Source organism: Rosa chinensis, chromosome 4, assembly GCF_002994745.2.
Source record: "Rosa chinensis cultivar Old Blush chromosome 4, RchiOBHm-V2, whole genome shotgun sequence".
Lineage (NCBI taxonomy): Eukaryota > Viridiplantae > Streptophyta > Magnoliopsida > Rosales > Rosaceae > Rosa > Rosa chinensis.
In genome coordinates this window covers 1,328,925-1,473,103 of record NC_037091.1, presented here as the reverse complement: position 1 = coordinate 1,473,103, position 144,179 = coordinate 1,328,925, and the positions used below count along the sequence as shown (strand labels likewise).

Genomic DNA, 144,179 nt, shown 5'->3' with positions numbered 1-144,179 from the left:
CGTTAGCTTTTCTTCTTCTGTTTTTGGAAGTTCCTTGATATAATCCAGTTTGTTTTCCAATCTTTCCAATTGGTGGATTATAGCAGGTAGTTTTTCTAGATGAGTTTGGCATCTAGATAATTCTAGTAACAGCTTTTGATATTTCTCATCAGAAGATTTTAGTAGAGAATTTATTTTCTCTAATAACAATTCTGACATTGTCCCCATTAAGGAGGGGTTCTCCTTGAGCTATTTCACAAGCTCTGATACCAGTGATGTGCGGATCTAACCAATGCTCAAATAATCAAGAGGTTTTTGTTCCTCTTCCAAAACATATAGGAGATTATCAATCTCTTCTTCTATTTTATAGATTCTAGTCTGAAATCTATAAACAATATCCTAATAGTTGAGAGATTCTCTATTGAGACTATCTCTATAGGCTTTCAGTTTTCTCAATTTTTCTTTCTCTTTTTGCAACTCTTTGCTAGTATTTTTGCAGATAGCAATCAACTCAAGTCTGTCTACAATCGAAATTATGAATAGAAGTATGCACTGTTTACCTTTGAATTTAAAGGATGACTGTTAACTCTGCATGTATATTCAAACAAAACTCTGATGGGCCCACCACGTTTCTAAAACCTTTATATAATCAATGAAATAGACAGCAAGACTTTTATGAAAGAGACAATAACTAATGCATATGCAGACTCTGACAAACAAAGATAGCAAAGAAAATTGCTAGAGGAAAGACAAAAGGGTACTAATGGTAGGAATTTTGAAAAGATGGGTAGGTAGGAAAGAAAATGAGAAAAGGTTGTGTAAGAGGGAATAAAAATAAGACACTGGGGTGTATGAGAAGTATTTTCCCAGATTTGGGGTGTATGAGCATTAACCCTAAAAGAAACAAAAGTCAAAATAATTAATTTTTATTATCCCAAATAGACTTTTTCTTTCGGCCATTTAGGCAAATCTTTTCTATTTATCCCATTGCGATGGTAAGATGGTTCTCTTTAGCACTTATTTTTTTGCAATTCAAGCAAACAAATCTATATAATTTCATTAGAAATTTATTTTTATAGATATAATTATCATAATTTTTCTTGATTATATTTTGGTCTTATTGATCAATGATCGATTAAATTTGTTGGTTAATTTTTGATTTTAGAGTGTGGTGCAGGTACTTTTTTTTTTTTTTTAACCTTTAAGTCTCGAACCACCCCCCAAGGCCTAGATCCTAGTTCCACCACTGAGTCAAGGCTTCTTATCCCACCTCAAATTTAGCATCAAGTTGGGTGATAAATAAGCACCCATCATCCGAGGACCCCTCTAATCCAACGTCCTCGGCTTTGGGGAAGAGTCGGCTTTGGGGAAGAGGACAGACTCGGACTCTCTCCTCATCCTAGAAAAAAGAGAAGTTGAGAGAGCATGATGCCCCTGTTGTACAAGGGGGGTCAGCTCAGCTACCATGATTGGATGAATCGCTTCCATAGTGTTACTTATATACTTGTTATGTCGGGATCCAAGTACCTAACTGATTCTTTAGCCAAGAGAAACAAAAGACCCCGCTCTTACGGTAGTTAGACCAAATCTAAGGAAGTTTTGAGCTTCAAGTTTAAAGAATAGGAGAGTGAAATTCACTCCCTAATTTACAATCCACACTCATTCTTTTCATTTTTTATTAAAGTTTTTATAAAATGACAAAATTAAGTTACTAAAATTAAAAGATTAAGTTACTATAAAAGGAAACATAGAGTGTGGATTGTAAAACATGCCCGAAGAATTAGTGGATCATTAATGGTTCTTAGGAGCCAAGTAGGAGTGTGTGTGTGTGATGTACATTAAGATCAAGATCTATTTGGCCAAAAAGAGAGTTATGTTTAAATAAAAGCAAGATACAAAGGTGTGATACAAGTTGTCATATGGCTCAAGTTCTACAATTAGCTGAAAGGGGAAAAAAGAAAACAACAGGTCGAAATCAGTAGAGCAACAAGACGAAGTAGTCATATGCTTTTGACTTCTTTCTTGGAATAACTCTTTTGGAAATGGGTTACGGGTCAGTGGCATGAGATTGTCCCATTTCAACCACTTACATCCTAAAGAACTAACGTTCAAAATGATAAGGACCACTGTCGAGTGCCATGATCACTACTGCATAACACGGAGTATGAAGCTGAGAGGCAATATTAAAAGGTGACATTTTGTGGTCCTTGATGCATACACAAGAAAATGGAAATACAGATGAAGGTTAAGGCTACATGGGAATCAAGAATGAAAAAGTTTCCGATCCCCGCTGCCAGATAATATCCCAACATCTGATTGAATATTGCGAAAGTCTCTGAAGCTTTGGCACTCTTGAATCAAACTATGCGACAGGAGTCAAGTTAAAAAGATACTCGGTTGTGGCTACTCAGCTATCAACAAGTTCATTATGTTTATTTGCAGATCCTGTAATTCAGATGGCAACACAAATTAATCACTTCCAACTACATTTTCCGAATATTTTGTACAAAAACGTTCCAATGACAAAGCAAGACTGATTCAAATTATGTAAATCAAACGCTTGCAAGTCGATCTTTTATTACCTATTTTGGCTATTTCTAGAAGACTACCCGAAACCTCTCCCAGCATCATTACTTCACTGCAAGAGGGTTCAAGTAACCAAGGAGCGATTTACTACACTTTACAATATAGTCAAGTGACAAGTTTACAATCAGCATGCACAATTGAACACAGAATTATTGAAGCACTTTGCCTTGGTTGCAATCTTTTTCACACCTGTTTCGCTGTGGGAGGATCGTGAACTAACAGAAGAAATATGGATTCTGTCCATTATATTGGCCTTAGGAGCCTCAAGAATTGCCTTGGGCATTGATAATGCCCGCTGCATGCTCCATATAGACAGAGGCCTCATATATATCAGAGATCGGAAGTGGCCATCCATCGTCCACCCCTCAGGAGTCTGAAACGCATATCTATATAACAAAATAGGAGCGTTAATGTCGTTAGATCGAAGAAACTTAACATTTAGTGTTCACCATATGAAAAAAAAAAATGTCTGCAAATAAGACATGAAAATGGTGATATTAAAGAAATGCTCAACTGAGTAATGATGTGAGAAAATCTAACTATTAAAGACGTCCAAAATTCAGTCAAACAAATAATATCTCAAAAGTTCTTTTCAAAAAAAATAATATCTCAAAGTTCTCCACAGTTTTTAACCATTTAACTATGAAAAGGTTCAATTCTGACATAAAATGTAAGAAAAGTGGACCAACAAAACATGGTATCAGTATAAAGTGAGGGTAAAGGAGGCAATAGGGTATAATTTCACCTAATCTTGCCAATCAGGCATGAAGCATGCCTATTCACAAATGCTCACCCACATCATTAGCTTTCGTATGCACCCAGTGAGCAGCAAATTCATATTTGTGTGTGTGTGTGTATTTAATGATGATTATTGTTGTTATTAGACAAACAAATATCTTTCTCAATCCTATCCTAACTTTCAGTATTACTTGGACTTCGACCTAGCACATATTTTCATTCACCACACGAAGAGCACATTAGTGCATGTTATGTGAAGATGGATACATATCCTTGGGCCTGTCCTTGACATCTTATGCTTTTAAGAAAACTGATGTCTAAACATTAGAAGATTATCACCCGCTTTTTTAGGTAAATTTGTTTAAAATGAAGTCATATCCAACTTGAAAGTAAGCATCCACAATTTCTTTGGTTATCATCATTACAAAATGTGAATTTGTTTTCAAAAAAATTAAGAATGATAAACAGAAGATTAGAGTACTGCAAATAATGGAAGTGTGTTCTACTTACCCGTAGCCCTCTTCAGACCAGCCGGCAGTAAAAATTCCTTCAGCAGTGGTAAATGCCTCTTTCTCCTTTCCAGCAAGGATCATCGTTGCAGCCACCCCATAAGTGACGCCAGTCCATATTTCACGAGACTGCATACAAGACTCATCCACCCTCCCATCAGGGTGCATTCCATTTACAGCACCCATCCTACCTCCTTTAACTTTCATGACGTTAAAATCATAGATTTTCTGCAAAGCACTTTGGATTTTAACATCATCAAAAAGTGAAGGTAAACCTGAGGATGCAGTATACCACTGTCCGGCCAGTTGATCTGCTTGTATGGATTTACTGTTACTACTTGATCCGCTATCATAATTGAAATAAGAGCCATTCCATAGTTTTTCTTCAAAAGCTGGTTTGGCCTTCAAATATTTGGTTTTGCACCATTCAGCAAAGGTCTTGTCACCTAGTTGAATGGCCATTGCTGCAGCAGCTTGAAGTGCAGCAAGCCACAAGCAACCACAGTAAGCACTTACTCCATGAACTGTCCAAGCGTCATAGGTCTGGTCAGGGAAACCATCATTCTCAATGAGACCATCATTGTCCCTATCAAATTGTTCCATGTATTCCATTGCCGCACGAACAGCAGGCCAGACATCAACTCCAAATGACATATCCCCTGTTGCATCAAAATCTCTATACACCTGAAGTACAAACTTCGGGTTTAGATCCTTCCACTTACTAGTATCATGAATATTATACGCATTCATTTCATTCCAAGGATCATGTGTTCCCAAATCATGGGGGACAGCTCCTCTAACCTTACGAATTCCCCAATTCCCTTCTGCCAGAAACTTTACTTTTCTTCCATCTTCAGATAAGACTGCTTTTGCAAAGTCCCTTTGTATATTGAGTTCAATTTTGGGAAACAGCTCAAGAAGGGCAAATGAAGCATAGAAGTGCACGTCATATGTGTTCCACATGATATATTCAACTCCTTCCAGATAAAGAAACCTCCCAGCATCTTCATAGTGTTTTTGTAGGTCCGATATTGCACTCCTATGGCAACCAGTTGCAGTATCCTCGACCACTCCGCCTTGTTTGCCGTTCAACTTAGGTTCAGAAGCCTTGTTATCTAAATACTCACCATTTATTAATTGACTTTGATTCTTCTTGATGTTTGTTTCTAGTGAGGGAGAATCTGCACGAAAATCATTCATATTTATAAGGAACCAGTCAGCTTTGCGGAAAAATGAAGCCAATGTAAAAAGGAATACATAGTTTAAAAGTGCATGACAGAGGTATGGCACTACGGCTAGTGGCCAAAACTCCAAGTTCCAAACATTCTTATTCCAATATGAAAATCTGAAAGAAGAAGGAAATCAGGATAAATTACTACCAATCCAGACTGTTCCACCAGCGACCAAGAAGTAGAGCTCATTGAACAACGTGAACTTGTACCTGAAAGTATTGTACACAACATTAGGACCAGGAGATATCAGCTGTTACTGAGAGTTAGCATAATCTTTCAGTGACAAATAACCATTGCAAACAAACCTCAAAAGCTTTAATTAATCATTCTGTTGTTGGGCTTTCTATTAGTAATGGAGATGGTTATGGCTATGCAATGATCTAATAACAATATTTGATCATTTTAGTTTCAACACCTCCAGCACTTGTAAGATACCATCACATTGTATGTCTAAACATAAGATGCATTCTAACTGACAGTTTGAACCAATCACTGAATCAAGCTCAAAAAAGCTTAAACTGTTGATTTCACATTTTCCTTAAGTGGAGACAGTTGTAGGATGTTGATTTGACACTTGCGTTCATCTTGAACATGAGAAAAGTATCTGACATCAAAATCACTCTTAAGAAATGAGACGCAAAACTAACCAACTTCAATGTTTGAGATACCCAGTTCTCCTTCCAAGCCTGTGTCTTACAGCATGCACATGGACTTCGTTTTTACAATTTAAAGAAGATACATGCACAACACAAAAATTAATCTCAACATGTTCCCCATAGCTGGGACTTACTCACCTACTTAGGACACCACTTTACCATCTGGTATAACTTAAAGATATAAACAAGAATAATCACATTATTGTGCGTTAATAAGTAGTTACCATTCTGGTAATTTTTCATCCTTGAGGATAGGATTTTGCCAATTTTCAATCTCTTCTTCCCATCGCTTATAATCTGTTATTCACAGCAAATACCCAAGTATTCTTAGTTAAACTTGAAATAAACATCATCATGTTAATAGATTAGATTCTTGATTCATAATGATTCCAGACCTAATTGTGCTAAAACAGGTGTGAATAGAAAATCGAACTTGTCAAAACAAGAGACACATACTTGTTAGTGCATCATGCACCAAGTCTTGAGCTGCCCTTTCAGAGGTCCCATAGAATTTTGTGTACCTCCTGCAACATACTCACAAGCTTAAATAACCGAACATCTACTAGTATTGGTGTTTAGATTGATAAATTATAATTATCAAATTAATGCATTCATCGTTTATCATTTTCTCTATATTAGTCAACTTTTATCATTATCTCTTCCGGTCTTTTGGTTTCTACTGTTGATATAAAGTAACTCATAAAAGATTTTTCATTTTTTATAGATAAAAGAAAAGGAGCTTATAAATCAGTAAGGCACAGTTATGCAAAACACGCATTGTTGAGTGTCAGCAATAGACATTTTGAAAGATCTTCATGTGTTGATGAAAAACACTAAGGCACAATGGTGCTAACCAAAATAATTGTTGACTGTGCACACACATTTTGAAGTGTATTTTCATTCGTTAATTAAAATTCAAACACTAGTGCGAGCATAAACAAACAAAGGGAGGGGGGAAGATAGTTGGAAGAAACTCACCTTGGGTATGAGCTTCCCTTCAAAAACTTTACTTTCGGGGATGACCACGATAGACCAAATGCAACAGTGCACTTCCCATGGGGTTCTACCCAAGCAGTAGCTGAAACTGCAGCACAAAGTGTCTCTCCAGGTGATGAAGACATGCATGGCCCCGAATTGAAATTCTCATGATCAAATTGTCCATCCTTAAGAGATAAAGGCACCAAGTTAAAAATAGTGAGTCAGGTTTATGACAATGAGAAGTTATGCATCCGAACTGAGTAGAATTACTTTGAAAATGTAAATTTATTCAACCAGATCATTGTATTGACAGAATGTTCTACAAAAGGCATCCAACTATATGTCCAGAGCAAAATGAGGCAAACAGCATTAAGCAACCACAAAAATTTAAGGTACATGGCACCAATAAAGAAAAACACGGAGAATAGTACCTGCACCATTTTGTCCCACATTTCTTTCGCTGTAACAGTACTTCCTTCTGATAACCCAAAAGACGGCAAAACACTAACGCTTACATTTTGTGTTTCACATGCAGCTATTCCAAAAGTAACAGGAGGACTCCCTTTTGCAGTCCTGGAACAGACATAATTTGTGGAGACAGTTAAAATCTACGGTCAGAGTTGGCAAATTCAAGATTATAACCTTTAACAAAATTTGTAAAAATCAAGTCAGTGATTTAAGAATTTTTGGTTTTTTTTTTCATTGTACAGCAAGAACAAAAAGAACAAAATATAACAGAAACTATAAGTTAAGTATATTTAACAAAGCAAACAATAAACATAAATAAGGTTCTGAGAACAATAAGTTTCAATTTGACCAGATGTACAGGGGCCCCAAATACTAACTTTAACACGACCACCTGACTTGTTGCCCATGACTAGAAATTGGAAAATGATCGATCATGGTACAAAGAAGACAAGCAAAAACTTAAGGGAAGTGAAATTCACACTCCCCATTTTACAATCCGCACTCCATGTTTCCTTTTTTAGTAACTTAAACTTTTGTCTTTAGTAACTTAGTTTTTGTCTTTTTATAAGAATTTCAATCAAAAAGGGAACAAAGGAGTGTGGATTGTAAAATGGGGAGTGTGGATTTCACTCCCCAAACCTAAAGGGGAAAACAGAAGAAGAAAATGGTGAAATAGATATTTTAATTGATTCTTCACACTGGCTCCTTTGACAGATTTGCTGGAAAGAAACAAAAGGTCTTCATGATAAACACAGAGGAAGTGATTATTGCAAACTGGCGAAATGTAAGCAATCATGGCACACTGGCTAAATGTGCAAAAGCATTCAGTTTCTCTTGCATGAATTCTGAACATAAGCAACAACGTTTCACTTTTAGCACCAAACTATCAAACAAGCCTTTTGTGATTGTGCAGACATGGCACAATTCTTTTCCATCTATAGCATCTTCGATATGTAGTTTCAAATTTTAAACTTTTCTCTTAAACGCCAGTTAGAGAGATATGCACTAATCTTGTTTACTTGATAAATCGTTTTCTTGATATCTTCAGAACAGTTTAAATTGGTAAGTTGATCCAGAAGCATCTTGCTTTGCCTCATGGTCCATTCTTTGATTTAGGTTATTTAAAACTTTGCAATGCTTTTAACCTATAAAAACACTGAATGGCACAGATATCTGCAAACCAACCGTCATATAAGTGTAATAAGGTTTTATGACTTGCTTGTGATGTAGAAGTACACCAGAGACTCCATCTTCGCCTCTATAAAAGAAAGAAAAAGTAAGTTAGAACATGTTAACAAAATCTAGATAGTTCCATGACAACCCTAGAACAAGCACCATAGATACTTACATAAATGGTTCATTGACATGGTCTCCCGACAAGTGTGACGTTCCTCCAATTGAATTCTACACCAGAAAAAGTAATAAGTACCAAACATACCAAGAACTCTTAAATTCTCTGTATTGATTGGACACAGAATTCAGGATTCAAAGATAAAAATCTTACCGCCCACGTAAATAGTAGGCTGACTTTTGCTCTTTCTTTTCCAGTATTCACCAACTAAATAAGAAACAAGAGTTTTGTAAGCAGACCAAGTAATAAAAATCCTATTGAAATTCTTGTGGCATAATCCTTAGATTTACAATCTTGCCCACGTAATGGAACAAAGATTTTCTCATTTAATTGTATTCATATCAGGTAATATGAACATACCGTATAAACAAAAACTGCTGTAGGAAGACTACTATCTCTATAGTTATGAGGGATAAATGGCGATATTTGCCGACAAGAAATTTTCAATTCTGGATCAGGTTCGCCTAAAATAAAAAAGCATCAGAATTAAAAGAGCAGCTCAAAGGAGAAGTTATACATGTGAAGTAGATTAAGGGGAAAAAATAGAGCCATACCATCATATACAGTCCATGCCCTTGGAAATAGAGCATGGTACGTGGAATGCTGACCACCCAAATTCCAGCCCCATGATGATATACCCTGATCACCAGCTTTTCTGCAAGAATACTACATCAGGATAACAAGAATAAGGATATTCAACTGCTATGGGTAAATCAGAACTCCAAAAAACAGAAGAACCAAGATGCATTATGCACCAAAAGTCCAGCAAAATCGGATTCCCTCTTTACATATGAACCAGCTACATAACAACTTCATTGTTACTTCATGCTTTGAAATATCAGGAGTTTGGTGTTAAAGATTTTAGGGTTTCAGGCATATGCTTTCATATTACAGGATACAAATTTTAAACCAGATATGTGGTGGTGCTCCCCTCTAAGTTGGAAGTCTGCTAAATGGCTACAATAACTAATAATCTATTTGATCTCCATGTCATACTTAATAGCAAGAGTTCCGATCTACATGGAAAATTGTCGTTAGTATATCAAGGAACTTCTGCCATAAGAAATATCAGCCAATCTTAGAATTCACTTGACTATTTAGATTATAGAGTAACTTCTTGGACTACCCTTGATTCTATAAGGAAAGGGACTGACTCAATATGATCTAGGTCTTCACTTTCAGTCGCAGATTAAAAAAAAAAAAGGCACGTAAAATTGACATATATGGTATATTAGCATAATTCATCACAGAATATGGTTTACGGACTTGACAGCTATCCTCTTACCCTAATCCTTCATGTTGACCTGGGGCCAAGACTGATGCATAATTTTTACTCCCTCCATCTCTAGATATAAAGATCTGCAATTTTACAACATGAACAAAGATTATCAGAATTAAACCACTGACTCAAATTCAATGGGAAAAAACATATTTAATTCTTCTCAAGAGACAATTACTTAGTTATAAATATTGTTGTCCCATACATTGTTCAAAAGCTTACAACGAAATAACAATACAGAAATTCCTCAAATGCATTGTTCAGACTCCCTTCCACCATTAGTATTTTTCTAAAAGTATAGCACTTTAATTTTGCAACATCCCTCTCACATGATCCAAACTTCTATCTAAGTTTATTTTTAATGCATTGTTCAGACTCCCTTCCACCATTAGTATTTTTCTAAAAGTATTGCACTTTAATTTTGCAACATCCCTCTCACATGATCCAAACTTCTATCTAAGTTTTTATTTTATTTTTATTAATCCAGGAGGACCTTATAAAATGTTCATATAAAACTAAAATAAGTAACAACCATGAATAAGTAAGATCACTGAGGAAATAAATACATGAGTTTAAAATTCTGAAGCAGAGTTCCTTGTCTATTGCCTATTACATGAATGACAAAGATCTCCTCTTTCTGGCCATATAGTGATGTTGCAGTTCTCATACCATAATTTAGGTCTCAATTCACCACAGCATACAAAGTAAACTACAGGCATAGAAAAGAAAAGAAAAACTTGGTAGAGCTTCTGTATTTTAGCTATGGACCTCAAACAATAATCTGCTTAGTATTGCAGAAGATATAATTAAAAACAGAAATTAGAGAACATGTTCTACATAATAATATAGCAGACTATAACCGTGAAGTTGCATTGCAGAAAAAAACCAGAAACGCATGATTATGTATGAATAATTCAATAGAAGATAACGAATAATATCAACAGATCGATAACAGATAAAGAGTAGAATTTTACAGAGAATTGATTGGCCATGACAGGAGAACCATCACATACACCCGGAATGATTTGCCATTGCCTGAACTCGCCTCTAAAACCTCTTGAGATGCTGCCACTTCTGCAATACATATCGACCGATGGCCCCTATTAAGTTAAGTAAAGATAAAATTCTAAAAGAAGTTAAGAACCTTCTGATCAGAACATACCCCATCCCTCCGAGCGGAACCCCTTGAGATGCAGATGGCTTGCAAATACCTCGTGTGAAAGGATCAATAGGTGCTTTCTGCATTGATACAAAACAAAGGAGGATCAATAGGTGCTTTCTGCATTGATACAAAACAAAGGCCAAGTTCAACATCCTCGTAAGGACATATTCATCCAATTAGTGTAGATTATGAGCTTATCCGGAAGGTTGAGAAAACTTACCCTTCCATGAGAAGCCTCTTGTCTGACATATGACCACAAGCGTACACCTAAACTAACCTAGAATTTGAAAATTTACAGTCATTAGAAAGAGATAAGCAGTGCAGGGTACCCACAATACTGGGTAAAAACTAAAGAAACTCCAAACACCACGATCACGATATGATCAAAATGTGGTTAAGAAATCACACTTACCATCTTTATTGCTTCCCTAAATGTAATACTAAATTCTTTAAGAAGATTAGCATGGCTGTTTAACTTCCTCCTCCAGGCTTGTTCCGGTGGGGCAGAACTATCAAAATCAAACTAGAGAAAAAGAAAACGAATCAGTTTTGAGTAGAGACTAAGGATTGTCATCAATTAGACATGACAAATAGACAACTACTGAGCCGAAATCTAACAATGGTAACAGCCACATATATGCATTACAATACACTTTGAGGTTCCAGAGACACGACATGTTCCCTCATTGTAATATAGTGAGCAACACAGTTTATAGCAAGATATGCAGCTCTGTTGTTTAGCTCCGACTTCGAATTTTCTATTGTAAACAAGAAGTTCCCCAGCCCCAACAACAAAACAGCAGAGTTTGGCTCGAAACATGAATTCCAAACAAGTCCCTCCTAGATAAGCATGTGTAGGATTTTGATCACATGCCAGTTTTAACTTGGCTCAGTTTTGATCACTTAACCAGTACCTTCAAGATGGGCTATTAACTACATTGAGCAGTAAGTGAAATTCCCGTGCATGGTAAATTCAATCAGGTAAATTGTAGATTACTCATTTAAAGTTTCGATCTTTGTTTTAACAATAAGATTGTGGGAGGAAGTAAAGAGAGAGAAGCGTACCAATTGTAAGGTGTTCCTGGGGATATACTCCTGAGGAGGCCATGAATTCTTTCTACAATGGAACAAAGTACCACTAACCATGATCTTCTTCGATCCAACTAGTTTAATTGGTTCTGTCTTCTGTTGTGTCACTAGTCGTGTATAATATGATCTCAAAGCTAAAACCTTCCTTCGCCTCCAAACCACGAAAACAAGAAGAAGCGAATATGAAGCAAAAGGCGAGGTAGGTAGCTTAGAGCCTTAAGGAGCCTTGGACCAAAACCCAAGAAAGCAGAAAGCTTGAGCTGAAAGACGTTAAATTTTGAATCGTCGGAGCAGCAGCAGCGAATCGGCGATTGATTCGATTTGATTGGTTGATATAGAGTCCGATGGCGATGGCAGCCGCCGCCTCAAAGACGGGTACGTGGCTCTCTCTGATCGCCAGGTGGAGTGACCTCTGCTTCTCTGTCTCTCTGCAACTCTCTCTTTCTCTGCAGCAGCTCAAATTGAAATGGTTGGCTTTTGATTTTTAATTTAATTTTTTTTTGTGGGTAGGGAAAGGAGCGCGTGAGAGAGAGAGAGAGAGGTTGAAAGTCAAAAGCTTTCGTAGCTTCTAACGGAAAATACGAACGAGGGAGAGCATTGAAACACAGGAGGAGGGAGGCCTTTGTTTTGTTATGGGTTTTGGTTATATAACAAGTCAGAATCATCAGAACCGGAGCTAGTCGTCGCTTTTTTTGTTCTGTCCTCTTAATTCTGGTATTGGAATACTTTTCTTGAGACTTATAGATGATATTCATATTGCTTCAAGATTCTCGTCCCTCTTTGATTACTTACACGTAAGAATAAGGGCATATATTCAATGGAGGAATCTTTTCTATCTTTGTCTACAAGATTTAAGCTCTTTTAGGTGTCTCAACCTTAAGGTCATAATAAACTGTTAATAAAGCATAAGCACTGTAACAACTCTAGACGGTGCTCATTTGTTTTTGCTTAAGAAGAAAGCCGATGAGGGAACAGCAAGGCCACTATGTACCCTCTTTTTTAATTATTGAACTTTTCTATTTGGCTTCTTGGCTAAAAATAGGGTTGGACATGAAATGACATTACCCAATAATATCATAGGTATGTTGTCACCTGGATCAATGATCCTAGTCGGAAAAAAAAAAAAAAAAAAAAAAAACTGGATCAATGATCTAAAGCCTATGAAAAACTCGATGCATGAAACCCAAAGAAGGGTAAAACAGTAAAGGCAGTTTCTGGCGGGTAGTAAAGTAGTGGAAAGCTATTATGAGGTGAGAGAGTAAAAATGAAAGGAGTAGCGGAGCAGTCACGGACGGTGAGCTGTAAAAAAGAAACAAATTTACATGTGGGACCGGGGGGTTAAGAACTTAAGATCTTTAAGAGTAGTAATGTAGTAGTAGGAGTCAGTCATGGAAGGTGTGCGTAAGAAAGAAAGAGAGTGGTCAATAAATATTGGCGTAGGTTTTAGTCAATGCCATTGCCTACCTGCACCTTCATCATTTGTTTTTTTTTTTTTAAGAGACCTTAATCTCCATTTGTTGCAGAGACTTATACATGGTGACTTCTTTGTTCCAGTCTTCTAGAGGATTGGTACTAACTTTCTACCTTACCATATATAACTTCTGAATCCCAAAAAAGAAATGAAGACTTCCCATGTTTGGATTCTACCTTCTAGAAGTCAGCACCGCAATTAATTGCATCTCAGTTTATGACATGCCACCCTCTGGCACAATGTCACTTATTATTTGATTCACCTTGAAATTTTGACAATAGAAATGGACGAGTAGAAGGATGTTCTAATTAACCTAATCTCTAATGAAGAATCGCAATATTACATTTACATATTTATTTTTATTATTTGAAATTTTAGAACTAAATTTCGTCTAAAATAGTTGATACATTTAACTAATTGTTCAGACTAGGGCTGTCAATGGGTCGTGTCGGGTTGGGTTCGTGTCGGGTCAAGGTATTTGTCGTGTCGTAATATACAAACCCAAACCCAACCCATTTAATAATCGTGTCAAAAATTTAAACCCAAACTCAACCTATTTATTAAACGGGTTACCCATTTCCAACCCGCTTAACCCATTTAACAAATAGGTCATGTCGTGTTAGACAAAATGACCCATTTAAGGGTTAACAATGCGACCCATTTAACTAAAAAAATGCATAAATTGATTGAATTCACTAAAAACTCAACAAGACTAAGAATATAAATAATTTTATATATATATATATATATATTCATAAATAATTAAATCCAATAATTATAAAGAAAAATATTTCAAATTGTCTAATCCTATGATCAAATAATCCCAACGCCCAAAATTTCAAGAAGAAGTATAGCATAATCGGGTTATACGGGTTCACTTCGTGTTGGCGGGTTGACCCGTGGCCGACCCATTTATTAAATGGGTCATGGCGGGTTGACCCATGGCTGACCTGCTTTTTAATCGTGCGGGTTTAACCCGCTTTATTTCGTGCGGGTTTCGAGTCGTGTTATCGGGTCGTGTCGGAATTGACAGCCCTAGTTCAGACAATAATGACTGCATAATTTTTTCTTCATTCTCATTGACTTGGAAGGATAAAAAAATTATATGATCAACAATTTTATGTCACCACATTAATTTATAAGAAAATATTGAAACAATTATGATTCATTCATGGATAGATATCGAAGAGTAGGAAAGTGACTCTAGCTAGGATTGTGCTTTAAAAAATTAACAGAACATAATTAAAAAGTAATTGTAGAAAAGTCATCATGTAACAACAAAGAAGACGATATAAGAATTATTGTAGCTTCTTAACTCTATGGTACACGCATGCACTTACACACAAGTATGATACGTATTTCGTGAGAATTGATATCTTTGTTTGATTAACCGGCATGCGACACCTGCCTGTTTAGTGCATCCATTCATATAAAACATGGATATGATTCTATTCGATTCGATTAATGTAGATTAATGGTAGAGTTCCATATATTAATGGACAGAGTTGTATATTGTAATCGGATAGGTCGACAGGGGCTTCCAAATAGAAAAGAGAATGGCGGTGGAGCCTAGTTGTTGTATCTACACCAACTCTATAGTGCACTTCACATGCTTCGTCACCGTCATCCAATATGGACTTCGCAAATTCCCCACCGACTAGATTAGACACTAAAGCAACTAGTGGATATAGCGTTTATATTAGGGTTGGGCGTTTAAACCCGAAAACCCGTAAATCCGGACCGGCCCGTGAAAGCCCGACCCGTTCGGGCCGGGCCCTATTTTTTTATTCACTTAAACGGTTCGGGTCGGGCCTTCACTTTCAAAGTGACGGTTCGGGCCGGGCCTTGACATTCAAATTTGAAAAAGCCCGTCAGGCCCGTATTAGGTAAAAGAGAGACACATGTCAGTGTTTTATTGCTCAATATAAGGCCACAAAATATTATCATAGGATCAGGTATACTGAATTATATTCCCCACTGACCTAAACCTAAAGTGAACTAAATGTGTCATTGTCTCGCACTCTCGCAGTCTCGCACTCTCGCAGCCTCATTCTTCCCCAAACGGCCAAACCCGATCTGAGACTGAGAGAGAGGCCAAACCCGATCTGAACAGAACCCAGCCACCTCCTCCTGCCGCTTCCGCCATGTACTGAGAGAGAGGCCAAACCCGATCTGAGACTGAGAGAGAGGCCAAACCCGATCTGAACAGAACCCAGCCACCTCCTCCTACCGCTTCCGCCATGTCTGCCAACACCAAGCCCTCTCTCTCTCTCTTCACTTCCTTTTTAGCCTTCAATTAAAGGATTTAACCCAAACTCGATCTGAGAGAGGCCTTCTCCTTCACAAAGCCGATCTGTACCGAGCCCAGGCGCTTCTCCTCCGGCTGCTTCCGCCATCTCCGCCATCTCCAAGACCTCTCTCTCTCTGTCTCTTCACTTCAGTCTCAGCCTAATTCATTATACTCGATCTGAACCTTCATTGAAAATACTCGATCTGAAGTTCCCAAACTAGTTCTGAACCTTCAGGTACATACTCGATCTGAACCTTCAGCTAGCTTATTCGATCTGGGCAGGTTAGTATTTTGACAGTTTCTCTTTGCTCAGTTTCTGTTAGTTTCTGTTAGTATTTTGACAGGTTCGTATTCGATTTCTCTTTGCTCAGTTTCTGTTAGTTTCTCTTTGCATTCCAAGATTAAGTATTTTGAGTTTTTGACACAATCATTTCTTGCAGGACTGGAGTCTTCCACCCGATCATTTCTTGCAGGACAAAATCATAATTAATTTGATCAGGGATCCTTCGACAGGTGAATTTAAGCCCTAATTGAACCCTGAAATTGATTTCCTGTTGGTTTCTGCGATAAATGAGAAGATATGAATATTCTCATTCATGATTCATTTCAACTAAATGTGACTGAGAATTCTAAGATTTGAAATTTTCAATTTCAGTGTTCACTTTGGTTAATTTGTGCAAAAAATTAGAGTAATTTGGCTATTTAGTCTCTGTTGAACTGCTTAGTGATTTTGGTGTTGGTTAATTTACTTCATGCATGATTGATTGATATTTGATAATGTGTGGTTACTGTAGTCAGTGCTTTTTTGTGTGTGGAACTAATATGGACGATATGTAATTGTTTGATTTGGTTGAATATCACAGTTTAGAAGTTTGAAACTTCTGAATATAGCAACTGTTTACAAAGAAAAATCGAATACGATGTCTGATTTCCAACACTAAGAAAAATAGATATTTGAATGTGCTGAAGCAATAAGGACAATGCAGTATTCTCTATCTCCAGTAAAATTGAAAGTCATATATACCTGCACGCAAGGGCGTTCGTTTGTTGAATGGTGTTAAAACTCTTGACAATGACCAGGGCTGATCATGATGTGTACCATTGGATGTTATCTCAATGCTCTAGTTATTTGTGCTAAGGAACTTTGTTTTACTAAAGTATAATCTGGTCTCAGCTTAGCCTATAAAGTATAAACTTTGTTTTACTCCCTGTTTTGGTTGTAGAATGGCCACCGATGGGAATGCTGTTGTACCATCGCCGAAAGCTCCAGCTGAACCAAACCCGGGAGCTCCTGAGGCTCCGCCTACGGCTCCAACATCTGCTTGTCCTCCTAGACTATGGTGGAAGCTTAATGGCTCCAACATCTGCTTGGAAAGTTGCTGTATTTGAATTAGCACTTTCTAATTTCTATTTCATTGCATATTTGTACTTGAATTTGGACTTCATATTTAAATTTGGACACTTTGTATTTCAATTGTAGCTTTAATTGTTCTTGAAGAGTACTTGAATTTGGATATTATGTATTCTGGATATTAGAATTTGCAGCTTGAACTTTGGATTTTGATAGTGTTTTAATTCAAATTTTCACCAGGTTGATCTGAATGATATATAGCAAAGTAGATATAGAAATGGTAAAATACAGGTTTTTGGGCCCGAAAGCCCGCAAGCCCGGCCCGAAATGAAACGGGCCGGGCCCGGGCCGGTCCCTGTTTGTGTCAAAGCGGGCCGGGTCCGGGCCCAATGAAAAACGGGCCGGTCCCGGGCCCAGTGAAATTATTGTTGGACCCGGCCCGTGCCCAGCCCTAGTTTATATGTGAGAGATCGAGTTACTCCTATCATATAATGAGGAATTTTATTTGTGGATTTATTTTTAGTTATCAGTAGTCAACAAATGAGATCTCGAAAAAAATATGTTACTTCTTAATTGTCTACAAATTAACCAAGTATAAATTGCGAATTGACAAGTTTCCAATGTGAAATTGGTTGCACGTGTAAATGTAGTAGTTAGGTTGTACGTGAATGAGCGTGTTGGAGAATAATGAGCCTTTATAAAAACGTGACAAAATAACAATTAGAAATCAATTACTTGTTTTCAATTGCACTGAAGTTTTGAGTTTAAACTTAAACACCTAATACATGGTTAAAGTTGAGACAATATCAACGATTTAATTGAGTCATGGACCATGTTGTCAACAATGACTTTGGCCTCATAAGTCTAGATTGTTATTCCTTACTCCACCCTCGGTTTTAGTGTCTTTGGACTTTGAACCATCTCTAGGACTACCCCAGCTTAGCATGTATAGGGTGAATTATTGTATAATGTCATCTATTTTTACATATTAATGGATTAAAACTGATTTTTGATTACAGGACCGAAAAACAAGATCCATAAGCAACTTCTACAAGCTCTTGTGTGTAACAAGTAGAGCTGCCACTTGGTTTGGAAATTACCAAACTGATTGAATACCAACCGATGTTTTGTATTTGGTAAATCGACTTTTTGATAATCGAGACCAATAAAACTGAAATCGAGAATCAGCGAAAAAGTTAGTTTGGTTTTAGTAAATACTAAATCTACTGATTTTCTAAATATTAGCTTTATATAATATAATTTTCAATACACATACATGCATATTAAATAATAAACATAAAACCTTTCATAATAGTATGAACATTACTACATATACTATATTAATAATACATGTACTTTAAGTAATCTAGTCAAAGATGGTTAAATAACCTAGTTTTATTAAAAATGTCTCAAACTTGATGTCATATGTGAATTCAAAATTTATGAATATAAAATTGAAAAACCTATTACAAAAGAATTAGTAGTCCATTCTAATTTATATTACAAAAGAATTAGTTATTCTAAAGTTAGTAATACTGAAATACCGAATTTGGTAAACATGATTAAAAACCGAAATTTGGTTGATAATTGGTAGCTCAATTTTGAAACCAAAAGCTTTGGTTTTGAAGTTGGTAATACCTATAACCGATTCAAACCGACCGAGTGGCAGCCCTAGACTAACAAGCATGTAAATAGCACATTGATTTTTTTTTTTTGGCTAAAATATGATTGAAGAGAGAAGAGCCTACCAACAAGATTTATCAAAAGAGCAGGATATTACAAGCCAAAAGAAGGGAGGACAATGCCCATGCCCCTAGCCAAAAATAGAAGAACTACAGAGGTATTAACCTCCAATCTAACATATTAAAAGAGATAAGAAAACTACAACTCAAATAAATCGGAAATTCGAAAGACTAAGTGAGTCTCGTCGATAAAGATCTAGAAGAAAAAGAGGACCCTCATTCCACCAAACCAAGCCTGACGATGACAGACCAACATTAGCAACCACATCTACCACCTGATTTCTCTCTCTAAAAATAAGAGAAAATTTAAATTGCATGTGCGAGATACGCTGCAAACAATAATTCCAAGCAACACAAAGCCTCCATGGAACAGGATGGGATTCTAATTATTGAAACTTTCAATTGCAGAATTGTTGCTTATCAATTGAGTTCTCTTAGAGTGCATAAACAAGACGACTCATGTAACAGGCAAAAAAAAAAAAAACAAAAAAAAAACAACATTCATTTAAAACAAAAGAGCTCTTGTCACATAAAAGTTAATCAAAGTACCAATTGTAAGGTGTGGGAAAAAGTAAAGAGAGAGAAGCGTACCAATTTTAAGGTGTTTCTGGGGATATACTCCTGAGGGGGCCATGAATTCTTTCTACAATGAAACAAAGTACTGTTGGAGGTGAAAAATTCCGTAGAGGAGTTTAACCCAACAATTAATGCGGACTGGAGCGGGAGCTGACCGGGAACAATCGAGAAGCTTCCCTCGAGTGTTGACCTGGAGTTTGACGTCAACTCGAGGAGAAGGGGGGGGTACCTGCAGAAAACTCTCCGATGCCTAAGTCAGTACATTTCTTAGTTGTAGAGTAGAGATAATCGGAATTCGATGGATTACCTGGACGTCGAGCCTCCTTTATATAGGCAATGACTTACTTCGGGAACAAGCCGCCATTATTTCTGCTTTGATGGCTGCATTTATTTACACACTTATAATGACAATTATTGCTGCACTAATAACAGCTAATCATTGCGTACTTACTACCGTCATTCATTGCGTATTTATGATAGTCATTCATTATGCACTTATAATCATAATCATTGTGCGTAGTTATTGTCGTAATAATCCCCGCATTCATGACTGAAATTTAATTCCATACTAACTGCGGAGTTAATTGCCTTAATTGCAGGCCCAGCAGAATTTTCTCACTCCCACAAGTACCACTAACCATGATCTTCTTCGATCCAACTAATTTAATTGGTTCTGTCTTCTGTTGTGTCACTAGTCGTGTATAATATGATCTCAAAGCAAGGTTGAGACTTCTCAAGAGGCCCAAACCTTCCTTCGCCTCCAGACCACGAAAACAAGAAGAGGCGAATATAAGCAAAGGCCGAGGTAGCTTAGAGCCTTAAGGAGCCTTGGACCAAAATCCAAGAAAGCAGAAAGCTTGAGCTGAAAGACGTTAAATTTTGAATCGTCGTCGTCGTCGGAGCAGCAGTGAATCGGCGATTGATTCGATTTGATTGGTTGATATAGAGTCGATGGCGATGGCAGCTGCCTCAAAGACGGGTACGTGGCTGTCTCTGATCGCCAGGTGGAGCGAACTCTGCTTCTGCAACTCTCTCTCTCTTTCTCTGCAGCAGCTCAAATTGAAATGGTTGGCTTTTGATTTTTAATTTTTTTTTTTTGTGGGTAGAGAAAGGAGCGCGTGAGAGAGTGAGAGAGAGAGGGGGGGTGGTGGGGTTAAAAGTCAAAAGCTTTCGTAGCTTCTACCGGAAAATACGAACGAGGGAGAGCATTGAAACACAGGAGGAGGGAGGCCTTTGTTTTGTTATGGGTTTTGGTTATATAACAAGTCAGAATCATCAGAACCGGAGCTAGTCGTCGCTTTTTTGTTCTGTCCTCTTAATTCTGGTATTGGTATACATTTCTTGAGACTTATAGATGATGTTCATATTGCTTCAAGATTCCCCTCCCTCTGTTGATTACTTACACATAAAGGTATATATTCAATGGAGGAATCTTTTCTATCTTTGTCTACAAGATTTAAGCTCTTAGGTGACTCAGCCTTAAGGTCATAATAAAGCATAGGCACTGTAACAACTCTAGGCGGTGCTCCTTTGTTTTTGCTTAAGAAGAAAGCCAATGAGGGAACAGTAATGCCACTATGTACCTCTTTTTTAATTATTTAACTTTTCTATTTGGTTTCTTGGCTAAAAATAGGGTTGGACATGAAATGACATTGCCCAATCTCATATTATAGGAGTGTCGTCAACTGGATCAATGATCTAAAGCCTATGAAAAACTCGATGCATGAAACCCGTTAAGGCCACTTATGAAATGAAAGAAGAGTAAAACAGTAAAGGCAGTTTTTGGCGGGTGGTAAAGTAGTGGAAAGCTATTATGAGGTGATTGATGAGAGAGTAAAAATGAAAGGAGTACAATGAGTGGCGGAGTACGTAGTCATGGACGGTGGGCTGTAAAAAAGAAACAAATACATGTGGGACCGCGGGGGTTAAGAACTTAAGAGTAGTAGTGTAGTAGTAGGAGTCAGTCATGGAAGGTGTGCGTGAGAAAGAAAGAGAGTGGTCAATAAATATTGGCGTGGGTTTTAGTCAATGCCATTGCCTACCTGCACCTTCATATCCATTTGTTTTTTTTGTTTTTTGAAGAGACCTTAATCATTCGACCAAAAAAACAAGAGGGGAGAGGATCCTCTCCTCTCTTGATCAACTTAATCACCTGAGCTACCTAAACTTTTAACTAGACAATGACACCTGGATATAATGAATCCAACGGTCTAAAACAAGCTTCAACTTGTCTTCTTCTCTTTTTCTTCTCTCGCTATTCATCTCTTCCTGCACGCTTCTTTCTCTCTCTCTCTCCCTCCCCTTTGTCTTTATGAATCTGTCCCCAGGCTGAGACTAAACAAGAGAAAAGTTGCTAGAAATTAATATTGGGTATATGCAGACTAATATACTGGGAAATGATAAGTCTGTTTCAATATGCAAGATGGCATCATTCATGGACTCTCTCTCTTTCTTCCTTATGTTCTTGTTTCACTTCACTCAGCACCAATGCACATAATAGCTAATCAAGTGGGTTTCAATGAAATTTAATAGGGAATTAATTTGATTTTCTAAAAAAGGAAAAGAAAATAGAGAGACCAAACTTTAAAAAAAAAAAAAACTTAACTGATGAGGCAACATTGATTATGAATGAGAACCCATGGTACGCCTTCGGTCATTCATAATCAATCTCTTCTCAATGTTTGTTACTAGCTGCCTCACGTCATCTTCCAATGGGTCGTTCATACCCAAGTATTAATTGATGAAATTTTACAGGAACAAACCCATTAGTGGAACACCCAGCCTCAGAAATCGAACCCAAAAATGAATCCCAACCAATTCTATCCCATCAATTTAATCACAACCAATCCCAAAAGGAAATTTAGCAACCACCATAACTCATAAAGACTGGTAAAAAACTTAACAGAGAGAGTGAGAGAGAGAATTCTCTGCGAACTTGTTTGTGATTGAGATCTCTGTAATGAACAACGATTTCGAATCGGATGAGAAGTCGGAATTCGGTAAAGACATTAAAGAAGCTAAAGCTAAGGACGGCGGCATCGGTGAGGATGAGGCTAGGATTTCACCAATGAAGCTCGATTTAGAGAGCAAACGGCGGAGGCTCTGTGGGTTATGAGAGAGAGAGAGAGAGAGAGAGATATATATATATATATATATATATATAGGATTTTTCTCAGGTAAGGATGTCCTTAGTTTTTCTTATGGAACGGATTTACTGTTTTCACCCACTTTCTGATCACATTTTCACATCTTAACCGTTCAGTTTTTAGGTCCTAATGTATGGATTAGGGCTGGGCATCCAAAACCGAAATCCCGGTCCCGTCCCGAAACCGTCCCCAAATCCCCCGGTACGGGCCGGGATCAAAATCTGAAATTTACTATTTGGGCCCGTCCCGTCCCGTCCCGTAGAAACGGGCCCGGTACCGGTACTAGCCCAGTCGATCCCGGTTGATCCCGTCCCGTCCCGTTTAAATTAATTATTTAATTATTTATATTACTTGGTTGATTTTGATTGGGTAGTTTATGTGAGAACACAGAGCAATGACCACACCCGATCAAAACATTTTGACCTAAACTAAACGGCCAAGGCCCTGACTCCCTAAGCCGCAACGAACTAACGAAGGGATCCCCAGTTCTAAGCTCTCTTCTCCCTCCACTCTCCAGATCTGCTTATGTTGTTCATCTAAATCCCAATCCCCCTCGATCAGTCGATCCCCAATTCACTAACCCTAGTTCTAAGCTCTTTTCGAGTCTTCTCCACTCTCCATATCTTCTTCTGTTCCTCATCTAAATCCCCGATCCCCCTCTATCAGTCGATCCCCAATTCACTAACCCAATTCACTAATCCTAGATCCCAATTCATTAATCGTTTGGGTGCTGCATAAAGAGGAAGGTCAGAGAGGTTTCAAGGAGGAGCATGATAAGAAGTTTCAAGGTCAGTCATGCTCTCATTTTCTCAGTTTCATGCATTACTTTGTGGTTAACTATGTTTTTTGATAATGTTAAAACTTTGGTGCAGGTGACGCATTTACTGACAGGTCACTTGTTCGACAATTACCTTGTTCCTGTGGTTCTTCATTAAAAGCCACAGGTTCTTATGAAAGATTGTCTACTCCTATACAAGCTGATGAGCGGTTTCATGGTTCGTCATACTTCACTTTCTCAATTCGATTCATTTCATTTTGGTCAGCTGTGTTTTGTGACTATGTTAAAGCTTTAGTTCAGGTGTATTTGATTCATTTGATTCTGATATATATTTGACTATATATTTGATTCATTTGATTCTGATCAGCTTATTACAATTAGAGGTTTCAACTGAATGGTATTGAATTGCCTCACGTGCCCAGCCCTAATAATAACCGCTCCACAGGTCCCCTCATTCATGTATATCATTGTCCTTGGTTGGGATGGATGTTTATATATCCACTACTGATCACTGTGATCCACAGCGACTAACCATATATAGTATTAGGGAGTATATGTTTAGGATCATATTGATATATTCATTATTCACTATCCCTCGTGCTTAATTTGTCAAAGCCTCTTCTTTTGGAAACTAATCACTTTGGGTCACCAGTGACATAATATTGGTGTTTTCTGTTTTCTTACATGTAGTTTCTTACATTCAAGTTATCATAGATTAGATTAGATTGATCATTGTTTGTTAGCTCAGAATTAGCGTGATCATCAGATAGCTGCTGATTCATACTTCATCTCCAGGTCAGTTATTCACTTATTCAGTTATTTGATTCAAATCGTTCGATGGCTAGAGCGAAGAAGGTAGCTGCTCGGCCTCATTGTTGATTCAAATCGTTCAAGACTTGTGGTTAACTAGTTTTTATCATGTAATGGACTTTAAGACCTACTGGACTTATTGTTGAATTCATGAATTGGTTTCTATGTTTATTCATTTATTGAACTTATTGTTGGTCTATTGAATTGGCTATTTGCTGTGTTGCACATTGGATTTCTTTCCTGTCATAATCTGCAATTTGCATTACTGCATTACAGCCATGTCATAAACTCATAATCTGCATTACTGCACTTTGAATTCATAATCTGCAATTTGGTTTAAGGCAAAATTGATTGTGTAGATTTATAAGTTGCAGTGCTAAGAGAACAGCTGCATCCTATAATGATTGAAATCTGGAAATTTTGGATAGCTGTTAAAGTCCTTTAAGTGTGGAAAAAAAAAAAAAAAGGGATTCGGGTATCCCGAATTGGGCCCGGACCCGACCCGATCCCGGTCGGTTTCGGTACCTCCGGTACCAACTTTGAAAAAACGTAATCCCGTCCCGTCCCGTCCCGAAAAATATTTCCGGTACCGGGTTCGGTATCACTCAATAACCGGCCCGTCCCGGCCCGTGCCCAGCCCTAGTATGGATCACCTCTGCAAAATTTCAGCCAATTTGGTGATCGTTAAGGCGTCCAAAACTGCAATTTACACGAACGAACCGAATCTGTAGAATCGGAACCGTTCGTATACATTGTTGTAATTTGCAGTTTTGGATGCCTTAATGATCACCAATTTGGCTGAAATTTTGCAGAGGTGATCTATACATTAGGACCTAAAAACTGAACGGTTAAGATGTGAAAATTTGATCGGAAAGTGGGTGAAAACCGGAAATTCGTACCTAAGAAAAACTAAGGACATCCTTAGTGTAGCCGGACTGTATATATATATATATATATATAGAGTTGGAAGAGTCAAAATCACTACGTGGCACTATGTAAACTATTGGATACATTATATCCACGTGTCATTGTCTAGTTAAAAGCTTAGGTAGCTCAGGTGATTAAGTTACTTAGGAGAGGATCCTCTCCCAAAGAGGAGAGTCAGGAGACCTTAATCTCCATTTGTTGCAGAGACTTATATATGGTGACTTCTATGTTCCAGTCTTCTAGAGGATTGGTACTAACTTTCTACCTTACCATATATAACTTTCTACCTCCCAGAAGCCAGCACCACTATTAATTGCATCACAGTTTATGACATGCCACCCTTTGGCACAAAATCTCATTGAAGTTGTATGTGTGGGATGTGAATTTGCTCACCATCTTGAGTTAGTGGTGATACCACCAGTCCATAAAAACATGACTATAGTTTCATTAAGGGGGGTGAAATTTGCACCCCCATATTTGCAAACTACACCCATTTTCTTTTTTTTAATAATATTTCACCCAAATTTTATTGCACTTCCTAAAATGCCCTTAAAAGTAACATTTTCTTTTCTTTTCTTTTCTGCTCACTCTCTCTCTCTCTCTCTCTCTCTCTCTTTTTCTCTTCACGACAACAAGCTCCTCTTCTCTCTTTCTTCCTCTTTCTTCTCCAGAGAAAACGTCCTCTTCTAAAATTGATCAACTTCAACCCTTCTTCTTTCCAAACCAGGTTACAATCCCAACTTTTCTCTTTATTATCTCACTATATCTACTCTAATTTCATGTTTAACTTTGCTTTTCTCTTTTGCAATTCAATATTTCTTACTGTTCCTTCCCCACAAGATCATTCAAATTGGACAAGTTTCTTTCTTTATGATTTGTGGGTAATATGTTTGCTGATAAATTGAGAAATTTGGAGTCCTTTTTGCTTTTCGAAATCCTTTCAAAATTTGGAAATTGAAAAAATTAGGTTGCTTTTATGCCCAAAATCAGCTGTTGGGGAGGTCAGAACAATGGAACAAGAGCCCCTGGATGCTGGGTTGCAAATTTCTATGTCTTCAGATGATATGGAAGACGACTTACAGTCAAATCACCCGTCTAGTATCATTGAAGTCCCCATTGTCAATGGTAAGTATTATGTGTTATCACTTTTATTATGTTTAGAGCTAATTATTTTGTTTTTCTTTGATTTGCTTGAAGGCCCCTCTATGATTGATGATTCTGATGAATTCCTCTCATTATCGACGAAATTTTTTGAAAATCGAGAAGACCTTGTCAGTGCTATTCGTAAGATTGGGTTGCTGCAAGGTTACGTTATGGTAATTACAAGATCTAGAAGCAATAGAGATGTGGCTATTGGTTGTGATAGAGGTGGTTGTTATCGAACCTGCTCTGCACTTGAGGAGAAGAAAAAGAATTCAGCTTCTCGTCGGATAGATTGCCCTTTCAAAATTGTGGGAAGAAGGACAGCTGAAGGGTTGTGGAAGGTCGAGATAAGTAGCTTGTTACATAATCATGAGCCTTCCACTGACATGGCTGGACATCCATATTGTCGTCGGTTTACTAAAGAGGAAGCCTCACAAGTTGAACAAATGAGTCGGGCTGGCATAAAACCACGTCAAATTCTCTCTTCGCTTCGACAAAGTAATCCTGATCTTCTAGCTGTTTCCAGAAATATATATAGCAAGACATCTCAGTTTAGAAGGGAGAGTCTAGGTGGGCGTTCGATTATTCAAGCATTATTAGATGAGCTTGGTGGTGCTGGTTTTTCTCATAATGTCAAATATGATCACTCTGGTCATTTGACTCATCTATTCTTTGCTCATCCCACTTCCATTGAGTTGACTAAAAGCTACTCTAATGTCTTTGTGATGGATTGTACTTATAAGACAAATAAGTACAAGATGCCATTACTTGAGATTGTAGGAGTGTCGAGTTTCAACACATCATTCTATTCATGTTTTGTTTTCATGCAAAAAGAGGAACAACAGGATTATCAGTGGGCTCTTGAAATGTTCAGTAAGTTGTTGGGAGATGGTAATCATCCATTGGCGATTATAATTGATAGGGAGTTGGCTTTAATGAAAGCAATACAAGTTGTGTTTCCGATGACTCCTAATCTTTTATGCATATGGCATATTGAAAAAAATATTCTTGCACATTGTAAGGGTCAGTTTAAGGAAGATGCAGATTGGGTTGGTTTTATGTCTTCTTGGAGTACCCTTGTAAAGTCTTGGGACGTGTCAACGTTTAATGAAGTTTGGAACCGTTTTCAAATTGAGTACAAAGACTATGCTTCCATTCTAACTTACATTGGCAATACTTGGCTTCCATGGAAAGAGAGGTTTGTATTTGCATGGACCGGACAGATTTCACACTTTGGTAATAATGTTACTTCTAGAGCAGAAGGTGCACATGGAACCTTAAAGAAATATCTTCAAGTTTCTACTGGTGGTCTCCGTGAAGTGAAGGAAAATATTTGTCTTGCTATTCAAAATCAGTTTCAAGAAATTAGAACTCAACTTGCAAGTGAAAAAATTCGTGTTCCTCAAAAGCTTTGCATCCCTTTCTTTAAAGAGGTGATTAATAAGGTATCTTTCTATGCTTTGTTTGAGTTACAAAAGCAATATTTGTTGGCAAATGCCAAAGACTATTCATCCCAATGCAAGGGCCAGTTTTCCAAAACCATGGGTCTTCCATGTGTGCACATGATCAAGGAGATTAATATTGAAGTGCTGCCTTTAAATCAGATTCATGAGCAATGGAGGATTGGCACAAGATCATTCACTAATGATCATCGTGCAAGCTTGGATCATGAAGATCCATTTAGTAGTCTTTTATCTGAGGTTAAAGAGAAGTACGAAAAACAGCCTCTAGCGCAAAAAGAAAATACCATAAGGCAGCTTTCTCAGATTCTTGGTGCATCTTGTCCTTTAATTTTTAAACCTACTCTTCAACCTCACAAAGGTCGTCCGGTAGGATCAAATAAAAGAAAGGAAACTAGCTCTACAAGGCGGGAACCTTCATATTTTGAGAGAGTGGAGAAGGCACCTCGAAAATGTAGTGGGTGCGGTAATATTGGCCATTATCGAAACAAGTGTCCATCAAATAATAAGTCTACCACACTAGGAACACAGTGAGATAAAGCTCCCAGCTTCTTTTGGGTTAGTCAGAATTTTTTGTTTATTTTCTTTCTTTCTTTTGGTTGACGCATTCTGATTTATTTGTTATGCATTTTGAGGAATTCTGAATTGATTGCTAAATTGCTGTTTTTTGTTATGCATTCTGAGGTTAGGCAAACTGAATTATGTGAGTCACTTTGTTTGCTGGATTGGCCCCTCATTTTTTTAGTTTCTAGTAGTCTTTTTGTTATATATAACTATATTCGGGTACTAAGGTTATATGCTTGACTCCTATTTTAGTGTTGGATCTCTTTGTCTTTGTGTACTTGTATTTTAAAGCATTGAAGAGTGGATGGCGTGTTGGTTAGTATGGCTGGTTGTATGTTTAAATATAAACATTTTTAAAGAAAAGGAGGTGTACTCCAAAGAGAACATCTGCTGGTTTTCCTATTAATTAATATGGCTGATGTTAGTTTCAATATCAATTATGTGCTTTTCAACATCTTGGTGCACACAATCAGAATTATCAATGAATGGTTTAAGAACTGGAACTTAAGATTAGATCAAAGTTGGTTTATAGTACATTAGTTGGTTTATCAATAATTTTAGAGATCACGGGTACTATAAGTTCAGATTGTGTATTATATTGGACACATTGTATGTTTATAGTACAAAATCAGGAAATAAGGAACTAGTATAATCTGTTTGAACGCATGGGTACTATAAGTTCAGATTGTGTATTATAGTTCAGATTTTTTTGGCCAGCTGTTGATTTACATTCTTAGTTGGTTTGCTACTTTCTTTTGGATTTGGTTTGCAATATTTGTACTATGTGCTTTGGTTTAAATGAATAATGTAAGCTGACTCTGTTTGCATTTTGCTTCTTTGTGCAGAGAGCAAGAAATTTATGGGTGTGGCTCTCTTCTTTAAGGAAGTTAAAAGGGAAAAAGATGAAACAGAAATTGGCCCAATGTACTTGGTCAGGAAGCTTTTTGTGCAGCATAGCTTGGACTACGTTCTTTTTGTATCTCTCACAACATAGGAGAGTTTTGTAGATGACGTATTATTAGGGGATTTGAGCTATGTAATTGGTAGAAAAAATTTAGGATTTCAGCTATGTATCTTTTTTAAGTCAATAGGATTTATGCAGTAACATATGTTACATGGAGCATGACCAATTGACTATCTGAGCATGACCAATTGACTATCTGGTTTGAAAAGAGAAAAGTTGATTGACTTTTGAATGGAGAAGAGGACGTTTTCTCTGGAGAAGAAAGAGGAAGAAAGAGAGAAGAGGAGCTTGTTGTCGTGAAGAGAAAAAGTGTGAGAGAGAGAGAGAGAGCAGAAAAGAAAAGAAAAGAAAATGTTACTTTTGAGGGCATTTTAGGAAGTGCAATAAAATTTGGGTGAAATATTATTAAAAAAAAGGAAAAGGGGTGTAGTTTGCAAATATGGGGGTGCAAATTTCACCCCCCTTAATTAACTATGTGTAACTATGGATAGACATAGTTAATTAAACTAATTTAATAATAAATAATAGAGAAAAAGAATTTTAAACTCTCTCTCTCTTCCTTGACCGAAACAGAACCTCTTCTTCTTCTTCTTCTGCTACACCTCATATCAGACACAAAAATCCCTAGTTCCTTCCCCAGAAGCCTAAATGATCCTCCTGCAATACTGGGTTCAAGCATCTCTTTCATCTCTGTTGCCTGCTTCTTTGTTTTCATGCCCCATCGTCACTTTTCTGCACTTTATTTTTTTATGAGCTTGGGTTTCCTTCTTTTTTCTAGATTTGGAGTTTTTTTTTTTTGATAACAAACAGATCAGAACTTTGGTGTCCCAATATGATCTTAGCTCTAAAATGGAGCTAGAGAAGTATTTCAATGTGTCGTATCAAAAGCACAAAGCTCCGCATCACAACTGGATGTGGTAAGCCAATCGGTCCAAGATCTATAACATCAAGATATAAAACGTATAAGAAAAAAATCAATACTGCAACTTTCCAAGGGGAATAGGATCTCAGCCAGCCGCGAAAGCTCAAAATTATGAGGCTTGTTCATCCTCATACTCGATTTTCGGCTGAGCTTTGTGCCAAGCGGTGCTCTGTAGAGTGTAGACATTTAAAGATAAAGTGCCAGTGAGGTAGATGGTGGTAACCCCCGGCCTTGAATGCCTTGCATGCCCAATCCCCTGCCTTAGCCACTATCCCCATCCTCTTTCTCTTCCTCTGAGACTCAGTTTTTGGTAAGCCAAATCTGTGAGGTCTGTGAGCTCCTCGATTTTGGAGTGTTTAGGTGAAGGAAGATGCTGGACTAAGGAGGTGAGAGAAAGGAAGATTTAATTATATCTTTCTTTATTATAAATTTTATTTAGTTAAGTGGTTTTTATAATTTATATATTTAACTATAGTTAAATTATGGTTAAATCGGTAACACGTGTCAAATTTTCATGGACTGGTCATATCACCACCCAAAGAAAGATGGTGAGCAAAATCGAGTCCGTGTGTGTGGGTCTTGGATGCCGCATCATGTGTCACTTATTATTTTGATTCGCCTTGAAATTTTGACAATGGAAATGGACGGGTCGAAGGATCTTTTAATTGACATATATAGTCCCCAATGAGGGATCGCACTGTTACATTTACATGTTTATTATACAAAAATAATATGGTGAAGAATCTTGTTTTCTTAATATTCACAAAATGAGTTTACATACTTATACACAGCTTTACATATTCGATCCACATTTGTAGCCTAAGTTCAAGCATAACTAATGTACAGCTAACTAATAGCAATAGGCAGAATCTGCTTGCAGATTTGATGGGATTGGAATCCTTTCCTTTAAGTCCTACAAAAATGTTGGCGTTTTGGTGGGTCTTGATGACCATCGTGGTGGTGATGATTGTGAGACAACAGTGGGAGGTTAGAGATGTCAAGTGGTGGAGAAGGCACGAGTTGGTTTGAATCATTGTGATCTGGTGATGTTGAAGTGACGGGACCCGATGGTGTGGAAGAATTAGGGATAGGGTTAACTGGTGGTTCGCAGCAGAAGTGGTGTCGGTTAGGGAGTTTTCCCGTGTTGGAACGCTAGAACTGGGGGAAGCAGGTAGGACTGTTGGTTCTGTGTCGAAGGAAGATAGTTGTGTTTGAGGTCCAAAGATAGACGCAGCATGTGGAGAAGTTGGATAAGAGATGGACTGAAATGGGAATGTGTTCTTAAAGAATAAGACGTCTCGTGAGATGAGGACTTTGGGGCGTGTTAGATCATAAACTATGTAACCCTTTTGACCGTGGGGATAACCTAAGAAAACACACTTAGTTGCACGACGATCAAACTTGGTGGGCTTGGTAGGGTGAGTTGACGTGAAACACAAGCAACCAAATACTCGTAAATGAGAGTAATTTGGCACTTTGTTGAATAGTTTTTCAAATGGTGTTTGTCCTTGGAGAAGTGGTGTAGGAGTCCTATTAATGAGATAGGCTAAGGTGAGTATGGCATCCCCCAAAAATGTTTATGTAAGTTGTCTTGGAAAAGAATGGCTCGAGCAACATTGAGTAAATGCCTATGTTTGCGTTCAACAACACCATTTTGTTGTGGTGTGTTGAAAGCAACTAGTGTGATGAATAATTCCCTTTGATGAATAAATTTGTTCGAGCTTAAATTCGGGACCATTATCACTACGCACAACCTTAACCTTCTTATCAAATTGATTCTCAACCAAGTGAATGAAATTAACTAGGAGAGTTCGTGTTTCTAACTTATGTCTCATCAAATATATCCAAGTACTTCTAGTGTGGTCATCACTATGGTAAGAAAATATTATGCACCAAAAAGTGAAGGTACATGGTAACCACCCCAAATGTCAACGTGGATTAAATCAAAAGTAGACTCACTTGAGATAGTACTTAAGGGAAAAGACTTTCTGGTTTGTTTTGGCCATAGGGAAAATAGAACATTTGCTTGTATCACAAGCTTTATTTGTAGAAAATGGAAATAATAAGGAAACTTTGCTAGAAGGATGGCCGAGGTGTTAATGTCGGTTGGATGTGTGACTGTGAACAAAGTTGCATGTTCCTTTATGTATTTGGTCCAGGCAATATAGTCCCTCCTGTTCAATTCCCGTCTCAATCATCTTCCCCGATCGTAGGTCCTGTATGACACAAAATTGTTTGAGAAAGATGGTGATACAAAATGAATCGAAGGCCAATTTACTGATGGAGATCAAGTTCAAATAAAAATATGGCACAGATAAGACATTATGGAGGATGAAATGTGGAGAGAAAACTACTTTGCCAATGTGAGTAACTTGAGCTGAGGTACCATTTGGCAGTTTAACAAAACGATTGGATACAGGTTTCAAAGAAATGAAGAGAGAAGGAGTACAAACTATGTGATCACTAGCACCACTATCCAATATCCAAATACTGTTTTTGCCATTTCGAGGAAAAGAAAATGCTTTACCTAGGAGTTCCACATAAGTTGGTACATTACCCACTTGATTGATTGTAGCTGCCTTGTTTTTGCTCAACAGGTTCATGATTTGTTGACATTCCTCTTGTGAGAAAGGCAAATTAGTCGCAGCCTCTCTTTTGTCATTCATGGAAACCATATGATTTCCTTTTGACCATCCTTGTCCTCCTTCTGCAGAGGCTTTTCTTTTGTGGCAACATTCATAAGTATGGCCCTTCCAATTACAAAATGTGCACTTGAGATGTGCACGATAATTTTTGGTACTATGGTTGGTTTTGTGGCACTTTTCACACTTGGTTTCACCTTCTCTAGAGTCAAAGTCACGACCTGCCTTCTTCACAACAAAAGCAATCGCTTCAGGTGGAGCCAGTGCCTTCCCATTTGATACTTCTGCTTGTTTCTCATGGCGTGACGCCATTGAATATGCCTTATTCACACTTGGGAGTGGATCCATTGCCACTGTATTGCTATGAACTGTAGCAAAGGAATCATTGAGACCCGTCAGAAACTTCATTGTCTTATGAGTTTCCATATAGGCCTTGACATTTTTGGCTGCTTCACAGCTGCAAGGAGGAATTTCACAGAGTGCATCCCTTTCATCTCAAAGGCTTTTGAGGATGTCACATAATTGGTGCCTTGTTCACAGTCGTGAATCGCATTCTCTATATGAAACAATTGAGTAGTGTTGGTATGAGAAAACCGTTCTTGCAATTCAAGCCACATACCTCTAGCATCTTTGCAATGAATAACGTTGAATAACGTTGCTCGAGATGTCCTTTGACATCAATCCCAACAGTCATGTCTTGACTAGTGTGTTGCAGCGATCCCATTGCTGATGTTCTTCAATCCTATCGGTTGGCCTCTTGATGGATCCATCAATAAATCCTTTCTTGTTCTTGATTGTTAGGGCCATGCTCATGCATGGATTGTACCCATGTGGTGTAATTGTCTTCCACCAAAGGCTGACACAAGTACTGCGTCAGGCTGGTTCGAATGGTGGAGGAATAAAGGATGATTGGAGTTCTCTCATGGTTCTGAAGTCCTTGAAGATTTCGAAGTGTTGCCGTGTTCGACTATCTTCCGATCCTCATCGCCCGCCATGGATGGTTTGATTGTGTTTGTGTTTCATGTTATGTCTCATAATGAATGCTTTGATACCATATACAAAAATAATATGGTGAAGAATCTTGTTTTCTTAATATTCACAAAATAGTTTACATACTTATACACAGCTTTACATACAGAGGCCGGAGGGGGCAGGGGCCCAGTGGGTCCTGTGCCCCACTCACATTTTCACAAAAAAAATTATATGTATATATATATATATATATATATATATAGTATTAGTATTATATTAATATTAGGTTTTTAATACATGTTTTTATATTTTTTTTTTTCACTTTCAGAAGCACTTCACGTGCTCTTTGGGATTGTAGATTGTTTGAGGAAGAAAACGTGGGCTCCCACGTAGTGATTATCATATAATTTTCTTTTTCCAATTTTTTTGACATCAATAATAAAATTGATTATGATTCTTATTTCCTTATTATTTACAAATTTTTAAGTCTAATAGGAAAAGGATTAAAAAAAACTGTTCTATCATATCAATAACAATGTGTGTGTGTGTACATACACACATTGTGTGTATGTATATCAATAACAATGTGTATGTATGTGTGTGTGTGTGTATATATATATATATATATTCGTCAAATAATAATTCTCAATCAATTCTTTTGTCAAGAGCACTTCTTTTGATTCTTACTACTACTCTAGTTTTCATTCAAATATGTTAAGATACTTTAAAAGAAAAGAAAATTATGGTGCAGAGGAGTCATCGGGTATAAATACCTCATTAGATTCATCTCCCGCAAAAAAAAAACAAAGAAGAATGATAGTAATTTAGAGAAGCCTTGTCCCGAAATTAATGAAAAATATCATTCTAATCATGGAAATCGTCCTCCAATTTCAACTTATCATCCTAATGTTCAAAATGAAGTACGCAGATATTATCTACAAAAAGGTCCTTGTCAACCTAGAGCTCACGAGTTTACTGATAATTGTTTGATTTCATATATTGAGAAAGACATTTTTACTAGCATAGATAATGAGACAATTACCATTGTAAAAGAATATTTAAATGTAATTTCATCGAGAGCAATTACCATTGTAATAGATATAAATTATATTTAAATATTTTGTTTTTTTTTTTGGTGCCCCAGTGACCAGAAATTCCTGGCTCCGCCACTGTTTACATACTAGATCCACATTTGTAGCCTAAGTTCAAACATAACTAATGTACAGCTAACTAATTGCAATAGGCAGCATCAGCTTGCAGATTTGATGGGATTGGAATCCTTTCCTTTAACTTATCTTTACTATTCGAAATTTTAGAACCACATATCATCTAAAGCAGTTAATACAAACCAATTGTTTAAACAATAATGACTGCATAATAAACATTATTTGTCATTCTCATTGACTTGGAAGGATAAAACAATATATGATCAAAAAATTTATGTCACCACGTTAATTTATAATAAAATATTGAAACAATTTTTTTTTTGAGTAAAGCCACAAGGGCGAGATAATATATTCATCACAAGCTAAAATAGGTCGTTACATGCCCTTCCGCCGTCATTCATAGACAGACAAGAAGTTAGTGGTAGTACCCACAAGTGGTACGTACATATAGTCTTACTCATTAGACATTTAAATACGTAGAGGTAGCGGATATCCTCTTTCGGTACTACTCCAGAGACGCTAAAAGTACACAGAGTGTTCCTAATACAAGAAACTTTATTGTAAATAGACAAACTAAAAACATAGGGATGGGCTGAGAGCAAAACCCTTGCCCACCATAGAAGTCCAAAGGCAGCCCAAACAGAATTGATCCACAAGGCCCAACAAGAGGACGTGACCCAAGCCCAAAGTTCACCTCAGCCTCTCAGGCTGCACACAGCACCGAAGCAGCTTCGCCGGATCCCACCACCTCAAACCTTGACGCAAGATTCCACCGCTGCATCCCACCGCCTCACCCGGCAACGCCGCATCCCACAGCTGCAAACCCAGCAACAAACCGCGACTTCACGTCCCTCGCCGCCACCCTGCTGCAAGTCTCGCGTCCACTGTCCAGAACGCAGTGCCGAAGCCGCCCCCATCTGGTGCAGATCCACCGTCCAGCCCCGCCATCGTCAATGACCTGCCATGTACAGACGCTCACCGCGTCCAAGCCGTCATCTGGTACTCGCCGTCAACATCAGCAGTCAAACCTTGAGCCAACTCCCCCTCAAAGCTCCGGATCATTTAAATCCCCTCCGGCAGCAAAGCCAAAGGCCAGCCTAGGCCAGGCCAAGGCCGCCGCCGGACAAGAATATTCTCAAGGTCTTGAAGCCTCCTTAGGGTTTTCTCAGAGAGAGAGAGAATAGTATGAAAATATTGAAACAATTATGGTTCATTCATGGATAGATATAGAAGAGTGGGAAAGTGACTAGCTAGGACTGTGCATTAATATTAACATAGCATAATCAAAAGTAATTTAGAAAAGTAGTGTAAGTCTCTCATTCATAAGTTAGAGGTCATGAGTTCGACTCATAATAAATTAATTGTTGTACATAAGTTGTTTATTTGATTTTAAAAAAAATATTCTCATATAACAACAAAAAAGACGAGATAAAAATTATTGTAGCTTTTTAACTCTTTGGTACACTCATGCACGTGTGTAAGATTCTTGTAGCTTTCTTAACTCTGGTACACGCATGCACTTGCACACTGGTATGATTCATATTTCGTGAGAATTGATATCTTTGTTTGATTAACCGGCATGCGACGGCTGCCTATTTAGTGCATCCATTCATATAAAACATAGATATGACTCGATTCGATTAATGTTGATTAATGGCAGAGTTTCATATGTTAATGGACAGAGTTGTATTTGTAATGGGATAAGGTCGACAGGGATTTCCAAATAGAAAAGAGAATGGCGGTGGAGCCTAGTTAGTGTGCTTACTCTATAGTGCACTTCACACGCTTCGTCACCGTCATCCAACATGGACTTCCCAAATTCCAATCGACTGGAGCGACCCACCGACGTTGTAGTGGATATGCGGCTCATATGTGAGAGATCAAGTTACTCCTATCATATAATGAGGAATTTTATTTGGGGATTTATTTTTAGTTATCAATAGTCAACAAAACGAATGAGATCTCAAAAAAAAAAATTTTAGTTTTTGTCTTCAAATTAACCAAGTATGAATTGCAAATTGACAAGTTTTCAATGTGGGATTTGGTTGCACAGATCTACTAGTTAGGTTGCACGTGAATAAGCGCGTTGGAGAATAACGATCTCCCATAAAAACGTGACAAAATAAAAGTAAATTATAAGTCTTTCAATTGCATCGAAGTTTTTGAGTTTAAACTTAACATTTAATGGGAACTGAAACTTGCACACCCAGTTTTACATTTTACATTCCATTTTGCTTTTTTTTTTTTAATACTTTTTATCAATTCACAACTTTTCTCTTCCGAAACTACCCTCCTCCTCTCTCTCCTCTCTATCTCTCTTCTCTCTCCCCATCCACAGAAGCGTGCTACATCTATGACCTTGCAGGCTTGCACAAATATGAAAACCCCATGGACAAATCTCTTATTAACTTTATCAATCCCATGGACAAAATCTCTGAAAACAGCATTATCGCTATTAAATTTATCAATCTGTTGAACAAAATATAAATTCAATTACTTTGAATTAAGAGTGGAACAATTTAGATATTGAATGGATCTTTTTCTTTACAAACAAAGAACGAAAATAGATGGGCAGAGAAGAGAGGAATCTAAAGAGGAGTGGTAAAAGTTGCTCCGATCTAATGCAATCAGCAAGGATAGCGACAACAGAATCATACCGCAGAACACTAAGGCCGAGAAGGAGACTAAGCGGAAGCCGAAGAAACCGACGCCAACATGCTTCACCACGAGCTCGGCTTCCCTCGAGGTTGCAAAGTCTCCCAATCTCTGTAGCGCCACCCCTTGATCTTCGAAATGCAAGCCTCGATCACCGCCGGCACCGGAACACGAAATGAATGGAGAGAATGTGCCAAGCCTTGTTGGAATTGGAGATGGATGAGGCAGTGAGGATTGAGTCGAGTAGGCTAGCTGCCGCAAGGGAAGCAGAGATTTGGATCGGAAGGAGAGAGGGGGAGAGAGAGAGAGAGAGAGAGAGAGAGAGAGAGAGAGAGAGAGAGAGAGAGAGAGAGAGAGAGAGAGAGAGAGAGAGAGAGAGAGAGAGAGAGAGAGAGAGTTTTAGTTGTAGGCTGTGGAAGGGAAAGGATGAGACAAATAGAATAGGGGTGATTTGGTAAAAACTGCACACGGGAAGTGCAGAATGTAAAATTGGGTGTGCAAATTTCAGCTCCCCTAATATATGATTAAAGTTGAAACAATATCAACGGTTCAAGTGGGTCATGGACCATGTCACCATGGTTGTCAACAATGACTTTGGCCACATATCTCTAGATTGCTATTCACTACTCCGCCCTCGGTTTCAGTGTTTATGGACTTCGAACCATCTCTAACACTACCCCTGCATAACCACTGCAAGTGGCCTAGTGGTTCTTGACTAGTTGGGTGTGCTCCCCAACCTAGGTTTGAACGCCGAAGCTGTCAAAGTGGTCAAGCACTGTACTGCAATGCACAGTTTGAGCATTTCACATGCCCCAAAAGGGTTTATCTTGGGTCTAGAAAGCCTTTGAGTTTCCCTTGACAATGCCAAAAAAAAAACACTACCCTTGTTAAGGTGAGACTTTTTTTTTGTGCTAATAATGTTGTCTATTCTTACACATTAATGGATTAAAACCCATTTTTGATAAAGAAAAAAAAAAGTATAAAAAAAAAAGATCCAGACGCGATTTCTGCAAGCTCCTGTTGTGTGTAACAAGCATGTAAATGATAACATTGGTTCTAGTTATGGAAACTTTCAATTGCAGCATTGTTGGTTATCAATTGAGTTCTCTCATCAGAGTGCACAAACAAGACTACTCACGTAATAAGCGAGAACAAAAAAACATTCAGTTAAAACAAAAGAGCTCTTGTCACATAAAAGTTAACCAAATTTTCAAATACAGTTCTTCATGTTAAAGTGACTTTTAAACTACACAACATCTAAAGCTACAGATATCTACAGTTTGTACTCTAAGAAGATAATACTGGTAATCTATAGTAAAGATCAATGATTCAATGCCACTCTATTCCTCCCAATGTGGTTAAGCCCACTCCTTCCCACACCTCATTGACACCAACTTCTTCATTTGTCAATAGCCTCCATATTGCAGTCCCACCAGCCACAACCATTTTCATCTGCTAGCAGAAAACATCAAAATGAGAAACTGTTATAATTTAACTGATCTAAAAGAAACAAAAAGGAAGAACTAGTGATGGAAAAAAAAATGTTGATACCAGTTATGACTTAAGAAAGAGCAAACTTACAGTGATTATAAACATGTCCTGGTTTGTCCTGGCTTATGAGACTCTCAGCACTTCTCTTTTTTAGCTTGGGTTTTGGATCACCTCCAAGAACTGCAAAATACTTTCTTGCAGCGTGTTTATAATCCCCATCTAAATAGTTGACATTTGAAAGAGCAGGAGGGGTAGAGAAGTCAGAATTAAACCAAAGACATAAGAAATTGAGAAGTGTATTTCTATTCATGCCTCCAAAATCAGTATTTAGACCTCTAAATTACTTTTTCAAATACACAAAATGCTAACTACACCTCTCTAATCTCCCTAAAATACCCATAGCTTAAAGCCTTAAACCAAAATTAGAATTCTCTCCCTACCAATTTTTCCTTAGCTAAAGAATTGGGCTAGAACATCACTGAAAGGGCAAGGCAAACGAAAGAGTTTGAAAGAGCTAAACTAAAACATGGAGTAAATGATCAAGAATGATAATCAATATTTTCTTTTTTTGAATTTTAGAAGGATAATCACTATATAAGCCAAGAATTTTAGAATTGCCTTGTAGCAGCTTGTGGTTTTCCAACAATATGAGCTTGGAAGTTATCAAAGATGCCAATCTTGATCATTGATAATGTCATCAACTTATTGAAGAAAATAAAAATAAAAATAAAAATAAACATGTTTAAGGAAAACTGAAATTGGGAGAGAATTGAGTCGTGCTTTTATTGATAATATGAGCCTCTTTATATAGAGGATTACAAGACATAGAATCAGAGTTGTACAAGGAAAGATAATCGTACAATTAATCGGATATCTATGAATATCTCCGAGAATATCTCTAATTCGAAACCCTATTATAACTAGGTTAACTAGGTTAAGTAACCTAGAGTTTGGGCCAGACACTCATTTTGGATTTACTTGAACACTCCCCCTTGTGTCGCCCAAACGTGGTGCTCCTCTCGTTGCCTCATTAAAAACCTTGCAGAGTAACAAAAACCCTGTGGGACAAAAATAACCTCGGTCGAAGGGGGAAAAGAGCACAACACACCCTTCACATTTCGAGATCATACATATAGACACCTCCCTCTGATATCTGCATCTCCCTCTGATGACTAAGGTCATTGGAGTTCGGATAACTTTCGCAAATGATGCTACCAACATGTTTCTCAAAAGTGGAATTTAGGCAATGACTTAATGAGCAAATCTGCCACACTGTCCTCAGATTGAACCTAGTTCACTTTGATCTTGAGAAGAGTCTGTTGTCGCTGATTATGCTTGGTGTTGTCGTTTTTGATGTAGCCTTGCTTCATTTATTCAAAACAAGCAGCATTATCTTAAATGCTCGTAGGCTCATCTGTGGTAGACTTCAAACCACAATTGTTCGAACATGCGTAATTATGGATCCAATCCATATACATTCAAGAACCACTTCGTTAAGAGCAATAATCTCTGCATTGTTTGAAGATATAGCGACTAGGGTCTATTCTATGGACCTCCAAGATATCACGGTCTTTACCCATGGTGAACACTTAACCAGTTTGAGAATGACCTTTATGTGGGTCAGAGAGATACCCAATATCAGCAAAACCTTCCAAAACACTAGGGCTGGGCACGGGCCGGGACGGGCCGAAATTGGGGTAATCCCGATCCCGAGCCCAGAATTATAAGTCGGGACGGGTCGAGACGGGATGTTGGTTTTTCAAAACTGGTACCGAGGGTACCGAAACCGAACGGGTTCGGTACGGGCCTGGGACGGTTTCGGGACGAAAGCTTCTAATTCATTTCATTCATCATTTCTAGAATTGAAACCTGCCATTCTCTCTCTCTCTCTCTCTCTCTCTCTGTGTGTATATATATAACCTGCAGACGGTAAACTGAAACAACATCATATAATCATTGGTTATAATATGACCCAAGCTTATACGTTGATGCTTGATCAGCCCTAGTTAATCACCCAAGCTTATACACGTTGATGATTGATCAACCCTAGTTAATCACTCAAGTTTATACTAAGATCAGACAATCAACATAAAAATCTCATATATGAACAATTGCATAATTGCTTATTGAGATTGTAAGACTATAGATCAAGTTAACAATTAAACTTACAAATTAACTTAGTCTAATTCATTTAAATCAGAAAACCAAACTGGAGATGAATGGTCTTCAAGCCCCGAAGCGGGTGGATGAGCAACTTGCTTCTTCCAATCTTCCCTCTAGCCATCAAAATTTCAATCGAAGAACTGAACTGGAGATGATCGAAGTGTGAAATGGACTGGAAGTGAAATCAATACTGATTACTGAAGAACAGGTGGGGAAATTGGAAAGAAATTGGGGATCTGGGATTTAGATGAAGCATAGAAGAGGAAATGGAGAGTGGAGAAGAGAGTCTCAGATCTGAGAATTGGGGATCGAATTAGCCTTTTAGGTTAAATAGGTTTAGTGATCAGGTGTGGGCATTCTTTCTTGTTCCCATATATTTGACTAAATCATCCAATCAAACTCAGCCAAGTATATAAAACAATTAAAGATTTAATTTATTTAATAAAAACGGGACGAGACAGGCCTTAACGGTATGGACTGGGCTGGTACCGGTACCGGGCCCGTTTGTCTCTGAACGGGACGGGACGGGCCCAAACAGTAAAATTTTAATTTTAATCTCGGCCCGTACGGGCAAATTTCGGGACGGTTTCGGGACGGTACCGGGACTTCGGTTTTGGGTGCCCAGCCCTACAAAACACATGAACGCTGGCCAATGTTGGCGGCGTTCCTGGTGTGTGATGGGTTAGAATACATCGCCTCTCTTTAGGGATAGAATAAGCCCATATCAATCGTACATCTCAAGTACCGAAGATATCTTTTACACCAATCCAATGGCGTCACGTTGGCGCAAAGCTATCCCTTAGCTCACAAGTTCATGGCAAATGAGATGTCCAGTCTTGTGCATTGAGCTAAGTACAATAATGCGCCTATTGTACTCAAATAAGGCACTCTTGCCTCTAGCACATCTTCGTCATCATCCTTTGAACGAAGAAAATCTTTTCCAGGATCAAGACTACAGACGATCATGGGGATGCTTGAAGGCTTGACCTTGTCAAAATGCCTAAACATTTATCAACACGATGCCCAAGTTCCAAACCGAGACATAATCGTGTTCTCCCAAAATCCTTCATCTCAAACTCAGATTTCAAGTGTTCAGCGGTTGCCCTTAACTCTTTAAGGGCTTCTAATGAAGATCATGTCCAACATAAACCGCAATAGAATCCGAAACTTGTTATGGAAATGCGCGAGCATATCCCTTCCCAATCAAGTAGTCACTTTAGTGAGCGTTTCAATCTTATTGCAAATGCGCTCTGTGGTTTATAGCCACTTGACTTGGGTAAATGAAGTTCACCATGAACCTTCATGTATATTCCGTATCTAGATCCCCATAGAGATACGTAGTGATCACATTCGTAAGCTGCATGATCAGTTATTTGGAAACTACCAAACTGACAGGGTAGTGGAGTACAATGACATCCATTACGAGAGAATATATCTCATCGTAATCGATTCCAGGGCGTTTTGTGAGAAGCTATGCGTCATAAGGCGAGATTACGATCTCTTTTTTCTCATCACACTTTCTAACGAAGACTCATTAGTCAATAGGTTTTATGTTAGGAGGTGTTGGCATCACTAGCTCAAAAACCTTCCTCTTCTTTAGAGAATCCAACTTAACCTGAATCGCATCTTTCCATTTAGGCCAAATTTCTCTACGTTGGCATTCATTTATCAACGGAGCGTGGTTTGATATCATCGGACTCAACAAACTCATGCGCAACGAAATGCGCAACTACAACATCAATTATGATGGAGTTTCTATCCCACGTCTCATGTACACTAGTGTAATTTTCAAAGAGCTCTATATTCTCATGAATAGGTTCTGACGTTAAGGCGTCTCCCAACGATAACCATAACCCGGAAGATTCTCATGAGACGGATTTTGAGTGTCGATGATCCAAGGATTAGGTTATGCCAAAGCATCATTCGAACCACGGGCTTCCTATGCATCCTAGCTGGGGCCATGGTCTGTAACACCAGAGTGCCACTCTCTTTGGCATTGACGCCATGCCTACCTCCGTGTAGGGTGGCGCAACGTCCTCTCGTAAGGACGTACTTCCTTCCAGGCATATTTGCAGCAGATGTGTGATCTCGTCACTTTAGTAGGGATCAAGATGAGACATAATGGGGACAAGCCACGACAATTCCTGTCGTTCCTGCAGAACATCCTTGTTCTTATCTCTCCCAAACGATGGGAAGACTGTCTCATTAAAGTGACAACCCTCAAATCTAGCGGTAAGGAGATTGCCTTGCAAGGGCATTAAGTGGCGTACGATTGTTGGAGTCTCAAATCCAACGTACTTGCCCATTCGTCTGTAAGAACCCATCATAGAGCGATGTGGCGGCGCAATAGGCACATAAATGGCACACTCAAAGATGTGTAAGTATGATACTTATACCCAGTCACTAGATGTAACGCAAAGGTAGATTGAGTGGCAGTGGGTCATAGACGAATTAGCATAGCTGCATGCGATATTGCATCACCCTAAGAAGATATAAGGAGATTGGTGCGCATTACCAATTTCTGGACTACCATCGTAGACATTTCCGCGAGACCATTTGGGTGTGTTCAAGGGAATTTCATGTCCAACATCAGTCCCAATGCAATAACCATCGAAAGTCTTCGATGTAAACTTTCTAGCATCGTCAAGTCCAATTAACGGAATAGGATGATCCGGGGAGTGAGCTCGTTGTCATATGATATTATCTAGGAGTGTAGCATAAGTAGCATTACAAGTGGCAAATGACACAACACGTGACCAGCGTGTTTTCGTGTCAACCAACATCATGAGATATTTAAACGTCCTCAAGTTGGTTAAACTAGTCCACAGAATCCCCACAGATTCTATTTAAGGACAAAATGAATATTTTCATATCATTTGCATAGGACGGTCTCAGTCCTAATTTTCCTAAGGAGCGGGCTTTGAAAACGAGCGAGAGGCCTTAGAATCAACCAATGAGGATTTTGGTTGGGGCTAAGCGTCTGAAACGCTATTTGAAGAAACGTTGGTGATTGCAACATCACCAGGGAAGTCATCACCATGATGTACGCTATCCATGGCGTCATAGATAAGGACGATGCTAGCCTAGGTTGGTGGTGGACGACGGCGGCTCTGGAGACAGCGGCAGCGGTCACACTTAGTCTAGGAATCAACTTTTGATTCATGCTTCGTTTCGCTCGAAAAAAAGGATCTCCATGTGAAGTCTTTGGTAGAAGGATCATCATATCAGGACTAGGATGACCTATCCAGTCTTGACAAAGCCAATATGTGTCTAAATCCAAGAGATCTTCTCTCATAACTTCGTTGGATTTAATAACTCAAATAGTGACATAGAGTCCACTAGAGAGACACATAAACTTCTCTAAGATGCGCCTTTGTTCACAATCGTTAAAGGTATTGCAAATGAACTCATTTCCGTTCTCTACATGCGTTTTCGCATGAAATCCATTAGCTATTCATAGGTGCGATTTGCCCTATGATCGTAGAGAGTTTCTGTGATAGTAATCAAGGTGCCATTTGGCAAGGGGAACTTGGGCTATTCCATGTCGTTGAATTAATACTGATGGCCTAGTCATCATAGTCACAAAGTCATATGCTCAGAATCAAAATGGAGTCATAATGAAAAGAACTCAAAATTTTATTCATAAGCCAACAGAGTTACATCATTGTCTCTTTGACCAAAGAAAATCTAATCCAAAATGCTAGCTAATGCAAAACAATGGTAGTCGTCTAACTTCTTTCTGTAATTCCAAAATAAATGTGACCAGGTGAGTAGAGAGATGTCGGTGGAGCAAGGCTCGCTTAAGTACCACTAATCTCATAACCTTCCTAGACATCACACTTACTTTGGGTGAGCCTACTTTGAAGAAAGACTAAACCACTGACATTTGCTACAAAAATATATGGCAATTGCCTATTACATCTCTTGGAAAAATAAAGACTTAAACAGAATTGGCGATCTATTGATCCCAGCCAGATTTGTAGTCTTCAACCCTTCACTTTAGATCATCTTCTTGATCTTCTTGTTCCACATGGTGAGCTTCTCTTGCTTCACAATATGCTTTGTAGGCAGTGATAATTTATTCACGAGCTCTACAAATGTGTGCCCAATGACCTGATACTCCACATCGAGAACATACATCTTTTCACTCAGACTCCATTGATTGAGGCGCTTTGAAAGCGTCATTTAGATGGCTCTTAATGTTGGTGGTGCCACCAATATGGCCAGAGGCATTGCTTCCCTTTCTCTTTTCACGTTAACCTCTTCGATTTCATATTCACCTCTTTTGGCGGTTACCTTCCCAAGTGGAGCGATTATATGGACCAGAACATCTAGAAGTATCCCAAAGATTAGGGTTGCGCTCTTGGAGCCCTCCCTTGGGGGCGCGACTATAATTGGATTCTGGAATATGCTATATTTCCACGGATCTGGAATTATAGTTCTTCATAAGGATGTTGTCATGCTTTTTAGCGACATTCTTAGCTCCAATGAGCTCATAAAACCTTGTGATTCGTCCTGCAGTAACGTCGATCCGATTGTTCTTAATAACCATCAATGCACAGACGGGGAAGGTAGAGAGAGTCTTCTCAATCAACATCGCATCTGTGATATCTTTACCACAGAATTCCATTAAGGATTTAATGCAAAGTATTTCCGAGTTGTAGTCAAGAACTGACTTGAAATCACAGAAGCGGAGGCTATGCCATCTCACTTTTAGGTCAGGAAGCAGGGAGTCACGGACGTTGCCAAATCTTTCTTCGAGTGAGACCCATAACCTTCTGGGGTCTTCTTCATTCAAATACTCGTAATGGAGTGAATCATCCATATGACAAGTCATTAGGATTATGGCTTTTGCCTTATTTGCCTCTAAGGCTACTCTATTTGCTTCCAAAGCTTGAGCTTGCTCAACAGTTAGCACGTCCTGGCTAGGCTCTCAAATCGTATCCAGGATTCCATTGGCCTTGAGATGCTGGCGAATATCACAAACCCACTTGTGATATCCAGAGCCAATTGTTCCCAATGGAGCAAAGTCCAATTTGTTCAGGTTACTCATCTTGAAAGAGAACAAGAATTTAGGGTTAGTTTCAGAGCGTAAAAGGCTACCACGAAAACATATAAAATTCCTGAGCGTAATTGCTTCCAAGAAATTCAATTCCAAGAGGTATTGGATTAGATCGGAACAATGACGTAAGTGGTCGATCATAAATTCTCTATAAACTGAACAAGCTCCAAGCTTGGAGTGAGCACGAACCCCCACAGTTCGGCTTAATTAGGTCTCCCCTATGAGAAAGAAAGGGGGGAAGAAGAAGGGATGTTGCAAGTCCCCGAAAAAAGAAGAGAAATTGAATTTTAAAACTCTAAAAAAACAGGAACTTTTAGAAAGAAAAAAATACATCGAAATAGATCGCCGGAAAATTTGGCAGGAAAAGTGGTCGGAAAGTGACCGGAAAAGTCGCCGGCAGTGATTGACAAACGGTGTTGACCGGAGTTGACCGAGCTACTAATGTGGCAGATATGCTGACGTGGCAGTGGGTCCCTCTTGCTGACGTGGAGTGGATCCCTCTTACTGACGTGGCACGGGTCCCCTTGCTGAAGTGGCGCCGGTTCTTGGTGCTGACGTGGCTGTGGGCCTACGTTAGTGGGCCTCTGGCTTGGGCTTGGGCTTCTTTTCCTTTTTTTTTTTTTTTTCTTTCTTCTGCCTGTTTTCCTATTGGACGGTTTAGCAACTTTTAGACAGGTTTTTAAAGTTCTTTTTCCTGTTCCTGGGTCCTGCGATCGAGACTCTGCTGGTGGAAAAATTTAGGGGCAATCGGAGGTCCAGAAAGTGGTGAACCGGTGTAGGGATCCCTTTTTGTCTTCTTGGAGGGCTGGTTCGATACTTCCGGTGGCTGATTCGGTAGTTTTCCGGCCGGTTCTGGAATCCTGAGATTGAGGGCTTTAATATATACGGTCGTGGTGGCTAGGGTTTGAAGGCTACAAATTTAGGGTTTCAGGGTTAAGGCTTCGTGCTGATAACGTGTTTAAGGAAAACTGAAATTGGGAGAGAATTAAGTCATGCTTTCATTGATAATAGGGGCCTCTTTATATAAAGGATTATAAGACATAGAATCAAAGTTGTACAAGGAAAGATAATCGTACAATTAATTAGATATCTATGAATATCTCCGAGAATATCTCTAATTCGAAACCCTATTATAACTAGGTTAAGTAACCTAGAGTTTGGGCTAGACACACATTCTTGATTTACTTGAATAATACCAAAAAAATTGAAGATGAAAACTTCTAACACTACTACTAAAGTTCTTTGAGCTTCATTGGGAAAAATAAAATAAAATAAAATTCTTTGATCCCATATTGAAAAGGTCTACAAAAATAGAATCTTGCAAATTCATACGTATATGACGCTTGGAAAGAAGATTTTGTTCCCAATTACTGAACCATCAATTTCTTTCATTTGCTACACAATACTTCTGAAAATTATAAAAGAAACTTTGATTCAAATCAATTGTTGAACATAATTGAGGTATCATTTGGCATGAGGGATTGATTTGAGGCGAAGCTGGTTTGAAGATAAAAATGAAATAGCTTAATTGAATGGGTTTGATGATCAGGAAGAGTTTTTTTTTTTTTGGTTCTTATGGTTTGTGTCTTTCTTGGTAATTTTAATAGAGTTGATAAAGTCAACTATCATTAAATAAAATTTGGAGGTTGAAATAAAATTTTAGAGGTATGAATAGAAGCCCTCAATTGAGAAAGAAAGAAAAAGGGATAAAACGTACCGTAAGAGAAAGGTAGGTGGCTTGAGTTTATCATATACAAGAAGCTAATTACAAGATCAGAGTGCTAGAAGTTTGTTGTTTGCTGTGATGCATATTGTGGTGCGCACGCTAATTAAGTAGAAGTATACAGCCCACAACTGAAACATGATATCTTCCAACTCATTTTCCATATTTTGTGTTTCTACTTTATCTAGACTCTAACACACTACTCTAAGTTCTCTCATCAGTCTAAAACTTTTTAGCAATACCATGTGACAGTGTATTCATTAGAATAACCAAAAATTGTGACAATGTTGCATACACTCTACTGATTCTATTTGTTGTTCACAATATCCAAGTGCTAATTTCTGCTAAGAACATACCACAAATGGTAAGCAGAAGCAATTCTAACACACTTTTATGAGTTCTCTCAGTAGCCTAAAACTTCCTAGCAATTTCTTGACAATCTTATGACACTGTATTCATGAGAATAAAGAAAAGCACAAGAATATTGCATGCCTCTCTTTAAAATGTTTCTTACAATATCCAAGTGTTAATATCTGCTAATGACATGATCACCTATAGTAAGCAGAAACAAATCATTCTGGTTGACAGGTTCAATTATCAAAGGTTTAGTCATCCTGCTTTCTCATGCAAGGACATACAGAGAACTCCAGATTACAGAGCTTAAGAACACACCACTGAAAGAAAAATTATAGATCATCTTGTTTAACAATTAGTGCACTCAAAGGCATTAGACTTGCCACCTAAAGACATGGAAAACCAATTACAATACAATCCCTCTTGTCTGAGCTTGTTTGTTCCACTGATGAGTTGAACAACCAAATTCTTGACAGCATAAGGACCCATACTTTATTCCAAGAAAATAATGATCTTCTATAGTAATGAATTAAAAAGTGATTATTCTTGAGTTTTTTTTTTTTTTTTTTTTTTTTTGCAGTATAAGACTAGAACACCCTTTATCTTGACCCTGCAATAGTCTTTATAGTTGTGCATCACAACGTGGGGGCTTAGAACCCTAGTGGTTAAGGTCATTTACCCCAACATTGAAGGTCCCAAGGTGACCCAAAAGGACATAAAATAAAGCTTATGGTTTTGTTCACATACATTATCTTGTCTACGATCTTGCTAGTTTAGGCAATAACTTGTTTACTAAACTTTAAAAAGATAAATGTTTGCTGATGATATTCTATATGCTCTCATTTTCAGCCGAAGAGCTTAGATGATGGTTTAGAAATTAAGGTTTCAGGGGATTGTCCACCCTTCTTAAAATCAAACAGTGCAAAAACACATGAAACCCCAAAAAAGAGGCGGAACTGTTTTTTTTTCCCCTCGTGGCTCGTAGTATGTAACTTTATCTTCATATAAGTATTCTTCTTTCATATTGTAACGCCTCTGAAAATTAAAATAAGTTGATGAACTATAGAAGATTAATCTGTAGAATAAGTGGATAAATTATAATCATACAGTTTCCTATTACTCTGTATACCGCTAGTATATGAACCTGTAATGACCTCCATTTTCTTTTTTTATCAGGCTAAACGCCTAAACATAACTGCAGGGCCTTACTTTAACATAATTGCATTGCTTTACTTTTCATGATTGCACTGCTTTAACTTTCATGATTATGTTTAATTAGTAGGGCTGCTTGAGATTGTTTAATGATCGGCCGACACTCTTGCTCGACCTACACCAGAAAAACAGAGCAAAGGCTCTCTCTCTCTCTCTCGTCCGAAAACAGAGAAAAAAACAGAGCAAAGCTCTCCTTTCTCTCCCTCCCTCCACCGGACAACTTCCATTGACTTCGTCTCGGCCTTGCGCAGCTACATGTGGCAGTCTTGGGTCGAGGCACTGCCGGCAGCTGCGGCGAAGAGCCCAGTTTCATTTAACCCCGATTTGGTTCCAAGCTTGATATCTCGAGCTACAGGTCACGAATCCTTCCCAAACTTCATCCTCGAGCTCGCCTCAAGCTCCCAGAAGTGTCCTTGCACGGCGACGCGGCGCGTAGTGGCGGCTGGAAGCCAGACCTGATCGGAATCAAAAACCGAGCTATCGATCCTGATATCTCGAGCTACAGACCCCCATTTCTTGTGATTCTTGAACTGGTGAGCTCACCTTGAGTTTCTGAACAAATCTCCAGAAGGGATCGAAGTGAGTTGTTGCAGTTTTTACGTTGAACTAGGAGCTCGCCGGTTTCTGGGTTTTTTTTTTCCGGCCATCCCTACTGGTTCGAGGTAATTTATACCCCTTCAGGTCATTTTCAGCTTACATGCTAGTTAGGAAAGACATTAGGCTTGATGAGACGACGCAGAGCAACCTGGCCCTGACACCATTGGCGGTGGTCGGCGACGGCTCTGCCACTAACTCCGGTGGCCATTTCCTGCCACCTCCGAGGGTCACAAGGACAGTTTCTATACATTTTTAGATTCTATACTTCAATACGATCATTTCGATATATTATACGCAATTTTTCGATATCGTATGATTAAGTTATGAATTTTTACATTTCGATCGATTTCGATAGTTCGATTTGTGATTTGTGAAGATCAGACCGTCGGATGGACTTGTAGTTTTGATATGTTGATCGTATGACTGTCCTGATGACTTTGTGTGGTCACGGGCGAAGATCCGATAGTTGGATTTTCGTATAATTGTGAATTAGTGTTTTGGAAGGCGATTCGTGAGAATCCGACCATCGGATTTTCATATAAATATGAGGAGATGATAGTAAAGGCGATTCAGGAAGATCTGACCGTTGGATCTTTGTGATAATTTCGGAAGGATGATCCAAAGGGCTATCCGTGAGGATCCGACCGTTGGATCATCGTATAATTTAGATCCGACCGTTTGATCATCGTATAATTTCGATCCGACCGTTGGATCATGGTATAATTTCGATCCGACCGTTAGATAGTCGTTATTTTATTTTATGAGTTGTGGGCTAAATTCAAGTCACATTTGATTAGGTGATTGACAGTTTTTACTTGGGCGAGCGAGTTTGGTGTGATTGTGTTAATTTGAAGACGCAGCGGGAGTATCGAGGTGAGTAAACCGCACATGGTTCATTCACGAACCGAAGTTCTAAATATTTATGTAGGGATGGCAATCGGGCGGGTTGGGGACGAGGATCACAATACCATCCCCATCCCCGGGGTCATTTTCTACCCCCCATCCCCGCCCCAATCCCCAATAAAAATATATTGGATATTCCCCGTCCCCATCCCCATCCCCATTGGGGACTAAACCTCCAAACCCGCCCCAAATCCCCAATAAGAATTTAATAAATAAAATAAATTTTTTCTCATATTGCCTTTTTTAAAATCAAAATCTACAACAAATAAATTTAAAATATGATTAAATTCATAAATCATAATTCAGTGAGTGCAAAAGTCAAAACACCATTAAAGTAATTGTGTAGCCATTAAAGTAAAGTAGTAAATGTATATATTTGTGATTTATATTATAAAAAATAAATATAAATATATATATATATAAGTTAAATATATGTATATATTATTGGGGCGGGTTTGGGGATGGGGATCACAATACCATCCCCGCCCCATCCCCAATCTTAGATAGCGGGGATTGAGGATCCCCATCCTCATTCCCCATTTGTCCCCGAATTCTCCCCCCATTAGGGGCGGGTATCCAATGGAGCTCCGCCCCGCTGGGGATTTTTGTCATCCCTATATTTATGTTTATTTGTGGAAATTATTTTGAATTAAATAATTTTTTTGAAAAATATGAACTCGATCGACTACGGTTCATAGGGCTACGGCTCACAGGTAAGGAAATGATTTTAAGTATAAAAAGGAATTTATTGCTTTATTGTACGAGATCTATAGTTGGTATTAATGGGCATTCTTGTATGAATGTCTATGTACATATATTATTTACATGAAAAATATATATGTATTGATGGATTTTGTTGAGGAAACCATATAGTAAGGTGTTGAGTTTTATTGTTTGAGAAACAATAAATTGTTGATTTGTTGAGATATATTGATCTGTGGAGATCAATAGGTCACAGGGGTGACCATGGCATCTATTAGTGAATCACGCTCTTGTATCGAGTCGGTGGTTACTAATTGTATTAAATCGTGAACCACGCTCTCGCGCCGGGCCGGTGGTTGCGATCAGTTAGAGCTCTAGTCTGTCAGTCAAATGTTGAGTGATCTTATGAGGGTAACGTGGAGTTACTTGTGACTCATAAGTGTATATATATATATATATATATATATATATATATATATATATATATATATATATATATGAGAGTGAGAAAGTGACGTGGTTTTGTGGTGGTCATTGTGATTGTGATATTTTACAATTTCTATGCTTGAGTTGAAATTGTTAATTTAAATTTGTGCAATCCTTAAGTTTACTCATACGAGCTGTCAAAAGCTTACCGGGTTTTGCGTTATTGCAATCCCGGTACACTATTCAAACGGTGTAGCGGATAATCCTGCAGGTCAGGAGAATCAGGGTGCAGATCGAGCTACTTAGGGCAGTGGCAATCGAGTCACAGCATTATTGTGAATTTTGTTATGTTCATTTCGAACTTTATAATTTGGAATTTGTGAGAGTGTGCTGTAATAAGAAATTGAGTAGTTGGGTATTGTAATATTGAGTGGTGTGAGGCGTGTTACTCTGAAAGAAAAATTTAGATTGGTATTTGTAATTGTAATTATTCATGTTTCGGATTTGAATTGGTCATTCAAAATTCAGGGCGTGACAGAACCTTAGTTGGTAAACTGACATCAATCAGATTCATGTTTGGTGTACTCGTAAACAAACGTTACATACAGGTTGCACAACCTGAAAATTTTGTTAATAAAGAGTCATTTTTGCAAGATATTATGTAGGATGCCATTATGTAATTCTCATTTTTTTTAAGAAATAAGGGAATTTTGTATGATCAATTTGTGTCACAATGGAGTGGGATTGAATTCACTATAACACATAGATGAGTACATACGAAATTTGATGGTATGACCTATTGATTTACTATGACAATATGAGTTATTTTTCACTAAAAACTAAACTGGAACACCATAATTGACATATATGAGAGTTTGAATCCAACCCCATAATCCCAAAACAGTTATCAATCATAACTATCTTGAAAACAAAACAAACCTAATAGCAATGCTTCTGGCAATCACAAATTACTTTTAGTTTGTCTTCAAATCTCTGCTCTTTCTTTGCAATTGCATTATATGATCCAGCCAACCGAAAATTAAAAAATTTCATGAACTTTAGAAAAGAAAAAGAAAAAGAAAAAGCTAGGGTTTAAGGGACGGGACACGATACATCTGTCGCATCCTCATGTCTCACTTTCTTCTTCTTTTATTTGTTTATTATTATTTTTTCTGACAGTTTGTTATTCATGTGATGTAGACAGCGGAATGTGGAGCACTTTGAGAAGCTAAACTTAGCTCATCGAGTTGACATTTTATCGTAACAAACTTCTGTAAATATTTTTTCAACCAATACGTTTTCCAACAACTGGAGCCATACATTTTTCTTTACCTAATTTGGCAATCTCAGCCATCCAACGGCCGAAAGCCAACGATACCCACGCTACCGACAGCCATCCATGACCATAGTCCATACATATCATCAGGAGGCATCTCTTAGCTCCAGACTTAACTTCTTTTTCTTTTGATGTCCTCGATTGTGAGTGAAATCGGTCTGGGAAACCGTCAAGGCCTCCCGATTAATCAAAAAATGCCTAAAGGATGAGATTTTTTGTTGCTCTATCGCGTTCGCAACCTAATCTCTCTCGCTGTTCTCCCTCTTTGATAGAAGGTTTCCAGATGTAAACAACACCGCCACAGCCCTCCATCGATTGAAGGTTTCTGTGCTCTCCCTCTCAATTGAAGGTTTCTACTCTCTCCCGCATGGTTACTTTTACTCTTTTCTTCATTCGTTAAAAATGATGCAGGAGGGCATCTTCTCATCGATCTGCAACCACAACATGTCTCTTTTTTAGTTTTGATTAGCATTATTTGTTATAGATCTGACAGTAATTTGTATTTGTATAAACTCCTTGTTGTTAGAGATTGATTTTACTTTCATTTTCTTACGTGAATATTGTCCTGAGAAGTACTCATAAATACAAACCTATAAGGCTATAACTCATAGGGATAGCCCAAGGATTAAATTATTTATAATTTAAATTAAATGTGTTTTCCTTTTTTTCTAAGTTGGTTTAAAAAAATTCACCTTGATAAAAAAATTTGATTTATAATATAAATCCAACAAATTAGATCTTGAGTTCTTCTTCTGGCTAATAATTTTTTTCTAATATTGTTTTACTTTTTTTTTTTTTGAGAATAATAATATTGTTTTACTTTGATCATAAACAAGTTGCAATTCAGAAATAAAAAATAAAAAAACAAAAGAAAATAAGTTAAGTTAGGCCTAAATTTTGCATTACCTTTTTTTTTAGTCCCCCATTGTACCCAAAAAAAAATTGCATTACTTTATCATAACATTGCCTCCTAGCCTTTAGGTCGTACGCCCCGGTATTAGAATTATGGATCGTTTGATTAATTCACGATGTACCCTGCAAACAATAACTAATCTAATAACTTTCTAATTATGAGTTTCAATACTTTACGCTAGTCTCTATGGATTTGATGTATAATTAGTGGACTTATTTCTATGTATCACCATAGGTACTATCACACCTTCTTAATCTGTCTTGTTGAATGCAGCAGAAGGGTATATAATGGCTATTCTGGCATGTGATGAATGAAATTGATTCTGGATTTGGGTTTGATTAAAAAAAAAACTCCATAATAATTATAGTTACTTTATTTTATGTTCGCTGTTAATTAGCAGGTTCTGCCGAAGTGATGAACGAGTTTTGAGTCATTGGATGCTCCTTATGATGTCAGAGCACGTGATGGTTTCCAAACATTCTTAAAGATGCACTTGTCAGTCTGACCCTTAAGCAAGAGAGGAGACTCGATTGCTGTCTTTGAAGGAGGAAAGTCTACAATATGCTTACTAAATTCATACAACAATGATAGACGAGCTTCATATAGTATAGACATATTGCATACAGTGTTAGATCAGTTGTTTATGTACTATTGCATGAGTTGGTTGGAAACCGGTCTACAACTGCATGGAACTTGTCTACTATTTATATGGAGCGGTATGCTTAAACGCCATTGAGCAGGTACTACTTATTCAAGTTCATCAACTGGGTCAGATACTATTCACTATTTTTAGTGTTTATTTCCACCCTCTAGGACCTGGGGTCAGTTTATAGGTCACAAAACTTATCCAGAAAGTGACCAGAGTAACCCATGTCACTTTGGAAACTGAGCCAGGAACCCAGAGGATGGAAATAAACATAAAAAAGCAGTGAACAATATCTGACTCAGTGACCCAACGAGTGAACTTGCCCTTATGTTATTGATTTCAGTGTAGGGACTTGTATGTAGTAAATGTTCATTAACGTGAATGCAAAGGGGTGTTATGTGCGAATTTGTAAATAAAAGACCTAGTATTGTTTATAAATTCACCCTTTACATATTTTATGCATATATTTGAAATGTATTTGTTTCTCACAGTTTTTTAAAACTATTATTTAGGTAAGTAAAGCTTTCAGCACATTAGTAGCAAGTAAAATGCAAATGCTTTTAACATGAGTAAACTACAGTAAAGCCGGCGTATCATTTCATTATTATGCATGCACACATATTTCAGTGGTAGGATTCGTTACGTATGGAGAGATCATATTATCAGTGTATTTGGATTGGTTCTTAACTTCTTATATTGGTTATCCATTTGTAGTTATCATGAGAAAAACAAAATTACAATTAAAATACAAACATATCCTTTCACAACGACTAGCACTTTGCACATTTTCCCAAATGAAAATCATTTTCATCGATCAGATTCCACTTAAGTAGAGTTGATGAGGGCGCTCATCATTTTAAAGGAACTTTTATTATAATTGTTATTGTTAAAGTTTTTATTTATCTTTATATATCTGATCCATGTTAGATATGTGCACGTTGCAGGAATATGGGCCGGTATATCTACTCTGGGTCACACATAGTTGTTCTCACATTGGTCAAAAGATCCAGAATGGCAAGCCCGCCGGATGGCTTTTACTCCTGTAAGCTCTCATTCAGACCTTCCATTCTACATCTTCACTCAGCTATTTCATGATAGGTGTCGTTTAAAAGTTTTTGGTAAACGTATTAAATTCAAAATATGCAACTTATAATGAATCAAATTTAATCTATCAGAAAATGAATGCATTAGCCTAATATCATTTGATTTAGTGGTATTGATTGCAAAAGTAAAACTTTTATTTATACATACCTAACTACCTTATACACACCCCCTGGATTATTTTTGTTCAACTTTTCCCTCAAAGTTTCTGCTATGCCCCTCTACTTTATTACCCGCACCAAGTCGCCCTGTTCACCTCAACCCGGCAGCCTAGATATTGCTGTATTTACGAACTAACAATTATACAAGTATGCTGTAACAATTATACAAGTGGAAGAAGAAATTGTTATGATATGTTTATTTCCAAGCTTTTGATTACAGAAACTTTCAATTGGTCTATGGCTCACAGAAATCTCTTCGTTTTGAAGTTTGGCTTGACAAATGCATTGAGATTGTTATAATTCTCCACATGTTAGTTGCTCCAAAGATTATAATGCCATGCATGTTACGTTGCTAACATTGAGAAACTCAGAGGAACCAAGTTTTGATTAGTATATACTAGTCTTTACCGATGCATGTGTGCAATAGTTTAATTGATATTTTTATTTTGGAGAAAATGAAACTGATAAGAAATATCTGTAAGATGTGGGTAGTTATCCGCGAGGTTTTAAATTTCGGTTCTAAATATCTATCAGAACTTTGAAAAATTGAGATATCGGAAATATCGGGGATATAGGAGAAAATATATCGTTTTTGAAAGGGTCAATTTATTAGAATTACATATAAATAAATATATATGAATGTCAACTTCATCTACATAAAAAAAAAAAAAAAAAACTCTAGGCGGTTGAAAATCCGCTCAGTGGTCTATGAAATTGCAATAATCAAACCAAGACATATGACTCATATAGTATGCATTGTAGTGATGAACATGATAATTATAGATCTCTTTAGAGCTGCTGACTGTTTTCCTTATAAGGAGATAGTAATGATGAATCCAACTAGATAACTAATCATATACTTCTCCATATTGATTATATCCATACACGTCATAGCCAAATTGATTGTTGCCTTCATGAGATTCATTTAAGATCCCACTGGGCTCTGTGCCTAAACTGATAGAGTCAAAACTTAAGGCAATTGAAGAAACATCAGATGGGGTGCTTTGATCATCAATTGCATCTCTATTCCTCCTCCCATATCGGGTCTTCTCTTGAGCACTATTACTTCTCATGCAAAATCGTCTTGAGGGTATTTCTTCTCACCTACATTCGCCTTGAAGGAATTTCTTCTCACCTAAATTCGCCTTGAGGGTATTTTCTCTTCACTTAGATTCACCTTGAGGAGATTTTCTACTCACCTAAATTCGCCTTGAGAGGATTTCTCCTCACCCAGATTTGTCTTGAGGAGATCTCTCTTCACACAGGTTTGCATTTAAAGAATTACTGAGTTTTTCCTATTTTTTGTTTTTTTTTTTCATCAGATTTTACAGATATTTATTTACTTTATCGAAGATATATCCCAAATATCTATTATATCGGGGATATTTGACGATGTCGGAGAAATTTCGCAGAAACTGTAGAAGATAAGATATTCACCCTCTAAGATATATTGGTCTGTCGAAAAAGGGAGATATCGGAGGATTTATCGGAAATATTGCAGATATTTAAAACCTTACTGTAGAAAATGTGTTTTCTGCATATCTATCAATCTGATTACAATGTACAATTATATAGCTAAGCTAATTGACTGCAAATTCTTGGAGGAAAAAATTGTTTCGTTAAAAATAACATGCCTAGAGACATAGACACGAGTCACACGACCAGTGGTGGGATCGAGGCAACGGTAACGTTTGTGTTGAGGACTGTAACCTAAAAACACACACTCGATACTACGACTGGAGAGGTTATCAGAGACATAAAACCCAAGATGAGTAAAACAAGTGCTACCAAAAACTCAAAGAGACGAGTAGGAAGGCGGACTACCATAAAGACGGGTGTGAGGGGTATCCCAATTGAGAGTGGGTGTGAGAAGGAGATTTATAAGATAAACCGAGGTCAAGACTGCTTCGACCCAAAGATTATGGGGAGCACCGGAGGTAAGGAGAAGACTACCACTCATAGTGGCAATATGGCAATGTTTGCGCTCAGCAAGTCCATTATGTTGTGGTGTATGTGGGCAAGAAAATTTCTATTGAATTCCCAAGGATTTACAATAAAGAGAGAAGACATTATTAACATACTCAGTCCCATTGTCACTTTGAAGAAGTTTTATGGTATGGTGAAAAAGATTTTGAATCATGGCGACCAGGGTTTGAAAATGAGTGAGTACTTCATTTTTGCGACGCATGGGGTAAATCCAAGTGTAACGTGAGAATTCATATGTGAAAAGAACGTAATACTTGAAGCCACTAACAGAAAGAGTAGATGAAGTCCAAACATCACTATGAATAATGTGAAATGGAAAATTAACAGACTCGTTATTGGAATTAAAAGGTAATTGATGAGATTTGCTAAGAGCACAATCTCTACAAAAGTCACGAAAAGATAATTTTGAACCAATTGTTGAACCTAGACGAGCTAAGACATTTGAAGAGGGATCGCCCAAAAGATTGTGCCAAATGGAGGAGTGAATGGAGGCAAGGGCTTGTGGAGGAGCGGAGACGCTTGACAGAGTAAGCGGATGGAGACCATCTTTACAAGGGCCCTGAAATAAGAGACGACTAGTACGTAAGCAATAGATTTGATAAAAATCCGGAGCAAAAAGAAAGAACACTAGGTTGTCCTTAGTGAAACGAGCAACAGAGAGAAGATTTTTACGAATTGACGAAATTTTAAAAATATTTTGTAGTGTGAATTTGGAAGATCCTAATGACAAGGGAAGATCACCAGTATGGGAAACGAGCTTGAGTCCCCATTACCCATATAAACATTATGAGGCCCCCATAAGCTTGAGGATTATGAACAGGCATGGCTGTCATGTGATGAGTCGCACCTGTATCCAAGTACCAATTAGGGTCAGTTGCATAGTGGACTCTAGCAAATGGAGCAGCAATACTTGGGCCAGGGAATCTGTGAAGGCATTGAGGAAGCCCATGTTGGTTGGAGTGGCAATTAGGGCACCATTGAGGTGCCGGGCCAAGAAGCCCAGGAGGCCCAGGATGTGCAGCCCAGGGAGGTGAAGAGAAGGGGCTAGGCGGGGAAGTGAATAGCTGCTACTGCTGCGGAAAAGGGTTTGACACAAACTCTTGTTGCTGGGAAAATGGCGGAACCGTATAGCTGCGGCGATTCCGACCTGTGGAGTACTGACCGCTGGAGGGAGAAGGACGAGGGGTAGAGTAACGTTGGTCACGACATGAGGAAGAAGCGGTATGATTGAAGAGTGCAATGGCCATTCCAGTCGCAGATGTACCAATCTGCTGTGCTTCAAAGGATAGAATGCGAGCTCGGAGCTCAGAGAAGTCAGGGAGAGGTGGGTTTTGGGTGAGTGTAGTGCGGAGCATGCCATAATCAAGCCCAAGGCCATGCAGAGTAGCAATGACCAAGTCTTTGTCAGAAACAGGCTTGTAGATGGAAATTAAAGAATCGGCAATGGCCTTGGGCTTGGCGGAGTTAGGCATCAACAAACTGGTTTCCTTTATGGAGATCCAGAAGCTGCATTTTAAGGGTAAAGGCACTGGCAACAGACTTTTGGGAAAAATGGCGCTGAAGACAATCCCAAATGTCCTTGGATGTGTCGAAACCAATTGTCAGCTGGGCAATATTTTCAGTGAGAGTGGTGGTGAGAGTGTTGACGATGATTGGTCTTCTTTGAACCATTTGGTATAGTCTAGATTGGGGATAAGCACAGCAGGTTGGCCGTCAGAGGGGGTGGACATAATGGTAGGTGGGGGAGCAGGTTTGGAACTGTCAACATAGCACCAGAGATCATTACCATTGAGGTAAGGTTTGATTTGCCGAAGCCAAACGAGATAGTTGTTTTCAGTGAGTTTGATAAAGCTGGAAGTGTGTGGAGAGGAGGAAGAAGTAGTGGTGGTGGCCATAAGGGAGGGAGGGGAAGCGCTGATTATGAAGAATGACTAAGAAAGAGGAATTGGATCGAAAGGAGGTAAGCAACCTAAACTATGATACCATATAGAAAATGTGTTTTCTGTATATCTTTCAATCTGATTACAATGTACAATTATATAGCTAAGCGAATTGACTGTTACGCTACTGTTACAATAAACTATAAATACAAAGATTTAAAACTGATGATCAGTTTTGATTGCACAGATCTTTAGTTACACAAATCTCTCTAACACTTACTTATCCTTATCCGCAAGATGTATGAAGTTATCTGCATGATGTGGGATGAGTCGTGGGTAGTTATATCTGTGGAATGTGGGATGAGAAGCTGTTAGCAGTTTTTTTATTTTTTTTATTTTTTTTATTTTATTATTTTGCTATTTGCCGTAATATCCTTCATATATTAAAAACTATTTTAAATTAATCTATGATCTAAGGATAATTATGTTATTTCACACCCATTTTGGTTGACAAAGTGGGTTCTCTTAATAACAGTACAGACTAGTAGAGTGAGGAAATTACAACATCCATGGAAGGAGAGGTTAAGTTCTATAACGAATTAATTTGTATTCTCGTAGATATTAACCATGGAGGTTGAGATCTGAATTTCTTTCTTTTGCTATAGTTTTTATTTTCCTTTTTTTTTTTTTTTGGGCTCATCTTTGTTTCTTCTTCTTCTAGAGTTCAATAGTTCATCATTATTGAAAGGGTAAAAAAGTATTAAATTTTTTTTTTCAAAAAACAGGGGTGTGTATTAAGTGAATGGATATGTGTGTGTAAAATTTCCCCTTAAAATATTAGATTGAAATATTAGATAGCTGGTATAGAAGATCGGAAGATAGTTTGGATAGTTTTTATTGTGTCTACTAATATATTAGATTGAAAATTAGATACTTGGTGTATGGTCATTAATTCCTGCAAGAATGTCGATTATAGTGTACGGAAATAAGGTAAGGGTCTTCCACGGTGGATTAACCTAAACTAAAAGCTCCAAGCCTCCAACAAAAGGTCACAAGACTGACCACTGGTCCTGTTGATAGCAGTGGAAAAATAAATAAAAACCTAACCAATATAACTCAGAAAAATATGAAAATTTACGGAGATGTACTAGACACACAGGCCATCTAGCACACATTTGGTGAAGTTTGGATGACATTTGATATGGGAATAGAATGTGTAAAGAAAGAGGACAGTCAGTAAAGAAAGCTGATCAAAAACATATTTTAGAATGGTTGATATCAAGATGATGAAACTTGTTAGGACCTAGGGAGATGCCTCCACCCCCGACAATCACACACAACACACTTTGTCGGACTCTAATTCCAATTAACTTAGATGAAGACGCTCTTGAACACAACCTATCCCCCTTTCTTACTTCACACGCTAGGCAGGAAATGCTCTACACCTAGGCTATTCTCAAGCAAGCTAGGAGCTAAATGGAGGATGAGTGACATTATGGTAATAAAGTGGAACTTTGGGTTCGAGGTACCTCAGCTTAGAATTTGGGAAAATTCAAAACACGAGAAATGACGAGGACGTTGAGACGAGTTCGACGCACTTGACGGCTTTTCATTTGGATTTTTATGAATTGATTATGAATTATTAGTCTCCTTGGATATTTTGACGTTTCCTCTCACCTTGGCCATTCAAGTTCGATATGCTCTATAGGGGGAGACCTGGTGTAACGTCCCGAACCAGAATTTACTGATTTACTAATCATTAGGACGGTAAACGACATTTGCTTTCACTTTTATTGTCATTTCAGCACTTTTAGTGGCCCTAAAAGTTGACTTTTTGTTCGGGTCAAAATTTGAGAAAATGTTCTTCATGAAAGTTGTAGAGGACGTTAAACTGAGCGCGTGGATATGTGATACGTAAAAATCGGAATTCATAAGCGAAAGTTAAGCCTTAAAATGTGGAAGTTACTGTTCACGGTAACTTTCTATATATATAGAAAGTTACTATGGTAGATTTCCATTTCTGGAAACGTACCCCGACTTTCTCTCTCTTCCTCTCCCTCTTTCCCCCGCGTCGGCCTCTCTCCTTCTCCCCTTTGTTTTGCCGCCGTCCGGCCATCAATCGGCGAGCCCAGGGTGATGGTCGACTCCTCTCTTCCTCTCCTATACGCCTGTGGTCGTGGGTCGTCGTGATTTGGCCGGAGAAGCTCGAATTCAAGCCAAGAAGATTACTGTAGCAGTTTGTTATTTCCGGTGATATCTTCCGATTCCGGCCACCAAACCGGCGTCGAAGGTGCAGTTTTTGCCAAGGATCATTTCCCCCTAGCCTTGAGCCACGATTTGCAGTGTGGAGGTCAAATCGAAGAAATTTCAAATCCTAGGGTTCTTGAATTTTCTGAAAATTTTTCACCGGCCAAATTGGAGCTCTTCCAGGTAAAATTGGAACTTGTTGTAGTTGAGAAAGAGGTTGGGTTTGTTGAGTAGATGGTGCTGCCAAATTTTGGTGGCCATCGAAGGTGGTTGTCGGTGGTGCGTGGGGCCCACGCGCTGCCACTGTTGGTGGCGCGTGGAGGCATGTAGGGTAGTGTTTTAATTCCGGTTTTTAGCCCATTAAATTGTATATATGTTGTAGAGCTTGTATGTGAAGTTTGGTGAATTATGGAGGAGTTTGTAATTATTTGTGAATTTCCGAAGTTTGAAGTTTTGTGATTGAATTGTTGGAAATCCGGCCGTCGGATTTCCCTTGTTTTCGTTGTGGAATATGTTAATTGAGGAATTGGTGTTGTGGGAGAGATTTGGGTTGAATTTGAGAAGTAATGGAGATAGGGATTTTCAGGTTTCGTTTAGGATCGTAATTACTTTATCGGATTGCCGTTTACAGAAATATAATTGTGTACAGGGCAATGCCGCTAGCTACGGTTAAATGAAGGAACTCGTTTGCGTGGTCGCCCAATAGTACTGTGAGTGGACTTTTGTTTTAAATAATGATGCATGCATTTATCTTGAAATTATTGATTAATTTAATTATCATTTTATTTATCGAGCATGATATTTTGTCTTGGATCATAATTTGACATTGATTTTTCATGAGTTTCGGATATGAACTTATTATGCTCGGATTTGGATTTATGATTTAATTTCGGAAATGGATTTTGAGCCTTCGATAAGTATCTCCGATATATGACTTTTATTTGAAAGCATGATTTTCGACGAATTATTTCCGAGGTGATTTTCGGAATTATACTACTTATATTATGTTTCTATTTGTCGATTTGAGATTTATAAGAGATTTTCAAAATGAGATTTTGATCGAGTTAGTTTTCATATTTATTTATCGACTTTCGGTTTTGGCATTGGGAATGCCTTGATGATGATCTAATTATTCTTTTAGTGTGTGGGACACACTGTCGATTTATGTGACTTTCTACGAGAATTTCCGGGTACGGTTGGGAATCGTACTCGTGTTTTCTTTATTCGCGGGACTTATGGGGAAGCCTTACTGATTTTCAATTTTCGTATGATTTTAACCCACCATACCTGGGTCGTCATATTTATAGCTAGCTAGCCTATTAGTACTCATCCCTGCTTACTATGTGTTCGTGGGTGAGTAAGAGCATAGCATGCCATGCTCCAGAGTGTGGGATGCTCCAGAGTGTGGGATGCTCCAGACCCGAGCCTGGGAGGCTCCCTTCTTCCGTATGGTGAAACTTCTTCCCCATATTTTATAGTTGCTTAACTAGCGGGGCTAGTCTGATTTTCACTGTAGCCAGCGGGGCTGGTCTTATCTTCTTGAGAAACGAGATTTCAGTTTTACGATATAGTTTTTGAATGTGGTGACTAGTGAGGCTAGTTTTGGAATTCTTGGATTTAAAGCTAAATGTGTTTTTCTAATTGTTGCATGCATCGGTTTTTAATGAAATAAATGTGGGAAAGTATGAAATACTTTTTCTTTTAAATTGTTTATTTTTGTCCACTAACGCTAAGGTTTTTCATCTACTTTCCCCTGGGCCTTTCGGTTTCTAATGCCCAGTTTGCAGGCGAATTAGTGGAGGTCGGGCGTACATGACATTTGAGGCATATTTGTCACTACTTCCGCAGTGTAGGATCCCTTGATCCTTTACTCTTCTTTTTATATCCCTGTGTATAGTAGTATTGCTCTGATAACCTTTGGGATTAGTATTGTTGAGTTTTGTATTTTGTGAAAGTAGAGTTGTTGGTAATTGGGAGTAGGGTGGCTCCAGGAGTATAAGGTTTGTTTGCTTGAAGTGTTTTTGTGTGTTTTACAGGTTTTTGGGTAGTCCATTTTAGAGGTGACTCTGCCGAATTTTTGGTAGAGTTATCCTTAAGGTGGGCCCCACAGGGCCACCTAGGATTTCAGGGTGAAATTCGGGGCGGGTCCTGTCACCTGGTGTCTAGCTCTCCACCACCCCCGGTGTCGGTCTTCATGGGAAACTAAGCGAGTTTCTTCTAGCCATCCGTTGGGGCATAGGGGCCGGGCATATGTTGTCAGAAAAAGGCGACATATTTTTCCACGAGTCAGGAGGTCATGCGGACAGTATTGGCTGAAAAACCGATATTGGAGTCAGCGTCGAGAGCGAGGTTCATATGTGGGTGGTCCATTTGCCATCGACGTTAGACAAACATGTGGCTTTAAGATAGATAGACTCCGTGGTGCTCATTGGCTACGAAGCAAGCAATATGAGCAAGAGTTTGAGTTCGACGTTGCCCAAAGGAAATTGATGCCAGCAAGCATGGGACGGGCGACTCTGTGCTAGATTAAAGGAAACTCGAGAGGGGGATCGAGAGTGAGTTGCTCACTCGAGTGGCGTGCCAACATGAGAGACATTAAGCCCGCTTGAGGTTTGGCCTTAGGTGAGAGTTGACATTAGAGCTAGGATGGACACCAAGAAGAGGACAATGTTAGCCTCGATAGCAGGGAGGGCCACAAGGCCAAGATGGCTTGGCCAAAAGACGCTCCAGGTCTAAGTATGCAGATGTGTTGCCCCTGAGCCGAATAGGTTGTGTCAAGTGATGCCGATGAGGCTAATGAATTGTGCAAGCTACTAAAAAATGATCCAACGAGGGAATATGTAGGCCAACTAGGTCTTTGTGCACTGTCATGTCACTTGCTATCGATTTGTGGGATGCACGCAAGTTAGAGATGGACTAGCTTAAGCTAGGATGACAATGAAAGCCTATCGGGTGGGCGAGTGTCTTGAAAGACAACCATGACATCGGGAAGCGAGCAGTTAGTCACAAGATGTGAGACTGTGAGTAGGCAATAAAACATTTTTATTGGTCGTAAAGAAGATTTTGATTATAATAATTTCATAAGATCAAGCAAAAATTTCAATAATTCAATTAAAGTCCAAACCCACAAAAGCCTTGTAGCTCCCAACTTCGATCTCTTGGTCTACGCAAACCCCTAATTCCCTTCTTTCTCAATCCCAATCCAATTCCATCCCTTCACTAATAAGTCCCAAAGCATTTCGAAAAGCCACGATTTCTCAACGAAATTGGATTCCCGTTTCTATAAGCTGTAACATCACCATCATCATTGTCGCCGTTTTACATTTCAGAATCACCTCAACTAATCTGTCTTAGAGGTGATGTTCAGATGGCCCAGATTTGAAGGGTCGGGTCTGGTGATTGGATTACTCTTCTTCATTTCGTTCATGACAAGGTGTCAGAGTTGGTAGGCAGTGACGGATTCAGTTGAGGATTTGGGGAAGAAAACCACACGGATTCAGTGACAGATTCACTAAATTCTGAACACAACCCGACTTAAACCTCTCGGACTAACCCAAACCAGAAGTCGAGCCTGTATCAAATTCGTACACGCTGCTAGACGAGGAACTTGTGAATGGATGGTCGGACCCTGTATTGGAACTGGAAATGATGTTCGACATGGAGCTCGTGAACGGTTCATCGTAGGTGTCAGCGAAAGAGTTGCAGAAGCTCCGACGTGCTGCTTGGAGAAGAAAGACTTCGTTCAGCTCCACCTGATACTGGTCTGTGTCCTCTTCCTATGATGAAGACAACGCCGTCGGCTACGACATGATGCTCGTGATTAGAGAGAGAGAGAGAGAGATGAGACGAGAGAGTGGTATAGTGTAATTGTTCAATTACTTTAAGGGCAAAATTGTTATTTTACTTTAAATTAGGTTTTTAGGAATAAAAATTTGTTGATGGTGTGAGAGGGACAAAGTGCCCAAACAAATCCCTTCTTTGGATAAATCAGATAAATCTCTCTTGCAGTTCTATCACATTCCATCACATGAAAAATTATATGGACTGAATTAGAGGTGGTTTGCTTAGTAACTTTAATCCTTCCACAAGGAACATGCAAGCCCAACTTCTCCCAAGAAGCCAACCACTGATTCCCATTATTCTGAAGATCCAACCACCTAATTTCCATCTCAAAAGGACTGACATAAAAAACTTCATCAACCAAACCATAATTTCTCGGCATTCCATCATCAACATATATAGCCCACATATGCCCTTTCGTAAAACTCCTCCTATCTTTTTTGAAATTATGAAATCCTCCACAACACCAACAATATCACAATTACAGTGTTTGTACTTGATATTCTCCAAAACAGTAACATTAGAATTGTCACTATTAATAAGCTTGAAATGTAGAGGATGAGCCAGCATAAGCAAGTCTCCGGTAACCATGCGTACCTTAATGCCAGCTTGTTGGCACAATTGGGTAAACTGAGTCACAATTGCACTTTGCTCATGATCTTCAAGCATGTGGTCTTCATCATGAATCAGATCAAAGTCTCCAAGGTAGAAACTCTTGAATTTAGTCTTCTTGGTGTTCAATCCACCACTAGCATCCCAAAGCCCATCCAAAGCCAATTCTCGACCCTTTGGTGTCTCTATCTCATCAGATGTGGGAGAGGAAGGTTGATAGCTCGAATCAGATTCATGATATGAACCATTAACCTTGGAATGCATGACCTTAGTCAAGTCTACAGCACCGGGCACAAATAGTTTCTTACTCTCAACAAGCATGGACTCATCCTTAAGCAAAGGAACACTCAAATCTTGCTTCTCAGTCACAGCTGCAACCATCAGCATAGTTGCGAAAGCAGGAGATGTCTTAACTGGCACATCCAAATCATCGGGTTTTGTGGACGTAATCAAAATAGGGTCACACCTGGCCGTCTTTGAATCGCCTTGAATTTGTTTTCAACTGCGTCGAGTGGACTTAGACAAGTGTTTTCGCTTCATCTTTATCTGCGACCTTGTCCTAAGGTTTTGGTTCACTCGAATAGATTTGAGCTTCGTGGTCATAGGAGCGCTGCTGAGAACGCTATCATATGTGGAAGACAAAGTTGACTTAGAGAGAACGGTTGCCTTGTACGGACTATGATTATGGGAAACAAATGATTCAATAGGTTCAGAGTGAGGGTAATTGACTGGTAGGTTGTGTGATTGGTGGTGAGGGTTGGGGTGAATCGAAGCAACATGATAAGGGTGAGGAGTTGTAGGGCGGGTAATTGGAGGAGTGATACTATGGTGGTAATCGGAGGTGTATGGTTGAGGTTTTGAGTGAATGGAGTAATCTGATGAGGTGAATGTCGGTGGATACAAAGGAGTAGGTGGAGATGGCCTTTCATACTGGCTATGGTTAGTTTCAGGATTCCAGTAATACAATGAACCTGATGAACCATCGATCAAACCCTTCCAAGGACTTAGAAGTGTAGGATCTTCTGGAGCATACCATGGACCACTGTATGTAGGGGTTGCAACATGTGGAAATTTTGAGAGGTATTCCTGAATCCGACGAATCTCTGCCATGAAGTTGTTATGAAGATCGTTCATAGTTTGCTGAAAAACAACCATCGAACTGATGAAGTTTTGCACTGTTGGAAGAACCACCTCGCCCATATGGATCGAAGGGCTTTGATACCAAATGTTAGGATCAGAATCCATAAAAAAGAAGTAGAGGAAGTAAATTGCAGAAAAATGAAAGGAAATAAACTAAATAACATTCATATTCATCGATGTCTTTTACAATGGAGGCAAGTTGCTTATATAGCTCAATCTACTAACAACCCTAGACACCCATTTATAGACGACCCGACCCGATATAGAGCCCAAGATTGGGCCCAAGACAATATGTGTAAGTGTCCTAACATTTGGTGCCCGTTTGGCCGTTTGGGTGTGTTAGGTCGTAGTCGTGTCTATCCCTTCGTTCTCAATCCCCTCTCGCCGCTCCCCTCTCGATTGTCGATCTGCATTCCTTCCCGATGGCAAGGTTTTTTTCCCGGTGGCCCTTCTTTCTGAAGGTTGATTTGTTTGTTCAGCCGCGGGTTGTTGTCATAACACCTCCTCCTCCTCCCGTCAAATTTATCGTCTTACTACCTCCTCCTCCCGGCAAAGTCAATTTGTGGAACGTACTAACGGCCCTCTCCGGCACCGCTGTTGCGATTTTTTCTGGTTTCGGGCTCACCCACCAACGGAAACTTCTAGTGTTGGAGAATTGCAGGAACCGTAGGGAACGCAGGTCGGCGGAGAGAGAAGAGGAGGAGGCAGAGAGAAAAGTGCTGAGGGAGAAAAGAGAGGTGGAGGCAGCCGGGAGAGAAGTGAACAGGGAGAAGAGAGAAGAAGAGGCCCATCAGATTCTCGTCCAGAGGGAGAAGAACCGCTGGTGGAAGTAGCTTAGCATTTGATACACTCTTATTCAGGTTCGGACGGTTAACTTTTAATTACCAGTTCTAGAATTTGAATGCATAGGCTTAATTGTTGCTGCTCTGTCGCATGGATTATCTCTTTTTTCGGAATTCAATTCCCGTTGCTTTTCAGACTTGGGTTTGTCTTGGTGTTAGGAGGAAAATGGTTATTGGAAAAATGGAGGGATTGAAAGCCATGAAGCCGAGTGTTTTGTAGTAGGGGAGGAGATTTAGAGGTGTGCTCAGAGGTAGTTCTAGGCTCTAAGAAGAGCAGTGAGGGTGGGACAGATGATAGGCACCTTAGGAAGAATGTAATGGGGAGAATTGAGCTAGAGGATTTTGATTCTAATGGCTTAGTTGCAATAGGTAGTTGGGAATGATATCATTGAGAGAAGATAAGTCGATTGTTTTGTTATGCAGTGTTCTTGGCTAGGTTGTTTGTAAATGACGGTGCAGGTTAGCAATGATGATACTAGGGGTTCATTGCTTCACTTTCTTAATTCACGTTTTTGGACTCTGGTTTTTGGACTCTGGTTTTGGGAATGATATCATTGAGAGAAGATAAGTCGATTGTTTTGTTATGCAGTGTTCTTGGCTAGGTTGTTTGTAAATGATGGTGCAGGTTAGCAATGATGATACTAGGGGTTCATTGCTTCACTTTCTTAATTCACGTTTTTGGACTCTGGTTTTGTGTATCTTTGTTTCCATCGATTTGAGCATTTTTCTGGTTTTTGGACTCATATAGGAATTAGGTTAAAACCTCGTTTTTGGACTCATTGATATGCTTCCTATCCTATTGTTTGCAGACCAGGATCAAGGAGCACCCCCATGAAGCAGGAGAAAGAAACAACAATCGTCTACTCGTCTACTCGTTTAGTTTTTATTTTCTGTTGCCAAGTTAGAACCTAAGCCCAGTCTGATTCAACCCTGAAATATTTTGTATATGTAGGTCATATGCAGTCTCTTCTCAGAAATTCAGAATATGTACTTATAAGACCCACTATATGTCTTGAAATATATTGCAGATCAATCTATCTCGTTAACGTAGAATGAAGAAGTCATCACTACAAAATCCTTTCAATTAACTAAACTCTTTCAAATTTATTTTATTATGCACTTAATAACGTAGTAGACGATGGTGGCTGTTGGTAATATAGCCTAAGCTAGTGGTTAATTGATTGTGATTTGTTTGCTAAATTGTTTTAGTACGTATTAAAAGAGAAAACATTCATCGTGAGCGTAATCTGGTTGCAGACATTCTGGCTAAGAACAGTATCCTTCATGCCAAAGGAATCTGCATCTTGCATGACCCTCCTGCTTTGATGACTGAATATTTGTTGGACGATATTGTTGGGACCTCTAGAGCTAGAGGTTTTATGGCTAGCTGTGCTAGCTAGTTGTTTCTTTCTGGGCTGATGGCCCCAAAAAAAAAAAAAAAAAAAAGAGAAAACATTCTTCTAGGTACTCTTTTTATTTGTCCTGACTGAAGAAGAAAAATTTATTAAATTCCAATTTCAGACAAAAGCCTTATTTCTTCGATAACTCCTTTAAGATATTTGGAAGACAGCAACTCGATCTATTCCAGGCCTCCATTTTCTCTTCACACCTAAGAAAAACAATTCATATTTAGGTATGGTGTATCCCACATTAGATGAACCACATTATTCTCGAGCTCTCTTATTTTTAAGGGTTTTTGTCTATTTACCCAATTTCTAGGGATTTTTTTCTCACTAACACCATGAAGTTTTTTTAATTCCCTCTTACCCAATACGCTATAAGAGAGTCTTCCCTAATACCCCATTAAGATTTTTTTTTTTGTTTTTAATTTTTTTTTAATACCATTTTACCCCTCACCCTTTATTACTTAGAGAGAGAGAGAGAGAGAGAGAGAGAGAGAGAGAATGAAAGAGAGAGAAACCATATGAGACTTCGCCGGAGCCGGTCACCTGCTGCCGCCCACCGGAATTTGCTGAAAATCTCACCGGAAAGTTTTTTGCCCCCAATAGACGTCTATTGCCCCAATAGTCTATTACCCTCTAATAGACGTCTATTGCCCCCCAATAGACGACTATCAGCCATGTATTGCCCACAAATAGAAGCCTATTGCCCCCCAATAGGACTTTCAGTTGCCATAATGGGAACTAATCTTCTTAAATTTAGACAAATAAAACTTTGATTACAAAAAAAAAAAAAAACAAGGAGAGTACATCAATTCAAAATGTCTATTGCCCCCAACATGCGTCTATTGCCCTCCAATAGACGCTTTAACATGCGTCTATTACCCTCCAATAGACGCTTTAACATACGTCTATTGCCCCAATAGAGCTTTTTGTTTTTACCTTTTTCTTTCCTCCCTGGCTTTCTGCCTCAATTTTACCAAAAAAAAAAAACAAAAGATTTGGGCACCCAAACTCACAACACTACTGAAATACTGTACTCTCTGCTGTCTCAGATCTTCTCTTCTTTCTCTCTGCGCAAATATTGAATTCTCCCAGTTCTTGCTTCAGTGCATCCACCTATATAATTTTTTTTTTTTTCTTTTTTAAAGAGGATCAAAGGATTTCACTCCTACCCCCATGGTGACTCGAACCCATGACTTCGTCATTAGGTAGTGGGTGCTCTAACCACTGAGCTAGCATCCACCTATATAATTAATAAAGAGGACAAGATGAAATTCACTAGCTAGCCAGAGAGACGAGTTAAAATAAACAAGTGTATATAGATATCTGATTAAGCTTACTTGGTCTTAGGCCTTCATTTCGAATCCAAGTCAATAACACAAAACAAAGAACTCACCTTGAATCAGGCCAGTGCCGGCGCAATTGGCTATAGACGACGGCAATGTTCATTCCAACAGGTTGTGGTCTAGCGTCGAAGCTTGCCGGAACCCAGCCGGAAAACTGATTGTACGAGCCGAAGGTGAGTCAGGTTGGCGATGCTCCTTGGAATCTTACCGGAGAGAGAGGACTGGAAACAACTCACCAGCGGTGGAGTTGGGCTGGAGAATGGAGCAGGACTCAGCAAAGGCCAAATCGTCGTCGCGAAGGAGAGAGAGAGAGAGAGAGAGAGAGAGAGAGAGAGAGAGAGAGAGAGAGAGAGAGAGAGAGAGAGAGAGAGAGAGAGAGAGAGAAGGGAGACGACGCGGTCGCGGTAATCGGACTAGTGGACGGAGAGAGAGGGCGGTGAGGTCGATGGAGGGCGGTCGTCGTCGTCTTCAAGCGTGAATGCCATCGCTGCGCCGAATATGGAGATCAGAGAGAGAGAGAGAGAGATATAGCGAGTGACACGTTGTAGTTTCTTAATTAGATTAAGGGCAAAATTGTCATTTCTTGTTAAATTGTGTATGTGAGAACAAAAATCTGTTGCTGGAGTAATTGAGATCATTTTTGCTCATTTTGGGGCTTTGGGTCAAGGACCCTATTTTTAATAGGGAGCTTCTATGCATACCTTCAAAATTGGCGTTTGCACCTATCTCTTTTTTCAAGTAATAGTTAACTTTGTCAACTGATATTAAATTACCAATAAAGACACAAAAGAGGGAAAAAAGAGTTTATATATATATATATATATATATATATATTTTTAAAACCATGTTGAATGCACTAACCACCATTCAATATAGCCTTGGTCTTTGGTTAACCTTTGATCTTACATTTTGCACCCAACATCGATTTGGTTTGCTTGTTTTAGTTAGTAGCTCTTTACTTGTTTTTTTTTAATTTCCGCTCACATGTACATGTTCATAAGTTAGGACCGCAACTTAGAGAAGCTAGCATAGTAGAGATTTCACAACTCTTTCGATAGGTTAGGGTATGATTGACATTTGGTCAGATACCTGGCTTGGAATCTCAGCAATAAGAGGAACCTATCATCCTAGCGGTTATACCACAATAGAAAACAGAGGTATATGTAAAAGATGATTACTGACAAGGAAATTAACAAAATGATGAATCTTCTATGAAATCTCACTGAAAAATGACTGTAATATCACTCTAATATCAAATGTCAATCATAATATGTCTCAGTTCATTTATATCTATATTAGAGGGACATGTAATGCTATGGTGTTTTAATCTAACTGTGTAAACAACTCACTTATGCCATATCCATATATTCCAACAAAGAAGGATGCCACTAGCAAATCTTATGGAGGCTGGGGAGTTGTACTCATTCATCTAGCTGTTGATTGGTTTTTCACTCCGGCTTCCATCTTGCTTTTGTTTAGTTTAACAACGATTGTACATATATGAATCTCATTTTCTTTCTTTTTACTTGTTTCCACAATGGAAATGTCACTAACAGAGTAAATGAGAAAGCAAGAAGAAGTAGATGAGGTAATGATGAAGAAGAACACAATAACATAAAATGGTCTTTTACATTGAGTAATTTGGAGGTATGAATAAAACCTGAAAAATAGAAGGTCTTTTATTGATTTTATTGGACGATGAGCATATTGTGGGAAAATTAGAGAGGTATAGATAGCAAATTGGTTATTTGTAAAAGTAAGTTGGAGATCTATTAAGTGGGGAGGTCCAAATGCCAATTTTGGAGGTATGAATAGAAGCTCCCTTTTTAATAATGGATGGCAAAAGTAAACTTTTCGAAACTTGAGGCCTCCAAGCTTTTCGGAGTGACCTTGGCAGAAACCTAGGGTTTCGTACGTTGGCGGCGGTGAACTTGCATTCCCTAGATCAAGCACCGGCAGGGCTCCAGCGAGAGGGAGGCGAGGTGACAGGAAAGGCGACAGTGCAGGTGTGGTGAGAGTTGCGATCGGTGCTGGAGGTGTCTTTTGATCATTGTGAGGATTGGTTCAAGGTAGTCATGTTGGTCAGCGAGGCTTCTAGAGGCAGCTTAAAGGTTCTTGATCGGTGCTTCCCAAAAGTGGTTGATGGTGGATATGGCAGAGATTCTAAGGTGAAAGTCGCAGTCGGGTTGTAGAGAAGCAGCGGGGACCTTTTGTGTTGTGGGTCAGGTCGATCAAGAGTTTCTTTGCAGATCACGACGATGGTGGAGACCCAAGGGCGGTTGCCGGAGAAGTGACGGAGCACCACCCCCTGGTGGCTCCAACCTGATCTCTATGAAGGAAGAAGGGAGGGAGATGGGTTATGGGTCGTGGGCCTTTGTCTGGCTGGGCTGCAGCCTTGTAGCCTGGCTACGGTAACCTTTTTCCTTTGCTTGATTTGGTATGGGCTAGTGGAGAGTGGCATGGCTTTTTTATATATATTTTTTTTGAAAAATTGAGTTATGCTCAACATTTACCCTATATTGTCTTTGATTGTTGCTGTTTGTTGTTTGATGAGTGGCAATGTACACCAATGAAGGTCTTAGGCGTCAATACTTGTCAAGTTGGTTGCTCTGATTTAGGGTTGGATAGGTGTGGGGGTGTTATGAGGAATTTTCGAATTCCTCTAACTTTGCCGAGAGAGGTTGTTATATTAATAGAACCTCATTCCGTTCTCCTAAAATTAATAATAATAATAATGGATGGCAATTTTGAGTATTAATAATATTTTTGACACTAACATTTTGCTCTATTTTTATCGAGTTTTTGTACACCACCAACTCGATCACATTGAGATGATGACCTAAAAGATTAAGGTAACAACGTTAGACCGGGGGATAAAAATTTGCTAACTTGAGTGGGTATTTCCCTACTCATTTAAGTGTCTTATTCCTTTAATGCGGTGATATAAACGTCATCTTTTTGAGAAAATTTTAAGTGCTACCGTCAAACCAGCTAGGATTGCCAGCTGGTCTGACGCCCCAGTAATGTTTTGACACGTGGACTTTTGCATTACACAAATAGAAGTCAGTTTTTCAGTTCTTTTGTGAAATGACCCTTTTGGCTCTTCGTTATCATAGATCTGGGTTTTCTGTCAATGGCTACTGTGATGCATATCCTCATCTTGCTTATCCATTAATTCAGGTTTCTTTTGCAAATTTGGTGGAAGCAATTGGAATCTGGTTCTTTGACCAATTGGAATTGGATGCACAGCTTTGGAGTTAAGGCTTTAAACAATATAATTAAACTGGATTTGGTGAAACTTGACATCTACAGGTGAATGAATTTAAATCTTATTGATTGGATTCTTGTTTGTTTATCAAATACCAATCAACACTCGTATATCCCTATTGTTAATTTCTATATTGGATCAACTTCTGGAGTTATATTTGACAATTTATCGTCGATCTCATGCGAGGTATTGGTACGAATCCCGTAAAGAATAGATTTCGGTGTTGTTGGTCACAACAGCCATTGCTAAATTTATGACTGTTTCAAGATGATTTTGAGGAGAACTAGATATTGATCTCGACCTGGTGTTGAAAAGGGAATAAAGATCTGGAAGTTGGAAGATGACGATAAACAAAGCAGAGAGAGAAAGTCTAAAACTGTCTTTCTACAAATATTACTAGCAGGGCCCACCTACTATGTGTGTAGAAAAGTTAAAGGTAGTGAGAAAACTTTTCGTACAACTACCACATTTTCTGCTATTTTTTTTATTCTTTTGTTTTCTATATTACAATTTACTATATTATTCCTATTGATTAATTACATTTCATAGTTTTTTAATATAAAAAGATTAAATTGGTAAATAAAATTCAGTTTTGAAGAGCAAAATCTCTTCTCTTAATAATAGTATAGATAAGTTAATTAAATATTTATTAAGTTCACGTGTCAAAACATTACTGGAGCGTCAGACCAACGGGCCATTCTAGCTGGTTTGACGGTAGCACCTAAAAATTTCTCCATCTTTTGAGCAAACCAAACTAGATTCTAATCATGCATTGCTAGTTACGATAATGGAAGTTTGCCACATGAGACATTTTTACGATATTGATCATGCCACCATAAATGAACACTTAACTTCAGTTTAAAATAAATTGACAGTGCTAGATAAGGGGGAAATTATATGTAAAATAACAAAATGCTTCCCATGCACAAAGAATACACTTTTCTCTTCGTTTGCATGAAGATTGAAGAAGACATTCTTAGATTGAGCTAGAAATTGCAGGATTAAAGAGGAAAGAAGAATAAAACTCCAAAATAAGGAACATAGCTAACGTAGTTAATCAGCAGTAAATTAATTCATTCCTTTCTGCAGTTGCAGCAGAAACTCGTGCGTTAATTAGCTAGTGACCGCCGCCACCTCCGAATCCAGCTCCACCACCGAAGCCAGCCCCACCACCAGCACCAAAACCACCTCCGCCACCTCCACCAAACCCACCACCTCCTCCGCCCCCTACTCCACCACCAGCTCCAAACCCTCCTCCAGCACCGGCTCCAGCACCAACTCCTCCACCACCCCCAAACCCACCCCCTCCACCAGCACCACCTCCAACACCTCCTCCAGCCCCGCCACCTACACCACCGCCAAAGCCTCCACCTGCACCACCTCCCGCTCCACCTCCACCTCCAAGTCCACCACCTCCTCCAGCTCCACCGCCAAGGCCACCACCTCCTCCAGCTCCACCGCCAAGGCCCCAGCACCGCCACGGTGGCCAAGTCCACCTCCTCCACCTAGACCCCCACCATGTCCAAGTCCACCTCCGCCACCTAGACCCCCACCGTGGCCAAGTCCACCTCCGCCACCTAGACCCCCACCATGTCCAAGTCCACCTCCACCGCCTAAACCGCCTCCTGCACCTCCACCTAGACCTCCACCGCCTCCCAACCCACCATGTCCAAGTCCACCTCCACCGCCTAAACCGCCTCCTGCACCTCCCCCTAGACCACCCCCTCCTCCAAGGCCACCGCCACCTCCTAACCCACCTCCTAGACCGCCGCCAAGTCCACCTCGAGGAAATCTTCCATGCTTAAACCCCTTCCTATAAATCCCATACGGCCATACCCTAGGCCACCTCCTCCACCAATGCCTCCACCTAGGCCTCCTCCCTTAACAAAATGCGGGACTGGGCGCTTAAAAAACAAGTGTTTATCGTCCTTAACCTTAGGATCTTCATCACCCACAGCCGAATCGCTCACAAGAAACACACACAGGAGAGCCACCACAACACAGCCAGCTGAAATGTTGACCCTCATTGTTAATTATCAGAGCAGAGCTCACTAGTTTCAGTGCAAAAGCTAGTGCAATGAGGTTAGGGTTTATATATTGGAACGAGTAAGAGGCAGGTTAGATTAATTTAATAGGTTAAAAGTGGATTGAAGGAGATCGAGGTCCACTACTAGGTACAATAATATTGACCCAACTGTCACGCTTGAATGGAGTAAATGAATCTCATCTGCCATTGGGGCAGCAGGTAATAAATTTAGTTATGTCTCCAACTGCCCTTCACCCTCCAACTCAAACATAGAGGCCCTCTTCTTCTTCTTGTCCATTCGATTTGGGTTTCTTGATGACTCTGCAGTCTGCATATATAAATTATATGCCTGAATCTTATCTCCCAGCTAGCCTCTTCTTCTTTCCCCACACTTTTCGCTTGTAGGATACATAAGGAGCTAGCTAGGGTCAACTCATTGCATTTGCAGCAACAATTTCCAAGTTCGAGCTAGAAATTTGTAAAGTGAAAACTCGATCAGGGATACTTTGTTCACTTATTCTGGGTCTTAATTTGCTAGCTTCTAATAATGTGAATGTGATTTCATTCATTTGTTACTTACGGTACCATTAATGCTGCAACCAAACATTTACTATACCCTCTCATATATCTTGCACCAGAAATAACTTCATCTCTCTCTCTCTCTCTCTCTCTCTCTCTCTCTCTCAATGAATTAAATAAAATATATATATTTGTGATTTTCATGGTAGATTGATCACACTTATCAATAAGTCTCCCACTTATCAACAATTTAGTTCCCATTACCACAACTTAGCGTAATTAAGTTCTAAACTGAGATCACAAACCGCCCTGCATTATATATCATAAACACGTATTAGGGCTAGCTTATGTGTGTAAAAGGACTAGCTAGGGTTTCATGGTCTCTTCTCTCCACATGCAGCAAAGGCATTGACACTGTTCTCTCATCTGGGTAGCTTGTTATATTGAAGGCCGGGGATGATCATTTGGGTTGATCGGTCGATTAAGAATTGGAAAGGGATGGTTTGGGTTTGATGAAACAACCAAGTTGAAGATGCAAATTAGAATTATAGTGCGATTTTATGTAAACATGGAGGAGGACATGCGATCAGGGCCTCACAGTGCTGAGATGCCGGCTATGTTCCATGGGGTTGCAACAGTACTCAACATCATGATTATAATTCTCTTCCATAGTAGCTAGAGTACTGAAAGACAACATATATAGCCATCACCACTATCCCGGATGGATAATTTATCCCCGAGTTTTGAGAAAGCCACGTACGCCATTGTTTCTATATAAATCCCAACACCTCTTTTGGGCGCAATGAACGACCCACCAGGTTCATGACCTATTCTCATTGGCAATTGGTAAAGGGTTGTGTCTGAACTCTTCGAGGACTTTTGAAATGATACCTGAACTTTTAAAGTTATCAATGTGATACCTGAACTCATTTTTTCGTATCAACGTCGTACCTGCGGTCGATTTCAGTCACAGAACCGTTAACTATGACCACGTGCCCAGCACGTGAAGCACAAAAAAAGGGTAAAAATGACATTTCCCACTTCCTTTAGTTCTTCATGGGGTTTTTTAGTTCAACAGTGTCTGAACTCTTCGAGAACTTTTGAAATGATACCTGAACTTTCAAAATTATCAATGTGATACCTGGACTCATTTTTTCATATCAACGTCGTACCTGCGGTCGATTTCCGTCACAAAACCGTTAACTATGACCACGTGCCCAACACGTGAGGCACTTAATGAGGTTAAAAGACTAATTTACCCTCAAAAGTATTGTTTTTTTATTTTTTTTTCTTTCTTTCTTTCTTTTTTTCTTTCTTGTTTTTCTTTTTCGACGTCTTCTTCCCTTTGATTTGTCCTCTCCGATTGGAAGCCATGGCCGCAAATCAGATCTCACCTTCTCTCTCAACCGCCCAACCCTTTCCAAGCACTACTTGACTACAACCACATTGAACTCAGCTAGATCCATATGGCTACCTTGCAAAAATTCAAGCTCCTCGCCACTCAATGCCCCGTCATCGCCTGAAGCCCTATGTACAGCCCATCTGCTAGCCTCGTCATCCACTTCCGTCGCCGTAAAACCCTCAGATTGTTCCTCACCCGCCCCAACCGTTGCCGATTGCCTCATCGGAGTACCTCGTCCGATGCTCCCACTAAGTACTGATATTATAGCCGCAAATAACCAAAGGCCGGTTCTTTTTTGGACAAATTGATTAGAAGCTGGAATCAGTGAAATGATCATTGTCCCATTGTTCGATAAATCATACACAGATAAATATAGTTATATACAGACACACAGTTGCGGAAAAATCAGTTTTGGGTTTTCTCCCATCATCACCATCCTTCGCCTTTTCGCCGTTGTTGAGAGAGAGAGAAAGAGAGTTGCAGAGAGAGAAAGAGAGAGACTCTCAGTCTCCTTCACTTTTGCAGATTTTGATTCAATTACAAAGACACGGACTATTTTTGAAATTCATGAACTTATGCTATGATGTTAGTTGCGGTGAGGAAGCTGAGTGCCACGACGGCGTGGCCCGCCTCCGTCATATCTCTGGCAAGCTGCACAAGAAGGTCTGGATTGCCGCCGGCCATATTCTCTCTCTCTGTCTCTCTGTCTCTCTCTCTGATCCCTTTGTCTGAAATCTCAGATAAATTCCAAGTCTCAAATCTGGAGGCCAAGAGTCTTGAAACCGTCTACACCGCTCCGGCCTGCAATAAATTCAGAGAAGCAAAACCGTTGAGCAAGTTGTGCTTGGAGAACTCCGACGAGATAGAGTCCCCAGCGGTGTCCGTCCATCAGAGAATTGGATTCAAGTTTTGCTTTGGGTTTTGCATTTTGCTAGGAAATGTCATCAACCCATCTAATTGCATTTTGCAGATGAAAAAGGAAATAGAAATGGAGAAGAAGAACTGAAGGTACGACGGGACACGTGAAGAACTAAAGGAAGTGGGAAAGGTCATTTTTACCCTTATTTTGTGTCTCACGTGCTGGGCACGTGGTCATAGTTAACGGTTCTGTGACGGAAATCGACCGCATGTACGACGTTGATACAAAAAAATGAGTTCAGGTATCACATTGATAACTTTGAAAGTTCAGGTATCATTTCAAAAGTCCTCGAAGAGTTCAGACACTGTTGAAGTATATACTTTTGAGGGTAAATTAGTCTTTTAACCTCATTAAGTGCCTCACGTGCTAGGCACGTGGTCATAATTAACTGTTCTGTGACGGAAATCGACCGCAGGTACGACGTTGATATGAAAAAATGAGTTCAGGTATCACATTGATAACTTTGAAAGTTCAGGTATCATTTCAAAAGTCCTCGAAGAGTTCAGACACTGTTGAAGTAAAAAACACTTGTTTAATTGTTAGGGTACGTCAACGAAAATATTACATTTATGGTAGTGGTAGTAAAATATAATTAATTCATTGATCAATGGTCAACAAATTTAGTTGCAATGAATCTCAGCGAATTTAATTCATACTTCATTGTAGAAAATCGGTTTCAAATGGAAATCAATGGATCCTCTTTTAACTAGTTTCAGCCTTTTGAATTTGAGCCCTTCATAGGAAATCGAAACGCCATTAAAAATTTTAAATGGCACATCAGCATTTCAATTTCAAATGCACAAGTTGGAAACCCTCTCAGGCATGAGACGTATACATCCTTTGCTCTTCGATCTATGGTGGAGCTTCTCCTGCATGAACGTTATGGTTATTTGTTCGTTGAGTCTTAAAGAGTCTTCCCAATACAGTGATGAGGCTGAGCTTTATAGAAAGTTTTATGATTACAAGTGGATAGCGTTTTAAGTAATTGTTAATAAATTTTTATTCTTGCACCATATAATTCGATTAATGTGATGATTAGAGATTAAATGATGCATGCTAACTTGCTAAGATAAGTAGTACACTCGATTTGACCCTCAAGTGAGAAGTAGGGCTTTATTTGCCTTTGTTTCTGAGTGACATTCAATCTTCTCATTATCATTTCAGCGCGCGGGCACATACATTTTCCACCACTGGAAATTCTCATTACCGTTCAAACTTCCAGAAGTCGGAAGTAAATTCTTGTTCCCTGTTTGATTCAGAAAGTGGGAGGGCAGCTTTAAGAACATGAGGGGCAGCAAAGGGCAGAAAATCATCATCATAATATTGAATCAGTGTGTTTATTAAGAACCGAGATAGATACAATACGTCCAAATCTAGATTTAAGTCCACCAAATACATTTGAGTTGAATCTTCTCAAAATTCCTAGTGCCGTAGCCCAAAGCATGCTTTACATAAAAGAAACCCTGTGATGATAACTGAGTAACCGTTCCATGAACCCATTTCCCAATTCACGCCACTAATGCATAAATGAGACCCTCTGATTAGCTAGAGAAACCTGTTCAATATCATGGAATCGAAGCATCCCAGCAACAATGTTAACAGGATACATATCTGAAGACTTCTATAAGAAAACATCATATTAGGTACAGTGGCAACCTTGGCCTCTTCTGCCACAAACGCCCATGGATTAATATCTCCTTTCATGCCTAGTCCAGCTTGACATTAGAGTACAGTAACGTATCCCTGGTGATTGGCATATTCAGAAGGAAGTGTACCTACACAAAAGCAAAAATCCTTAACCACTAGTTAACTGCATTTCATTCCCAACAGCCAAACATTAATACTCTTATTTAAAATACAGGATCAGTTATGAACATATTGAAAATCCAAATATCAACCTTACAGCCTAGTGTACAAAAGATATTTGATTATATTGATTTGACAAAGATCTGAACTTCTCAATTTTTACCTAACAGCAAATCCTTACATCTATTAAGTCAATAAAGATGCTTCCAGTAGAATCAGTATGAGAATTTTCGCCTTACTTTTGCATTTTTATTGACGCAAGTCAAGTCAAGTATGATATACAAAATGATCCATGACCATTATACTCATTCTTATTTTCCCTTTGTCTTCTTTGGCTGTTACTATAACTTACCCCCAAGAGAGTTGCAATGAGAAGGATAATTCCTGTGATCCAAGCAATTGTTTTCCTGACCAATAGCACTTCCACAACAGTTGTATTTGTTGGGGTCTTTGTTTCTGCCAGCCAACGAGCAGATGGTCGACTGGTAAACACCACATTCAACGAATCAACAGGTGCTACTCCATCAAAGAGGATAGCTCCAACAATTTGACCTGCCAAATTGTCAATTTACTGTCAAATTCAATGACAAAGGAGAAAAGCTTCAACTAATATATTAAAGAAAGAAAATATAGTTACTCGACAATATTCAATATACAGTACAAAGAAATTTTAACTTCGAGAAGCAATAGTTGGACAAATTTTAATAAGTGAAGACTGTTACGTACATCAAGAGTGAAGACTTTTCTTTCCCAGGCATAGGAAAATCTAAAAATCATAACGCCAGAAAGCATAAGATCAGACAATACCTACCCAAAATAAAAATGTATATTACCTTTGTATGCATGTTCGAGTAAATCAAATATCTTAGTCATTACAGCAACTAGCACTTCCATTCCATGTTGAGCAACACCGTCAGATCCATACTGCTCTTCTAAAACCTATCATAATGTTATAAACTATTTATCAAGCTATGAAATAGTAGTCATAAGAAAATACACTAAAACATGCTGTTAGAGAGAATAATGCAGTGACTACAATATACTTGTAATGAGAATGTTTCCTAAACATTCTCATTACAAGTATATTGTAGTCACTGCATTATTCTCTCTAACACATGCCCTATCCAAATAAAATAAAGAAAATGGAAAGTGCATATACTTATGATGCAAGTGTGTGCGAGTGTCTGCTCATGTCTGCACATGCACCAAAGACAAGTAAAATATGGAGAAAAAGACTATCAGTACTCTGAGCCTCTGTTTTGCAAAATAAGAGACCAATGGAGAGATGCCTCCTCCTGATAATACCATGAGTATTAACTCAATCTTGAGCATCCCACCTACTTCCATATCATGTGATAGGGTTGAAAATGGGGCGACTTAATCTTTAGCATGCTAAAATGAGTAAAACAAGAATCTCAGAGCCTCAAGGTTCCTATATTTCTCATCCTGTCCAAAAACTTGTGGGAAACAGTTTCAAGCTAAAAGAGACAGAGAATAAAGCACCCTGACTATTGCTCCAAAAAAAAAAAAAAAAGCACCCTGACATGCAGATGATGGAAATCCAGAATATGGAAACGAGGAAATGACATACATACTTATACAGTTATACTTGAAACATCAGAGTTAATATTCTATAACAACACAAAAGAGGTGTCTGCAAAGGACACTCGCCTATACATTAATCCTCACAAAATCTATACCTTCTTCAATCCCCACCATTACTTGAAGCTAAAGATAAAAAATCAATACTCTCTGGAATGTCTTTTCAAGGACCTTAACTCAACTTGATGAAGTTTCAGGCATGCTAAGTGGCAATAGATAAAGATGATGTAAATTCCAAATTATTCAGAAATTTAAGCAAACAGGAAACATCCAAGCTAGAACATCTGCTCTGCTGATCATAATTCTCGCTTCAGAAGTTGGCTAGCGGATTGCTATTGATCTTTATCGTGATGTGCTCCTATTTGTTTTCTTCTGACTAATCTAGCTGCGGGTGGGGGAGTTGTTAATGATGGTTAAAAAGTACTCCCTTGTATAATTATTATCGGATTTAAAGACAATGGGGCTAATGCCGGGTTGTACTTCCTTATGTTATGATCCCCACGATAACTATATATATACATATGCACACAACAACAGCACCCTAGTCACTTAATACTTCGACATAATTCACGCAGGTCTCAAATAACATTGTCCTTATCTAAACTCTTAAACTACTAAGCGATAAAGTATATAAGTTTCACTTCTACCAACAAGCACTTTGCAGAACATTTGCTATCATGCGTTCTAAACTTTGAAGTTACAATAAATAAACAATAAAAGAAAGCAACACCTTGATGCCATCAAAACTGCCTGTTAATAGCTCAGCTGGACTGTGGATACTATGCAACAAATCTTCATGCAACTCCATTGCCCTTCTAAAATTGCGGATGAGCCCCAAAAGGCTAGTAATGAATTTCCTGTCTGCTTCCTGTATACATATAAAATTCAACCCTCCAATATAGGAGGTCAAGTTGATTGGCATATGTACGTAGATATAATCAAACACTAGACCATATGATACTGACTGCTAAAAGTACCTTGGACATATGAAGCTTCAACTGATCACCATTGGCCAAGGGGATGGCCAACTCTCCGTTTAGCGCTTCCAATGTATCAGGAACATATGATCCGCCCATCCAAGAGGCCTAAAAGCAAATTAAATTAAAGTGGAAGAATAAGTTCATTTTCATGTAAACAGGAGAAAACTGAGGTTATGGAAGAGATGGACAAAATGGACAAACGAGACAATGAAGAAAAACTCGATGCATGACTTACAAAATTGCTGATTTCATTGTCATTATAGTCTGCCGATTGCTCATCCAAAGAAAACACAGATACTTCACTTTCATCTGCAGTAATACACATTGAGAACAAACTCATGTAATTCCAGATGAGGAATGGTAATGTCTACGATTTGTTTGCCAATTATAAATCTAGAAAAGGATCACATACCAGGAAGCTTAATCTCAGCTTTCTTCAAGCCAAGGTCAATCTTGGTTTCATAAGCACTTTTAAGCATGGAATTTTGTTTGACAACAAGAGTAGGATCTGCATGTATAAGACATCCATCTAGTTATTGAGTGTACAACATAAAACAACATAGCAGACCAATAGAGTCAGGTTAATAGGCCTAAGTGTAAATACCAGCAATTCCTCTGACTTCCAGCACGAAAACAGCGTGAGGTCTATTAAATGGATTGGGCACAAGAACCTCATTTAACTACCAAAAACAATAAGAAAATATCACGAGTTAGACCTTGGAGTAAGGTTACGATAAGCAACTAGAGAAGGAGTTAAAGCACCTTAGATGAACCAGCAGCTGAGAGTGAAGCAGGCGGTGCAAATCCAAGCAAGACAGACACGGCGGCACTGACTTCTGGTAGCGACATTGAGTCAGGCTGTGAAAGTAAAAGCATCTAATCTTAGCAAACAAACTAAGAACACTAATATCTACATAAAGATTGCGAAAAAACTACTTCTTGCAACATGAAATAAACACATCAAATGCTCAAACAGTCCCAATTAGGAGCAAAATCGGAAACAAGTCGATGAATACGATTGAATTTGTAAGAGATTCAGCTTGGTTCTAATCCTATGTAGCTTAACAGGTGCATTAAGTGGAAATTCCATGAAAAGAATCAAAATTGGCGAAAACAAACAGGTAGATGAGAAGCAACGGCATCAGCGGGTGGAATGATTACCTTGACGACATCGTTGCTGCGAAGAAATTGATGAGTGGGGGCTATCGATAAAGAAGACGGAAGCAGTACCTTGGGCCTGGATCAAAATCGAACCAATTCTCAGACAACAACAACAACAACATCACATCGATAGATATACATATACAGATACACAGAAAGAGACGAACCCTAGCTTGCGAGAAGAAGAAGAAGGAGGAAACTGTGAGCAGATAGAAGCAGACGAATCGTGCGAGCGAATCCATGAGGGTGAGAGAGAGAGAGAGAGAGAGAGAGAGGGGATCTGATTGTGGTTCAAAGGAGAGTTGGAGAGAAAGAGAACTGAAATTTCGGTTATCATGGTTTTACCGAAAAATATTAAAAAGTCCTTATCACTGTAAAAACCAAACCGACGTCGCTTTGCTTTTGTCCTGTTTTTTTTTTACTTCACACGTGCAAAGCGGCGTCGTTTCGGATGCATTCTGTAGTTCTATACTTCTATAAACACCGTCAACTTCAGGAGCAACAGCACGTGTTGATGGTGGAGGAATGAATGTTGTTGTGAGGGATTTTATCCCCTTGGTTGTTGTTTATCTTTTGATTAGTGTATTGGGAGTTGGATGGCATCGGTTTACCAATACCGATTTTCTGGTTGTTCAGCTTACGGGTTTACTTCGGCAAACGTTTGTGGCTGGCGGCGCCGCAGTTTGGACGGTAATAGTTAGGGTTTCAATAGTAGGTTGGGTCTCTGATTGGGCCTATGCTTTAGTTTTAATTGTTGTAAGGATTAGTTTTCTGATACTGGCTCTTTGGAAGAAACCATTTTCCTCCCTATTTTCCTTTACTTCAGGAAAGTATTTCATTTCCTTTTGCATCCCAAACACAAGAAATGAACAACTTTCATTTCCTGATGCTTACTTTCCGCGAACCAAACGAGGCCTTAGAGCTCAGGAGGAAATTAATTTTCCTTTTTAATTTTTGGGGGTGAAATTTGCACACCCCTAATTACAAATGGCACACCCTTTTAATTTTTTAATATTATTTCATCTCACAATTTTTGACACTTCCTAAAATACCCTAAAATCAGATTTTTTTTTTTTTTTCGTTTCTTCTTCTCTTTCTTCTCCTTTTGGGCTCGGAGCTTCAGAGTCGGAAAAATCCAGACCAAAACGTCGACGCGGACGACACCGGTTTCCTCTTCGGACTCCGACAAATAGGACCAGACTCTGATCACCGGTAGTGTACCAGGAAAGTTGATTTGGACACCTCGAATCCTCTATTTGCACTCGACTCCTTCTCTCTCTCGCCTCTGCCTCTTCTTCTTCTGGGTTTGTGTTTGTCCGTCTCTGCTTGCACTCATTGTTGCTCTTGGAGTGGCCTCGCTGGCTCACATTGCTGAGTCTCTGTAAAACCATCAGCAGCAGCTTCAGTTCGTCCGGATCGGTGCGGTTAATGTGAAGAGGTCTGGTTCGAGGCCCAACAACAACAACAATCACTCCGGCGAGCTCTCCGGGTCCAGCAAGAGCAGTCCTACAAATACCCGGAATAGCTCCAAAACAGGTCATACGAGATCCAATTCCGGCTCTGGCCAGCCGTTAATTTATTAGGGTCAGAGCTCCTCCACCGTGAACTCGTCGCCGAGATCGAATGTTCTGACCATCGGGAACATATGCCCACCTGGCAAAATCCTCAAGGCGGGTATGCTTACGAATTGGAGCTCTAGAACCGACCTTTTGGGCTTCGGGACGGGCTGTTACGGTCACGAGAGCATAATGTGGGGCGGCGCGGCGGCCAAGAGTGTCGGTGCGGCGGAGGCCGTGAGCTCCAGAACAAGCGACGGCGGAGAGTTGAAGAGAGGAATGGGGAGTGTGGATCCAGAAGAGGTGGAGAGCTGGGAATTAGCACTACAAAAGAGGCAATTTTGCAGAGGCTTTGAGCTTTTATGATTGGGCAATTGCTTTGTCGCCGGCCAATGCGGCTTACCGGAGCAATCAGGCTGCAGCCTTGACAGGTTTATGGCGGCTGGGGGAGGTGGTGAGGGAGTGTGAGGAGGCTGTACATGGTGAAGAAAGACAGAAGATGGTCGTGGTTTTGGAAGAGAGAGAGAGAGAGACAGAGAGGACCCAGAGAGGAAGAAAAAAAAAAAAAAATCTGATTTTAGAGTATTTTAGGAAGTGACAAAAATTGTGAGATGAAATAATATTAAAAAATTAAAAGGGTGTGCCATTTGCAATTAGGGGTGTGCAAATTTCACCCCTCTTAATTTTTTGTCTGTTTGGGCATGTCCAACAGATTGGTGGTATATTTCTACTTTCAGCCCATTGGGCTAGCTGTGGGGCAGCATGATTGATCACTTTTGTCCAAAAAAAAAACAGCATTCTCTCAGTGTGATTGCGGAAATCTTCAGGGCTTCATATCGGTCGCCAGTTTTACCTTCTAAAGTTTCAGACTCAGGTTAGAGTAGTTCCCGGCTTTTTTTTGTTTTTTTCGTATTTGGAATCGAATATGCGACATTGTTTTTTCTATTTTGGATTTCATTTCGGGGATTTTTGTAGGGGTTTATTGAGGCTTTTATGGCTTCAAGCTTCGCAAAGCTTTCATTTTTGAACACTCTATTGGTTTGTATGATATTCTGCTGATGCTGTTACTTGAAACTTGAAAGCTTTCATTTATTGAGCTATGTTACTGTTCATTGACTGAAAACGGGATTGGAGTGTCAAATTGATTTACTAAATGGTTCGAATTTGTTGTTTTTGGTTTTCTAGTACATTCAGTTTTGCTTTCTGATTTCTGGGTAGACCTGCATCATAGTTAGAAGGGATGCAGAATCTTCAGCAAAATATAGTAATGTGTGTTAAAATGCAGTGTATTTGATCGATTCTGGAGTCTTAATCTGATTGATGAGGTTCGTCCTAGTATTCTTTTCGATTTTTGTCAGATTAGGGGCGCACTTTATCTGTAAAATATATGTGTGTACTGTATATTGATGTGCATAATATACACAAACAGCAAGAAGTGTGTTTGTTTGTACACTTAGGTGGTGTGTGTTGATGGCTTTATCTCTGCATTTCATTTCTTTTACAAATGGATACACAACGACGATGGGACGAGTTAAACCCTGACTGTTTACTAAATGTGTTTAGAAGACTTGGAATGGAGGAACTGCTCTATGATGTCCCATTCGTGTGCAAGTCATGGCATAGAGCAAGCCACAATCCATCATGCTGGCAATCTCTCATTTTTCCAGACATTGATCATAATGCTGTTGACGAAGATGAGAATATCAAATATGATGCTTCCTCTGCGGACAATGAGTCCAAACCTCAGAGTTTTGGTGCTTTCTATGACAGATTCATGCATGAATATCAAATTGACAGCGGTCGTTTCTCAATCGGCGGTATTATAAAGGTTGTCATCAAGCGCAGCAACGGACTTCCTACTGTTCTTAAGCTACCTCAAAACTCCACAGAAGAAGTTCTTACGTCTGTTTCAGATGTGTAAGTTTTCTCCGAACCAGACATGTATTCTTTGTAGATTGCATCTTTCCATGAAGTAAGTTTCCATTTCCCCCACAAATACTTCATGGTATACTACTGTCGGTTGCAGCTGTCCTGGACTTAAGTTTTTGTCTCTATCGTGTGACTGCAAGTTCTCAATCCTTTCAAAGTACTCCCTCGCAGTTCAGGAACTGATTACGAATTGTACAAATTTGGAGACTTTGTCATTGGAAAGCAGCTGCCACCGCTACCGCAACCAGAGATTTAATCATGTTGCACTCCTGGTACAGATCAGCATTCACTGCAAGAATGTTGTAGATTTGCGCGTGTCGAATTCCCAGCTATGTAAATATGGGACATTCTCGATTGCCACCTTGCTGCCTAAAATAAAGTACTTGAGCTTTAGGAAGTGTGACATTGATCAAAAAGATCTCATCAGCTTACTGCTGAGGTGCAAAGAGCTAGTGCTTTTGGATATGAGAGATTGTGTAGGTTTTAAGGTTGACAATGAAATATCTAAGCTTGCTTCTCATATTAGCACATTTGTGTATTAAGTGTTCTGTAGACGCAGTTGTCAGCTATCAATTGAACATGATTGAATTGATGGAGACATATAACTCAGGACTGATGTTAGATTTTGTTTTTGTATTGCAATTGAAGATGTAACAGGTTCCTCTGTTATGTCATCGGATATGTATCAATATGTATCAATTTGATATTTCTCTGTGACATCTCTGACTACATTTGTGAGCAAAAAGTGTGTTTGAGTACAGATCCTTTGTGTACTGTGACAATAGAAGATTACTTTCATTTTATTTCAAGGGGATTAGTGTGATTCTGGCCATTTTGCATCTATCCCATGGAAGCATTCCACATCTGACTTATTTCCTCTGGATATTTAATGGAGTATTGATCTGCAAAATTAAATAAGGACATTGGCACTTTGGCAGAGGTGTTTAGGTAATTGAATGACAAAGACTGTTGAGCTAACTGATGAAGGATGAAGAGAATTTGCAAAGACAGAAATGAAAAATTAGAGTCTATGGTATGTTTGGTACACTGGAATTAGACGATATTAATCAATTTTCTTAGTAAATTGGTATTACAATAACTTCTTGCTGGTGATTCCACTTTTATTATAAGGACGAAATTCTCATTTGCAGTTTACACTCATTCCTGTTGTCTAATTTGTTGGATCTATTTCTCTACAGATTAGTGGTGTTTTCCCTTTGCAGTTGGCTCATTTTCTTGTACTAAATGGATCAACAAAGATGGGAGTTGAACAATGACTGCTTGGTGAATTGCTCGAAAAACTTGGAATGTAATCGCTACTCTTTGGTGTCTCATTTGTGTGCAAGTCCTGGCACAAAGCAAGCCTCAACTCTTCATGCTGGCAATGCCTCATTTTCCCAGACTTTGAACCTTGTCTTTTCAGTGTTGACGCTGAACATTAGCCCAAGGGTTTTGGTCCCTTTTACGATAGGTTTGTGCAGGATTATCAAATAGATAAGGATCGATTCTCCATTGATGCTTTTGTTAAAGTTTGTCGTGAACTGTAGCAATGGAAAGGCTACTGTTCTCAAGCTACCTGGATTCACTACTGAAACAACATTAAAATATGTTTCAGATGTGTTAGCTTTAGTTATCAGTACTAATTTGATCTTTATTTTTCTAAATTTGAAAGTAGCAAGCAGCAAGCATTTTTTTTATGTTAATCTGGTACCAATATTTGCAGGTGTCCTGGCCTTAAGTCTTTGTGTTTGCCAGATGATTTAGTTCTTTTCAAGCATTCTCGGATGATTCCAGAATTAATTGGAAAGTGGAAAAATTTGGAGTCCTTGTCATTGGGAAGAAACTTGCAGAAAGTTATTGACCAGATGCATTATGAGAACATGTCCTTGAATTAAAGTTTTGAAGCATTGTTGGCATCTGATACGAACAGCTGGCTTAGCACTGTGGATGAAATTCTAATGCAGATCGACCGTCACTGCAAGAATTTGATCCATTACAAATTTTTCATGCCTTCATTGGTAAAGTTGAGACACTGATAATCGTGAACTTGTTTCCAAACCTGAAGTACTCGAGCTTCAGAAAGTCTTACATTTACTGGGATAAACTTGTTACATTTCTGCGCGGCTGCAAAGAGCTTGTCGAGTTGGATCTGAGGGATTGCAAAGGTTTCGAAGAGGGTGATGAGTTGATATCAACACTTGCTTCTGCTAAGATTAGTAAGTTCTTGTGTCAGGGTTCCATTGGCTATTCTCCATTTGGTTTTTACTTGTATAATCTCTGTAGGGCGTCTATTTTGTCATTTGGTCGAGGCAGGGGATGGTTTGGTGCAAATTGGGTTGATGAGGGAAGAGACGAGGATGGTGGTTTTCATTTTGATCCATGATTCAGTTCTATGAGCCTATGATAAAATGTTCAAGCATAATAAAAAGCTGATCTCTCGAGGTATTGTTCCATCTATAGCTACCTTGAAGTATTTCAGCACCTATTTGATGTCTACATGCTATAACCTATTGATCTACTTTTGAATACATGCTATGATGCTAAGCAATTGAACATGTAAAGTGTGTGCAATGAAGTAAAAAAGACAATTCAGGCTACAAGAATCAGTTAAGAGGTTTTCCTACACTGAAATGATGGGGAGTGTGGCTTTAGTGATTGTGCCCGTAGTTCTCTCTTGAAAAAAATAGTGGGATCGATATCTCTATAACTCATTTCTGGAATAAAGATTTTAAGTTTTTAGGGTCTGAAGACAGTAACTTGATTTTGATGGGCCGACTACGAGTGTGTTATTATGTATTATTTGCCTCTTAACACCGTTTTTATGGATTGACACCTTGATCAAAACTTCTGAAAAATTTATAGTTATAGTCAGTATAATTGAAATAAATAAATAAATTCAATTCTTGAAATGTCTGCAGTTGCTTATGAACACAACTTTATGAGGCTGCCAGTGGTTGATGATGCCAGGTCTGTGGTTTTGATCATGTCCCATCATTATTCTGATGCAGCTGTTATGCTCACAAGTCCAGTCTTTGTTCCATTAATTCTCAGATTATGTACTGCTAAAACTAGAATACAGTGGACTGTGAAATGGCGACTGCTCAAAAGTTGTTGTATCTTGCAATGGAAGGTCTCTTCTTTGCTCACAGATTCGAGAGGTGATCAATTGATCATTATCTTATACATACATCATAGAAATATGCTTGCAGCCCCTTCTGAACATGAAGAGGTGGACTACCACAATGCAAATACAATTGTATAGTTATCGGTCCATAATTATGAGCTCCATGCTGTTGGCCGGTTCCCCCCTCATGCTAAGCACATTGGCCAGCTTGTGGAGAGCTAGAGACAGAAACAGAGAAAGTGAGAGAGAGTTGTAAAAGGAGAGAGAGAAGAAATCCTGCTTTTACAATATTCTTGTGAGTGTATACCCAAGAGTGTTTCTCTGGAGAGTTTTTCCTCTAGTGTTCTAGAGAGATTGGTGATTGTAATCCCATTTTCATAGTGGAAGTTTTTCGGAGTTTGTCCCGTGGTTTTTTTTCTTCACATTGAAGGGTTTCCAAGTTAAATTTGATGTCTCTTTATTGTTCTTATATTCCTATATTGCTGCGTATTGGCACATGCGTCATGTTGGAATTATATGCTTCACTGCTTGTTGAGATAACTGTCGTCGAGATAACAAATCCTCATCCCTAGCTCGTCAAATTTGTTATACAACTTGCATATCAGATAAATTGAGGGTCAGATATGCATGATCAGCTAGATGTTCTTGGTTCAACTTTGGTTTCTAGTTGATTCTACAGCCAGTCGATGGCTAAATTACAGAAGTATTACTACAAAGACAAGGGAATGAAAGACATTTTCACTCTTACTATACTTTGACTTCGAGGTCTTGGTAAAACAATTCCTCCCCCAAAAAATAACCTGAAGGTCAAAGAGTTGATGCGCATTTAGGGTTGGGCACAAATCAGACCATGTCGGTGTTGGGGCTAAAAATGGATTCCCTATCACACCAAACAACGTCGGGCTACTAAACAACAAATAAAACATAGAGAAACTAAACATCAATAATATCAAAATACGAGTACCGAACATATCTCAGAAGCGCCAAATTAACCATATTCCCGAGCCTATCAAAGACAGACTGCCAAAAATATTCTCTCAGATTCTGCAAAAAACAAATTCCATATGTAAAAAAAATAAAATAATGATCTTTAAAAAGCAAGAATGTTGTTCATTCGCAACAAAACATTTTCTTTGCGCGGCGGTAAAAAAAATGCCTGTTGTCCTCACTCTAGGACTTCCTTCTTTGAAAAGCAATCTAATACTCTCTCAATTGGGAAAATTTTAAGAACAGTACATGAAGGCACATTCCGAAGTTCGGTGTATTTGGTTTCAAAGAATTAACTTTGGTACATAACGTTACAATCCCGACCCAAAATCAGTGTATGCCGTTACGGCCCCCGTTAATCAATCTGATTTTAGTCAAATTTGTAAGGGCAAATTCGTCTCTTCATGAATTAACAAAAAAAAAATTGCAGAAGAAGGAGAAGGAAGATGAAGAAGGAGAAGAAGAAGGAAAAATTGCAGAAGGTGGAAGAAGGAGAAGGAAGACGAAGAAGAAGAAGGAGGAGGAGGAGAAGGAGAAGAAGAAGGAAAAATTGCAGAAGGAGGAAGAAGGAGTAAGGAAGACGAAGAAGGAGAAGGAAGAAGAAGGAGAAGGAGAAGGAAGAAGAAGGAGAAGGAGGAAGAAGAAGAAGAAGAAGAAAAAGAAGATGGAAGAAGGAGGAGAAGAAGAAAATCATATTTGGGTACCCAGATTTTGGGTGTCCAAATCAAATCAGGGAGGGAGGAAGGAAGAAGAAGGAGAAGAAAATTAGATTTGGTGTCCAAATAAAACTTGATATCGGAGAGGGAGGGAGGGAGGAAGAAGGAGGAGGAGAAGGAAGAAAAAATCAAATAATATGGGTATCCAAATCAAATCGGGGGGGGGGGGGGGTTGGGGAAGAAAGAATAAGAAGAGGAAGGAGAAAAAGAGGGAAGAAGAAGGAATAAGAAGAAGGAGGAGGAAAAGGAGGAAGAAGAAGAAAGATGCCCAGAGGAGGAAGAAGAAGAAAGATGCCCAGAAATGGGTGTCCGAGAGAGAGAGAACCCAAAATTACCCTTTGAAAATTGAATAATTTCATAAGTTTAACGGTGTTATTGACGTCACGTACTAAAAGTGGGTCGAGATTGGAACTTCATGTACCAAAGTTAATTCTTTGAAACCAAATACACTGAACTTCGGAACGGCCTATACTTCATGTACTGTTCTTAAAATTTTCCCCTCTCAATTCCCACATTGCCATAGGACTCTAAGCATTGCTTAGTCTTGATTGTCTAAAGAATACAATTGTGTCGCGGAATAAAAAAAAATTAGCTTGAATTATGAATATATGATGCTTTTTATCGATATTTATAATTAGTCTTTCTAAATGTATCCATCAAATTTCTATGTAGATCCAGCAAGTTTTTACACCCAATAAAAAAATAGAATTTATAATTGTACTCAACAACTTTTCCAACAATACCCTTAGCAAAACTCATACCCAGAAAAAGTCATACCCAGCAAATATGACACCCAAAACTCACACCCAACAAAACTTGGATTATCTCCGCATCAATATTTGACGTTGATTGTTCCAGTGTGCATTTGAGCATTTCCCCTGGCTGTTAGCTATTTCTATGGCTACGCATTCACCTACTCCAGCACACTTCAATGTCATGTCAGAGAGATCGTCCGACAAACTGATGGAGCAAGCACCAGAAATTCTGGCCCTTCTTAAACCCATCACGAATACGTTTGCAGGGCATTTGCGTCTGTCTAGAAATGGCAGAAGAGAAGTCGGTTGGTCCATTCACTTTGGTGGGTTGGAGTCTTGGAGAACATGCACATCTCACTTTGGTGTTCGTTACTTGTCATCATCGATCATCATCTTCCTTCTCCAATGATATTGATCGATACCCATAAGTCATACCAATTTTCTAAAGTGATCGACTTTAATTTGATCTTCTCTGGATGTGAGAAACCATATACTTCCTTTCTTTCTTTTTCCATATCTATAAAAGACATTGATTTCGCACTAAAAACCTTGGTGTTCGTCACTATGACTTTTGCTGGGTGTGAGTTTTGCTAAGGGTATTGTTGGAAAAGTTGTTGAGTACAATAATAAATTCTATTTTTTTATTGGGTGTAAAAAACTTGTTGGGTCTACATAGAAATTTGCTTGATTCATTTAGAAAAACTCTTTATAATTAGAGTAGAGGGAAGTATTACCACGTGGATGAATTATATCAGCCCAGGGTGGAACTGTGAGACATGACCTACTTGGTTAATTGGTGTAGTGTAGCCGTGTAGGGTAGAATGGTGTCAGTGTGATATTAATGCAAGTTTTTTTTTTATACAAATGCAAGTTTAAAACCTCGACTTCTCCGGAGTGAGTGTTCCCCCTCTGGTCAAGCTAGAGTAATAATAAGGAGAAATAATCATTTATCCAATTTTAGCTTAAAAATTGTCCACTTGCACAACGAAGAGCTTTTTAACCTCATTTACCCAAAACACTCTAAGAGATTATTTCCCTATTACTCAATTAATTCTTTTTTTTATTCTTTTTAATTATTTTTTAGACTTTTTTGCCCTCTCTTTCTTTCTCACTTAGAGAGAGAAGTCGTTGGTTACCTTGCCGGACTACGGTGACTAGTGGCCGGCCTCGGACTCCGGTGACCGGAATCCGGCGGCCGGTGATAGGAATCCGGCAACCGGTGACGGGAATCCGGTGACCGGTCGCTAATAATACCCAGTAACCATATTATTACCCCCCAATAATCATATTATTGTCTCCCAAAAATCATATTATTGCCTCCTATAATCATATTATTACCGTCCAGTGAATTGTATGAACTCCCAAAACTAAAATGAATACACTACAGGCACAATTGATCAACTTATAATCATATTATTGGCTCCCAATAATCATATTATTGCCCCCAATACAAACTCCAATGTCTCTACTGCTTCCCAATAGACCACCAAAAATGCCCCATTTTGTAGGATTCACAGATAATTTGACTTTAATACATAGAAAACAACATGTAACTTATCAAAACACCATACTATAGTGATCCTTGTCCCTCATATCAAAGTTTACTAGGGGCCAATAATGTGTCTACTGCCCCCCAGTAGACCATCAAACAAACCCCACAGTTACATTGCAATGTCAGATTACTCACATTGTTGAACAGATAGTAGATCATTGGCCTCCAATCCAATAGACATTCAAAAAAAAAAATGCTATTCCTTAAAACTCCATAGCCATCTCCACAACACTGTTCTTCAATTCGTCTTCGGTGACCTTCGCTTATCGCCTCCTTCTTCAATCTCTTACGGTTCACATTCACCGGAAGCTCATTCTAGGCCAACCTGGCCTGGGTCCGGCCCAACGAACAGGAGCGCTCCGCTTGAGCCAATGCGAAGGTCAATTAGCGCTTCAGCCTCGATCGTTCGCCGGCGGGATGATGCAGAACGACCTCGACATGGCCACCGCGTCCCTCACCAACAGCTCTACGACCTCGACCTGCTGCTCAAATCTGGCGGGATGATGCAGAACGACCTCGTCTCGCCCCTCGCCGCTCCAAACATTGAGTCGAGCAAGGCGGTGTTCGAAGCTTGGGCTACCAAATTGAAAAAGAAGGCGGTAATCACCATCGACACCCTCACCGCCGACCCTGAAAACATTTGGGCTGTTTTGGCATACTGCGGCGTCTCAGTCTTCATGTGCGCGTCCTCCGGCGATGCAGATCCACTCGGTCGGCGCCTCCTCCATTTGCCGCCTCTTTTGAAAATATGATGCCGTGCCGGAGATTCTTGCTCTCTGTCATTGTTTTAGTTGTGGGAGGGAGAGAGAGAGAGAGAGAGAGAGAGAGAGAGAGAGAGAGAGAGAGAGAGAGAGAGATCGGTGAGGAGAGAGAAAATCAGTTTCAATTTAATAATAGGGGCAAAATTATCAAAAGATGTTATATTAGATAAATGAGTTAAAAAACTCTTAGTGGAGTAAGTGAGCAATGTTTATGCTAAAATTGGGTAAGTGGTCACGTCTCCTAATAATAAATACTTTTGTAATAAGACAAAAAAAATGAGTGTGATGTACGCCCAAGAACATCACACTCATTCTCTCTCTGCGTTCACAGGTCAGTCTCTCTCTCTTTCGTCACCTCTGCTAATTGTGACTCGTTTCTGGTTCTTGCTTTCTGGGCATTCTTATTTTCTAAAGCTTTCTGCCCCAGGGAACTGGGTTCTTTTGATTTTCGATTTTGGGTAGAACCCAGAAACAGAAAATCGGAAGGTTCATTTCTTTTTTGCGATTTGGATGAAAGAATGTTTGTGTTTGTTAGATGTTTCATAAATGCATGGAAATTGGTTAGGCAAATGTGCAGAGATGACTGAACATAAGATAAGGGCAACTCCAACCATGGGGTTCAAATTCAGATTTGGGAGAATTATAGGACTTCTCATCTCCAACCATGGTTTTTGGGGGGTGTTGGTCCTAAATTTATAGGACTTGGGCTCATCCCAAGTCTCAAATATGAGACTTTTCCAAGACCAGGACTGGTCACTGTAGCATCGGGGCCACCAAGTGGGCTGTCTCAGCCCAACAAATGAAGAGACGCGCCTGGAGCTGGGCATGAAGGAGACGCGCGCTTTAGGTGGAAGGGAGAAAGGGACGCGCGCGTATGCGCTGGAGAGAGAGAAAAGGCTGAGAAGTCTGGTTCACGGGCCCCACGTTTGCTGTGTTTTGTCCCCTGCCGACCGTTGGAACCCCCAACGGTCATATCTATTGAAGGGCTCTGATCAGTCCATTTTGAAAATGGACGGTTAGATGTTGGGTTAATTTGATTTTTTTTTTTGATTGAAACGGATCTATTCAAGATCCAATGGCTCAGATTTTTTTGGAAAAAAGTGATGAACGGCTCTTATTAGTTGAAGGGTTATTATTTCCTTTTTGTTCCATAAAAAAATTACCAGAAAATTTCCTTTTTTTTTTAATTCATTAAATAATAAGAATAATTTTTAAATATTATGATAAAATGTTAAATTATTATTTTTACCTGATTTAATTAAATTAACATATTTTTAATATAATATTCATCAAAATTATACTCATATTATATTTTAGTCAAGAATAGTGAAAATAGCACCCCCATATAGCACCTCATGGTTGGAGATGAGAATTGAGTCTTATATAAATAGTGCAACTAGGGGGTGCTAAAATGAGAATAGCACCCCCAAATGGTGCCCATGGTTGGAGTTGCCCTAATAGCAGAGATGTTTGAGGGGAGGACCAGCTTCTATGAAGGATGGAACATGCCTATTCACTCCTAAAAGAAGATGTGGCCAAGCTGCAACATTTGATGAAGTTGAAACTCACCTCTGTAAAGCAATGGTTTGAATACCGCCTGCAATTAATGTTTTCCTTCAAAATGATGTCTGCAAGATGAAAAAGCAATCTCATGATCAGCAAGAAAGAAAAATGAAGTCCTCACTTTTGGTTTCATGGTCACGGCTACACAAAGAGAAAATGGTAGCCTAATTCCACTTATTTACAGCAGAGCAGAAGCTTCAGAATATGCATAATCGAGGCAGCTATGCTGCAAATCTTTTTCAGAACAAGCCAAAAATAAAAGATTCAGAAGCAAGCAATTACCCTTAATTAAAGAAGCAGAGGTCACTTCTCAAGTAGCTACGAAGCTTGGCGGTGGAGATATGTCAAAAATCTGCAGATAATTACAAATAGCTTTACACATAAGCTTGTCAAAGTCAAAGCTTCCAAACTATGTAATTGATCATGAGTGCTGCAGACATGTATAACTGATTATCAAATGCAAGAGACAAACACTTAAGTCTATTTGTATTAATTAAAGGCATGGAAAAGTAAGCTGTAGCTTTTGTTCTGAAATAGGAATTGAATGGCAAAAAGACAAAAGCTTCCAAACATGCAATTGAACAATTGTGCAGCAAATTTGTGGATGCAATGCAAACAACCAAGGTCAGTCGGTGGTGTTGTCAGCAAATCATAAACAATTGAATTAAAGTTCCCTGAAGTGGCGGCTAGTTACCTTGAGGGGAGGCCACGTCTAGTTCAGCTCGGTATGCCTGCACAAGAAAGAAGTCTCAATTAAATATTGGGGATTCATGTGGGTTGCTAGCTACAAGACAACAAAATTTCGCCAGTAAACATAGTCCTAGCAGAGGCAAAAAGGGAAGAACAAGGAGGCCCAAATTTGCGATAAAGAGAGTTGACAGATTGAAGAGATTCACTATCAAAAATTATCTCTTTGAGTCAAAGAAGCCTTACCCAATGCACGTTCTTGATGGAGAATGCAGAATCAAAGGGAAGGGTGCTCTTATACAGAACGGCAAACCCAGACGTCTTTTCCAAATTGAACTATAAGAGCCAAGCTTTATCTTGAAAGTTATCTCTATCATAATCTGATCACGCCAAGATGTCATCCTGTGAAAGAGATCGAGCCTATCAAGTCTGCCTATGGACAATCGCACCACAATCTTGTCTCCTTGGGTTTCAATTTTGTGCAAGATGTGAAGTGGGCTCAAATGGGCTGAATCAATCCATGCACCACAGTTTTTTTGGGCTCTGTTAAATCACTCGTCCTCAAGTTTAGAAGCTCTACAAGGCCGACTTCAAGAAATTCGGGCCCGGCTGAATTATTCATCGACGAGTAAACAAAAGGCGACACAAAGCCCATTTCAAATTCCAGAGCCCGTTATGAAGCTCGGCACATTCAGGTGCCCAATTAAAATCATTGGACACTCTATTAAAATTGGGTGTTCACCAAAATATGTTTTATCGACGGGTTCAAAATACATACCCGTTGAGTAAAAATTGGTACAAAACCGAAAAGCTCAAATAATGAACTACAATGGTTTGATTCATTCACAGGGTATGTAGGCAGTCTAGCGACCCACTAGATGCAACCACAACTCCAAACAGAACCCATGACTCCACCAGTCAAATTCAACCAGTCCCAAATGAATCACGAACTCCAGTCAAATTCTCCCAACACCACAAAAATCAAATCCATTCCAAATCACACAAATAAAGTCCAAACCAAATTCAAGGGCTTTAAACCCTTCCCCAAACACAAATTCAAAATAAATGGGTCATCTACCCATTTAAATCTCAAAAGCCGGAACTATATGTGGTTTGATCCCGCAAAGGGTATGTAGGCAATCTAGAACAAACTAATCTAGATACAATCACATCCTAAACACAAAATCGAATCCTTGGTCTACTTAAACCAAATTCGTCCCAAACAGTAGTCTAATTCCAAAATCAAAGCCCTCCAATGAGTCATCCACTCATTGGAACTCTTGAACTACGAGTGACTTGATCCCTCTCCAAGGGTACGTAGGCATCCCATTCAAATATCCGGGTGCAGCCGCAAAAACAAACAAACACACATCCCATCAATTGGTTTCTTCATAAATGAAATCAAATGGTGTTTCCCTGTAACAAGAGATTGTAATTAAGAGACACATTTTGTCTTGAATGGGTCGAACCCAAAATAATAAAAACTCTATTCACTAAATGAATACGAGTAAAATTATGTTAGGTGACATTTACGCTCACTGTGTGCATATTTTTCCCCAACAACAACCTCTGCATTATCTCACCAATATTTTGCTAAAACAGTGGGACCAACTGAGGAACGGCTGTGAGGATGAATACAGGCCCTTGGATGCCATTATTCATCACTGTAAAGCCGAAGCCACCATCTGGCTCATTGAAGAAGTTCATCGAAACACCTCATCTCATCATGATGTAGCCAATCTGTGGCTATCAGATCCAATGCACCATGCCTTTGTTGATTCCATCTTTCCCCACTTAGACAGCAGCTCGTGAAAGGGCGAAAGGCCTTTATTTTGTTATATTTTGCCTGTTAACTTTTGTCAGGTAAAATTTTTGTTTGGCTATAATCAAATTACAGTTCAGCATGCAATCAATCATATTTGTTTGTCATGACTTGTAAGCTTGCAAGAAGCCTCAACAAACATGCACACAAAAAACATAACAAAAGGATGTTCATGATAAGAGAAAACGACTCAATTATGTTAATTGTGTGAGCTTTGAAGCGGATTGAGGTCAGTTTCTGAGGAAGATTGTAGATTTGGGAAAGGTGATTGTGTAGGTACCTAATGTTATGCAGTTATGCATCACCTAAACCATGTGATACACCAGTTAAGGATTTAGGAAGACTTGGCCATTCCTTCTTTAATGTTGTAGAAAGACAGGAAAGTTTAATCACATAGTTGTAAGTCAGAGTACCGAAATACAGAGGGTTTGCAGAAAGGAAAAATGGAGCCAGTAATTACAATTGAATCTGCCTCAAAATGACATCATAAACATCAGGAGATAAACTAGCCAACTCCTCTATTTACTCAAAAGATTATAGTTATGATTGTACATTATATCCATGGTGATGGAGACACAAGGTATCAAAATTTAATAAGAACCAAGATCTGCTCTTTTCTGCTCTGGATACAGACGACTACAAGGATTAAAAAGGTCGAGACAAGGGCAGCCATTCGATTCAAGCAGACATGAATCAGTATTTCTACATGCAGAGATACTCAAGCATATCAACATATTGGAATTTAAATTGAGGGTACTTCAATCCATAGGTGGCAGGGGCAAGGATTGAGTGCTGAGTGTTAGAACTTGTGTTTTGTTTTTCATTTTTGGTGAACCTTGCCTTTGTAATTATCTTCTATGTTTCTGGACATGATCCCTTGACGTAAGGGTTTTGCAGTTGTATTATATGCAAGTTTATCTTGTACATATGCAAGAGATCATTTTGTGAGGAAGTGAAAAGCCAGCTTGAGGTCTTTTTATTTCAATTCATCAGAAATCTAGACATAAAATTTAGTTCACCCAAAACAAGTTGCAGACCTAAATTAGATACGGGAAGAACAAAGATTAGGAAATCATCAAGTTTTCTCAATTTAGGTAGGAAAAACTTTTCTGCTAAGCTTCCTGCACAGACAAGACGAATTCAAATTTCCTATAGAAAATAATATTTTATGAACAAAATTATGGAAAAGAGAAAGGGAAAAAAAATCAAGTACCCAGGAGTGAGAATAACGGCTTCAATTAGGAGAAAAGGGTGTGAGCGAGGGAGGGAACCAAGGCCCAATACCCAACAACAAATCTGATCAAGGAGACATTTGACTCAAGAACAACACTTAATTGTAGTGGTTGTGTGAAACAAACGGCTAGCCGGTCATTGAGAATTGCCGTAAGAGAGACCAACTCGAGCCATTCACTACTTTGTCCTTGTGCTTCCCGAGTCTGTTTTTTGAATCCTGGCAGTCACCTCTGCTCAGAATATATCAGTAATTTTAAGCAGAGGAAGAGGATGGGGAAGATAGGAGCTAGAGGCATTAAGCCGACAGCAACACAGAATTCACGTGGAGGTTTACTATTGCATGCAATAGGAAAGGGCTCATAAGATCAGAAGATCAATCTGAGCCACCATCCTCATTCCTTCAGCCAACCTGACCATTAATTTAACCCTTTGCAGAATCTCAAAGAAGTTCATGAAATTCAACAATAATGGACAATCAATACATACATATTTTCAAAACAGTGGTAATGAAGTTAATTTATCCTTTGTAAGATAATGTGATAAACATAACAGTTTCAATTTTGTAGCAACTTTTTGGATAGAGTAGATTGAAGCTTTGATCTAACTGGTTATATTTGTTAATTTCCGCAGAACCTTTTTCCAAGCAGTATAATACTTTCAATAAGCCAATCAATCACAAAAGAATACCAAAAAAGCACCCATTTTAGAAAGTTAACTATTACAAAATTAATATCCAATAATTATTCAGAATAATTTGATAAAAAAAAAAACAAAAAACAAAAATTATTCAGAATAATAGTACATATATTGAAAATAAGCCAGTGAGGGTTCTATATGAGTCACATACCAAAAACAAAATTCTAGTATGACAAGATTGCAATTTGGGAGGCGCAACTCAGTGTAATACAGTATAGTGCCTGCGTGTAATCTGCAAGAGAGAAAAACCCAAATTTAGATGACATTATAAAAGATTTTAAAAAAATATGTAGCGTTGCACTGGTTTGGTGAAACACTACACATGACACCAGCAAGTAGACTTTAAATTAGCTCTACCTTATTAGTGTTTAGACCTTCCTCAGTTGCAAGTTGGTTCTAGTTAAGTTCTAAGTGCTCTCTCAAAGTGATTATGAGAAGGTAACAATTAGCTCTCCACTATAAGTATTTTGACTTTTCTCTTAAAATAGGAATGGACTACGGGTTCGAACCAGGTTCAGCTAGTAGCAGAAGGAAATGTGTATGTCACATGAAAAACTCACAAAAGTAACAACGAAAAAACATTACTTAAGTTGGTCAAAGTTTAGTTTTCATTTTTTTGGTCAAAGTTATTTAGTTGAAAGCATATATCAAGAACACGTAATTCCATCAAACTAGGAAAATATATATATATATATATATATATATATCATATGTTAGCAAACAGTGCAATCAAATGATGGAGATGATGTTACGAGTACATCTATTCAGCTTGCTAAGCAACTACTCTCTTGAAATTGAAATGGAGTACCCTTGATTCACTTCTGACCAGCTTTATCTCATACTACGTACTCAAATATTGAAAGAAATAACTTTTGTTGTAAAATTGTTTCACTTCAACCAGACACGATGCCATCACAATAGCAAACAAAACCACGTAGTGACAATTGCAACAGTACATATCCAAGGAAGAATGGGAAAAAAGGGAGCTGCAACAAGTTAGAATACCATGATCCACAGGAGCTCCACAATATGAAATGGAAAATCAGCTGCCTAGCTTGAAACAAAGTAAAAATGATGCAGGACCAATACGTAAACTGTAGAACTAAGGATGCTGTAGAGATAATCTGCAGTAGACTAAGAAAATAGAAAGATAACTACTGGAATCACACCAGTAGGTTCTAGGAGTCACACCTAGGAGGGAGGTTGAGTCACACAACCAAGGATAGCAAACGCTCTCAATTTTATTAATCTTAATCTGAAAATAAACGACTACAAAGGCCTCAATAAATAGTGAGGCTAAACAATCCTTGAACAACTAGGACCAAGTAATCCTAACATCCCTAGGCTTAAGAAGATTCCCTAAAAATATCTCCTAATAATAAAACGAATCCTAATAAGAAAAGAAATCATAAAACTTACCAAAACTTTCCGAATACTTGCTGACCCCAAATCAGTCAATTTCCCAAATGTAGACACACCATCGCTTACCCATCACAAAATGTCTATAACTCTCGCCTTTGAAATTTTCAAATAACTACATGTCTATCAAGTGTAATATGGCGAGGGAACACGTATCCAGCTAGCTAAAGCCATGAAATCAAAGATTGAAACACATGGAGTACACTGGATTGTGAAAACTATAGCAGCATGTATAAATAAAGAACAAAGAGAAACATATGCATCATAATCGGTGTCAAAGAGCTATAGAATAGGTAGACCCATGTATCATCTAAAGCAAATAAGTAGCCATATCAAACAGATAAAACAGAAACCTAAAAGTAAAATGGCCACAAATTCTAGATAAAGTTACCTATCAATTTGGACGAAGATACACAGGGGGAAGAGTCGATGGGCAAAGATACATACGGAATGCATTCACATATGTTTGAAGGACTCCCACCACCCACCATCCTAAAACCGCACCTGTCACTTTAAGAATGATTTATTCCCCAATATTGGAGCAGCTGAATAAGAAAGAACGAGAAACCCTTAAGTAAACAGCAAACTGCTCCCTCCTAGCCATGCCGCCTTATATCTTAGCTGGTAGGTACGCTGAATATATGGCAAACATGAGACAACCCATCCAAATGATGAGACAACCCATCCAAATGATGAAGTAGGCGACAATGTGAGACTCCTCATAAATTATCTCAAACACCATGCCCAATATTTCCGAAATTACAAACAATACAATGAAGTATTATCCGGCACAGGGTCCCTATTACCAACCTCAACGCCAATGCCTGAACTGGGAGCAGAATGTCTTCCTCTAAATCGCCATCTCGAAAACCAGTAGAGTTCTGTCCGCCGCTTCCCTCAAATAAGATCCCGCCTCCAACAACACGGGCGTTAAGCCCGTCTCCGATGGTGATGGCGGCGACTGGGAGGTTTCAAACGTCATTGATGTGTTTATGTGTAGTAGTGTGTGTCTATATATATTTGGACGGGCCCAACACATGTAAAAAGGGCCCAACCCAACACCTTACGTCCAAGTATATAAAGGCATATCTAGCGAACCCTAAAATCAGATCCAGAAAAATCCCAATTCTCGCCGAATCATGGTATCGTCCGAGGTGTTCTATGCTCTCATAAACCCCGTTTTGGGAGTCCTGCTTGTTGGATACTTTGTAAAGATCACACCTATCGCTGAAGACATGCTAAAAGACTGGAAACGTAGCAACGAGATCATACTTGAATCTTGCAGGGAGGAGATGAGAGAAAGAGATGAGAGAAAGAGGTTGGTTAGAAAAGTGATTTTCCTTTTTTCCAGATTTATTTTCTTTGATGTGTATCTCTGAATTTTGTGATCGATATGTTCCTTTATTAATTAGAGACGCTAATAGGATTCCGAAATCATATTGATTCTCTAGTTTGTTTGGATGTACATTATGCTTTACTGGGCTGTTGTTCTGCAGATTTCCCCATTTAACCTATAATTAGTTTCTTTTTTTTAATCTCTATATTCATCAAAATTAATGCCTTCTTGTGGCCCTGTATTCTTTTTGTCATCATCAAGTATTTTGAATTTAGGTTGGTTTGTGGAATAATATAACTATGTAAGTTGCTTAGAAATTCCAATACAAATCTTTTCTTCCTGTTATTCTTTCGGTTTTGTGCGGGAAAGGTAGCAAGGATGGTAACAAGTTTTGGGTATGAAAATTGAACTCTTGTTTGTTGGTCTTCTGTGCTGTTTAGTCTTGTAGGAGTATCACTTTTTTCATGTTTCTGAAAGACTACTTTACAATAGTCAGATCAGTAAAAAAAGAAGTTTAGAACTTCTTCCTTATTTATTTATTTAGCTTCTATAAAACATATGGAGAAAAGCTGGCTGTCGGTATCTCCTATAGATCTACCGGTTGTTGATTGGAAATTGGAAAAGGATATTAGAAAGAGACGATGGGGAGCCAGGATGGTAGGAAGGTATGGGTATGAAAATTGAACTCTTGTTTGTTGGTCTTATGTGTTTTTCACTTTTTCTTAGCCTAGTAGGAACATTACTTTTTTCAAGTTTTTGAAAGACTACTTCACAATAGGCTTGCCAGGATCTGAACCAGTTATTAGTCTTTGCTTATATCCCCTCCCTATCAAAACCATTGCTCTTATATAAGAACAACTTGTACTGCGTAGTTGTGTATTAGATAGCTATTAAGTATTTTAGATAGCTATTAAGCAAGGTTGATTTCGATATTTGAGTTAGATCAGTTGATATGAATTCTAAATTCATGGTTTTTTTGGTTAGGTCCAATGTTATTATTTTAGTCTTTTACACCATCACTTTGGACACATTTGAAAGGTGTAGGGAGGGTTGCTGAACCAAGTATTTTGAATTTAGGTTGTTTTGTGGAATACAAGTATGTGCAGCAAAAGTTGCTTATTTGAAAATTGTTGCAAGTTTCTTCTTTAATCAATGAACTGGCCTAGCTTTTCTATGTAGTCTATTTTTGTTTTCATCTTTTGTTCATGACGAAGTGGTGTTAGCTCAGTGGTTAGAGCATCCACTACCTAAGATCGATGTTATGGGTTTGAGTCACCATGGGGGTAGTGAAATCCTTTGATCCTCTTTTATACAAGAAGGAAAAAAAAACTGGTTTTCATTTCCATATTGAGGATTCTTATGTGACATTAACTTCTTTGTCTTGTTTTTCATTGATTTGCAGGCTTGGATGACTCTAAGGTTCAGAAATGAACCCGTCATAATGTGAATTCGTGGGAGACTACTTATGGCTTTATGTAATAATAACTACTTCTACGCTCAGTATTTCTCTCGTCTTAGTTTAGACGGTTCTGTTCTGTACTTTAATTTAATGGGAAGGCCTTGTAAGAGAATGAACGTGTCTTGATATGTATCAAAAATTTCTTTATGTTATCTGATTTGTTTGGTTGAATATTGTGTTTTCTGATGTGTATCTGGTTTCATGTTTTTTTATGTATATGTTCAAAACTGAGAAGTAGTTTACAATCAATATTAATATGAAGAGAATTTGTTTATATTTTCTTTTGAAGAAAAATGACCACCTCTATTGATACAGCACGAGACGTAGAAATCAAATTCTGAGATCACGAAGGTATGAAATGCTACTACATGAAATTCAAAGGTAACAAAAGTAATATGAAACATTACTAGATGGAAAATAAACCTAAAATCAGTGTTCTTTTGCAATTGTGCAGATATTCTGACTAATGAAATATGCTAGACATCTGAATATTGAGCAAGGCCAGTTTGTTGAGAGCTCAAACAATGTATCAATACAATGAGCTTTAGTTACTCAGAGAATGGGTTAAACTGGGGTAATAATTAAGTATTTGCTGGATAGAAGTTTCTAAAACCTAAATTAACCAACATGCCACAAACTCAAACCCAGAATTAATTGGAATACAGTACGGTTTCTTTGAGGTCCAAACCAGTCTTTTGAGCATATCATTAGAAATGAAAATTGGTCGAGAGGTTTCAAATTTTCAATATGGACATTGGACTATAGAGTAATGGTCATTGCCATATCTACGGGTCAATGTTGTACATCCCGTAGGAGAACCCATGTACCATACCATGGGCCGGATTCACAACCCACCATGATGGTGCTCATCAGAGGCAACACCTCAGACACCAAGGGCCTCAGACCTAGCCAGCACAGTCCATCTAACTACACACCAGAAAGCTGATATAATTACAAAGGGACAACCTGCGTCCCACATCGAAGAAATGGGAAACTCCTTCCCCATGCACGAGTATAAAGGATCAACACAACCACCTTTTTGAGGGTAATAGCTCCTTTCCTTTATTAACTACTTCATCGCTTGATATATTAAGATTCTCACTCTAGCATTGGAGAGGTATAAACTGTCCGGTACGGTTTATTCCTCTAACATTGTGTTATTAATTCAGGACCTAGGAGTTAGATCGGTACCCCCATAGGTATAACATTCTGAGTGAGGTGCCCGGAGAAATCCCCCAGAAACAAGTGTGCTCCTAAAGTTGAACATCCTGATCCTGCTTATTTCTTTGATCCTTTTTTGTAAATGGGCAAAGCCACGTTAGGTTGGAGTGGCGGTGCTCCTTCCTATATTTTCATTATTCATATTTGGATAGTACAAAGAGGGGGATATGGAGCCTAAACCTCGTGATAAGATACAACAATCCTCAATAAGAACAACCTGAATAATATCAGGAGTGTCCTCCACCCAAAACTCATCCAACATGCATGTACTAAGCAAAGTGAGCAAGTCTATGTTCAGGGTTTAGGGCTTATGGATGTATTCTTTGATTGTTAACATTACTTGAATTCTTTTGGATTATTACCTCCGTAGAAACTCTTTTGGTGCCTTGCATTAGAAGAAGCACTAAAGTCCAGGCACACTGATCTTAGCTTTGGCATGTTGCTTTTGCATCAATGCAGTGGAAAAGACTGTACAAAGACAAGAGTACTTCCTGTGTTTATGAAGGCTCCCACTACAGCAGTTGTTAAAAGATCTCACTGAACAAAAAGCAGACCTTTAAGTAAAACAACGAATGAAAAAATAAAATAAAAAAATCAGTAGTTGAATACAGGTCCTGTTTTCTAACAGGCAGTCACTTAATTGTTAAAGCCAAGTTCAATATATACAAGTGAAATGAATTTATAAGGAATCAAACTGGTGTAAACATCCACCATTGTTAGCAAGAATCACAGTATTTTTCTAAATCTTTCTCACCCCACCCCAGAATGCTTAAGTAGCTTTTCCCTTGACAAAGTATGATTCATTTCTATACCAAAGACTTCTCTAGTATCAGTCTTTTTTCTCCTTACAGTATTTACGAGATCACAATGAATGAAATACTATTCATCTATTTTGTATCTGTTGAGTTCCTTTAGTGAGCTAAATCCTCTTTACATTCGCGTCTTGACCTCATTTGTGGTTACCTTTTCCTTTCTTTGATTTGTTCTTCCCTTGCATTTTCTTTTTCTTTGCTTCAACTGTAATGTTAGACTGAATGAGCAATTAATCCAAGATCAATTCACAAAAGCATAAACACACTTAATATTAATCAACACAACATGAACCAAACAACATGATATTTAAGACATACCTTCTTCATTGTTAGGTGCCATTGCAACAGACGACTTGGCAGCAACTAGTATTGATCTTCTCCTCAACTCTGAATTCAAGCATCTTCTATGGGGCAGGACTTAAGGCTTTTTGTAACAGAGAGAGAGAAGGGACCAACACTTCCTATATATATTGGTTATGATCCTAAGAATCCTCCCATAAAGATGTTTCTTAGAAACCAAGTTACCAAACAACAGGGAGACCTAATGCAACACTAAATCGGATTACCATGTAATCCAACCAATGGAGTCCTAACCTATGAGCTGATATAATTAACTCAATAGGTTTCTAGGTGTTGTACTAGACATACATCTCCTATTAATGACCAAAGTTCCAATCCAATTGTAAACTGAATAATAGATGATGATAGGTCCACTTTTATTTTAACATTCTCCCACTTGGACCATCATTGTCTATACAAACTGAATCAAAACAATTTTCAGAAATAGCTTAAGTGTGCACTGAGATGTAGGTGTACCTTAAATCTATTGGATTATGTCAAAATGCAAAACCATTGCAAAATCAAGAAATAGCCATGTTCAAATGAGCACACTCGTTCTAGACCACAAGGCAACAGTTTATGCACTTTACATGAATTCAAACTTAATGTGATGCAATCAAATAACATTATATATCAAGCTGCAGTTGTTATTTGACAACAGTCCAACCTAAGCATTTTGAATATCAAAATCACAATGCAAGCACAATTTTCTTTACACATAGTGGATCAATGTTTGCTTCTTACTGAATATATGCATATATATAACAATCCACTTGAACTGAATTGATAAAAATACAGCAATTATAAATTTACCAAAATAAATAAAGCTGTCAAAACATTTACTGAAAATACCTCATTTTATTAAATCAAAACATGAAGTACAACATTTTCTGTTACATAACTCAAAACAGAAAATCAAGAACTGAGCCAAAACTAAACTAAACTGAAAAATAATTTTCTTAAAACATTTTGCTCCCACTGAACTTAAGCATCTTCAAAGCTCGACAGAATTCCCATGTTCCTAGAATGCTCCTTAAAAGCTGCTACTGACAATGCCTTTGTGAATGGATCAGCAAGCTAGTCACCTATCTTAATTCTAGAAATCTCAACTTCACCATCTTTAACTCTTTTCCTGATACTGTAGAATTTCAAATCTATGTGCTTAGAGTTGTTTGACCTTTTGCTATTCTTACTGAAGAACACAATAGCCTCATTATCACAAAACACTTTCAAAATTCCAGTAACAAGATCACTCAACACTTTGGTTTCCAAAATAAAATTTCTAATCCATAAACCTTCACAAACTCCTTCATATATGGCTATCACCTCTGCTTGCATGGTGGAAGTAGCTATTAATGACTGCTTCATTGTTTTCCAAGCTACTGCACCACCTGCTAGCATGTAAACATAGCTACAGGTTGACTTCATAGATGTAGGATAATTCTCAGCAAAGTCAGAATCTGTAAAGCCAACTAACTCAAGCTTTTTCACACGTTTATACATAAGCATATGGTCTTTGGTCCTCTGTAAGTACCTTAGAACCTTCTTACCAGCTGTCCAATGCTCATGTCCAGGATTTGACTGAAACTTGGATAGCATTCCAACTGCAAAGGACAAGTTTGGCCTTGTACAAACTTGTGCATACATCAAACTCCCCACTAGCCTAGCATATGGTATTGACTCCATTTTAGTTTTCTCAATATCAGTTTTAGGACACTGATTTTTGGTTAGTTTATCTCCCTTAGACATTGGAACTTCTTCATTAGCATAGGTTTCCATTCCAAATTTTTTCAGAATTTTTGAAATGTAATTTTGTTGAGACAATCCCAACAATCCCTGCTTCCTATCTCTCTTAATCTCAATTCCTAGTACATATGATGCTTCTCCCATATCCTTCATGTCAAAATTACTTGACAAGAAGGCTTTAGTATCTTTAATTTTACATTACTGCAAGCAAGAAGAATGTCATCTACATACAGGATAAGAAAGATAAAATTATTTCCAACTACTTTAAGATAAACACACTCATCAACAAGATTTTCAGAAAAACCAAACGATGAAACCATTGAGTCAAATTTCTTATACCACTGCCTACTAGCCTGTTTGAGTCCATAAATAGATATCCTAAGTCTACAGACCATATTTTCTTTTCCTGCTTCAATAAAACCTTCAGGCTATGCCATGAAGATTTCTTCCTCCAGCTCCCCATTTAGGAATGCTGTTTTTACATCCATTTGATGTAATTCCATGTCATAATGAGCTACTAGAGCCATTATGATAGCTCATTATGATTCTAAATGAATCTTTAGTTGAAACAGGTGAGAAAGTTTCTGTAAAATCTATCCCTTCCTTATGTGTGAAACGCTTAGCAACTAGTCTAGCTTTGTGTCTTTCTATGTTTCCACTGGTATCTCTCTTGGTTTTAAAAACCGACTTGCAGCCAATTGGTTTGTGATTTTCTTTTGGCTTTATTAGCTCCCAAACTCCATTCTTGTACATAGAGTCAAGTTCTGCAATCATAGCTCGAGTCCAAGCATCAGAATCTATACTGCCAATTGCTTATTTAAAACTAGTGGGATCATTGTCATCTGACAATGCAGACTCAACTTCATTCAAGTAAACTTCATAAATGTCATCCTCCCCTCCAAACCTTGGTTTCCTCACTCTCTGTGATCTTTTCGGTTCCACAACTTGATTTTGTTGTGGCTCAGGTTGAGGTTGAGGTTCTGGCTGAGGCTCAGGTTGTGGTTCAGTTGGAGTTTCTTGTACTTGCTCCTGCTTTGAATTTGGCTCAGCCATTTCAGAATCATGGTCATTAGCCTCTAAAACATTATCTACTGTGTTTTGATCTTCAACTAGATTTTGGCATTGAACTAATCCTGAACTTAATAAACCATTTTGAATGTTTGGCATTACAGCTATGCTATCTTCGTTTTCTGCAATTTCTTCAAAATCTGAAGACAAGTCTTCAAAACATGTATTGTAGACACTTTACAAACCAAATAAAGCTCAAGCTATATTCTGTATTCCTGGCATAGATATTACTCACTTCCCCACAAACAGAGCAGCACTAAACATAACAGACGACATATATTCTTCCATGTAGTTTGAGTCTATGAGTAGGTAAATTCCAATTCTCAATCTTTGTTGTGCCTACGTTTAAAGAATACATTCCAAAAAGAAAACTATAAATCATATCTAACTACTGAATCTTTAATATGTTTCGGTATTAATCGATCGAAGACACCCTTGAAGCAATTATAATGAAATCTGAGATTTGGGTTTAAAGTTTTGCTAGAAGAAACTACGTAACGACTTGGAAATAGTGAACTGTTGGGTACAAATAGAAAAAAAGAGTTTCAAATTTTATGGTTTTTTTTTTGTTATTATCTTAATTAACCATGACTTTTAAAGTCATTTCGTATGAGGATAAAACCGTCTTTTCATGCAAAATTAGTTTGCTGGGTTTACATAGAAATTTGTTGGGTACATTTAGAAAGACCCGTTTTGTTGGCAAGTATCCTTGTTTTTCTAGTAATCAGTTGTAACATCCATCTATCTAAGATGAGCGAATTCATTCAATAAAGGTATGAAAATATTTAATAGTTATTTGTTATTAGAGGTCCCGGTTCCTCAATTAACTGTTATCACTTTTTCAATAGCAAATTACTACTAGCTACAAAACCAACACACTTTTTACCATGTGCAGAGCCCAATACTTATACATCCCATATGCAAAGCTCATAAGGCCTACGCGAACAACTAAATCTAGGGCTGTCACTCGGTCGGTTCGAATCGGTTATAGGTATTACCAACTTCAAAACCAAAGCTTTCGGTTTCAAAACTGAGCTACCAATTACCAACCAAAATTTTTGGTTTTTAACTATATCTACCAAATTCGGTATTTCGGTTTTCGGTATTACCAACTTTAGAACAACTAATTCTTTATAATATAAATTAGAATGAACAAAACTAGGTTTTTGAATTTTATAGTCATAAACTTTGTATTCATCTACTAATTATACATTTCTTTTGTATATATGACATCAAGTTTCAGTAAATTTTTCAATAAAACTAGGTTATTTAACCATCTTTGACTAGATTACTTAAAATACATGTACTATTAATGTAGTATATGTAATAATGTTCATACTGTTTTAGGGAATCAGAAATTGAGAGATAATCGCTGTATATTCTCATTGATAATAGGGGTCTCTTTATATAGAGGATTACAATGCATAGAATCTCAATCATACAAGGAAAGTAATTCTACATTGATTAGGATTCTAGATCCTTCTAATTAAATCCTATTACCACTAGGTCAAGTAACATAGAGTTTGGGCTAAACACAAATTAGGTTTTCCTTGAACACTCCCCCTTGTGTTGCCCAAACGCGGTGCTTCTCTCGTTGCCTCTTTAAAAACCTTGCCGAGTAACAAAAATCCAGTGGGACAAAAATAACCTCGGTCGAAGGGGAAAAAGAGCACAACACACCCTTCACGTTTCGAGGTGAACATGTAGACATCTCCCCCTGATGTCTACGTCTCCCCCTGATGACTACGATCATGGGAGTTCAGATAATTTTCGCAAGCCAATTCTTGCCACATGTTTCTCGAACGTGGATTTGGGCAATGACTTAGTAAACAAGTCTGCCTCACTGTCCTCAGATTGAATCTAGTTCACTTTGATCTCGAGGAGAGTCTGTTGTTGCTGATTGTGCTTGGTGTTATCGCTTTTGATGTAGCCTTGCCTCATTTGTTCAAAACAAGCAGCATTATCCTAAATGCTCGTAGGCTCATCTGTGGTAGACTTCAAACCACAATTGTTCAAACATGCGTAATTATGAATCCAATCCATATTCATTCACGAACCACTTCATGAAGAGCAATGATCTCTGCATTATTCGAAGATATAGCGACTAGGGTCTATTCTGTAGACCTCCAAGATGTCACTGTCTTTTCCCATGGTGAACACTTAACCCGATTAGGAATGACCTTTGTGTGGGTCAGAGAGATACCCAACATCAGCAAAACCTTCCAAAACACATGTCATTTTGGGATGGGGATAATGGACGTAAGCCAGGGTTGGCGGTGTACCTGGTGTGTGATAGGTCTGAATCCATAATCTCTTCGTAGGGATAGAACAAGCCCATATCACTCATACATCTCAAGTATCGAAAGATATCTTTTACACCAATCCAATGGCGTTGCGTTGGCGCAGAGCTATATCTAGCTAACAAGTTCACAACATATGAGATGTCCGGTCTTGTGCATTGGGATAAGTACAATAATGCGCCTATTGTACTAAGTAAGGCACTTCTGCCTCTAGCACATCTTCGTCATCATCCTTTAGACGAAGAGGATCCTTTTCAGGATCAAGACTACGGACGATCATGGGGGTGCTTGAAGGCTTGACCTTGTCAAAATGCCTAAGCATCTATCGACACGATGCTCAAGTTCCAAACCGAGACATAATCGTGTTTTCCCAAAATCCTTCATCTCAAACTCGGATTTCAAGTGTTCAGCGGTTTCCCTTAACTCTTTAAGGGCTTCTAATGAAGATCATGTCCAACATGAACCGCGATAGAATCCGAAACTTGTCGTAGAAACGTGTGGGCACATCCTTTCCCAATCAAGTAGTCACTTTAGTGAGCGTTTCAACCTTATTGTAAACGCGCTCCATGGTCTAGAGCCACTTGACTTGGGTAAATGAAGTTCGCCATGAACCTTCATGTATATTCCGTATCTAGATCCCTATAGAGATACATAGTGACCATATTTGTAAGCTGCATGTTCAGTTATTCGGAAACTACCAAACTGACAGGGTAGTGGAGTGCAATGACATCCATTACGAGAGAATATGTCTCATCGTAGTCGATTCTAGGGCGTTTTGTGAGAAGCCTTGCACCATAAGGCGAGATTGCCATCTCTTTTTCTCATCACGCTTTCTAACGAAGACCCATTAGTCAACAGGTTTTATGTTAGGAGGTGTTGGCATCTCTAGCTCGAAAACCTTTCTCTTCGTTAGAGAATCCATCTTAACCTGGATCGCATCTTTCGATTTAGGCCAAAAAATCTCTACGTTAGTATTCATTCATCAACGGAGCGTAGTTCGATATCATCTGACTCAACAAACTCATACGCAACGAAATGCGCAACTACATCATCAATTATGATGGAGTTTTTATCCCACGTTTCATGTACACTAGTGTAAGTTTCATAGAGCTCTATATTATCAGGAATAGGTTCTGATGTTGAGGTGTCCCCCAATGGTAACCATAACCCGGAAGATACTCATGAGACGGATTTTGAGTCTTGATGATCAAAGGATTGGAATGTGCCAAAGTATCCTTCGAACCCACGGGCCTCCCATGCATCCTAGCTGGGGCCATGGCCTGTAACGCCATAGTGCCACTCTCTTTGGCATTGGCACCATGCCTACCTCCGTGTAGGGTGGCACTACGTCCTCTCGTAGGGAGTACGTCCTTCCTTGCAGGCATGTTTGCAGCATATTTGTGTAATCTCATCACTTTAATAGGGATCAAGATGAGACATAGTGGGGACAGACCACGACAAATCCTGTCGTTCTTGTTGAACATCTGTGTTCTTATCTCCTCCTAATGACGGGAAGACTGTCTCATCAAAGTGACAACCCGCAAATCTAGAGGTAATGAGATCGCCTTGCGAGGGCATTAAGTGGCGGACGATTGTTGGAGTCTCAAATCCAACGTAGTTGCCTATTCGTCTGTAAAGACCCATCATAGAGCGTTGTGGCGGCGCAATTGGCACATAAATGGCTCACTCAAATGTTTGTAAGTACAAAAGACGTGTACCCAGTCACTAGCTGTAACGCATAGGTACATTGAGTGGTGGTAGGTCGTAGACGAATTAGCATAGCTGCATGCGATATTGCATCACCCCAAGCAGGTGTAAGAAGATTGGTGCGCATTACCAATGTTCGGACTACCATCGTAGTCGTTTCCGCGAGACCAATTGGGTGTGTACATGGAAATGTGATGTCCAACATCAAGCCCAATGCAATATCCATCGAAAGTCTTTCGATGTAAACTCTCTAACATAGTCAAATCCAATTGACTGAATAGGATGATCTGGGGAGTAAGCCCGTTGTCATATGATATGTGCTAGGAGTGTAGCATAAGTAGCATTTATAGGTGGACAATGGCACAACACGTGACCGGCGTGTTTGCGTGTCAACCAACATCATAAAATATTTAAGCGTCTGCAAGTTGGTTGAATTAATCCACAAAATCCCTACGGATTCTTTGTAAGAACAGAATGAGTATTGTCATATCCTTTGCATAGGACGGTCTCAGTCCTAGTTTCCCTAAGGAACGGGCTTTGTAAAACGAGCGAGAGGCCTTAGAAGCAACCATTAAGTATTTTGGTTAGGCCTGAGCGTTCGAAACGCTATGTGAAGCAAGTTGGTGATTGCAACATCACCTGGGGCGCCATTATCATGATGGACGCTATCCATGGCGTGATGGATATGGTATGGACTACGCCAGACCTAGGCTGATGGTGGATGGAGGCGGTGCCCTAGGCAACACTGTCGGTCACACTTAGTCTAGGTATCAACTTTTAATTCATGCTTCATTTCGCTCGAAAGATATGATGTCCATGTGAAGTATTTTGTAGACGGATCATCATATCATGACTAGGATGATCTATCCTGTAGTGACAAAGCCAATATGTGTCTAAATCCAAGAGATCTTCTCTCATAACTTTATTGGATTAATAGCTCGAATAGTGACATAGAATCCACTAGATAGACACATAAACTTCTCTAAGATGCGTCTGTGTTCGTAATCATTAGAGGTAATGCAAAGAATCTCATTTCAGTTCTCTACATGCATGTTCGCATGGAATTCGTTGACTATTCATAGGGTACGATTTACCCTAAGAGCGTAGAGAGTTTCTGTGACAGCAGTAATCAAGGTGCCATTTGGCAAGTGGAACTTGGGCTATTCCATGTCCTTGAATTAATATTGATGGCCCAGCCATCGTAGTCACAAAGTAATATGCTCAGAATCAAAATTGAGTCATAATGAAAAGAACTCCAAATTTTATTCATAAGCCAACGGAGTACATCATTGTTTCTTTGATCAAAGAAAATCTAATCCAATAAAAAGTAATATGGCAATCGCCTACATCTCTTGGAAAATAAAGACTTAAACAGAATTGGCGATCTATTGATCCCAGCCAGATTTGTAGTCTTCAACCCTTCACTCTAGATCATCTTCTTGATCTTCTTGTTCCACATAGTGAGCTTCTCTTGCTTCACAATATGCTTTGTAGGCGGTGACAAGTTCTTCACGAGCTCTACAAATGTGTGGCCAATGATCAGACACTCCACATCGAGAACATACATCTCTTTGCTCGAACTCCATTGATTGAGGCACTTTGAAAGCGTCATTTAGATGGATCTTAATGTTGGTGGCACCACCAACATGGCCAGAGGCGTTGTCTCCCTCTCTCTTTCCACGTTTACCTCTTCGGTTCCGTGTTCGCCTATTTTGGCGGTTACTTTCCCAAGTAGAGCGATTATATGGATCAGAATGCCCAGAAGTATACCTAAGATTAGGGTTTCACTCTTGGCGCCCTCTCTTAGAGGTGCGACTATAATTGGATTCCAGAATATGTTCTGTTTCCACGGATCTCGAATTATAGTTCTTCACAAGAATATTATCATGCTTTTCAGCGACATTCATAGCTCCAATGAGCTCATGAAACCTTATGATCTGTCTTGCATTTACATTGATTCGATAGTTCTTAGCAACCATCAATGCAGAGACGGGGAAGGTAGAGAGAGTCTTCTCAATCAACATCGCATTTGTGATCTTTTTACCACAAAATTCCATTAAGGATTTAATGCGAAGTGCTTCCGAGTTATAGTCAAGAACTGTCTTGAAATTATAGAAGCAGAGGCTATGCCATCTCACTTCTAGGTCATGAAGCAAGGAGTCACGGACGTTGCCAAATCTTTCTTCGAGTGAGACCCACAGCCTTCTGAGGTCTTCTTCATTCATATACTCGTACTGGAGCGAATCATCCATATGACGAGTCATTAGGATGATGGCTTTCCCCTTATTTGCCTCTAAGGCTGCTCTATTTGCTTCCAAAGCTTGAGTTTGCTCAACAGTTATCACGTCCTGGCTAGGCTCGAGAATCATATCCAAGATTCCATCGGCCTTGAGATGGTGGTGGATATCACGAACCCACCTGTGATATTCAGAGCCAGTTGTTCCCAATGGAGCAAAGTCAAATTTGTTTAGGCTACTCATCCTGAAAGAGAACAAGAAATTAGGGTTAGTTTCGGAGCGAAGAATGCTACCACGAAAACATATGAAATTTTTAAGCGTAATCGCTTCCAAGAAATTAGGAATTTCCGAGCGTAGTCGCTTCCAAGAAATTAGGAATTTCGGAGCGTAGTCGCTTCCAAGAAATTCGATTCCAAGAGATATTGGATTAGATCGAAACAATGATGTAAGTGGTCGATCATAAATTCTCTACAAACTCTAAGTTTGGAGATCTCAACAAGCTCTAAGCTTGGAGTGAGCACGAACCCCCACAGTTCGGCTTAATTTGGTCTCCCCTATAATGAAGAAAGGGGGGTAGAAGAAGGGAGGTTGCAAGTCCCCGAGAAAAAGAAGAGAAATTGAAATAAAAACTCAAAAATGGGAACTTTTAGTAAACCATACCTCTTAGGATTGCGGATCGCATTCGATCCTCATTGTAGGATTGCAAACAAGCTTCAGTTCTAGGCGAATCAAACTTGTTGAAATTTGGAGCAGATTCGCTTCTAAACAGCTCCCACTCTGATTGGTGCACAGGTCACAAAATGTCTCCAATAGGGCTGAAATTTGGAAGTCAGAAAGAAGAGACCGAGGCGAACAACTTTTATGAAGGAAGAATTTTATCTGAAAATCCGAAATAGAAGTTTCGGGGCTTGCAAGCTGACTGATATGCATAGGAATGAGCATGCTGAACAGCTCCCACCTTGAATACTGTAAAGGTCTCAAAACGTCTCCAATAGGGCTGAAATTTTGAGGTCATATATAGGAGATATAGATGAACAACTTTAATGAAGAAAGTATTTTGATCAGAGGTCCCGAACAAGACGTTTCGGGGCTTGCAAGCAGGCTGATCTGCACAAGAACGAGCAGCTGCTATGCTGCGGGGGCAGCAGGAGTGGCGCAATGCTGCATGGGCAGTAGGTGGCACATGGATGCGTAAGGGCTGCAGGGGCAGCTTACGGCATGGCTAGCAAGGGCTAGGAGCTTGCGGCTGTTTTGGTGAGAAGAGTTTTGGTTTTTAGGGTTAGGGTTAGGGGTCGTGCTGATAACGTGTTTTAGGGAATCAGAAATTGAGAGATAATCGCTGTGTATTCTCATTGATAATAGGGGTCTCTTTATATAGAGGATTACAGTGCATAGAATCTCAATCATACAAGGAAAGTAATTCTACATTGATTAGGATTCTAGATCCTTCTAATTAAATCATATTACCACTAGGTCAAGTAACCTAGAGTTTGGGCTAAACACAGATTAGGTTTTCCTTGAACACATACTATTATAAAATTTTTTATGTTTATTTCTTAATATACATGTATGTGTATTGAAAACTGTAGTATATAAATCTAATATTTAGATAATCGGTAAATTTGGTATTTACCAAAACCAAACCAACTTTTTCAGTAATTTTCGATTTCGGTTTTATCGATATCGGTTACCAAAAAGTCGGTTTACCAAATCTAAAACATCGGTTGGTATTCGGTCAGTTTAGTAATTACCAAACCAAGTGGCAGCCCTAGCTAAATCACATGCGGACAATTTTTATTTTATGTATATGAGAATTGACATAATTGCCCCTTGATGTATATAAGATAGAGAAGCTCATAGTGACGGAGAGAGAGAGAGATCATGATCTAGATCCAGATCCATTTCCATATCCATATTCAAATTAAGAATGAGAGCAAGTCAGCGAGTTACTGAGAGAAAGAAAGTAGGATCCAAATCAAGAACAAGAGGGAGCTAGAGAAAGAGAGGTCGGATCCAAATCAAGAATGAGAACAAAACCCACATCGAGATTGGGATAATTCAAGGCTGAAAAATGCAGAATCATCAGCCATATATGGAGTTTGGCAAGCAATTTCAACCATTTAAGGTTTAGGGTTTTGTATTTTAAATTTTCCAATTCTATATTTATTAAATTCGTAATTGATTGCTCTGCGTGTAGTTGAATATATTCTTTTTTTTTTTTTTTTTTTTTTTGTATTTTTTGTCTTTTGAGTTTAATTTTAATTTTACTTATGAGGTATTACAATCTTAGTAATGAACACGACGTAACTCTGCATTAGTTTTATGATGAAGAGACCACATGCATGCACTAGATAACATGATTATCTATCTGAAAATGATACCAAATAGCATTGTTTGATACGGAATTTCAATAGCTTTATTTGCTACTGAACCTCAATAGCATTGTATCATTGTTTGTTACTAAACTTCAATGATATTGTTTGGCACTGAATGTCAATAACATTATTTTATATAATTAGCATCATTACCTATTGACTGTGAATAACATTATATTTGTATCACTTGTTAATTCCTGCTTCTATACAATTGGATGTTAATATTATGTGTAACACATGCATATTTGTTATGACTGTCTCTAACAATTTTATAATTTTTATTGACTATCAATTATGTGATTGCCATTATTAGTTAATTAATAAGAGAAAACAACTTTTTCTTTTCTTTGAATTGTGTTTTGAGATAAGTAACTCGATAGGATTATTGTTATTGATCCTCAATAGCATCATTGCTATTGACCCTCAATAGAATCATTGCTATTAACACTCAATAGCATGCCAATAACATTGTTGACTATCATTTGCATATTTGTTATTAGTAACAATTGAGTGATTCTGTTTTTGCAGAGTTTCCTGTGTGAGATTATTTGCAAGGATTTAAAGAGGTTTATTTATTCAGGAGGACAATCTTTTATGACTTTATTGTTGAGGTTCAATAACATTGTGATACTCACTGCTAAAGAAGTTTTACTTGCGAAATGTGGCTGTTGTAATGCTTCTTTGGTTTTCATATTTGGAAAATTTGTAATTATTGTAAGTTAGACTTGTGAGTAATTTGTAATAGTTTACTAACTATATGGAGTACTTAAAATTTGATTGTTTACTAAGAAGAATATGCTTGTGTGACTTTTGGATGTCATTCATATGGGCCAAACGTAGTTATAAAAGTTGTTGTGAAATTGTAAATATTAGTGTTATACAGTAGTATTGCATAGAAAAGTAGCATTTCATTCTGATTTATTTTATTAGCTTGTTACTTTTGGGAAAAATCACTTAGCTGAGGTTGATGAATAATTCTTTAAGGGGAATTATAGTTTTATTAGTCATATCAAATGGACCATAATCTTTCGCTTGGTTTTGAGAGTAATGAGAATGGAAAATTATTGAGCAAAAGAAATTAAATTGGAAAATGATTGAGCGAAAGTAATGAGACACTGTTGGGAAATTTAATTGGGCCAAGATAATTCTGAATATCTTATTTCTTATGTTTGACAGGATCTGAATGTTCAGTGGCAAATTTCATAATTTTATGAACGTTAATGTTTATTCTTGATAGCCTTGTTAATTAATAGTCCGCACGGAACAAATTTTATTGACTTTGCGCAGGTTTTAGGACCAATGGACTTTACCTTATTGGTCAGTATCCCCTTTTTCAATCAATCACCATAGATTCCAGCAAAGCCAACAAGAACAACCCCCAGTACGTACCACAATAACTACTGAGTACAGTGAATCACTATAAGTGCAGAAATTTCCATGGTCAACCCCTATGCTTAAAAAACTGCAACCAGATTGTTAAAACTGGCTTTTTTAACTTCACATTAAAGACTACAATACATAAAGGGGATATATTACTTAATCAGCAGCAATAATCAGACAATGGAGTATCATCCTTTAATATACCATCATACAAGAGTTGATTAAGCACAGAACATTTGTCTTTCACGTAATCCGATAGGTTAATAATACCTATTGCAGGAACATAACGTCTCCTAGGTGTAGTTTTCTGATTATGATATAGATTTTCTCATGCCTTTCTTACATCTAACATCCCCACTAATAGACTTGGGCTGAAGGGCTAGAGTTGTTTTGTTAAAATAAGTGCGGGGGTGTAAAATTTTGGCTTTGGGCTCCCACCTATTAAACCAATCCCACTAATTTGAGTCCAAAAGTGACTAAAAAACTTTGCTAAAGTGAAAACCAGTAAAAGTAAAAGAGAAAATTTTACAAATAGTACCACAGATAAAGTCCATTAATCATTTTGGTACATCACATTCAAAAACTTTCACATTAGCACCTCAATATTTAAATTCGTTACAATTTTGATACCTTCCTTCTATAACGATGTTAAATCTAGGGGAGTGAAATTTGCACACCCCAATTTACATTCTGCACTCCCTTTCTAATTTTTTAATATTTTCTGATGTCCTCTTATATTTATTTCCCATATTACCCTTCTTCTCCAACCAACTTCAAAAAACTGCATCTCATCCTCTCAAACCCATTTCTCCTCGTTGGCTCGTATACATATATATATATATATATATATGTATATATATATATATATATATAGGCCAATAGTAACAAGAAAACAAGAACAACAAAACAAAACAAAACCAGAACTGCTGTTATTTCACGGCGGAGGAGGAGCTCTATCATACAGAAGAATATGGAGAAGGGAAGAAGGAGGCAACTGAAGCCAAATTAGCGACAAGATCTGCAGTTTTGTTGACATCCCAATCCACTAGATAGCAGTGATTCGTAACTGCTTGGTTTAAAGGGAGACAATCTGATTGAACTATGATAGATGAAGCTGTGGGAAGCTTTGCAGAGAGAGAACAGACCAGTTGTAGAGCCAAAGCTTCTGCAGCAATCGGAGAGGGGGCCAAAGCATTCGAAGCTACTCCATCAATTAAGTTACTGAAAGAGTCTTGAACTAAAGCCCGAAAGAGGGCTCATTAGCTTCTCTAATTTCATACTATAGGACCCGCTCCGAATTTCACCTTGAAATCCGAAGTGGCCATGCGGGGTCCACCTTAGAAGAAATTCTACCAAAATTTGGCAGAACTTCCCCTAAAAATGGACTACCCAAAACCTGTAGAAAAAAATATACACTTCTAAACCATCCATCCTTATTCTCCTGGAGCCACTATGCTCCCCAAATCTCAACATCTCCCATTTCACAAGTACTAATCTCAATCTAATAATATTCATCCCATAGGTTATCAGAGCAATTCTAATATAAAAGGTAAATAAGGAAAACATGGATAAAAAAGACGCGGAAGCTGTGCTGTTGGCTATGCCTCAACTCCATGTACGCCCGACCTCAACTAATTTCGCCTGCAAACTGGGCATTTGAAACTGAAGGGCCCAGGGGAAAGTAATTGAAAAACACGTCAGCGTGAGTAGACAGAAATGAACAACTAAATAAATAATTTAAAAGAAATGAAGTTGTATTACTTTCCCACGGATTTAAATTTATAAAACCTCGATGCATGCAACGTTTATAAAACGTATGTCTTTAAAACTCAGAGTCTCGTGAAAACATACCAGTCCCCGCTGGTTAAGAGAATCGGACTAGCCCCGCTAGTCAAATAACAAATAAAAAGATATGGGGAAGAGATGTCACCATACGGGTAGGGTAAAGGAACCCCTAACCTCGACTGCCACCCACACATAGATTGTATGAGGAGGAGAACTAATAACCTCGACTACCACTCACGTGAGGAGGAGAATAAACTACATCAACTACCACTCACAAACACAAAGTAAGTGAGGAGGAGACCTACTAATTGGACCCCGGTATGGTAAGGAAAACATTCAAAAATCCCGAAAAAAATCAAAAGACTTCCCCAACCTCTCACAAGAAAAATAACCATCCTAATGACGTGGCCCCGCACGCCAAAATATTCTCAAATCCGTAACCAAACCCGGAAATTAGTAAGAGCACAAATTCCTTCGGAAAATCCCATTTCCAAAAATATTCCATAATATCTCAAAATTGGATACCAAATATAATATGTAATCTGGAAATCATCTCGGTAAAATAAATCGTCGAAAAATCACGTAAATCATATTTCCAAAATAATAATCATCTATTCCAAAACCAAATCCGAATCTCTCTTGAAATCTCAAGAATTGATAATTAATTATAATAAAAATTTTCGGAAATTACCACGTAATAATAACAAGGTAAATATCACATAAATCAAAATTCTCAAATCGAGCATAATGAATCTTAATTCAAAAGTTCAAACCAATAAATCAATTAATAATCCACACCAAATTAAAATGCTCGATAATTAAATTGATAAATCAATAAAACCAAAATTTGCGGAAATTAATTTGCATGCATCAATTAAAATCAAAAGTCCACTCACAGTATAGAGCTAAGCTTGCCGTTTATTCGAAGTTTCCCACCGTCTGGTTCCTCCTCACGTCCTTGAAATGGCCGAACAATTTAGCACTCCGAAGTACAGTGAAATTTTCCAATTATGCTTTCTTCCTCCATGCTTTGATCTGGGTTGTGAAACTTGGCGAGCATGAAGAGTGGCTCAAGGCGCTTCTAATGGACCTGGATTTATGACTGGAGGTGGCCGGAAATCGGCGTTGACCAAATTGCTACAGTAAAAATGTTGGCTTCGATCTCCACATTTCCGGCCAAATCGCCGTAAACAACTCCCACATGTGTGTTAAGGAGGAGAGACGAGTATATCAATGCTTGCAGCTCGCCATATGGTGGCCTAGAGGTAGAGAAAGAGAGAGTTGCAGAAGACAGACAGAGAGAGTTGCAGAAGAGAGACAGAGAGAGCACGGGGGAAAGGAGAGAGAAAAGAAAGAAAAGTTACCCGGCACAGTAACTTTTCAAATTTATACCAATCCACCATAAACAATAACTTTCATATTTCACTTATAACTTTCACATACGAACTCCGATTTTTATGAACCAAGTATGCATGCGCTCGGTTTAACTCCTCTATGACTTTCATGAAGAAAAGTTTTTCAAATTTTGGCCCGAACAAAAAGTCAAATTTTAAGGCCACTAAACTTATCCAAAACAACTAAAATATAACCGAAATCATTAACTTTCGTTTTTCCACAAGTAAACAAATGACATTTTGGTTCGGGGCGTAACAATCAAGATATGAAAGTTCTCAAATTTGTTGTATGAAAAAGATCCGAAAGATTTGTTTTCCCGATTTGAGAATTATATTAATCAAGGAAAGTTTTCTCTCATCATCAACTTCTCCGAGGCTTCCTCTGAATCTCGCTATGTCTCTTGATTTGGCAATCCCTCTATCCCTGACTCCTTTAGTCTCAAATTTTCAATTTGTCTCTCAACAAATTGGAGTTTCTTTTTCTTTGGTTTGACTGATTGAAACTTTCAGATAATGAACAACCCAATGCAGAAAACAAATATTTTTTTTTGAAGCTTCATGTCTCCAACACACATACAATCTGAGCATGATTTTAGGTATCTCAAATCGTTCTTCATTGTACGTATGGGCAGTGAATTTGGGTATTCTTTCGATTGACTGATATGATTTTGGAGAATAGGTTGGTGATGATTAGTATTCATAGCTCAGTGCCCCAGTTCAACAATCAAAATCTTCTATGAAATTTTCTTATATGTTTTGCCATAACTTTCCTTGAGAAATTCTAAAGTTCAGCTACTTAGAAAGAAAACTCTTAGTTAGGGAGGGAGGGAGAGAGAGAGAGAGAGAGAGAGAGAGAGAGAGAGAGAGAGAGAGAGAGAGAGAGAGAGAGAGAGAGAGGTTTTGAGAGGATGAGATGCATCATTTTGAAGTTGGTTGGAGAAGAAGGGTAATATGGGAAACAAATATAAGAGGACATCATAAAATATTAAAAAATTAAGAAGGGAGTTCAGAATGTAAATTGGGGTGTGCAAATTTCACTCCTCTAAATCTATTACCACACAAACTATTTCATGGGCAGTCTCGTCTTGTCATTTTCTCAAATATTTATTTTCCTCTTCTTCCCCTCCTAATCACACATATAACTCGTACTAGCTAGTCACAAAGTCAAACAAGAAAATATGTACACATGTAATCCATTCCAGTAAACATATCATGGTCAAATACTCAAATATATACAATATCTTATAATGAGTTTTTTTGCAACGAATTAAAATCTCTCAGTTTCAAACTATTTTCTGGTGTGTGTGTCTTTCTCTCTCTCCCTCCCTCCATGCCACACCAAAACCCAGAAAGCAATATAGCAATTCAAATCAAAGAAACAAAAAGATTAGTCAAATTAACCACGGCCCAAAATTTATAGCTATTAGATGGCAATGGAATCTAGTCTCCCTGTGCTTAGCTGCTTTAATCACCCACTTCACCCCTTCATAGCACAGATGACAGACTCCATTAAAGACCACACTATGTGGCTGAAGGAAAGTGGGCACCAAAACAGCCTTCACCGAAGAAGCAGTTGGGTTAAAGCATCGCCCACACCGACAAAGTTAGCAGCGGTGCTTGAAATGATGTCGGAGAAGACGGTGTGGAAGATTGAGATTCCCATCGATGGCGATTTTGGTTCTAAGGTTGCATGGGATAGGGACAGGGCCGGCTCTCAAGGTGTGCAATGAGAGCGACAGCACAGGGCCCCTAATTGAGACTGCCCCATTTTTTTTTTTTTAGTTTTATGTATATATTAATATATATGAAAAACTAAAAAAAAATATATAAAATAGGGCCCAGAATCCCTTTTGCTGCGACAGCTACGTTCACAACTCCACACATTTTGTGAGGTAGACTATGGGGAATTGAGTTTTGGGGTTAGATTGAGAATTTAGATTTTGGATTGAATTGAATTGGTGGAGATATAAAATTTGGACGCTTTTGGGTTAAATTTGATGGAATTGTGAAGAAGAGAATTGGGGTATCTGTATGGTGGTGCTAGTTCTGTTGATGAGGGAACTAATGGTGGTTTGGTGGATGGTTGGAGGTAGAGAAAAATGATAATTGTTGAGTGGAAGGAAAAGAAAAAAAAAAGAGTTGTGAAACATGAAGAGACAAAATTACTCTAAGAAAATTAGTGACTTGACGGCATTATAAACGGCGGGTACTAAAAATGATTCGGATTTTAATATTGGGGTACCAATCTAATAGTTTTTCAAATTGATGTACCAAAGTGATGAATGACTTTTAATTGAGGTACTATTTGTAAAATTTTCTCAAAGTAAAAAGATGATCGGGTAGTGGAGAACTGATACGCCCAAAATAGACGCTCAACTTAACCCTGCAAGATGTAATCGTTAGTAATATAGAGTAAGCAAGGATCGTTCGATGCCAGAGATTGAGGGTAACTATATTAATCACACAAAAGAAAAGAAAAGAAAAGAAAACAAACACTAAAGAAAACGTCACACAACAGAAAGAAAAGAGAAAGAAAGATGGAGGGACAGAGAGGAGGATTGAAGAGGATGTTGCAATCCTGAAAACTAGGGGTTTTTGGTTTTTAACGAAAATAAAAGAGAAAACAAAAGAAAAACAAATTTTATTTTTGATTTTGAGAAAATAAGATGGAGAACATGTTAGAGACTTGGAAATCCACCACTATTTACTTTCGAACAATGTTAAGTTAACCTAGTTTCAATTACTAAAGTGTGCACAGAAACCAACCAAGAAACAAGCTGGAGTAGATCATGTTCCTTATTAATGTTTCCCTAATTACTTAGTCTACGTGAACTCATAATAGCTAAGCCTATTAAACATGCAATCAAGGTATAGAACGCTATCCTATCAGCAACACATATAGTGTCAACACATTTGAAGCATTAAGATCTCATGGAAATGATTGGTTATAGAGTTGCAGTCTAGTGTGGAACGCCTACCTAGCATGCTCTTCTAGTTGTTTAAAACATTAGCTTTTGTCCAAAGCCTTGCATACTTGTGGATTAGAAAACAAGACGATTAGGTGAATTATTTTCTAAACCTAGCTTCAATTACATGCATATAGCATATGTCCGCGACCATAAAACATACACATGCAAAAGTTTTCAATCAAGCAGAAATAAACAACTAATTCACACCAAAGATCAAGAAACTAAATTTAAACCAAACAATTGATCTACATAATTGGGGCTTCAAACCTCACCCCTAACAAAAAGTGACTAGGCATACATCGTCTTAAATTCAACAAATAAAAACATGAGTATTAAATTACAAGAGGATAAAAACCGTAAAAGGGAGAATATGAGAACCACGAATCACTTTTAGGCAACCTTGGACTCAAGCACTCCTTCAAGATGGTTCACGGCTAAGCTTGATGGAAAATGGAGGATGGTGTGCACGGTTTTTGCTCTTGGAGGACTTGGGAATTTCAAGACTTTGTGTACTAGCGTTTGGGGCAGAAGATGGGGCTGTAGGGTGGTTCTTTCAACGTGTTCAGAGCCTCTATATGTATGGAATACATAGCCCAAGTTTTCTTTTCCAATTCTTCTTTGAAAGCCTCCCCTAGTTGCTTGAGGATTTCTTCTAATTGGTGCACAATTAAATGATTTAGCAAACTACATATATCCCCTTGATAGCAATTCAAAACACAAAAAACTCCACAACATTTGTGTTAGCGTTTAAAGTTCAGTGGTAGCTAAACCTTTGCTAACGCTGGTCCGATGGGCGGACTGATACTTGTGATGTTCTCAAAGCTTCCGCTACCTGTCAAGTAAAATACAGACGGCGTCAGAGGGAGACCGCGCTGGGCGGTCTTCAACTCTCCGATGCCTAAGTCAGTCAATGTATTTGTGTTGACAAAGTAACAGTAGATAAGTATTAAATGCATAATTTATGAGGAGAGAAGAGAAAACCTTTTATAGGTGAAGAAGGAGCTGATTTTCTTCATGTTTTCGATGTGGGGCTGACATGCTTCAGTCCCAGCTTCTGGAGCTTCTAATGCTATTTTGGCGCGGCGCGTGGCGGAGCGTTAGCGGTGATTTGGGGGTAAGCCGGGGCTCAGGCGGTAGCCCGCATGGCTGCGTACCCGTAGGTCACTCCTTTGGCGCGAGTTGGTACCGCTGGCGGTAGCATGAGCGTGGCTCATTATAGCTAATTATGCTTGCAAATGCCTATGTAAGTACAAGTCCCCCAAGTCCCCAGTCAAGGAGGGCAATCTTGGTTGGGGAGTTGCCTAGCGGTTCGAAGCGTCGCTTCTGCCAGTCTTGGCAAAGCATAATTAGAGTCAGTGCGTTGTCAACCATGGACTTACTGAATGAATGCTTTGTACCCTTTAAGGTGGGCCTCTGCTAGGCCCCCAAGGGAGTCCCCTACTCCTCGGCTAAGATAAGCCTCTGTTTGGCCGGTGTATTGTTTGTTGCGGGGAGTTGTGCTGAGTAGAGGGTGTTAGGTAGCGAACCCAATCTTTGATACCCAAGTGGCGGGGGTCAACATGCTTGATCAGGGCCGTCGAAGACTGTTGACGTGTCCGCCTACCTGTCCCGGAGGACCATGTTTTGACTGCAACGCCGCGTTGCGGTAGTTGTCAAAGTGAGGCGTCGCCTCAGGAATTGCCGTTGGTGGAAGTCCCTCCGCTGATGATAAGTGACCTGCGATGTTTCGAGGGCCCGCCGTTGGCGGTATCTTGGTGAATGGCGTAGCGATCAGCGGTGACGGTATTGTCTCCAAGGTGCCGAGGGAGAAGTCTTGTTAGCGGAGTTGCACTTAGAGGAGACTATCTCGCTTGCAAGATGAAAAGGGAGAAGTTCCGCTAGTGGAGTTGTGCTTAACGTGGCGGATAGGGTGTTTATTGACTCGTCTTCCCCTGCAGGAACCTCAATGTCTGAACTGCTAGACATCGTGCCGCTGCATACCATACCTTGGAAAGTTGCCATAGGTCGTGTTTGTCGTCCTGAGAGTTCTAGGGCCAGAGAGGATGCTGCTGCTTGCAAAAGGCGGGAGGAGGGACTGGTGAGTAATAGCACCGCTAGCGGCTCCACTGATGGGGTGGGAGAGGCTGGCGGGGAAGAGGTTGAGTCGGCATGGTTTCTTAGCGATGATATGGCGGTTGACGAGTCGGGAGGACTGATGGCGGTGGCTGCCGTCAACCGAGTGAAGTGGGCGTTCGGCTTGCCAGGTGTAGTGAAGCTGCGATCGCCGCTTAAGGATGAGAGAGCATCGTTCTTGCCAGCGGAGCATACCGCCGTGCATGAGAGATCTTCCGCTAGGGAGTAACATTCCCGCTACTGCCAAACCTCCAGATCTTGGTTTGCGAGTTTGGCCTCACTTTTGGGAAAATTTTCCCTAACATGTGGCGGTTGCTAATGGCACTAAACTTGCTATGGCGTCTGTCCGGTTGTGAGGGTCCAACCATGGTGGAGGTGCTGCACTTCTACGAGTTGGTGTACGTGATGCGCCAAGGATGTAGCGGGCAAGTGAATCTGACTCGTCACCGAGGGGCGCCCAAACTAATCAAGAACTTGAAAGACTCCATGTCACCCTGGCGGGGGACCTTCTGTGTTGCCACCGCCGGATGGTAGTATCAGGCGGGGTCAATGAGGAGGAGCCGGCATTTAGGATTAAGTCAGAATTCCAACCTATCCGAGGTTGTCGCTGGCTCCCGCTACTTAATTGTAATTGACATTTTGTTGTACAATAATTCCTTCCGCTGTAATTGACTTTGTTTTTTTTTTTTGTGTAGCGAGTCTGCGCTGCAACCTAACACATGAAGAGGAGTGCCGTGTAGTAAGGATTCGAGGCTGTTGGCAGAACCGCAACTTGTTGGATCTTCGCCTATTGACCGAGTGGGAGCTGTTGGTCGATCAACAGTTGACACGAGCCCTCGATAAATATCTTCTGCTGAAGTGTGTTTTACTTCACTGTTTAGTCAGGCTAACTCGTTTTTATTTTTATTTTTATTTTTTTATATATAGAATCACTGCCGGGAAACAGAGCGAGCCGAGAGGAGTTCGAGAAAGTATGGACCTAGCCGAGATCAATAACTTCCTAGAAAGCATGTACGCCTCCGGGTTGGTGGCCCAGAAAACCGTCGTGGATCCCAAGACACTGGCGCTGAGTCAGTCTGAGATTCTCATGGTGCTGCCGATGCCGCACCACTCCCACCTTGGTGCCGATGGGTCGCCCATCATCCAGGGGGGCGCTACCAGAGGGAGTAAGGCACATGCTGCAACTGTGCAGCAAAAAGAGAGACAGCCCGCCAACTATCGTGGGCCGAAGAGGGAGAAAGAGGTGCCGGCGGCGGAGAAAGTCACCGTTGCGGTGCTAGAGCCCCAGCAGGGAGCTAGGCCTACCACCGTTGGATCCACACGGGTGGTGCTCCAGAGGAAGCGTCGCCAAAATGACTGCGATGAGGAGGAGGAGAGGGACGACACGAAGACCATTGGGGCCCATCAGCAGAAGAGGGTAAAACAGGCTCGGCCCAAAGAGCCTGTGGTTGCCGACGGAGAGGTGCAAGCGAGCGACCTGGACTGGTTTGCCGCGTATGCAGAGTTGCTGACCGACCACGAGTGGGAATTTGGTGGCCTAGAGGGGATTGTGCGCTCAACCGCCATTGATCAATCGCCCTTCAGCTCAGCCTTTGGACATCTCTCGGTTGGGCTGCACGAGATGTTCCTGGCGGTGTCGAAATAGCCCCGGGTTGAGCGGTAGCTCAGGGAGGAGATCAAGGGTTTCCAGAGTGAGCTAGGGGAGGCCAACGATAGGCTGGCGGACGTGGAACGACGCCTGAGCAAGGCAGACTGTGATGCTGCGGAAGCCCGCGGTAAGCTGAAAGTCGCCATTGAGTGGAACCTGGTGCGGAATGACCACGTCTCCAAGCTAGAGCAAGACATATCCTTGCTGCAGAATCGGGTGGCTGCCAAGGATAAGAAAATTGAGATCCTTCAGAGGGAGTCTGCTGCCAGATCAGCCGAGGTGAAGAGGTTGGAAGACTGGTTTGCTCGCCAGGGGGTTGAGGGAGACCGTACGACGGCCGCCGTCGTGGAGGCGTTCAAGCAGTCGGTGGAGTACAAGAAAGCGCTGACAGAGGCGACGAAGGCTTGTGCCGTTGCCAACATCGAACTGCTGAACTAGAAGAGCGCCATCGATTGGGTGAAGACGTCCCAGCCTGGTGGGCCATCAGGTCAGAACGCACCGCCTGCGAAGGGTGTGGTTCCCGCTGAGGCTGAGGGTGCCCGTTCAGGTAGCGGAGAGAGCGGTGTGCGTCCGGTGGACGATTCTCAACGGACGCCACCTCCTACTCAGTCTGAGGTCTCTCGGGCTGACTTCCTTGCCGGCCAGACTCGAGCGGATGGCACAATCATAACTCCAAGCCCTACTGTTCGTGGGTCTAACTAGACTAGCTGCTTGGCAGAGCAACAGCCACCGGTGGGCGAGGATGTTGCCGCTGCTCAGAATCCCTGAAGATCTGCCAAGCCTTATGTAGTGCCGTTGAGGCTATATATATATATATATATATATTTTTTTTTTTTTTGTGCCGCTAAGTCTTTTTGTACTGCGACGATGCATGGGCGGGGAGTCCCGACCCCTAATATAATATGATTAGTATTTTGTTTATGAAATTTTTCCAAGTGTGGATGTGTTTGCTGATTGTATTGTTTGAATATTTATGAACTGCTAGAGTTTTGACAGCTGTTTTGTGACTCAATGAAACATTAAAGGGATTAAAATTGTTCCAAGTGCACGATGTAGCGGATGTAGTCCGCCGAATATTATTGGCGTTGCCAGTTGATTCTTGTGCTTGGACTTGGCGATAATGGTTTGAATAATTCCTCGTTTCATTGATAGCTGATATGTCAGCGTTTACAAAAAGCGGGGTTGTACCCGTTGGGTAGCTTCCTGTTTCTGGTGGCTTTCTCCGGGTACCTCACACAGAATGCTATACCGTCTGGGGTACCGATCCAACTCCTAAATCCTGTATCAAGAACACAACTTTAGAGGGGTAAACCGTACCGAACGGTTTACACCTCTCCGATGCCTGAGTGAGAAACTAATCGATGTGTATCAAGTAAATAGTGGACAAAGGAGTTATTACCCGTAAAAGGTGGTTATGCTAATGTCTTTATACTCAAGCATGGGAAAGGAGTCTCCCCTATCCTCGATGTGGGACACAGGTTGTTCTTCTGATGCCATGTTAGCCCTCTTGTTGTGTAAATAGATGGGCTGTGTTGGCCTTGCCCCGGGCCCTGGGTGCCCGGGGTGGCATCCCATGTGAGGCCCGCCATGGTGGGTCGTGAACCCGGCCCATGGCATAGTACCTGGGAGTACCGATGGGGCCCAGCCGATAGTGCCAAACTTAGTTGAGACTCCCCAGTATGTACAAGTCGCCCAAGTTCCCGTTCAAGATGTTTCTTGGGTGGGGACTTATTATTATTTTGTCTCAAGGTTTGGCACTAGTGTGCCTATAGGTAGTCCCTCAAGTTCCCGCATAAGAGAAATATTTAGCGGGCTATGCTATAGGTAGGTCATCTGGGCCCTGGGACAGGATGAGGGTTGAGTCTCCGGTACCAGATGGGGTAGAGAGAGGACTTGGCTCTGATACCCGATGGGGTATAACTTGAGCCTTCGGTACCCAATGGGGTAGGGAGAGAACTCGGCTCTGATACCTGATGGGGTAGAAAATTTGAGCCTCCGGTACCCAATGGGGTGGAGAGAGGACTTGGCTCTGATACCCTATGAGTTAGAGAATTTGAGCCTCCGGTACCCAATGGGGTAGGAAGAGAACTCGGCTCTGATACCCGATGGGGTAGAAAATTTGAGCCTCCGGTACCCAATGGGGTGGAGAGAGGACTTGGCTCTGATACCCGATGGGGTAGAGAATTTGAGCCTCCGGTACCCAATGGGGTAGGGAGAGAACTCGGCTCTGATACCCGATGGGGTAGAAAATTTGAGCCTCCGGTAACCAATGGGGTGGAGAGAGGACTTGGCTCTGATACCCGATGGGGTAGAGAATTTGGGCCTCCGGTACCCAATGGGATGGAGAGAGGACCTGGCTCTGATACCCGATGGGGTAGGCGGTGCATGTCGGCCACGTGGGGCAGACTGGGTTGTGCAATAAATTCCCGTCCTCTTATCTGCCAATCTCGAGAAATGGGGAGAGGCGTGGGACACGTGTAGCGATCCTATGGTTGAGGGCTTTTCGGTTTCGACGACCCTGATGCTTTAGAGATTGAATTTAAGAGGGAAACTGATTGTTTTCCCCCACTTTCGCGAAAAAACTCAGAAAACTTTGAAGATTTGCAGCGGGGAAAAGGGAGAGCCAAGGGAGAAGTGTGCATGCTTGCGGAGTGATCGATCGATCGTCTGCTGAAGAAGAGGTTAGATCTCTCGCTTTATTTGTATGATTTTGCTAGGTCTCTTGTTTCTGCTTCTGCCATGGATGTTTTCTGTTGTGGGTTTGCCCCTCTGTGTTGTTTGCGTAAAGAAAGAACACGAACAATACTAGTGTGGGTTAACTTCTTGCTTTAGATTTTTGGGTTTGCTCCATTCTCTGGGTTTTGCTTTGAAATTCCGGGAATTTCTGGGTTTTGCTTGAAGTGGGGAGTAATCCGCGCTTCAAAATGGTCTGGGTTTTGTTTTGAATTTCTGGGTTTTGGTTAGGCTAACCCTTGTGCTTATGATTCTAGATATAGCGAGATTTGAGGTCCCCGGTATCATAGTTAGGATGGAATCAGAAACCAGGGGTGGGGATACGGGATCGTCGTACCAGTCTTCTGCCAGACAAGCTGAAGTGGATATCGATCGGTACTTAGGCCGAGTAGATCAATTAGCAGAGAACACAGGATCCTCGACTGGGGTGTTCTCGGAGAGCAGTGAGGAGTCCGACGAGGGTGAGAGCGAGGGTGGATCTGCGGAGGCCCCGGTAGTCACGGTGGCAATTCCCGAGGGCATACTGAAGCCTAGGTATACACTTGCGGATGAGACCGTATGCGACGAACTCGGGAGAAGTATGACAATGAAGGAGATCATCGCCATGCGACTGAAGTGGGGAATACCGGACGCGGTGGAGCTTAGGCCTCTCAGGGATGGAGAGATGGCCACGAATCCTGCCCAGGGGTGGGTGGCGCTACACGAGAATCAGTTCCACCAAGGGTTATCGCTACCGCTGCCCCGGTGCCTACAGTATCTGTTGCGGATGCTGAACCTATCACTGGGGCAGTTGACCCCAAATGCTATTCGTCAAATATACAGTATGATGGCCATGTGGGACTTGTGCCAACAAGGGTGGCCTTCCATAAATGAATTCCGCGCGGTACACAGGGTCCTGTACTCAAGGAAACTGTCCTGTGCTGGTACGGTTACATTTGCCGCTAGGGATTACGAACTACTAGTTACCGACATGCCTTATTCGATGAGCAAAAGGTGGAGGAACAAAGTATTCCTAGCTGGGGGGCGGTGGCAAATTAAAAATAAGAAGTGGCAGCTGACCGGTACCTTCCAAGCTATCAGGGACCAGGCCTATACTTTATCTGAGGTAGAAAGGAAGAGGATAGCCCAGGTATATGCCGTTTAGACAGAGAAAGAGAGGAGTTCTTATAGATTCATCCGACATTCTATACTTTATAGGCTAGGGCTAGGATGGGTCCCCGGTAAGGCTTTAAAATATTCTTTTTTTTTTTTTTTGCACGTCACTCATCCTTTTTACCTTTGACTAACCTTGGAACTGATTGCAGTGAAAGCGCCGAAGAGGAAACCCCGGAAAGGCAAAGAGGAGGACAGAATAGATGATGCTCAGTTGATGGATATGCTGATGGGCCAGGGAGAAGATGCCCTTCATATCGATGTCGACCTAGGGTCGAAAGGTACGGGTCGGTCCGTTGAAGAGACCCTACTGAAGATCACCGATGAAGGATATGGGGAATCTGATCCTGACGCTCCCATGACCCAAGTCGTGCAGCCCTCTGTTGCCGACGTCATCACGATAGATGATACCGGGACGGGAAAGGTACCGGCCCCCGTGTCTATTTCCTCTCGTTCCACTGGGAGCGATGAGGCATTGCTTCCCGGTGAGAAGAAAATATCCCATAGGCACCGGCACCGAAGTGATAAGCAGGAGGTGACGTATACCGGCCGGGATGTTCAGGGATTCGGTGCGAAGAGGCAGAAGAAAGATCACCCGAGACCAGAGTTGTCGCCTTCGCTTGGCTTGTTGTCTCTTGCCATTCTAGTAATCCCCAAGAAGCCTATCAAGCAGCTGTTGAGTGAGTACGGGGTTGCCGATGAAAAGTTCGTGCGGTCCATGCTTACTGACCTGAAGGACATTAACCTCGACCGGGTGCGGGCCAAGGACAATATGCCCAAAGAGAATCGCCGTCTCCCTCGAGAATCCATGATGCGGGTATGGTTTTGCTTCACCCTTGCAACTGATTATTATTGTATACATATTTTAATCGGTGTGTTTGCAGGCACTCTTCAATGTGTACGCGATTGACGCCAGCGAGGAAGATACTTATCTGAAGAAGGAGGTTAGCAATCTCTCCGGGCAGGTGAAGTATCTGCATGGCGAGAAGGCCAAGCTGGAGAAGGAGCGGGACTCATTGAAGGCTGAGATGGCCGCAGTTAAGCAGCGAATCGTGGAGCTTGAGGGTGAAGTCTCTTAGGCGCGGGAAGAGGTGAAAAGCGCTCGGGACTCTGAGAAAAAAAGCTGCAGAGTCTGCCGTGTCATGGAAGGAGAAGGCAGACTACCTGGAGGATCACCTTCCCGTGGAGAAGCACGAGGCCGTGGAGGAGTACAAGTCCTCCCAAGAGCTCATTGCTATGCTAACTGCTGCTCAGGATAAGGCTGTCATCATGAAGTTCAAGGAGTGGGTGGCGGCCGAGTACCTGGATGAAGCTAAATTCAGGCGGGGTCTTCTGGAGAAAAAGAAGAAAGATCGGGAGGCGGCGGTCAAGTCTGGTGCCGGTGGGTCCCAGAGTACCGGTGGCGAGCATTAGTAAATAAAATTCTTCTTCTTTTTTTTTTTTTTTGGAAATTATCCGTTTGAACAATTGTCTAATTCCTGTGTCTGGTAGTCCAGGCTTTTTATGAATGGAAACTTTTTGTATTTGAATGGGAATTGGAAAGGAATTAAAATTTCTAGGATTTCGTACCTTGAGCATTTGTTTGCATCACTTATTACCGGAATAGAGTAACTGACAATAGCTATGTCAGGGAATGTCCGGGGTAGGTAAAAAAATGCTAGAAATGGTCTGAATAATTCATTTTTCCATTCAAATACCACATGGTGGTTAAATACAGAATGAGTACCCAATGGGTAGCTTGCCATAGCTGTATGGTCAAAAAGCAAAAGCTAGGACAAGATGCTCCTGGAGCTACTTGTAATAGTACCGCAGGCGCTGGGTATTCCATGGATGCCTGGAAAAGACCCCGTTCATGTCCTGGATGTAAAAGGTTGCGGGGCCTACCTCTTCAATGATCTCGTAAGGGCCTGTCCAGGATGGATCCAGTCCCCGGGGTTCTGGGTAGACTTGCTTCATGACCCAGTCCCCCAACTTCAGTGTCCGGGATTGTACCTTGGCATTGTAATAACGAGCTATCCTCCGCTTGTTTGCCAAGTTATGCATATGTGCCACATCCCTTCGTTCCACGAGTAAATCAGCATCGAGGTGTAGGCCTTTTGAGTTGGTACCCGCATCGAAGTATTCAATCCGGGGACTCTGGATTTGTGTTTCAATAGGGAGTACTGCTTCTGATTCGAAAGCCATGCAGAAAAGGGTCTCTCCGGTGGCCTCCGTTGCCGTGGTCCTGATAGCCCACAACACCTCCGGGAGTTTAGCAGCCCAAAGACCCTTGGCTTCATCAAGCTTCTTTTTCAGTATTTTCTTGATTATCTTGTTGACAGCTTCGACTTGACCGTTGGTCTGGGGGTGAGCTGGGGAAGCATAGTGGATCTTAGTGCCCAGGTTCTCTATGTAAGCCCTCAACTCATCATTGTCAAACTGGGTACCATTGTCAGTGACTATGGTGTCCGGGACTCCAAACCTGCAATAGATGTTCTTCCATAGGAAGCTTTTGACCTTTTCCGTGGTGATGGCGACGAGAGGTTCTGCCTCCACCCACTTTGTTTGGTAGTCCACAGCGACAATGGCGTATTTGAACTGTCCCACTACTGTGGGAAGTTTACCAATCAAGTCCAAACCCCACTGACAGAATGGCCATGGTGCAAGGAGGATGGAAAGGGCAGTGGGCGGTGCCCTTGGGATATTTGCATACATTTGGCATTTGTGGCAAGAACTGGATATTGTTTGGGCCAGGGCCGACATGGTTGGCCAGAAATATCCTGCCCTTAGGGTCTTGTGTGCAAGAGATCGGGCTCCGGCATGGTTACCGCATACACCGGCGTGAATGTCCTTCATTATTTTGTGACCTTCCTCCGGTGTTACACACTTCAGGTTGGGAAAGCAGTGACCTCTTCTGTACAACTTGCCATTCATGATCATGTATCGAGCTGACCTTAACTGTAGTCTTCTGGCCTCGACGTTATCGTCCGGTGCTAGGCCGTCGACCATGTATTTCAAAATTGGTCCATCCATAAAGCTGTGTGATCCACCGTAAATATTTCTGACACCGCTTTAGAAGTGCTAGGTCTTTCGAGTATTTCGACCTTAGCGGCCCCATAGGTAAGACTTGGAGAAGTTGATGCAAGCTTAGCAAGGGCGTCTGCCTTGTCGTTTTCTGCCCTCGGTATTTGGATAAAAATGTAGGAGGTAAATCTCTGAACTAATGCCCGGGCTAAGGCCTGGTAAGACGACATGTGGGGCTCCTTTGCCTCGAAGTTACCGCTGACCTAGTTTACGACTAACTGAGAATCACTGAAGATACTAAGGTGTTGCACCCCTAGTTCCCGGGCGATTTGCAGACCTACTATGAGTGCCTCGTACTCTGCGGCATTGTTGGATGCTTTGAAGGCAAATTTGAGGGCGTACTCGTAGACTTGATCGTCCGGGCTAATTAGCAGGATACCAGCTCCACTTGTTTTCTTGTTAGACGCGCCATCAACTTATAATCGCCAAGTGCTTGGCGGAGGTGCATCTGGGGCTAGTGGTTCAGGTGATTCCTGGGGTGGGTTATGGGAGGGAATTGATTCGGAAATAAAATCTGCCGCTGCCTGGCCCTTGATAGCTGTCCGGGGCTGGTACTTGATATCGAACTCCCCCAACTCGATGGCCCATTTAATTAACCTGCCCGATGTGTCTGGTTTCTGCAAAACCTGCCTCAATGGGTGATTAGTGAAAACGGTGATTGAGTGTGCTTGGAAGTAATGTCTAAGCTTCTGGGCTGATACCTGTCATGCCAGTGCCACTTTTTCAATGTCCGGGTACCTGGATTCTGCACCAGTGTAACCTTTTCCAGCGTAGTACACTGCGTACTCGCAATCGGAGTCCTTCCTAATCAGAACTGAGCTCACAGCTGTTGACAATGCAGCCAGATATACGTAGAGCACTTCTCTTGGAACAGGTTTGTAGAGTAGAGGTACCTCTGACAAGTATGCCTTCAAGCCAAGAAAAGCAGCCTCGTGCTCCGCTGTCCAGGCTATTATCTCGACGTGCTGGGTTTTTAGCAATTTGAAGAAATGAGTACACTTGTCCGTCAGCCTGGAGATGAATCTTGACAGGGCGGCCACCTTGCCTGTAAGAGATTGGACCTCGTTTCGGTAGGTTGGGGACACCATGTCTAATATAGCCTGTACTTTCACCGGATTGGCCTCAATTCCCCTGTGGCTAATGATGTACCCGAGAAACTTTCCTACCTCGACCCAAAGATGCACTTCTGTGGGTTAAGCCGCATACTATTGCGCAATATGATGGTGAAGACGATTGATAAGTTGGTTACGTGATCCTCCGGAGTTAAACTTTTTACCAGCATGTTGTCCACGTATACCTCCATGATAGTACTGATAACATCCTCAAACATGGAGTTGACAAGTCGCTGATAAGTGGCACCTGCATTCTTTAACCCAAAAGGCATGACCTGGTAACAATAGAGACCTTTGTCTGTGGTAAAGGTAGTGTGCTCCTCGTCTGCCAGGTTCATTTGAATTTGGTTGTACCCACTGAACGCATCCATGAAACTGAGTAACCGGTACCCAGCAGTGGAGTCGATTAATTGGTCAATTTGCTGGAGCGGGAAGCTATCCTTAGGGCATGCTCGGTTGAGGTTTGTGTAGTCCACACACATGCGCCATGATCCCGGAGATTTCTTTGGTACCATGACCACGTTGGCTAACCACCGGGGGTATGTTACTTCGCTGACAAAGTTGATGGCCATCAACTTCTTTACTTCAACTTGGATAGGCCGGTACTTATCGTGTGTGAAGGCCCTTCATTTTTGTCTTACCGGTGTCAAGTAAGGAACAATACTAAGATTGTGCGTGGCTATCTTCGTCGGTATACCGGGCATGTCCTCATATGACCAGGCGAATGCAGATGTGTTAGAGCGGAGAAAAGAGATCAACCCTTCCCTGACAACCGGAGACAGCCTTGTACCAATCCTAACAGTCCTGTCCGGGAACTGCTCTGATAGCACCACCTCTTCAATGTCTTCTACGGCACCGGGCCATTCTTTGTCGGAATCGGTATCGTCTCTGGGATCCTCGTACCTGTCCATCAGAGGGTTAGTAGCTACGTACAACATTTCAGACTTTCCCTTACCGTGAGATACAGTCAAAGAATAGCATTTCCACGCAGCGGCCTGATCACCCCGGATCGTAGCAGTGCCGGCCGGGGTTGGCACTTTCATCATCAGCATGTGATCTGCAATGAAGGTTTTCAGACGCTAGAGTGCCGGCCGGCCCAGGAAAGCATTATAGGACGAGACGTAGTCCACTACGATGAACTCTGTTTTGATGGTTGAACAATTCAGACTTTCGCCTATCGTGATCGATAGGTAATCTGATCCGAGTGGTTGGACAATATCTCTTGAAAAACTAATGAGGGGCTCATTATCTTGTGACAGCTTGGCTCTTCCTTTGTTCAAAGCTTTGTATGCATCGCGAAATAATACACTAACTGAGGCCCCGGGACATTATATAATGGTCCATTTGGAGCGTGATTAGGAAGGGATCATCATGGGGCATCTTCAGATCGGCTTCCTCCTCCTGCAGGAATGTCACCAATGTCCATCCGGTGCCACCGTCTTGCTGCGGAGCCTTGTGGAAGTTGAAAACTTCCGGACGGCCGAAACTAGAATTTCGTTTCTTCGTCTGGGGAGGCAACTCTTCCGGGCCCCCACCGTGGATCGTGAAGATCTGGCTGTACACGTCTAGAGCTCCTATCTCCTTAGCAAGTAGGTATCGTTGAAGCTTGCCCCTCTGGATGAGGGACTCGATTGTATTTTTTAAAGCAACGCAGAGATTGGTATTGTGTCCGGCATCCTCATTATAAGTGCAGAATTTTCCGGTATCCTGCTGGGTAAGTTTACTCTTCGGGAACTTCCTTGGGGGTGGTCCCAGTATCTCATCCTTGTTTTCTTTCCAAATAGTCTCGTATGAAGCGTTGAGGATTGTGAACACCTCATACCGGGGTGGTGGTGGTGTCCGCGGGGCCTGCTGTACCCTCGGCTCCCGGTGAGGGTGAGTGATCCCGTAACTGTTAGACCTAGACGAGGACTCTTTGCTTCTTTTGTTTGAGGTATGGGGTGACCTGTCATGACTATGGACCCACTCCCTCTTTCGTGGCTCATCCCTGACCGTCGAGGCCGGTGTGGAAAATCTTAGCTCTGGTCTGAGGGTGTCCCCGTACGTTTCGAATTTGGCCTGGGCGTGTCTGATGGCAGTGGCCATCAGCTCATCGTAGTTAGCTGGAGGATTATGGTTGATCTCGTAGAGAAATTCTCCGCGTCTTAAGCCCCTCCTGAAAGCCAGCTAAGCCAGTTCCTTATTAAGGTCCCGGCATTTAGCGGTAGCCGCCTGCTATCGATTTACAAAAGACTTCAAAGTTTCATCTTCTCCCTGCTGGACCTTTAACAAGCCCTTTGGTGTGTGTATCTCATCAGTGAGTAAGATGAATCGAGCTACAAACTTGTCAGCTAACTCCTTAAAATTCCCTACAGAACCGACCGGCAGTTCGTAGAACCAACTCAAAGCCTCCTCTGACAAGGTCTCCTGGAACATATTACAACACACTTCGTTCGTATATCCCTTGGCACTTGTTTGCGATCGGAAAGCCTGTAGATGTTGGTAGGGGTCTCCAACTCCCGTATAGTCTATCTTCAGTGGTTTCGATGTATTCACTCGAATGGCTCTTCTAACCTGTTCGGTGAAAGGGCCCGGGCGGTCCTCGTAAGTGGTCATAGCTCTCCAGGTGTCTATATTTTCTGTGGCCTATACCCTTGCCTGCAGGGCATGCAAAGAGTTGCTCATTTGCACAAGTAATGCAGTGTTTGCATCGGTTACCAGTGGGATATTGTGAACTGGCTGTGGTAACGGTGGTGGTGGCAAATGCCTCAAGTTTTCTGGGAATAAGTCTACCGGTATCTAGATTATCCGTTGACCGCCCTCCGTAGAAGGTGCTGGGGCGGTGCTGGGGTCTCCTGTTATCGGGGCAGCGTTCACGCCTGCTGCTAGCTGGGATGCTCTAGCCAGGGCCTGGGTGAGTGCCTCGTTGTGCTGGTGCCTCCTGTCTAGTGCTCGGGCCAGCGCTGTGTTTTCATCTTCCAAATCCTGCATTCTCTGTTGCATAAGGCGGTTTATTTCCCTATCGGTACTCTGTTGTTCCCAATCGATCTTGGATTGTTCCCTGAAGGCTGCGATCTCAGCTCGCATAGACTCTAACTCTGATACCGGAGTCACTTGTTCCGGGACTATCGGGTCCAAGGATCCGAGACCATGCATTTCTCCTTGAACACTTGGCGCTTCTGCTGACGAAGTTCCCGGAGAGAATATCAGTGCCCGGGCGACACTTCTACCCTCTCCTGCCACTTCTGGCTCATTCATGATTCACCCCTATCTGGCGGGCCAATGTTTCTGGTGGCTTTCTCTGGGTACCTTACACAGAATGCTATACCGTCTGGGGTACCGATCCAACTCCTAAATCCTGTATCAAGAACACAACGTTAGAGGGGTAAACCGTACTGGACGGTTTACACCTCTTCGATGCCTGAGTGAGAAACTAATAGATGTGTATCAAGTAAATAGTGGACAAAGGAGTTATTACCCGTAAAAGGTGGTTGTGCTAATGTCTTTATACTCAAGCATGGAAAAGGAGTCTCCCCTATCCTCGATATGGGACACAGGTTGTTCTTCTGATGCAATGTCAGCCCTCTTGTTGTGTAAATAGATGGGCTGTGTTGGCCTTGCCCCAGGCCCTGGGTGCCGGGGGTGGCATCCCATGTGAGGCCCTCCATGGTGGGTCGTGAACCCGGCCTATAGCATAGTACCTGGGAGTACCGATGGGGCCCAGTCGATAGTGCCAAACTTAGTTGAGACTCCCCAGTATGTACACTTCCTTTAGCTAAATATTGAGTCAAAAATTTAGCCAAACCAAGATGCTCTAGGGTAGCGGTATGGCTATTTGAAGTAATAGTGAAGGTGCTCGGTATTCCAATGGTGGGTCATTGTGACGCCATCCTTGTCCATTAGGTAGAAGGTGCCGGGCTAGCGACTTCCGCAATTTTGTATGGACCTTCCCAAGTTGTGCGGAGTGTCGTTGGCGGTGGAATGACATCCTTCATTACCCAGTCCCCCAGTTGGAGATTCCCGGCCTTGACCATGGTGTTGTGGAAACGCGATACCTGCTGTTTGTTTTGCAAATTG

The 144,179-nt window shown here is 39.8% G+C and overlaps 4 protein-coding genes, 4 long non-coding RNA genes and 1 other non-coding gene across 24 annotated transcripts; 5 read left to right on the top strand and 4 right to left on the bottom strand.

The window, feature by feature from the left end:
- Positions 1 to 1,946: 1,946 nt before the first annotated feature.
- LOC112196387 (non-lysosomal glucosylceramidase) lies at positions 1,947 to 19,531 on the bottom strand. 5 transcript variants are annotated; one of them, XM_024336716.2, is made up of 20 exons: positions 12,004 to 12,754; positions 11,351 to 11,461; positions 11,159 to 11,215; positions 10,939 to 11,015; positions 10,751 to 10,850; positions 9,783 to 9,856; positions 9,052 to 9,152; positions 8,858 to 8,961; positions 8,651 to 8,704; positions 8,495 to 8,550; positions 8,366 to 8,404; positions 7,110 to 7,251; positions 6,679 to 6,863; positions 6,157 to 6,224; positions 5,925 to 5,997; positions 5,192 to 5,253; positions 3,814 to 4,993; positions 2,755 to 2,951; positions 2,562 to 2,617; positions 1,947 to 2,424 (listed from the first exon to the last, which is right to left on the bottom strand). In XM_024336716.2, the coding sequence occupies exons 1-19, from the start codon at positions 12,082 to 12,084 to the stop codon at positions 2,610 to 2,612; spliced, it is 2,769 nt and encodes a 922-aa protein (XP_024192484.1). In that variant the 5' UTR covers positions 12,085 to 12,754; the 3' UTR covers positions 1,947 to 2,424; positions 2,562 to 2,609. The 5 variants fall into 5 exon arrangements, 4 of the variants coding, with proteins under 4 accessions (XP_024192484.1, XP_024192483.1, XP_040373854.1 ...); XR_002935164.2 differs by having other exon boundaries at positions 2,562 to 2,951; positions 12,004 to 12,753; XM_024336715.2 differs by lacking the exon at positions 2,562 to 2,617.
- A 6,184-nt stretch (positions 19,532 to 25,715) lies between these two features.
- LOC112200173 (protein FAR1-RELATED SEQUENCE 5) lies at positions 25,716 to 29,394 on the top strand. 5 transcript variants are annotated; one of them, XM_040517727.1, is made up of 4 exons: positions 25,716 to 25,845; positions 26,109 to 26,243; positions 26,385 to 28,251; positions 29,131 to 29,394. In XM_040517727.1, exons 2-4 carry the CDS (start codon positions 26,129 to 26,131, stop codon positions 29,165 to 29,167), a joined length of 2,019 nt encoding a protein of 672 aa, XP_040373661.1. In that variant the 5' UTR covers positions 25,716 to 25,845; positions 26,109 to 26,128; the 3' UTR covers positions 29,168 to 29,394. The 5 variants fall into 5 exon arrangements, with proteins under 5 accessions (XP_040373661.1, XP_040373660.1, XP_040373658.1 ...); XM_040517726.1 differs by having other exon boundaries at positions 26,316 to 28,251; XM_040517724.1 differs by having other exon boundaries at positions 26,109 to 28,251.
- A 24,181-nt stretch (positions 29,395 to 53,575) lies between these two features.
- Positions 53,576 to 70,031, top strand: LOC112197413. Of its 4 annotated transcripts, none has more exons than XR_002935660.2 (5): positions 53,576 to 53,924; positions 54,886 to 55,228; positions 56,062 to 56,176; positions 64,290 to 64,358; positions 69,753 to 70,031. It is a non-coding gene; the product is annotated as an uncharacterized LOC112197413 (long non-coding RNA). The 4 variants fall into 4 exon arrangements; XR_002935659.2 differs by having other exon boundaries at positions 53,582 to 53,924; positions 56,079 to 56,176; XR_002935661.2 differs by having other exon boundaries at positions 53,584 to 53,924; positions 54,889 to 55,228; positions 56,079 to 56,176.
- Positions 70,032 to 75,858: 5,827 nt separating this feature from the next.
- Positions 75,859 to 76,987, bottom strand: LOC112197197 (protein RNA-directed DNA methylation 3). Its single transcript, XM_040518128.1, has 2 exons — positions 76,807 to 76,987; positions 75,859 to 76,760 (listed from the first exon to the last, which is right to left on the bottom strand). The coding sequence occupies exons 1-2, from the start codon at positions 76,985 to 76,987 to the stop codon at positions 76,078 to 76,080; spliced, it is 864 nt and encodes a 287-aa protein (XP_040374062.1). The 3' UTR covers positions 75,859 to 76,077.
- Positions 76,988 to 81,144: 4,157 nt separating this feature from the next.
- LOC112199845 lies at positions 81,145 to 86,916 on the bottom strand. The gene is made up of 11 exons (XR_005809802.1): positions 86,743 to 86,916; positions 85,376 to 85,451; positions 84,977 to 85,072; positions 84,819 to 84,894; positions 84,627 to 84,722; positions 84,450 to 84,523; positions 84,212 to 84,319; positions 83,965 to 84,102; positions 82,466 to 82,571; positions 81,985 to 82,184; positions 81,145 to 81,601 (listed from the first exon to the last, which is right to left on the bottom strand). It is a non-coding gene; the product is annotated as an uncharacterized LOC112199845 (transcript).
- A 769-nt stretch (positions 86,917 to 87,685) lies between these two features.
- On the top strand, positions 87,686 to 89,661 carry LOC112200540 (putative F-box/LRR-repeat protein 23). Of its 2 annotated transcripts, none has more exons than XM_024341574.2 (3): positions 87,686 to 87,805; positions 88,498 to 88,848; positions 88,958 to 89,661. In XM_024341574.2, the coding sequence occupies exons 2-3, from the start codon at positions 88,505 to 88,507 to the stop codon at positions 89,400 to 89,402; spliced, it is 789 nt and encodes a 262-aa protein (XP_024197342.1). In that variant the 5' UTR covers positions 87,686 to 87,805; positions 88,498 to 88,504; the 3' UTR covers positions 89,403 to 89,661. The 2 variants fall into 2 exon arrangements, with proteins under 2 accessions (XP_024197342.1, XP_024197343.1); XM_024341575.2 differs by having other exon boundaries at positions 88,495 to 88,848; positions 88,958 to 89,660.
- A 15-nt stretch (positions 89,662 to 89,676) lies between these two features.
- On the top strand, positions 89,677 to 92,016 carry LOC112200081. The gene is made up of 3 exons (XR_002936145.2): positions 89,677 to 90,331; positions 90,584 to 91,302; positions 91,779 to 92,016. It is a non-coding gene; the product is annotated as an uncharacterized LOC112200081 (long non-coding RNA).
- A 65-nt stretch (positions 92,017 to 92,081) lies between these two features.
- LOC112199822 lies at positions 92,082 to 99,456 on the bottom strand. 4 transcript variants are annotated; one of them, XR_005810399.1, is made up of 6 exons: positions 99,252 to 99,456; positions 99,013 to 99,049; positions 98,601 to 98,670; positions 98,325 to 98,383; positions 92,949 to 93,028; positions 92,209 to 92,864 (listed from the first exon to the last, which is right to left on the bottom strand). It is a non-coding gene; the product is annotated as an uncharacterized LOC112199822 (long non-coding RNA). The 4 variants fall into 4 exon arrangements; XR_005810400.1 differs by lacking the exons at positions 92,209 to 92,864; positions 92,949 to 93,028 and adding an exon at positions 92,082 to 92,202 and having other exon boundaries at positions 99,252 to 99,453; XR_005810398.1 differs by having other exon boundaries at positions 92,210 to 93,028; positions 99,252 to 99,452.
- Positions 99,457 to 105,270: 5,814 nt separating this feature from the next.
- Positions 105,271 to 107,160, top strand: LOC112200786. The gene is made up of 2 exons (XR_002936449.2): positions 105,271 to 105,493; positions 106,914 to 107,160. It is a non-coding gene; the product is annotated as an uncharacterized LOC112200786 (long non-coding RNA).
- Positions 107,161 to 144,179: the final 37,019 nt, after the last annotated feature.

Excerpts from the sequence above, each read along its gene's own strand:
- LOC112196387 (XM_024336714.2), bottom strand. The coding sequence starts at position 12,084 with ATGGTTAGTGGTACTTTGTTCCATTGTAGAAAGAATTCATGGCCTCCT. Across the intron at positions 9,153-9,782 it reads GGTCAACATGAAGGATTAGG|AAAAGCTGGTGATCAGGGTA; the intron begins GTAAGAGGATAG and ends GTATTCTTGCAG. Across the intron at positions 8,962-9,051 it reads GGCATGGACTGTATATGATG|GCGAACCTGATCCAGAATTG; the intron begins GTATGGCTCTAT and ends TTTTTATTTTAG.
- LOC112200173 (XM_040517724.1), top strand. The coding sequence starts at position 26,129 with ATGGAACAAGAGCCCCTGGATGCTGGGTTGCAAATTTCTATGTCTTCA. Across the intron at positions 28,252-29,130 it reads TCTACCACACTAGGAACACA|AGAGCAAGAAATTTATGGGT; the intron begins GTGAGATAAAGC and ends TTCTTTGTGCAG.
- LOC112197197 (XM_040518128.1), bottom strand. The coding sequence starts at position 76,987 with ATGAGGGTCAACATTTCAGCTGGCTGTGTTGTGGTGGCTCTCCTGTGT. Across the intron at positions 76,761-76,806 it reads TGGAGGCATTGGTGGAGGAG|CATGGAAGATTTCCTCGAGG; the intron begins GTGGCCTAGGGT and ends AAGGGGTTTAAG.
- LOC112200540 (XM_024341574.2), top strand. The coding sequence starts at position 88,505 with ATGGAGGAACTGCTCTATGATGTCCCATTCGTGTGCAAGTCATGGCAT. Across the intron at positions 88,849-88,957 it reads CTTACGTCTGTTTCAGATGT|CTGTCCTGGACTTAAGTTTT; the intron begins GTAAGTTTTCTC and ends TGTCGGTTGCAG.